This window comes from Phyllobates terribilis, unplaced genomic scaffold, assembly GCF_046119375.1.
Source record: "Phyllobates terribilis strain yellow unplaced genomic scaffold, ASM4611937v1 Scaffold_6__1_contigs__length_29720123, whole genome shotgun sequence".
NCBI lineage: Eukaryota > Metazoa > Chordata > Amphibia > Anura > Dendrobatidae > Phyllobates > Phyllobates terribilis.
In genome coordinates, this window is record NW_027362766.1 from 11622144 (window position 1) to 11730526 (window position 108383).

The 108383-nt window shown below is 46.3% G+C and overlaps 1 protein-coding gene across 5 annotated transcripts; it reads right to left on the minus strand.

Annotated features, from left to right (window-relative positions):
• Positions 1-18835: 18835 nt before the first annotated feature.
• On the minus strand, positions 18836-104576 carry LOC141152742 (mothers against decapentaplegic homolog 4-like). 5 transcript variants are annotated; one of them, XM_073637368.1, is made up of 12 exons: positions 104355-104576; positions 92230-92478; positions 83622-83796; positions 83523-83543; positions 82248-82469; positions 21208-21363; positions 20988-21092; positions 20819-20872; positions 20560-20746; positions 20312-20480; positions 19991-20129; positions 18836-19712 (listed from the first exon to the last, which is right to left on the minus strand). In XM_073637368.1, exons 2-12 carry the CDS (start codon positions 92464-92466, stop codon positions 19501-19503), a joined length of 1677 nt encoding a protein of 558 aa, XP_073493469.1. In that variant the 5' UTR covers positions 92467-92478; positions 104355-104576; the 3' UTR covers positions 18836-19500. The 5 variants fall into 5 exon arrangements, with proteins under 5 accessions (XP_073493469.1, XP_073493468.1, XP_073493471.1 ...); XM_073637367.1 differs by lacking the exon at positions 104355-104576 and adding an exon at positions 103049-103708; XM_073637370.1 differs by lacking the exon at positions 104355-104576 and adding an exon at positions 103049-103706 and having other exon boundaries at positions 20560-20743.
• Between the last annotated feature and the right edge of the window lie 3807 nt (positions 104577-108383).

The window sequence follows — 108383 nt, forward strand, 5'->3', positions numbered from 1 at the left end:
CCGCGATCACATGAAGAAGAAGAGACGTGTGAGGATTATATAGAGCCACGATCACATGGAGAAGAGACGTGTGAGGATTATATAGAGCCGCGATCACATGAAGAAGAAGAGACGTGTGAGGATTATATAGAGCCGCGATCACATGAATCAGACACGTGTGAGGGTTATATAGAGCCACGATCACATGGAGAAGAAGAGATGTGTGAGGATTATATAGAGCCACGATCACATGAAGAAAAAGAGACGTGTGAGGATTATATAGAGCCAAGATCACATGAAGAAGAGACGTGTGAGGATTATATAGATCCACGATCACATGAAGAAGAGACGTGTGAGGATTATATAGATCCACGATCACATGGAGAAGAGACGTGTGAGGATTATATAGAGCCACGATCACATGAAGAAGAAGAGACGTGTGAAGATTATATAGAGCCACGATCACATGGAGAAGAGACGTGTGAGGATTATATAGAACCACGATCACATGGAGAAGAGACGTGTGAGGATTATATAGAGCCACGATCACATGAAGAAGAAGAGACGTGTGAAGATTATATAGAGCCACGATCACATGAAGAAGAGACGTGTGAGGATTATATAGAGCCACGATCACATGAAGAAGAAGAGACGTGTGAGGATTATATAGATCCACGATCACATGAAGAAGAGACGTGTGAGGATTATATAGAGCCACGATCACATGAAGAAGAGACGTGTGAGGATTATATAGAGCCACGATCACATGAAGAAGAAGAGACGTGTGAAGATTATATAGAGCCACGATCACATGAAGAAGAGACGTGTGAGGATTATATAGAGCCACGATCACATGGAGAAGAGACGTGTGAGGATTATATAGAGCCACAATCACATGAAGAAGAAGAGACGTGTGAGGATTATATAGAGCCGCGATCACATGGAGAAGAAGAGACGTGTGAGGATTATATAGAGCCACGATCACATGAAGAAGAAGAGACGTGTGAGGATTATATAGATCCACGATCACATGAAGAAGAGACGTGTGAGGATTATATAGAGCCGCGATCACATGGAGAAGAGACGTGTGAGGATTATATAGATCCACGATCACATGGAGAAGAGACGTGTGAGGATTATATAGAGCCACGATCACATGAAGAAGAAGAGACGTGTGAAGATTATATAGAGCCACGATCACATGGAGAAGAGACGTGTGAGGATTATATAGAGCCACGATCACATGAAGAAGAAGAGACGTGTGAGGATTATATAGATCCACGATCACATGAAGAAGAGACGTGTGAGGATTATATAGAGCCACGATCACATGAAGAAGAAGAGACGTGTGAAGATTATATAGAGCCGCGATCACATGGAGAAGAGACGTGTGAGGATTATATAGAGCCACGATCACATGAAGAAGAAGAGACGTGTGAGGATTATATAGATCCACGATCACATGAAGAAGAGACGTGTGAGGATTATATAGAGCCACGATCACATGAAGAAGAGACGTGTGAGGATTATATAGATCCACGATCACATGGAGAAGAGACGTGTGAGGATTATATAGAGCCACGATCACATGAAGAAGAAGAGACGTGTGAAGATTATATAGAGCCACGATCACATGAAGAAGAAGAGATGTGTGAGGATTATATAGAGCCGCGATCACATGGAGAAGAGACGTGTGAGGATTATATAGATCCACGATCACATGGAGAAGAGACGTGTGAGGATTATATAGAGCCACGATCACATGAAGAAGAAGAGACGTGTGAGGATTATATAGAGCCACGATCACATGAAGAAGAAGAGATGTGTGAGGATTATATAGAGCCACGATCACATGAAGAAGAAGAGACGTGTGAGGATTATATAGAGCCACGATCACATGAAGAAGAAGAGACGTGAGAGGATTATATAGAGCCGCGATCACATGAAGAAGAAGAGACGTGTGAGGATTATATAGAGCCACGATCACATGAAGAAGAAGAGACGTGTGAGGATTATATAGAGCCACGATCACATGGAGAAGACACGTGTGAGGATTATATAGAGCCACGATCACATGAAGAAGAAGAGACGTGTGAGGATTATATATAGCCGCGATCACATGAAGAAGAGACGTGTGAGGATTATATAGAGCCGCGATCACATGGAGAAGAAGAGACGTGTGAGGATTATATAGAGCCGCGATCACATGGAGAAGAAGAGACGTGTGAGGATTATATAGAGCCGCGATCACATGGAGAAGAAGAGACGTGTGAGGATTATATAGAGCCGCGATCACATGAAGAAGAAGAGACGTGTGAGGATTATATACAGCCGCGATCACATGGAGAAGAAGAGACGTGTGAGGATTATATAGAGCCGCGATCACATGAAGAAGAGACGTGTGAGGATTATATGGAGCCGCGATCACATGAAGAAGAGACGTGTGAGGATTATATAGAGCCACGATCACATGAAGAAGAAGAGACGTGTGAGGATTATATAGAGCCGCGATCACATGAAGAAGAGACGTGTGAGGATTATATAGAGCCGCGATCACATGAAGAAGACGTGTGAGGATTATATAGAGCCGCGATCACATGAAGAAGAGACGTGTGAGGATTATATAGAGCCACGATCACATGAAGAAGAGACGTGTGAGGATTATATAGAGCCACGATCACATGAAGAAGAGACGTGTGAGGATTATATAGAGCCGCGATCACATGAAGAAGAGACGTGTGAGGATTATATAGAGCCACGATCACATGAAGAAGAGACGTGTGAGGATTATATAGAGCCACGATCACATGAAGAAGAGACGTGTGAGGATTATATAGAGCCACGATCACATGGAGAAGAGACGTGTGAGGATTATATAGAGCCACGATCACATGAAGAAGAGACGTGTGAGGATTATATAGAGCCACGATCACATGAAGAAGAAGAGACGTGTGAGGATTATATAGAGCCGCGATCACATGAAGAAGAAGAGACGTGTGAGGATTATATAGAGCCACGATCACATGGAGAAGAGACGTGTGAGGATTATATAGAGCCACGATCACATGAAGAAGAGAGGTGTGAGGATTATATAGAGCCACGATCACATGGAGAAGAGACGTGTGAGGATTATATAGAGCCACGATCACATGAAGAAGAGACGTGTGAGGATTATATAGAGCCACGATCACATGAAGAAGAAGAGACGTGTGAGGATTATATAGAGCCACGATCACATGAAGAAGAAGAGACGTGTGAGGATTATATAGAGCCGCGATCACATGAATCAGAGACGTGTGAGGATTATATAGATCCACGATCACATGGAGAAGAGACGTGTGAGGATTATATAGAGCCACGATCACATGAAGAAGAGACGTGTGAGGATTATATAGAGCCGCGATCACATGAATCAGAGACGTGTGAGGATTATATAGATCCACGATCACATGGAGAAGAGACGTGTGAGGATTATATAGATCCACGATCACATGGAGAAGAGACGTGTGAGGATTATATAGAGCCACGATCACATGAAGAAGAAGAGACGTGTGAGGATTATATAGAGCCACGATCACATGAAGAAGAGATGTGTGAGGATTATATAGAGCCACGATCACATGGAGAAGAAGAGACGTGTGAGGATTATATAGAGCCACGATCACATGAAGAAGAAGAGACGTGTGAGGATTATATAGAGCCGCGATCACATGAAGAGACGTGTGAGGATTATATAGAGCCACGATCACATGAAGAAGAGACGTGTGAGGATTATATAGATCCACGATCACATGAAGAAGAGACGTGTGAGGATTATATAGATCCACGATCACATGAAGAAGAGACGTGTGAGGATTATATAGAGCCACGATCACATGAAGAAGAGACGTGTGAGGATTATATAGAGCCACGATCACATGAAGAAGAGACGTGTGAGGATTATATAGATCCACGATCACATGAAGAAGAGACGTGTGAGGATTATATAGAGCCACGATCACATGAAGAAGAGACGTGTGAGGATTATATAGAGCCACGATCACATGAAGAAGAGACGTGTGAGGATTATATAGATCCACGATCACATGGAGAAGAGACGTGTGAGGATTATATAGAGCCACGATCACATGAAGAAGAAGAGATGTGTGAGCTTTATATAGAGCCACGATCACATGAAGAAGAAGAGACGTGTGAGGATTATATAGAGCCACGATCACATGAAGAAGAGACGTGTGAGGATTATATAGAGCCACGATCACATGAAGAAGAGACGTGTGAGGATTATATAGAGCCACGATCACATGAAGAAGAGACGTGTGAGGATTATATAGATCCACGATCACATGGAGAAGAGACGTGTGAGGATTATATAGAGCCACGATCACATGAAGAAGAAGAGACGTGTGAGGATTATATAGAGCCACGATCACATGAAGAAGAGATGTGTGAGGATTATATAGAGCCGCGATCACATGGAGAAGAGACGTGTGAGGATTATATAGAGCCACGATCACATGGAGAAGAGACGTGTGAGGATTATATAGAGCCACGATCACATGAAGAAGAGACGTGTGAGGATTATATAGATCCACGATCACATGGAGAAGAGACGTGTGAGGATTATATAGAGCCACGATCACATGAAGAAGAAGAGACGTGTGAGGATTATATAGAGCCACGATCACATGAAGAAGAGATGTGTGAGGATTATATAGAGCCGCGATCACATGGAGAAGAGACGTGTGAGGATTATATAGAGCCACGATCACATGAAGAAGAAGAGACGTGTGAGGATTATATAGAGCCACGACCACATGAAGAAGAAGAGACGTGTGAGGATTATATAGAGCCACGATCACATGAAGAAGAAGAGATGTGTGAGGATTATATAGAGCCGCGATCACATGGAGAAGAGACGTGTGAGGATTATATAGATCCACGATCACATGGAGAAGAGACGTGTGAGGATTATATAGAGCCACGATCACATGAAGAAGAAGAGACGTGTGAGGATTATATAGAGCCGCGATCACATGAAGAAGAGACGTGTGAGGATTATATAGAGCCGCGATCACATGAAGAAGAAGAGACGTGTGAGGATTATATAGAGCCACGATCACATGAAGAAGAAGAGACGTGTGAGGATTATATAGAGCCGCGATCACATGAAGAAGAAGAGACGTGTGAGGATTATATAGAGCCGCGATCACATGAAGAAGAGACGTGTGAGGATTATATACAGCCACGATCACATGAAGAAGAAGAGACGTGTGAGGATTATATAGAGCCGCGATCACATGAAGAAGAGACGTGTGAGGATTATATAGAGCCGCGATCACATGAATCAGAGACGTGTGAGGGTTATATAGAGCCACGATCACATGAAGAAGAAGAGACGTGTGAGGATTATATAGAGCCACGATCACATGAAGAAGAAGAGATGTGTGAGGATTATATAGAGCCGCGATCACATGGAGAAGAGACGTGTGAGGATTATATAGAGCCACGATCACATGAAGAAGAAGAGACGTGTGAGGATTATATAGAGCCACGACCACATGAAGAAGAAGAGACGTGCGAGGATTATATAGAGCCGCGATCACATGAAGAAGAAGAGACGTGTGAGGATTATATAGAGCCACGATCACATGAAGAAGAGACGTGTGAGGATTATATACAGCCACGATCACATGAAGAAGAAGAGACGTGTGAGGATTATATAGAGCCGCGATCACATGAAGAAGAGACGTGTGAGGATTATATAGAGCCGCGATCACATGAATCAGAGACGTGTGAGGGTTATATAGAGCCACGATCACATGGAGAAGAAGAGACGTGTGAGGATTATATAGAGCCACGATCACATGGAGAAGAAGAGACGTGTGAGGATTATATAGAGCCACGATCACATGAAGAAGAAGAGACGTGTGAGGATTATATAGAGCCACGATCACATGAAGAAGAGACGTGTGAGGATTATATAGATCCACGATCACATGAAGAAGAGACGTGTGAGGATTATATAGAGCCACGATCACATGAAGAAGAGACGTGTGAGGATTATATAGATCCACGATCACATGGAGAAGAGACGTGTGAGGATTATATAGAGCCACGATCACATGAAGAAGAAGAGATGTGTGAGGATTATATAGAGCCGCGATCACATGGAGAAGAGACGTGTGAGGATTATATAGAGCCACGATCACATGAAGAAGAGACGTGTGAGGATTATATAGAGCCACGATCACATGAAGAAGAGACGTGTGAGGATTATATAGAGCCACGATCACATGGAGAAGAGACGTGTGAGGATTATATAGAGCCACGATCACATGAAGAAGAGACGTGTGAGGATTATATAGAGCCGCGATCACATGAAGAAGAAGAGACGTGTGAGGATTATATAGAGCCGCGACCACATGAAGAAGAGGAGACGTGTGAGGATTATATAGAGCCACGATCACATGAAGAAGAAGAGACGTGTGAGGATTATATAGAGCCGCGATCACATGAAGAAGAAGAGACGTGTGAGGATTATATAGAGCCACGATCACATGGAGAAGAGACGTGTGAGGATTATATAGAGCCACGATCACATGAAGAAGAGAGGTGTGAGGATTATATAGAGCCACGATCACATGGAGAAGAGACGTGTGAGGATTATATAGAGCCACGATCACATGAAGAAGAGACGTGTGAGGATTATATAGAGCCACGATCACATGAAGAAGAAGAGACGTGTGAGGATTATATAGAGCCGCGATCACATGAAGAAGAAGAGACGTGTGAGGATTATATAGAGCCACGATCACATGGAGAAGAGACGTGTGAGGATTATATAGAGCCACGATCACATGAAGAAGAGAGGTGTGAGGATTATATAGAGCCACGATCACATGGAGAAGAGACGTGTGAGGATTATATAGAGCCACGATCACATGAAGAAGAGACGTGTGAGGATTATATAGAGCCACGATCACATGAAGAAGAAGAGACGTGTGAGGATTATATAGAGCCACGATCACATGAAGAAGAAGAGACGTGTGAGGATTATATAGAGCCGCGATCACATGAATCAGAGACGTGTGAGGATTATATAGATCCACAATCACATGGAGAAGAGACGTGTGAGGATTATATAGAGCCACGATCACATGAAGAAGAGACGTGTGAGGATTATATAGAGCCACGATCACATGAAGAAGAGACGTGTGAGGATTATATAGAGCCGCGATCACATGAATCAGAGACGTGTGAGGATTATATAGATCCACGATCACATGGAGAAGAGACGTGTGAGGATTATATAGATCCACGATCACATGGAGAAGAGACGTGTGAGGATTATATAGAGCCACAATCACATGAAGAAGAAGAGACGTGTGAGGATTATATAGAGCCGCGATCACATGAAAAAGAGACGTGTGAGGATTATATAGAGCCACGATCACATGAAGAAGAGACGTGTGAGGATTATATAGAGCCGCGATCACATGAAGAAGAAGAGACGTGTGAGGATTATATAGAGCCACGATCACATGGAGAAGAAGAGACGTGTGAGGATTATATAGAGCCGCGATCACATGAATCAGACACGTGTGAGGGTTATATAGAGCCACGATCACATGGAGAAGAAGAGATGTGTGAGGATTATATAGAGCCACGATCACATGAAGAAAAAGAGACGTGTGAGGATTATATAGAGCCAAGATCACATGAAGAAGAGACGTGTGAGGATTATATAGATCCACGATCACATGAAGAAGAGACGTGTGAGGATTATATAGATCCACGATCACATGGAGAAGAGACGTGTGAGGATTATATAGAGCCACGATCACATGAAGAAGAAGAGACGTGTGAAGATTATATAGAGCCACGATCACATGGAGAAGAGACGTGTGAGGATTATATAGAACCACGATCACATGGAGAAGAGACGTGTGAGGATTATATAGAGCCACGATCACATGAAGAAGAAGAGACGTGTGAAGATTATATAGAGCCACGATCACATGAAGAAGAGACGTGTGAGGATTATATAGAGCCACGATCACATGAAGAAGAAGAGACGTGTGAGGATTATATAGATCCACGATCACATGAAGAAGAGACGTGTGAGGATTATATAGAGCCACGATCACATGAAGAAGAGACGTGTGAGGATTATATAGATCCACGATCACATGGAGAAGAGACGTGTGAGGATTATATAGAGCCACGATCACATGAAGAAGAAGAGACGTGTGAAGATTATATAGAGCCACGATCACATGAAGAAGAAGAGACGTGTGAGGATTATATAGAGCCACGATCACATGGAGAAGAGACGTGTGAGGATTATATAGAGCCACAATCACATGAAGAAGAAGAGACGTGTGAGGATTATATAGAGCCGCGATCACATGGAGAAGAAGAGACGTGTGAGGATTATATAGAGCCACGATCACATGAAGAAGAAGAGACGTGTGAGGATTATATAGATCCACGATCACATGAAGAAGAGACGTGTGAGGATTATATAGAGCCACGATCACATGAAGAAGAGACGTGTGAGGATTATATAGATCCACGATCACATGGAGAAGAGACGTGTGAGGATTATATAGAGCCACGATCACATGAAGAAGAAGAGACGTGTGAAGATTATATAGAGCCACGATCACATGAAGAAGAAGAGATGTGTGAGGATTATATAGAGCCGCGATCACATGGAGAAGAGACGTGTGAGGATTATATAGATCCACGATCACATGGAGAAGAGACGTGTGAGGATTATATAGAGCCACGATCACATGAAGAAGAAGAGACGTGTGAGGATTATATAGAGCCACGATCACATGAAGAAGAAGAGATGTGTGAGGATTATATAGAGCCACGATCACATGAAGAAGAAGAGACGTGTGAGGATTATATAGAGCCACGATCACATGAAGAAGAAGAGACGTGAGAGGATTATATAGAGCCGCGATCACATGAAGAAGAAGAGACGTGTGAGGATTATATAGAGCCACGATCACATGAAGAAGAAGAGACGTGTGAGGATTATATAGAGCCACGATCACATGGAGAAGACACGTGTGAGGATTATATAGAGCCACGATCACATGAAGAAGAAGAGACGTGTGAGGATTATATATAGCCGCGATCACATGAAGAAGAGACGTGTGAGGATTATATAGAGCCGCGATCACATGGAGAAGAAGAGACGTGTGAGGATTATATAGAGCCGCGATCACATGGAGAAGAAGAGACGTGTGAGGATTATATAGAGCCGCGATCACATGGAGAAGAAGAGACGTGTGAGGATTATATAGAGCCGCGATCACATGAAGAAGAAGAGACGTGTGAGGATTATATAGAGCCGCGATCACATGGAGAAGAAGAGACGTGTGAGGATTATATAGAGCCGCGATCACATGAAGAAGAGACGTGTGAGGATTATATGGAGCCGCGATCACATGAAGAAGAGACGTGTGAGGATTATATAGAGCCACGATCACATGAAGAAGAAGAGACGTGTGAGGATTATATAGAGCCGCGATCACATGAAGAAGAGACGTGTGAGGATTATATAGAGCCGCGATCACATGAAGAAGACGTGTGAGGATTATATAGAGCCGCGATCACATGAAGAAGAGACGTGTGAGGATTATATAGAGCCACGATCACATGAAGAAGAGACGTGTGAGGATTATATAGAGCCACGATCACATGAAGAAGAGACGTGTGAGGATTATATAGAGCCGCGATCACATGAAGAAGAGACGTGTGAGGATTATATAGAGCCACGATCACATGAAGAAGAGACGTGTGAGGATTATATAGAGCCACGATCACATGAAGAAGAGACGTGTGAGGATTATATAGAGCCACGATCACATGGAGAAGAGACGTGTGAGGATTATATAGAGCCACGATCACATGAAGAAGAGACGTGTGAGGATTATATAGAGCCACGATCACATGAAGAAGAAGAGACGTGTGAGGATTATATAGAGCCGCGATCACATGAAGAAGAAGAGACGTGTGAGGATTATATAGAGCCACGATCACATGGAGAAGAGACGTGTGAGGATTATATAGAGCCACGATCACATGAAGAAGAGAGGTGTGAGGATTATATAGAGCCACGATCACATGGAGAAGAGACGTGTGAGGATTATATAGAGCCACGATCACATGAAGAAGAGACGTGTGAGGATTATATAGAGCCACGATCACATGAAGAAGAAGAGACGTGTGAGGATTATATAGAGCCACGATCACATGAAGAAGAAGAGACGTGTGAGGATTATATAGAGCCGCGATCACATGAATCAGAGACGTGTGAGGATTATATAGATCCACGATCACATGGAGAAGAGACGTGTGAGGATTATATAGAGCCACGATCACATGAAGAAGAGACGTGTGAGGATTATATAGAGCCACGATCACATGAAGAAGAGACGTGTGAGGATTATATAGAGCCGCGATCACATGAATCAGAGACGTGTGAGGATTATATAGATCCACGATCACATGGAGAAGAGACGTGTGAGGATTATATAGAGCCACGATCACATGAAGAAGAAGAGACGTGTGAGGATTATATAGAGCCACGATCACATGAAGAAGAGATGTGTGAGGATTATATAGAGCCACGATCACATGGAGAAGAAGAGACGTGTGAGGATTATATAGAGCCACGATCACATGAAGAAGAAGAGACGTGTGAGGATTATATAGAGCCGCGATCACATGAAGAGACGTGTGAGGATTATATAGAGCCACGATCACATGAAGAAGAGACGTGTGAGGATTATATAGATCCACGATCACATGAAGAAGAGACGTGTGAGGATTATATAGATCCACGATCACATGAAGAAGAGACGTGTGAGGATTATATAGAGCCACGATCACATGAAGAAGAGACGTGTGAGGATTATATAGAGCCACGATCACATGAAGAAGAGACGTGTGAGGATTATATAGATCCACGATCACATGAAGAAGAGACGTGTGAGGATTATATAGAGCCACGATCACATGAAGAAGAGACGTGTGAGGATTATATAGAGCCACGATCACATGAAGAAGAGACGTGTGAGGATTATATAGATCCACGATCACATGGAGAAGAGACGTGTGAGGATTATATAGAGCCACGATCACATGAAGAAGAAGAGATGTGTGAGCTTTATATAGAGCCACGATCACATGAAGAAGAGACGTGTGAGGATTATATAGATCCACGATCACATGGAGAAGAGACGTGTGAGGATTATATAGAGCCACGATCACATGAAGAAGAAGAGACGTGTGAGGATTATATAGAGCCACGATCACATGAAGAAGAGATGTGTGAGGATTATATAGAGCCGCGATCACATGGAGAAGAGACGTGTGAGGATTATATAGAGCCACGACCACATGAAGAAGAAGAGACGTGTGAGGATTATATAGAGCCACGATCACATGAAGAAGAGACGTGTGAGGATTATATAGATCCACGATCACATGGAGAAGAGACGTGTGAGGATTATATAGAGCCACGATCACATGAAGAAGAAGAGACGTGTGAGGATTATATAGAGCCACGATCACATGAAGAAGAGATGTGTGAGGATTATATAGAGCCGCGATCACATGGAGAAGAGACGTGTGAGGATTATATAGAGCCACGATCACATGAAGAAGAAGAGACGTGTGAGGATTATATAGAGCCACGACCACATGAAGAAGAAGAGACGTGTGAGGATTATATAGAGCCACGATCACATGAAGAAGAAGAGATGTGTGAGGATTATATAGAGCCGCGATCACATGGAGAAGAGACGTGTGAGGATTATATAGATCCACGATCACATGGAGAAGAGACGTGTGAGGATTATATAGAGCCACGATCACATGAAGAAGAAGAGACGTGTGAGGATTATATAGAGCCGCGATCACATGAAGAAGAGACGTGTGAGGATTATATAGAGCCGCGATCACATGAAGAAGAAGAGACGTGTGAGGATTATATAGAGCCACGATCACATGAAGAAGAAGAGACGTGTGAGGATTATATAGAGCCGCGATCACATGAAGAAGAAGAGACGTGTGAGGATTATATAGAGCCGCGATCACATGAAGAAGAGACGTGTGAGGATTATATACAGCCACGATCACATGAAGAAGAAGAGACGTGTGAGGATTATATAGAGCCGCGATCACATGAAGAAGAGACGTGTGAGGATTATATAGAGCCGCGATCACATGAATCAGAGACGTGTGAGGGTTATATAGAGCCACGATCACATGAAGAAGAAGAGACGTGTGAGGATTATATAGAGCCACGATCACATGAAGAAGAAGAGATGTGTGAGGATTATATAGAGCCGCGATCACATGGAGAAGAGACGTGTGAGGATTATATAGAGCCACGATCACATGAAGAAGAAGAGACGTGTGAGGATTATATAGAGCCACGACCACATGAAGAAGAAGAGACGTGCGAGGATTATATAGAGCCGCGATCACATGAAGAAGAAGAGACGTGTGAGGATTATATAGAGCCACGATCACATGAAGAAGAGACGTGTGAGGATTATATACAGCCACGATCACATGAAGAAGAAGAGACGTGTGAGGATTATATAGAGCCGCGATCACATGAAGAAGAGACGTGTGAGGATTATATAGAGCCGCGATCACATGAATCAGAGACGTGTGAGGGTTATATAGAGCCACGATCACATGGAGAAGAAGAGACGTGTGAGGATTATATAGAGCCACGATCACATGAAGAAGAAGAGACGTGTGAGGATTATATAGAGCCACGATCACATGGAGAAGAAGAGACGTGTGAGGATTATATAGAGCCACGATCACATGAAGAAGAAGAGACGTGTGAGGATTATATAGAGCCACGATCACATGAAGAAGAGACGTGTGAGGATTATATAGATCCACGATCACATGAAGAAGAGACGTGTGAGGATTATATAGAGCCACGATCACATGAAGAAGAGACGTGTGAGGATTATATAGATCCACGATCACATGGAGAAGAGACGTGTGAGGATTATATAGAGCCACGATCACATGAAGAAGAAGAGATGTGTGAGGATTATATAGAGCCGCGATCACATGGAGAAGAGACGTGTGAGGATTATATAGAGCCACGATCACATGAAGAAGAAGAGACGTGTGAGGATTATATAGAGCCACGACCACATGAAGAAGAAGAGACGTGTGAGGATTATATAGAGCCACGATCACATGAAGAAGAAGAGATGTGTGAGGATTATATAGAGCCGCGATCACATGGAGAAGAGACGTGTGAGGATTATATAGAGCCACGATCACATGAAGAAGAGACGTGTGAGGATTATATAGAGCCACGATCACATGAAGAAGAAGAGACGTGTGAGGATTATATAGAGCCGCGATCACATGAAGAAGAGACGTGTGAGGATTATATAGAGCCACGATCACATGAAGAAGAAGAGACGTGTGAGGATTATATAGAGCCGCGATCACATGAAGAAGAGACGTGTGAGGATTATATAGAGCCGCGATCACATGAAGAAGAAGAGACGTGTGAGGATTATATAGAGCCACGATCACATGAAGAAGAAGAGACGTGTGAGGATTATATAGAGCCGCGATCACATGAAGAAGAAGAGACGTGTGAGGATTATATAGAGCCGCGATCACATGAAGAAGAGACGTGTGAGGATTATATAGAGCCGCGATCACATGAAGAAGAGACGTGTGAGGATTATATAGAGCCGCGATCACATGAAGAAGAAGAGACGTGTGAGGATTATATAGAGCCACGATCACATGAAGAAGAAGAGACGTGTGAGGATTATATAGAGCCGCGATCACATGAAGAAGAGACGTGTGAGGATTATATAGAGCCGCGATCACATGAAGAAGAGACGTATGAGGATTATATAGAGCCACGATCACACGAAGAAGAAGAGACGTGTGAGGATTATATAGAGCCACGATCACATGAAGAAGAGACGTGTGAGGATTATATAGAGCCACGATCACATGAAGAAGAAGAGACGTGTGAGGATTATATAGAGCCACGATCACATGAAGAAGAGACGTGAGAGGATTATATAGAGCCGCGATCACATGAAGAAGAAGAGACGTGTGAGGATTATATAGAGCCGCGATCACATGAAGAAGAGACGTGTGAGGATTATATAGAGCCGCGATCACATGAAGAAGAAGAGACGTGTGAGGATTATATAGAGCCGCGATCACATGAAGAAGAGACGTGTGAGGATTATATAGAGCCGCGATCACATGAAGAAGAGACGTGAGAGGATTATATAGAGCCGCGATCACATGAAGAAGAGACGTGTGAGGATTATATAGAGCCGCGATCACATGGAGAAGAGACGTGTGAGGATTATATAGAGCCGCGATCACATGAAGAAGAGACGTGTGAGGATTATATAGAGCCACGATCACATGAAGAAGAAGAGACGTGTGAGGATTATATAGAGCCGCGATCACATGAAGAAGAGACGTGAGAGGATTATATAGAGCCGCGATCACATGAAGAGACGTGTGAGGATTATATAGAGCCGCGATCACATGAAGAAGAGACGTGTGAGGATTATATAGAGCCACGATCACATGAAGAAGAGACGTGTGAGGATTATATAGAGCCGCGATCACATGGAGAAGAGACGTGAGAGGATTATATAGAGCCGCGATCACATGGAGAAGAGACGTGAGAGGATTATATAGAGCCGCGATCACATGAAGAAGAGACGTGTGAGGATTATATAGAGCCGCGATCACATGAAGAAGAAGAGACGTGTGAGGATTATATAGAGCCACGATCACATGGAGAAGAAGAGACGTGTGAGGATTATATAGAGCCGCGATCACATGAAGAAGAGACGTGTGAGGATTATATAGAGCCACGATCACATGGAGAAGAAGAGACGTGTGAGGATTATATAGGGCCACGATCACATGAAGAAGAAGAGACGTGTGAGGATTATATAGAGCCGCGATCACATGAAGAAGAGATGTGTGAGGATTATATAGAGCCACGATCACATGAAGAAGAAGACGTGTGAGGATTATATAGAGCCGCGATCACATGAAGAAGAAGACGTGTGAGGATTATATAGAGCCGCGATCACATGAAGAAGAGACGTGTGAGGATTATATAGAGCCACGATCACATGGAGAAGAGACGTGTGAGGATTATATAGAGCCACGACCACATGAAGAAGAGACGTGTGAGGATTATATAGAGCCGCGATCACATGAAGAAGAAGAGACGTGTGAGGATTATATAGAGCCACGATCACATGAAGAAGAGACGTGTGAGGATTATATAGAGCCGCGATCACATGAATCAGAGACGTGTGAGGGTTATATAGAGCCACGATCACATGAAGAAGAAGAGACGTGTGAGGATTATATAGAGCCACGATCACATGAAGAAGAGACGTGTGAGGATTATATAGAGCCGCGATCACATGAATCAGAGACGTGTGAGGGTTATATAGAGCCGCGATCACATGAAGAAGAAGAGACGTGTGAGGATTATATAGAGCCGCGATCACATGAAGAAGAGATGTGTGAGGATTATATAGAGCCACGATCACATGAAGAAGAAGAGACGTGTGAGGATTATATAGATCCACGATCACATGAAGAAGAGACGTGTGAGGATTATATAGATCCACGATCACATGGAGAAGAGACGTGTGAGGATTATATAGAGCCACGATCACATGAAGAAGAAGAGACGTGTGAGGATTATATAGAGCCACGATCACATGAAGAAGAAGAGACGTGTGAGGATTATATAGAGCCGCGATCACATGGAGAAGAGACGTGTGAGGATTATATAGAGCCAAGATCACATGAAGAAGAAGAGACGTGTGAGGATTATATAGAGCCACGATCACATGAAGAAGAAGAGACGTGTGAGGATTATATAGAGCCACGATCACAAGAAGAAGAAGAGATGTGTGAGGATTATATAGAGCCACGATCACATGGAGAAGAGACGTGTGAGGATTATATAGAGCCACGATCACATGAAGAAGAAGAGACGTGTGAGGATTATATAGAGCCACGATCACATGAAGAAGAAGAGACGTGTGAGGATTATATAGAGCCACGATCACAAGAAGAAGAAGAGATGTGTGAGGATTATATAGAGCCACGATCACATGGAGAAGAGACGTGTGAGGATTATATAGAGCCACGATCACATGGAGAAGAGACGTGTGAGGATTATATAGAGCCACGATCACATGAAGAAGAAGAGACGTGTGAGGATTATATAGAGCCGCGATCACATGAAGAAGAGACGTGTGAGGATTATATAGAGCCACGATCACATGAAGAAGAAGAGACGTGTGAGGATTATATAGAGCCACGATCACATGAAGAAGAGACGTGTGAGGATTATATAGAGCCACAATCACATGGAGAAGAGACGTGTGAGGATTATATAGAGCCACAATCACATGGAGAAGAGACGTGTGAGGATTATATAGAGCCACGATCACATGAAGAAGAAGAGACGTGTGAGGATTATATAGAGCCACGATCACATGGAGAAGAGACGTGTGAGGATTATATAGAGCCACGATCACATGAAGAAGAGACGTGTGAGGATTATATAGAGCCGCGATCACATGAAGAAGAGACGTGTGAGGATTATATAGAGCCACGATCACATGAAGAAGAGACGTGTGAGGATTATATAGAGCCACGATCACATGAAGAAGAGACGTGTGAGGATTATATAGATCCACGATCACATGGAGAAGAGACGTGTGAGGATTATATAGGGCCGCGATCACATGAAGAAGAAGAGACGTGTGAGGATTATATAGAGCCGCGATCACATGAAGAAGAGACGTGTGAGGATTATATAGAGCCGAGATCACATGAAGAAGAGACGTGTGAGGATTATATAGAGCCCCGATCACATGAAGAAGAAGAGACGTGTGAGGATTATATAGAGCCATGATCACATGAAGAAGAGACGTGTGAGGATTATATAGAGCCGCGATCACATGAAGAAGAAGAGACGTGTGAGGATTATATAGAGCCGCGATCACATGAAGAAGAGACGTGTGAGGATTATATAGAGCCGAGATCACATGAAGAAGAGACGTGTGAGGATTATATAGAGCCCCGATCACATGAAGAAGAAGAGACGTGTGAGGATTATATAGAGCCATGATCACATGAAGAAGAGACGTGTGAGGATTATATAGAGCCGCGATCACATGAAGAAGAAGAGACGTGTGAGGATTATATAGAGCCACGATCACATGAAGAAGAAGAGACGTGTGAGGATTATATAGAGCCACGATCACATGAAGAAGAGACGTGTGAGGATTATATAGAGCCGCGATCACATGAAGAAGAAGAGACGTGTGAGAATTATATAGAGCCGCGATCACATGAAGAAGAAGAGACGTGTGAGGATTATATAGAGCCCCGATCACATGAAGAAGAGACGTGTGAGGATTATATAGAGCCACAATCACATGGAGAAGAGACGTGTGAGGATTATATAGAGCCACGATCACATGAAGAAGAGACGTGTGAGGATTATATAGAGCCCCGATCACATGAAGAAGAGACGTGTGAGGATTATATAGAGCCACAATCACATGGAGAAGAGACGTGTGAGGATTATATAGAGCCACGATCACATGAAGAAGAGACGTGTGAGGATTATATAGAGCCCCGATCACATGAAGAAGAGACGTGTGAGGATTATATAGAGCCACAATCACATGGAGAAGAGACGTGTGAGGATTATATAGAGCCGCGATCACATGAAGAAGAGACGTGTGAGGATTATATAGAGCCGCGATCACATGAAGAAGAGACGTGTGAGGATTATATAGAGCCACAATCACATGGAGAAGAGACGTGTGAGGATTATATAGAGCCACAATCACATGGAGAAGAGACGTGTGAGGATTATATAGAGCCGCGATCACATGAAGAAGAGACGTGTGAGGATTATATAGAGCCACGATCACATGGAGAAGAGACGTGTGAGGATTATATAGAGCCACGATCACATGAAGAAGAGACGTGTGAGGATTATATAGAGCCCCGATCGCATGAAGAAGAGACGTGTGAGGATTATATAGAGCCCCGATCACATGAAGAAGAGACGTGTGAGGATTATATAGAGCCACGATCACATGGAGAAGAGACGTGTGAGGATTATATAGAGCCACGATCACATGAAGAAGAGACGTGTGAGGATTATATAGAGCCACGATCACATGAAGAAGAGACGTGTGAGGATTATATAGAGCCGCGATCACATGAAGAAGAGACGTGTGAGGATTATATAGAGCCACGATCACATGAAGAAGAGACGTGTGAGGATTATATAGAGTCACGATCACATGAAGAAGAAGAGATGTGTGAGGATTATATAGAGCCGCGATCACATGAAGAAGAAGAGACGTGTGAGGATTATATAGAGCCACGATCACATGAAGAAGAGACGTGTGAGGATTATATAGAGCCACGATCACATGAAGAAGAGACGTGTGAGGATTATATAGAGTCACGATCACATGAAGAAGAAGAGACGTGTGAGGATTATATAGAGCCACGATCACATGAAGAAGAAGAGACGTGTTAGGATTATATAGAGCCACGATCACATGAAGAAGAGACGTGTGAGGATTATATAGAGCCGCGATCACATGAAGAAGAGACGTGTGAGGATTATATAGAGCCGCGATCACATGCAGGATGAGGATTATTGGAGCTGCTATCATGTCGTGGCAGGCTGATTCATACATGTTCACATCTGTTCATACAGGACATAGGACTTCTAAGCAATAGTACATAAATATTTTATTTAAAATAAGTCAGTTTGAATGTGGAAATCCTATCAAAAAGCCGGCTACTCCCCTCCATGTGCCCTAGTTTTACAGTTTGTTGTATTTTTGGCTTTGCACATATTACGATCCAGTCCATACTCGGCCCTTGTAAAAGCAACTTAATAGAAATCATGATTGTCCCTTGGAGGTCAGGATCCTGCAGGTGAGGTAGCCACAGAACTATTCCAATAACGGTATAAAAAAAACCTCACAACTACTATATATATATATTTTTTTTTACAATTTGGAGACGATCTAAAGCTTCTCATGGTTCCCACCAGGCTCATGTTTTTCCAGGCAGGGAGTGGTTCCTTCATCATGTGCGATTAAGAGAGTTAAAAGAAAGACTTATCGCAAAACTTTTTCATTGTCCGCTCCCCAAGGCAAATCTCATGTTAGATTCTTTAAACAATTTGTTGAGCAAGACAAACCCAGGGCGAGATTAAGCCCAAGATGGTCACTCCTCAAAGCCGCTGTCTGCCAGTAAAGTTCATCTTTCAATCAAAGATGAGTAAAACAGTAGAAGACCTCTGGCTCGTCCTCGGTCACCACCTTGCGGGTTTCCTTTGGTATTAAGAAGCCACTTGCACCATCCACATCTCTTCTCAGTACCCTTCGATGGTTAATTGACCGTATTAGGATCCGCCATTGGTAATGTATGAAGAACTTCATCTAGGAGTTGAAGTGATCGGTGTAGGTGAACTTCTATCCAGCATGGCGTCTGTTTGATGCTCTGACGGGGGTAGTCAGGACCCCAGCCTTTAACAAAGCTGAGGCGGAGGATACAGAGTCGACGGAGATCATCAACACCAATACCGGCAGCTGCTGATAAACCTGTGCGGGGAACACACAAAAAAAATCGTGACATATTAAGTATATTCAGAGTTGCCACATGAGCGTTCATCCTGACCATACACAACACAGGAATGGAGGACTTCTGATAATTCACTTAAATGGGATTTTCAGAGATCGGAAGGGTCAGAGGATCCATCTCTCGGCACACCCAACGGAAGTGGTCGTAGCTTGTAAGCAAGGAAATTGCTTTATCTGCATATTTATCGAACTTTTAAGCTGTAGCTCATCACCTTTTAGTAAGAGCTGCTCATACTTACTGACGGCTGGTGCGATGCCCCCCACAGATCCCGGGCCTGGGATTGATCCAGAGACCGCCGCTGCCTGGGCTGCTGCCGCTGCCTGCGCCGTGGCGGCCTGTTGCTGCATTTGCCGATGACACTGTCGCAGATCAAACACCTAAGAACAGGAGTATGAGGACATTTCTGATCGATGGATCACGTTCAAAGTCTCCCGTGGCAGGTAGCCGATTCCTGAAACCCTCAACAATCAGGAGATCAGGGGTCCTAAATGGAGCGGAAGTGCTCCATCCTTGCTGCTCGGCAGGCACAATACAAGTTCCGATAAGTAAAGTAAATTACCTTAATATATGCTCCAGGGTAAATCTTGTGCACGGCGTCCCCGGGTGCTCTGCCCGCCTCTCTGTCCAGGTAGTAGCTCTGCACGAAAACGGCGTGATCACTGAGGCACCTCATCCAGACGTCGCCCTCTCCACGACACTCCAACTGGACACCTTTACCAATGTGCAACCTGAGAAACAAGACGACAAATGTCTACTCATCCCGGTAGGACAATCACATCAGCCGCGCGCCTGTAACTTCGGCCTCACCTCGCCCGTTCACTCATATCTGTACGATGCACGTTGGACAGCTGCCCGAGGCAGAACCTGTCCCCTCCTGATGGGTCTACATATCCATCCACAGTCACCACGGGACAGTTCGAGGGCACCTTGAAGATCTCTCCCACCTGAATGTCCATTTCGAAATATGCAACTGAGCACCAGAACTCTGGTCCTGCTAGAAACAAGACTAATTAGCAAACTCAAAGATTGGGGGTTACGGTGGAAAGAAACTGACAGAAGGACATACCTGGGTGATTGGATACTGGGTGTGAATATTGAGGGGAGCTCTGATGAAGGGGCCCTGCAGAGAGTGAAACACAAGAGACGGTGAGTCAACCGCAGAGCTACCGCGAAGCCAGAAGAATGTCTGACCGGGTCATTCTAGCCGGGCCGGCCAGGTGCCTCCACAGACGTACAGTAATGGTTTGGGTGGTGTAGCGGTGGCTGTTGGCTTCCCCTCCCATTAGGCTGGGACACAGGATTGGGAGAGTAGGATGCCGTGCTGTTTCCAGTCCAAGTAGCTGCAGAAAAGCAAAAGAGTAGAGAATGGAGGGTGAAGCTCAGACGAGCGGTTCTCAAAATGTAGTCTTACTTTATCGCATATGTGAAAAGGACGGCGCCACGTGCCATACTCACTGTGATAGGGCTGCTTGGGGGGTGACTGGTAGCCATTACTCTGCGAGTTATGGTTAGGCGTAGAAGGGGGAGAAGTGGAAATCATCTGCTGAGGAGGGACGATGGGTAAAATGCCGTCACTATGTGCCAAGGAAGAAAGGGCGCAACCAGGGGGCACTGCATCAAAACGGGAAAATAAACATCGAGATGCAGGATGGCAACCAAACGCTTATAAACCGGACATACAAACCGGACACATAAACCGGACCCACAAACCGGACCCACAAACCGGACCCACAAACCGGACCCACAAACAGGACCCACAAACAGGACCCACAAACAGGACCCACAAACAGGACCCACAAACAGGACCCACAAACAGGACCCACAAACAGGACCCACAAACAGGACCCACAAACCGGACCCACAAACCGGACCCACAAACCGGACCCACAAACCGGACCCACAAACAGGACCCACAAACAGGACCTACAAACAGGACCTACAAACAGGACCTACAAACAGGACCTACAAACAGGACCTACAAACAGGACCTACAAACAGGACATATAAACCGGACACACAAACAGGACACACAAACAGGACATACAAACAGGACATACAAACAGGACATACAAACCGGACACATAAACAGGACATACAAACAGGACATACAAACAGGACACATAAACCGGACATACAAACAGGACATACAAACCGGACATATAAACAGGACTATGCACACAGTAGTAGCACCGCTCTTTATCCTGGTGATCTGGGTGTAGTACTGATCTCTATACTGACCTCTCACCAGTGATGTATATACAGTGATATCACCGCTCTATGTCCTGGTGATCTGGGTGTAGTACTGATCTCTATACTGACCTCTCACCAGTGATGTATATACAGTGATATCACCGCTCTATGTCCTGGTGATCTGGGTGTAGTACTGATCTCTATACTGACCTCTCACCAGTGATGTATATACAGTGATATCACCGCTCTTTATCCTGGTGATCTGGGTGTAGTACTGATCTCTATACTGACCTCTCACCAGTGATGTATATACAGTGATATCACCGCTCTATGTCCTGGTGATCTGCGTGTAGTACTGATCACTATACTGACGTCTCACCAGTGATGTATATACAGTGATATCACCGCTCTATATCCTGGTGATCTGGGTGTAGTACTGATCTCTATACTGACCTCTCACCAGTGATGTATATACAGTGATATCACCGCTCTATGTCCTGGTGATCTGGGTGTAGTACTGATCACTATACTGACCTCTCACCAGTGATGTATATACAGTGATATCATCGCTCTATGTCCTGGTGATCTGGGTGTAGTACTGATCTCTATACTGACCTCTCACCAGTGATGTATATACAGTGATATCACCGCTCTTTATCCTGGTGATCTGGGTGTAGTACTGATCTCTATACTGACCTCTCACCAGTGATGTATATACAGTGATATCACCGCTCTATGTCCTGGTGATCTGCGTGTAGTACTGATCACTATACTGACGTCTCACCAGTGATGTATATACAGTGATATCACCGCTCTATGTCCTGGTGATCTGGGTGTAGTACTGATCACTATACTGACCTCTCACCAGTGATGTATATACAGTGATATCACCGCTCTATGTCATGGTGATCTGCGTGTAGTACTGATCACTATACTGACGTCTCACCAGTGATGTATATACAGTGATATCACCGCTCTATATCCTGGTGATCTGGGTGTAGTACTGATCTCTATACTGACGTCTCACCAGTGATGTATATACAGTGATATCATCGCTCTATATCCTGGTGATCTGGGTGTAGTACTGATCTCTATACTGACCTCTCACCAGTGATGTATAAACAGTGATATCACCGCTCTATATCCTGGTGATCTGGGTGTAGTACTGATCTCTATACTGATCTCTCACCAGTGATGTATATACAGTGATATCACCGCTCTATGACCTGGTGATCTGGGTGTAGTACTGATCACTATACTGACGTCTCACCAGTGATGTATATACAGTGATATCACCGCTCTATATCCTGGTGATCTGGGTGTAGTACTGATCACTATACTGACCTCTCACCAGTGATGTATATACAGTGATATCACCGCTCTATATCCTGGTGATCTGGGTGTAGTACTGATCACTATACTGACCTCTCACCAGTGATGTATATACAGTGATATCACTGCTCTATATCCTGGTGATCTGGGTGTAGTACTGATCTCTATACTGACCTCTCTCCAGTGATGTATATACAGTGATATCACCGCTCTATATCCTGGTGATCAGGGTGTAGTACTGATCACTATACTGACCTCTCACCAGTGATGTATATACAGTGATATCACCGCTCTCTATCCTGGTGATCTGGGTGTAGTACTGATCACTATACTGACCTCTCACCAGTGATGTATATACAGTGATATCACCGCTCTATATCCTGGTGATCTGGGTGTAGTACTGATCACTATACTGACCTCTCACCAGTGATGTATATACAGTGATATCACCGCTCTATATCCTGGTGATCTGGGTGTAGTACTGATCACTATACTGACCTCTCACAAGTGATGTATATACAGTGATATCACCGCTCTATGTCCTGGTGATCTGGGTGTAGTACTGATCACTATACTGACCTCTCCCCAGTGATGTATATACAGTGATATCACCGCTCTATATCCTGGTGATCTGGGTGTAGTACTGATCTCTATACTGACCTCTCACCAGTGATGTATATACAGTGATATCACCGCTCTATATCCTGGTGATCTGGGTGTAGTACTGATCTCTATACTGACCTCTCACCAGTGATGTATATACAGTGATATCACCGCTCTATATCCTGGTGATCTGGGTGTAGTACTGATCTCTATACTGACCTCTCACCAGTGATGTATATACAGTGATATCACCGCTCTATGTCCTGGTGATCTGGGTGTAGTACTGATCACAATACTGACCTCTCACCAGTGATGTATATACAGTGATATCACCGCTCTATATCCTGGTGATCTGGGTGTAGTACTGATCACTATACTGACCTCTCACCAGTGATGTATATACAGTGATATCACCGCTCTATATCCTAGTGATCTGGGTGTAGTACTGATCTCTATACTTACCTCTCACCAGTGATGTATATACAGTGATATCACCGCTCTATGTCCTGGTGATCTGGGTGTAGTACTGATCACTATACTGACCTCCCACCAGTGATGTATATACAGTGATATCACCGCTCTATATCCTGGTGATCTGGGTGTAGTACTGATCTCTATACTGACCTCTCACCAGTGATGTATATACAGTGATATCACCGCTCTATATCCTGGTGATCTGGGTGTAGTACTGATCACTATACTGACCTCTCACCAGTGATGTATATACAGTGATATCACTGCTCTATATCCTGGTGATCTGGGTGTAGTACTGATCTCTATACTGACCTCTCTCCAGTGATGTATATACAGTGATATCACCGCTCTCTATCCTGGTGATCTGGGTGTAGTACTGAGCTCTATACTGACCTCTCACCAGTGATGTATATATAGTGATATCACCGCTCTATATCCTGGTGATCTGGGTGTAGTACTGATCTCTATACTGACCTCTCACCAGTGATGTATATACAGTGATATCACCGCTCTATATCCTGGTGATCTGGGTGTAGTACTGATCTCTATACTGACCTCTCACCAGTGATGTATATACAGTGATATCACCGCTCTATATCCTGGTGATCTGGGTGTAGTACTGATCACTATACTGACCTCTCCCTAGTGATGTATATACAGTGATATCACCGCTCTATATCCTGGTGATCTGGGTGTAGTACTGATCTCTATACTGACCTCTCACCAGAGATGTATATACAGTGATATCACCGCTCTATGTCCTGGTGATCTGGGTGTAGTACTGATCACTATACTGACCTCTCACCAGTGATGTATATACAGTGATATCACTGCTCTATATCCTGGTGATCCGGGTATAGTACTGATCACTATACTGACCTCTCCCTAGTGATGTATATACAGTGATATCACCGCTCTATATCCTGGTGATCTGGGTGTAGTACTGATCACTATACTGACCTCTCCCCAGTGATGTATATACAGTGATATCACCGCTCTATATCCTGGTGATCTGGGTGTAGTACTGATCACTATACTGACCTCTCACCAGTGATGTATATACAGTGATATCACCGCTCTATATCCTGGTGATCTGGGTGTAGTACTGATCTCTATACTGACCTCTCACCAGAGATGTATATACAGTGATATCACCGCTCTATATCCTGGTGATCTGGGTGTAGTACTGATCTCTATACTGACCTCTCACCAGTGATGTATATACAGTGATATCACCGCTCTATATCCTGGTGATCTGGGTGTAGTACTGATCTCTATACTGACCTCTCACCAGTGATGTATATACAGTGATATCACCGCTCTATGTCCTGGTGATCTGGGTGTAGTACTGATCACTATACTGACCTCTCACCAGTGATGTATATACAGTGATATCACCGCTCTATGTCATGGTGATCTGCGTGTAGTACTGATCACTATACTGACGTCTCACCAGTGATGTATATACAGTGATATCACCGCTCTATATCCTGGTGATCTGGGTGTAGTACTGATCTCTATACTGACGTCTCACCAGTGATGTATATACAGTGATATCATCGCTCTATATCCTGGTGATCTGGGTGTAGTACTGATCTTTATACTGACCTCTCACCAGTGATGTATATACAGTGATATCACCGCTCTATGTCCTGGTGATCTGGGTGTAGTACTGATCTCTATACTGACCTCTCACCAGTGATGTATATACAGTGATATCACCGCTCTATGACCTGGTGATCTGGGTGTAGTACTGATCACTATACTGACGTCTCACCAGTGATGTATATACAGTGATATCACCGCTCTATATCCTGGTGATCTGGGTGTAGTACTGATCACTATACTGACCTCTCACCAGTGATGTATATACAGTGATATCACCGCTCTATATCCTGGTGATCTGGGTGTAGTACTGATCACTATACTGACCTCTCACCAGTGATGTATATACAGTGATATCACTGCTCTATATCCTGGTGATCTGGGTGTAGTACTGATCTCTATACTGACCTCTCTCCAGTGATGTATATACAGTGATATCACCGCTCTATATCCTGGTGATCAGGGTGTAGTACTGATCACTATACTGACCTCTCACCAGTGATGTATATACAGTGATATCACCGCTCTCTATCCTGGTGATCTGGGTGTAGTACTGATCACTATACTGACCTCTCACCAGTGATGTATATACAGTGATATCACCGCTCTATATCCTGGTGATCTGGGTGTAGTACTGATCACTATACTGACCTCTCACCAGTGATGTATATACAGTGATATCACCGCTCTATATCCTGGTGATCTGGGTGTAGTACTGATCACTATACTGACCTCTCACAAGTGATGTATATACAGTGATATCACCGCTCTATGTCCTGGTGATCTGGGTGTAGTACTGATCACTATACTGACCTCTCCCCAGTGATGTATATACAGTGATATCACCGCTCTATATCCTGGTGATCTGGGTGTAGTACTGATCTCTATACTGACCTCTCACCAGTGATGTATATACAGTGATATCACCGCTCTATGTCCTGGTGATCTGGGTGTAGTACTGATCACAATACTGACCTCTCACCAGTGATGTATATACAGTGATATCACCGCTCTATATCCTGGTGATCTGGGTGTAGTACTGATCACTATACTGACCTCTCACCAGTGATGTATATACAGTGATATCACCGCTCTATATCCTAGTGATCTGGGTGTAGTACTGATCACTATACTGACCTCTCACCAGTGATGTATATACAGTGATATCACCGCTCTATGTCCTGGTGATCTGGGTGTAGTACTGATCACTATACTGACCTCTCACCAGTGATGTATATACAGTGATATCACCGCTCTATGTCCTGGTGATCTGGGTGTAGTACTGATCACTATACTGACCTCTCACCAGTGATGTATATACAGTGATATCACAGCTCTATATCCTGGTGATCTGGGTGTAGTACTGATCACTATACTGACCTCTTCCCAGTGATGTATATACAGTGATATCACAGCTCTATATCCTGGTGATCTGGGTGTAGTACTGATCTCTATACTGACCTCTCACCAGTGATGTATATACAGTGATATCACCGCTCTATATCCTGGTGATCTGGGTGTAGTACTGATCACTATACTGACCTCTCACCAGTGATGTATATACAGTGATATCACCGCTCTATATCCTGGTGATGTGGGTGTAGTACTGATCTCTCTACTGACCTCTCACCAGTGATGTATATACAGTGATATCACCGCTCTATATCCTGGTGATCTGGGTGTAGTACTGATCTCTATACTGACCTCTCCCCAGTGATGTATATACAGTGATATCACCGCTCTATATCCTGGTGATCTGGGTGTAGTACTGATCACTATACTGACCTCTCACCAGTGATGTATATACAGTGATATCACCGCTCTATATCCTGGTGATCTGGGTGTAGTACTGATCACTATACTGACCTCTCACCAGTGATGTATATACAGTGTTATCACTGCTCTATATCCTGGTGATCTGGGTGTAGTACTGATCTCTATACTGACCTCTCACCAGTGATGTATATACAGTGATATCACCGCTCTATGTCCTGGTGATCTGGGTGTAGTACTGATCTCTATCCTGACCTCTCCCCAGTGATGTATATACAGTGATATCACCGCTCTATGTCCTGGTGATCTGGGTGTAGTACTGATCTCTATACTGACCTCTCACCAGTGATGTATATACAGTGATATCACCGCTCTATGTCCTGGTGATCTGGGTGTAGTACTGATCACTATACTGACCTCTCACCAGTGATGTATATACAGTGATATCACTGCTCTATATCCTGGTGATCCGGGTATAGTACTGATCACTATACTGACCTCTCCCCAGTGATGTATATACAGTGATATCACCGCTCTATATCCTGGTGATCTGGGTGTAGTACTGATCACTATACTGACCTCTCCCCAGTGATGTATATACAGTGATATCACCGCTCTATATCCTGGTGATCTGGGTGTAGTACTGATCACTATACTGACCTCTCACCAGTGATGTATATACAGTGATATCACCGCTCTATATCCTGGTGATCTGGGTGTAGTACTGATCTCTATACTGACCTCTCACCAGAGATGTATATACAGTGATATCACCGCTCTATGTCCTGGTGATCTGGGTGTAGTACTGATCACTATACTGACCTCTCACCAGTGATGTATATACAGTGATATCACCGCTCTATGTCCTGGTGATCTGGGTGTAGTACTGATCACTATACTGACCTCTCACCAGTGATGTATATACAGTGATATCACCGCTCTATGTCCTGGTGATCTGGGTGTAGTACTGATCACTATACTGACCTCTCACCAGTGATGTATATACAGTGATATCACAGCTCTATATCCTGGTGATCTGGGTGTAGTACTGATCACTATACTGACCTCTCTCCAGTGATGTATATATAGTGATATCACCGCTCTATATCCTGGTGATCTGGGTGTAGTACTGATCACTATACTGACCTCTTCCCAGTGATGTATATACAGTGATATCACAGCTCTATATCCTGGTGATCTGGGTGTAGTACTGATCTCTATACTGACCTCTCACCAGTGATGTATATACAGTGATATCACCGCTCTATATCCTGGTGATCTGGGTGTAGTACTGATCACTATACTGACCTCTCACCAGTGATGTATATACAGTGATATCACCGCTCTATATCCTGGTGATGTGGGTGTAGTACTGATCTCTCTACTGACCTCTCACCAGTGATGTATATACAGTGATATCACCGCTCTATATCCTGGTGATCTGGGTGTAGTACTGATCTCTATACTGACCTCTCCCCAGTGATGTATATACAGTGATATCACCGCTCTATATCCTGGTGATCTGGGTGTAGTACTGATCACTATACTGACCTCTCACCAGTGATGTATATACAGTGATATCACCGCTCTATATCCTGGTGATCTGGGTGTAGTACTGATCACTATACTGACCTCTCACCAGTGATGTATATACAGTGTTATCACTGCTCTATGTCCTGGTGATCTGGGTGTAGTACTGATCTCTATCCTGACCTCTCCCCAGTGATGTATATACAGTGATATCACCGCTCTATATCCTGGTGATCTGGGTGTAGTACTGATCTCTATCCTGACCTCTCCCCAGTGATGTATATACAGTGATATCACCGCTCTATATCCTGGTGATCTGGGTGTAGTACTGATCTCTATACTGACCTCTCCCCAGTGATGTATATACAGTGATATCACCGCTCTATATCCTGGTGATCTGGGTGTAGTACTGATCTCTATACTGACCTCTCACCAGTGATGTATATACAGTGATATCACCGCTCTATGTCCTGGTGATCTGGGTGTAGTACTGATCACTATACTGACCTCTCACCAGTGATGTATATACAGTGATATCACCGCTCTATATCCTGGTGATCTGGGTGTAGTACTGATCTTTATACTGACCTCTCACCAGTGATGTATATACAGTGATATCACCGCTCTATGTCCTGGTGATCTGGGTGTAGTACTGATCTCTATACTGACCTCTCACCAGTGATGTATATACAGTGATATCACCGCTCTATATCCTGGTGATCGCGGTGTAGTACTGATCACTATACTGACCTCTCCCCAGTGATGTATATACAGTGATATCACCGCTCTATATCCTGGTGATCTGGATGTAGTACTGATCACTATACTGACCTCTCACCAGTGATGTATATACAGTGATATCACCGCTCTATATCCTGGTGATCTGGGTGTAGTACTGATCTCTATACTGACCTCTCACCAGTGATGTATATACAGTGATATCACCGCTCTATATCCTGGTGATCTGGGTGTAGTACTGATCTCTATACTGACCTCTCACCAGTGATGTATATACAGTGATATCACCGCTCTATATCCTGGTGATCTGGGTGTAGCACTGATCACTATACTGACCTCTCACCAGTGATGTATATACAGTGATATCACCGCTCTATGTCCTGGTGATCTGGGTGTAGTACTGATCTCTATACTGACCTCTCACCAGTGATGTATATACAGTGATATCACCGCTCTCTGTCCTGGAGATCGGGGTGTAGTACTGATCACTATACTGACCTCTCACCAGTGATGTATATACACTGATATCACCGCTCTATGTCCTGGTGATCTGGGTGTAGTACTGATCACTATACTGACCTCTCCCCAGTGATGTATATACAGTGATATCACCGCTCTATATCCTGGTGATCTGGGTGTAGTACTGTTCTCTATACTGACCTCTCACCAGTGATGTATATACAGTGATATCACCGCTCTATATCCTGGTGATCTGGATGTAGTACTGGTCTCTATACTGACCTCTCACCAGTGATGTATATACAGTGATATCATCGCTCTATGTCCTGGTGATCTGGGTGTAGTACTGATCAATCTACTGACCTCTCCCCAGTGATGTATATACAGTGAAATCACCGCTCTATGTCCTGGTGATCTGGGTGTAGTACTGATCTCTATACTGACCTCTCCCCAGTGATGTATATATAGTGGTATCACCCCTCTATATCCTGGTGATCTGGGTGTAGTACTGATCACTATACTGACCTCTCACCAGTGATGTATATACAGTGATATCACCGCTCTATGTCCTGGTGATCTGGGTGTAGTACTGATCACTATACTGACCTCTCCCCAGTGATGTATATATAGTGATATCACCCCTCTATATCCTGGTGATCTGGGTGTAGTACTGATCACTATACTGACCTCTCACCAGTGATGTATATACAGTGATATCACCGCTCTCTGTCCTGGAGATCGGGGTGTAGTACTGATCACTATACTGACCTCTCACCAGTGATGTATATACAGTGATATCACCGCTCTATGTCCTGGTGATCGGGGTGTAGTACTGATCACTATACTGACCTCTCACCAGTGATGTATATACAGTGATATCACCGCTCTATATCCTGGTGATCGGGGTGTAGTACTGATCACTATACTGACCTCTCACCAGTGATGTATATACAGTGATCTCACCGCTCTATGTCCTGGTGATCTGGGTGTAGTACTGATCTCTATACTGACCTCTCACCAGTGATGTATATACAGTGATATCACTGCTCTATGTCCTGGTGATCGGGGTGTAGTACTGATCACTATACTGACCTCTCACCAGTGATGTATATACAGTGATATCACTGCTCTATATCCTGGTGATCTGGGTGTAGCACTGATCATTATACTGACCTCTCACCAGTGATGTATATACAGTGATATCACCGCTCTATATCCTGGTGATCTGGGTGTAGTACTGATCTCTATACTGACCTCTCACCAGTGATGTATATATAGTGATATCACCGCTCTATATTCTGGTGATCTGGGTGTAGTACTGATCTCTATACTGACCTCTCACCAGTGATGTACAGTACAGACCAAAAGTTTGGACACACCTTCTCATTTAAAGATTTTTCTGTATTTTCATGACTATGATAATTGTACATTCACACTGAAGGCATCAAAACTATGAATTAACACATGTGGAATTATATACTTAACAAAAAAGTGTGAAACAACTGAAAATATGTCTTATATTCTAGGGTCTTCACAGTAGCCACCTTTTGCTTTGATGACTGCTTTGCACACTCTTGGCATTCTCTTGATGAGCTTAAAGAGGTAGTCACCGGAAATGGTTTTCACTTCACAGGTGTGCCCTGTCAGGTTTAATAAGTGGGATTTCTTGCCTTATAAATGGGGTTGGGACCATCAGTTGTGTTGTGCAGAAGTCAGGTGGATACACAGCTGATAGTCCTCCTGAATAGACTGTTAGAATTTGTATTATGACAAGAAAAAAGCAGCTAAGTAAAGAAAAACGAGTGGCCATCATTACTTTAAGAAATGAAGGTCAGTCAGTCCGAAAAATTGGGAAAACTTTGAAAGTGTCCCCAAGTGCAATTGCAAAAACAATCAAGCGCTACAAAGAAACTGGCTCACATGAGGACCGCCCCAGGAAAGGAAGACCAAGAGTCACCTCTGCTTCTGAGGATAAGTTTATCCGAGTCACCAGCCTCAGAAATCGCAGGTTAACAGCAGCTAAGATTAGAGACCAGGTCAATGCCACACAGAGTTCTAGCAGCAGACACATCTCTTCAACAATTGTTAAGAGGAGACTTTGTGCAGCAGGCCTTCATGGTAAAATAGCTGCTAGGAAACCACTGCTAAGGACAGGCAACAAGCAGAAGAGACTTGTTTGGGCTAAAGAACACAAGGAATGGACATTAGACCAGTGGAAATCTGTGCTTTGGTCTGATGAGTCCAAATTTGAGATCTTTGGTTTCAACCACCGTGTCTTTGTGCGACGCAGAAAAGGTGAACGAATGGACTCTACATGCCTGGTTCCCACCGTGAAGCATGGAGGAGGAGGTGTGATGGTGTGGGGGGGCTTTGCTGGTGACACTGTTGGGGATTTATTCAAAATTGAAGGCATACTGAACCAGCATGGCTACCACAGCATCTTGCAGCGGCATGCTATTCCATCCGGTTGGCGTTTAGTTGGACCATCATTTATTTTTCAACAGGACAATGACCTCAAGCACACCTCCAGGCTGTGTAAGGGCTATTTGACCAAGAGGGAGAGTGATGGGGTGCTACGCCAGATGACCTGGCCTCCACAGTTACCAGACCTGAACCCAATCGAGATGGTTTGGGGTGAGCTGGACCGCAGAGTGAAGGCAAAAGGACCAACAAGTGCTAAGCATCTCTGGGAACTCCTTCAAGATTGTTGGAAGACCATTTCTGGTGACTACCTCTTGAAGCTCATCAAGAGAATGCCAAGAGTGTGCAAAGCAGTCATCAAAGCAAAAGGTGGCTACTTTGAAGAACCTAGAATATAAGACATATTTTCAGTTGTTTCACACTTTTTTGTTAAGTATATAATTCCACATGTGGTAATTCATAGTTTTGATGCCTTTAGTGTGAATGTACAATTTTCAAAGTCATGAAAATACAGAAAAATCTTTAAATGACAAGGTGTGTCCAAACTTTTGGTCTGTACTGTATATACAGTGATATCACCGCTCTATGTCCTGGTGATCTGGGTGTAGTACTGATCACTATACTGACCTCTCACCAGTGATGTATATACAGTGATATCACCGCTCTATATCCTGGTGATCTGGGTGTAGTACTGATCTCTATACTGACCTCTCACCAGTGATGTATATACAGTGATATCACCGCTCTATGTCCTGGTGATCTGGGTGTAGTACTGATCACTATACTGACCTCTCTCCAGTGATGTATATACAGTGATATCACCGCTCTATATCCTGGTGATCTGGGTGTAGTACTGATCTCTATACTGACCTCTCACCAGTGATGTATATACAGTGATATCACCGCTCTATGTCCTGGTGATCTGGGTGTAGTACTGATCACTATACTGACCTCTCACCAGTGATGTATATACAGTGATATCACCGCTCTATATCCTGGTGATCTGGGTGTAGTACTGATCACTATACTGACCTCTCACCAGTGATGTATATACACTGATATCACCGCTCTATAACCCGGTGATCGGGGTGTAGTACTGATCACTATACTGACCTCTCACCAGTGATGTATATACAGGGATATCACCGCTCTATGTTCTGGTGATCTGGGTGTAGTACTGATCTCTATACTGACCTCTCACCAGTGATGTATATACAGTGATATCACCGCTCTATATCCCAGTGATCGGGGTGTAGTACTGATCACTATACTGACCTCTCCCCAGTGATGTATATATAGTGACATCACCCCTCTATATCCTGGTGATCTGGGTGTAGTACTGATCACTATACTGACCTCTCCCCAGTGATGTATATACAGTGATATCACCGCTCTATGTCCTGGTGATCAGGGTGTAGTACTGATCTCTATACTGACCTCTCCCCAGTGATGTATAAACAGTGATATCACCGCTCTATATCCTGGTGATCTGGGTGTAGTACTGATCACTATACTGACCTCTCACCAGTGATGTATATACAGTGATATCACCGCTCTATGTCCTGGTGATCTGGGTGTAGTACTGATCTCTATACTGACCTCTCACCAGTGATGTATATACAGTAATATCACCGCTCTATGTCCTGGTGATCTGGGTGTAGTACTGATCTCTATACTGACCTCTCACCAGTGATGTATATATAGTGATATCACCGATCTATGTCCTGGTGATCTGGGTGTAGTAATGATCTCTATACTGACCTCTCACCAGTGATGTATATACAGTGATATCACAGCTCTATATCCTGGTGATCTGGATGTAGTACTGATCACTATACTGACCTCTCACCAGTGATGTATATACAGTGATATCACCGCTCTATGTCCTGGTGATCTGGGTGTAGTACTGATCACTATACTGACCTCTCACCAGTGATGTATATACAGTGATATCACCGCTCTATGTCCTGGTGATCTGGGTGTAGTACTGATCTCTATACTGACCTCTCACCAGTGATGTATATACAGTGATATCACCGCTCTATATCCTGGTGATCTGGGTGTAGTACTGATCACTATACTGACCTCTCACCAGTGATGTATATACAGCGATATCACCGCTCTATATCCTGGTGATCTGGGTGTAGTACTGATCACTATACTGACCTCTCACCAGTGATGTATATACAGTGATATCACCGCTCTATGTCCTGGTGATCTGGGTGTAGTACTGATCACTATACTGACCTCTCCCCAGTGATGTATATACAGTGATATCACCGCTCTATGTCCTGGTGATCTGGGTGTAGTACTGATCTCTATACTGACCTCTCACCAGTGATGTATATACAGCGATATCACCGCTCTATATCCTGGTGATCTGGGTGTAGTACTGATCACTATACTGACCTCTCACCAGTGATGTATATACAGCGATATCACCGCTCTATATCCTGGTGATCTGGGTGTAGTACTGATCACTATACTAACCTCTCACCAGTGATGTATATACAGTGATATCACCGCTCTATATCCTGGTGATCTGGATGTAGTACTGATCTCTATACTGACCTCTCACCAGTGATGTATATACAGTGATATCACCGCTCTATCTCCTGGTGATCTGGGTGTAGTACTGATCACTATACTGACCTCTCCCCAGAGATGTATATACAGTGATATCACCGCTCTATATCCTGGTGATCTGGGTGTAGTACTGATCACTATACTGACCTCTCCCCAGTGATGTATATACAGTGATATCACCGCTCTATATCCTGGTGATCTGGGTGTAGTACTGATCTCTATACTGACCTCTCACCAGAGATGTATATACAGTGATATCACCGCTCTATGTCCTGGTGATCTGGGTGTAGTACTGATCTCTATACTGACCTCTCACCAGTGATGTATATACAGTGATATCACCGCTCTATGTCCTGGTGATCTGGGTGTAGTACTGATCTCTATACTGACCTCTCACCAGTGATGTATATACAGTGATATCACCGCTCTATATCCCAGTGATCGGGGTGTAGTACTGATCACTATACTGACCTCTCCCCAGTGATGTATATATAGTGACATCACCCCTCTATATCCTGGTGATCTGGGTGTAGTACTGATCACTATACTGACCTCTCCCCAGTGATGTATATACAGTGATATCACCCCTCTATATCCTGGTGATCTGGGTGTAGTACTGATCACTATACTGACCTCTCCCCAGTGATGTATATACAGTGATATCACCGCTCTATGTCCTGGTGATCAGGGTGTAGTACTGATCTCTATACTGACCTCTCCCCAGTGATGTATAAACAGTGATATCACCGCTCTATATCCTGGTGATCTGGGTGTAGTACTGATCACTATACTGACCTCTCACCAGTGATGTATATACAGTGATATCACCGCTCTATGTCCTGGTGATCTGGGTGTAGTACTGATCTCTATACTGACCTCTCACCAGTGATGTATATACAGTGATATCACCGCTCTATGTCCTGGTGATCTGGGTGTAGTACTGATCTCTATACTGACCTCTCACCAGTGATGTATATATAGTGATATCACCGATCTATGTCCTGGTGATCTGGGTGTAGTAATGATCTCTATACTGACCTCTCACCAGTGATGTATATACAGTGATATCACAGCTCTATATCCTGGTGATCTGGATGTAGTACTGATCACTATACTGACCTCTCACCAGTGATGTATATACAGTGATATCACCGCTCTATGTCCTGGTGATCTGGGTGTAGTACTGATCACTATACTGACCTCTCACCAGTGATGTATATACAGTGATATCACCGCTCTATGTCCTGGTGATCTGGGTGTAGTACTGATCTCTATACTGACCTCTCACCAGTGATGTATATACAGCGATATCACCGCTCTATATCCTGGTGATCTGGGTGTAGTACTGATCACTATACTGACCTCTCACCAGTGATGTATATACAGCGATATCACCGCTCTATATCCTGGTGATCTGGGTGTAGTACTGATCACTATACTGACCTCTCACCAGTGATGTATATACAGTGATATCACCGCTCTATGTCCTGGTGATCTGGGTGTAGTACTGATCTCTATACTGACCTCTCACCAGTGATGTATATACAGCGATATCACCGCTCTATATCCTGGTGATCTGGGTGTAGTACTGATCACTATACTGACCTCTCACCAGTGATGTATATACAGCGATATCACCGCTCTATATCCTGGTGATCTGGGTGTAGTACTGATCACTATACTAACCTCTCACCAGTGATGTATATACAGTGATATCACCGCTCTATATCCTGGTGATCTGGATGTAGTACTGATCTCTATACTGACCTCTCACCAGTGATGTATATACAGTGATATCACCGCTCTATATCCTGGTGATCTGGGTGTAGTACTGATCACTATACTGACCTCTCCCCAGAGATGTATATACAGTGATATCACCGCTCTATATCCTGGTGATCTGGGTGTAGTACTGATCACTATACTGACCTCTCCCCAGTGATGTATATACAGTGATATCACCGCTCTATATCCTGGTGATCTGGGTGTAGTACTGATCTCTATACTGACCTCTCACCAGAGATGTATATACAGTGATATCACCGCTCTATGTCCTGGTGATCTGGGTGTAGTACTGATCACTATACTGACCTCTCACCAGTGATGTATATACAGTGATATCACTGCTCTATATCCTGGTGATCCGGGTATAGTACTGATCACTATACTGACCTCTCCCTAGTGATGTATATACAGTGATATCACCGCTCTATATCCTGGTGATCTGGGTGTAGTACTGATCACTATACTGACCTCTCCCCAGTGATGTATATACAGTGATATCACCGCTCTATATCCTGGTGATCTGGGTGTAGTACTGATCACTATACTGACCTCTCACCAGTGATGTATATACAGTGATATCACCGCTCTATATCCTGGTGATCTGGGTGTAGTACTGATCTCTATACTGACCTCTCACCAGAGATGTATATACAGTGATATCACCGCTCTATGTCCTGGTGATCTGGGTGTAGTACTGATCACTATACTGACCTCTCACCAGTGATGTATATACAGTGATATCACCGCTCTATGTCCTGGTGATCTGGGTGTAGTACTGATCACTATACTGACCTCTCACCAGTGATGTATATACAGTGATATCACCGCTCTATGTCCTGGTGATCTGGGTGTAGTACTGATCTCTATACTGAACTCTCACCAGAGATGTATATACAGTGATATCACCGCTCTATGTCCTGGTGATCTGGGTGTAGTACTGATCTCTATACTGACCTCTCCCCAGTGATGTATATACAGTGATATTACCGCTCTATATCCTGGTGATCTGGGTGTAGTACTGATCTCTATACTGACCTCTCACCAGTGATGTATATACAGTGATATCACCGCTCTATATCCTGGTGATCTGGGTGTAGTACTGATCTCTATACTGACCTCTCACCAGTGATGTATATATAGTGATATCACCGCTCTATATCCTGGTGATCTGGGTGTAGTACTGATCTCTATACTGACCTCTCACCAGTGATGTATATACAGTGATATCACCGCTCTATATCCTGGTGATCTGGGTGTAGTACTGATCACTATACTGACCTCTCCCCAGAGATGTATATACAGTGATATCACCGCTCTATATCCTGGTGATCTGGGTGTAGTACTGATCACTATACTGACCTCTCCCCAGTGATGTATATACAGTGATATCACCGCTCTATATCCTGGTGATCTGGGTGTAGTACTGATCTCTATACTGACCTCTCACCAGAGATGTATATACAGTGATATCACCGCTCTATGTCCTGGTGATCTGGGTGTAGTACTGATCACTATACTGACCTCTCACCAGTGATGTATATACAGTGATATCACTGCTCTATATCCTGGTGATCCGGGTATAGTACTGATCACTATACTGACCTCTCCCCAGTGATGTATATACAGTGATATCACCGCTCTATATCCTGGTGATCTGGGTGTAGTACTGATCACTATACTGACCTCTCCCCAGTGATGTATATACAGTGATATTACCGGTCTATATCCTGGTGATCTGGGTGTAGTACTGATCACTATACTGACCTCTCACCAGTGATGTATATACAGTGATATCACCGCTCTATATCCTGGTGATCTGGGTGTAGTACTGATCTCTATACTGACCTCTCACCAGAGATGTATATACAGTGATATCACCGCTCTATGTCCTGGTGATCTGGGTGTAGTACTGATCACTATACGGACCTCTCACCAGTGATGTATATACAGTGATATCACCGCTCTATGTCCTGGTGATCTGGGTGTAGTACTGATCACTATACTGACCTCTCACCAGTGATGTATATACAGTGATATCACCGCTCTATGTCCTGGTGATCTGGGTGTAGTACTGATCACTATACTGACCTCTCACCAGTGATGTATATACAGTGATATCACAGCTCTATATCCTGGTGATCTGGGTGTAGTACTGATCACTATACTGACCTCTTCCCAGTGATGTATATACAGTGATATCACAGCTCTATATCCTGGTGATCTGGGTGTAGTACTGATCTCTATACTGACCTCTCACCAGTGATGTATATACAGTGATATCACCGCTCTATATCCTGGTGATCTGGGTGTAGTACTGATCACTATACTGACCTCTCACCAGTGATGTATATACAGTGATATCACCGCTCTATATCCTGGTGATGTGGGTGTAGTACTGATCTCTCTACTGACCTCTCACCAGTGATGTATATACAGTGATATCACCGCTCTATATCCTGGTGATCTGGGTGTAGTACTGATCTCTATACTGACCTCTCCCCAGTGATGTATATACAGTGATATCACCGCTCTATATCCTGGTGATCTGGGTGTAGTACTGATCACTATACTGACCTCTCACCAGTGATGTATATACAGTGATATCACCGCTCTATATCCTGGTGATCTGGGTGTAGTACTGATCACTATACTGACCTCTCACCAGTGATGTATATACAGTGTTATCACTGCTCTATGTCCTGGTGATCTGGGTGTAGTACTGATCTCTATCCTGACCTCTCCCCAGTGATGTATATACAGTGATATCACCGCTCTATGTCCTGGTGATCTGGGTGTAGTACTGATCACTATACTGACCTCTCACCAGTGATGTATATACAGTGATATCACCGCTCTATATCCTGGTGATCTGGGTGTAGTACTGATCTCTATACTGACCTCTCACCAGTGATGTATATACAGTGATATCACCGCTCTATGTCCTGGTGATCTGGGTGTAGTACTGATCTCTATACTGACCTCTCACCAGTGATGTATATACAGTGATATCACCGCTCTATATCCTGGTGATCTGGGTGTAGTACTGATCTCTATACTGACCTCTCACCAGTGATGTATATACAGTGATATCACCGCTCTATGTCCTGGTGATCTGGGTGTAGTACTGATCACTATACTGACCTCTCACCAGTGATGTATATACAGTGATATCACCGCTCTATATCCTGGTGATCGGGGTGTAGTACTGATCACTATACTGACCTCTCACCAGTGATGTATATACAGTGATATCACCGCTCTATATCCTGGTGATCGCGGTGTAGTACTGATCACTATACTGACCTCTCCCCAGTGATGTATATACAGTGATATCACCGCTCTATATCCTGGTGATCTGGATGTAGTACTGATCACTATACTGACCTCTCACCAGTGATGTATATACAGTGATATCACCGCTCTATATCCTGGTGATCTGGGTGTAGTACTGATCTCTATACTGACCTCTCACCAGTGATGTATATACAGTGATATCACCGCTCTATATCCTGGTGATCTGGGTGTAGTACTGATCTCTATACTGACCTCTCACCAGTGATGTATATACAGTGATATCACCGCTCTATATCCTGGTGATCTGGGTGTAGTACTGATCTCTATACTGACCTCTCACCAGTGATGTATATACAGTGATATCACCGCTCTATATCCTGGTGATCTGGGTGTAGCACTGATCACTATACTGACCTCTCACCAGTGATGTATATACAGTGATATCACCGCTCTCTGTCCTGGAGATCGGGGTGTAGTACTGATCACTATACTGACCTCTCACCAGTGATGTATATACAGTGATATCACCGCTCTATGTCCTGGTGATCTGGGTGTAGTACTGATCACTATACTGACCTCTCCCCAGTGATGTATATACAGTGATATCACCGCTCTATATCCTGGTGATCTGGGTGTAGTACTGATCTCTATACTGACCTCTCACCAGTGATGTATATACAGTGATATCACCGCTCTATATCCTGGTGATCTGGATGTAGTACTGGTCTCTATACTGACCTCTCACCAGTGATGTATATACAGTGATATCACCGCTCTATGTCCTGGTGATCTGGGTGTAGTACTGATCAATCTACTGACCTCTCCCCAGTGATGTATATACAGTGAAATCACCGCTCTATGTCCTGGTGACCTGGGTGTAGTACTGATCTCTATACTGACCTCTCCCCAGTGATGTATATATAGTGGTATCACCCCTCTATATCCTGGTGATCTGGGTGTAGTACTGATCACTATACTGACCTCTCACCAGTGATGTATATACAGTGATATCACCGCTCTATGTCCTGGTGATCTGGGTGTAGTACTGATCACTATACTGACCTCTCCCCAGTGATGTATATATAGTGATATCACCCCTCTATATCCTGGTGATCTGGGTGTAGTACTGATCACTATACTGACCTCTCACCAGTGATGTATATACAGTGATATCACCGCTCTCTGTCCTGGAGATCGGGGTGTAGTACTGATCACTATACTGACCTCTCACCAGTGATGTATATACAGTGATATCACCGCTCTATGTCCTGGTGATCGGGGTGTAGTACTGATCACTATACTGACCTCTCACCAGTGATGTATATACAGTGATATCACCGCTCTATATCCTGGTGATCGGGGTGTAGTACTGATCACTATACTGACCTCTCACCAGTGATGTATATACAGTGATCTCACCGCTCTATGTCCTGGTGATCTGGGTGTAGTACTGATCTCTATACTGACCTCTCACCAGTGATGTATATACAGTGATATCACTGCTCTATGTCCTGGTGATCGGGGTGTAGTACTGATCACTATACTGACCTCTCACCAGTGATGTATATACAGTGATATCACTGCTCTATATCCTGGTGATCTGGGTGTAGCACTGATCATTATACTGACCTCTCACCAGTGATGTATATACAGTGATATCACCGCTCTATATCCTGGTGATCTGGGTGTAGTACTGATCTCTATACTGACCTCTCACCAGTGATGTATATATAGTGATATCACCGCTCTATATTCTGGTGATCTGGGTGTAGTACTGATCTCTATACTGACCTCTCACCAGTGATGTACAGTACAGACCAAAAGTTTGGACACACCTTCTCATTTAAAGATTTTTCTGTATTTTCATGACTATGATAATTGTACATTCACACTGAAGGCATCAAAACTATGAATTAACACATGTGGAATTATATACTTAACAAAAAAGTGTGAAACAACTGAAAATATGTCTTATATTCTAGGGTCTTCACAGTAGCCACCTTTTGCTTTGATGACTGCTTTGCACACTCTTGGCATTCTCTTGATGAGCTTAAAGAGGTAGTCACCGGAAATGGTTTTCACTTCACAGGTGTGCCCTGTCAGGTTTAATAAGTGGGATTTCTTGCCTTATAAATGGGGTTGGGACCATCAGTTGTGTTGTGCAGAAGTCTGGTGGATACACAGCTGATAGTCCTACTGAATAGACTGTTAGAATTTGTATTATGACAAGAAAAAAGCAGCTAAGTAAAGAAAAACGAGTGGCCATCATTACTTTAAGAAATGAAGGTCAGTCAGTCCGAAAAATTGGGAAAACTTTGAAAGTGTCCCCAAGTGCAATTGCAAAAACAATCAAGCGCTACAAAGAAACTGGCTCACATGAGGACCGCCCCAGGAAAGGAAGACCAAGAGTCACCTCTGCTTCTGAGGATAAGTTTATCCGAGTCACCAGCCTCAGAAATCGCAGGTTAACAGCAGCTAAGATTAGAGACCAGGTCAATGCCACACAGAGTTCTAGCAGCAGACACATCTCTTCAACAATTGTTAAGAGGAGACTTTGTGCAGCAGGCCTTCATGGTAAAATAGCTGCTAGGAAACCACTGCTAAGGACAGGCAACAAGCAGAAGAGACTTGTTTGGGCTAAAGAACACAAGGAATGGACATTAGACCAGTGGAAATCTGTGCTTTGGTCTGATGAGTCCAAATTTGAGATCTTTGGTTTCAACTACCGTGTCTTTGTGCGACGCAGAAAAGGTGAACGAATGGACTCTACATGCCTGGTTCCCACCGTGAAGCATGGAGGAGGAGGTGTGATGGTGTGGGGGGGCTTTGCTGGTGACACTGTTGGGGATTTATTCAAAATTGAAGGCATACTGAACCAGCATGGCTACCACAGCATCTTGCAGCGGCATGCTATTCCATCCGGTTGGCGTTTAGTTGGACCATCATTTATTTTTCAACAGGACAATGACCTCAAACACAGCTCCAGGCAGTGTAAGGGCTATTTGACCAAGAGGGAGAGTGATGGGGTGCTACGCCAGATGACCTGGCCTCCACAGTTACCAGACCTGAACCCAATCGAGATGGTTTGGGGTGAGCTGGACCGCAGAGTGAAGGCAAAAGGACCAACAAGTGCTAAGCATCTCTGGGAACTCCTTCAAGATTGTTGGAAGACCATTTCCGGTGACTACCTCTTGAAGCTCATCAAGAGAATGCCAAGAGTGTGCAAAGCAGTCATCAAAGCAAAAGGTGGCTACTTTGAAGAACCTAGAATATAAGACATATTTTCAGTTGTTTCACACTTTTTTGTTAAGTATATAATTCCACATGTGGTAATTCATAGTTTTGATGCCTTCAGTGTGAATGTACAATTTTCAAAGTCATGAAAATACAGAAAAATCTTTAAATGACAAGGTGTGTCCAAACTTTTGGTCTGTACTGTATATACAGTGATATCACCGCTCTATGTCCTGGTGATCTGGGTGTAGTACTGATCACTATACTGACCTCTCACCAGTGATGTATATACAGTGATATCACCGCTCTATGTCCTGGTGATCTGGGTGTAGTACTGATCACTATACTGACCTCTCACCAGTGATGTATATACAGTGATATCACCGCTCTATGTCCTGGTGATCAGGGTGTAGTACTGATCTCTATACTGACCTCTCACCAGTGATGTATATACAGTGATATCACCGCTCTATATCCTGGTGATCTGGGTGCAGTACTGATCACTATACTGACCTCTCACCAGTGATGTATATACAGTGATATCATCGCTCTATGTCCCGGTGATCTGGGTGTAGTACTGATCACTATACTGACCTCTCACCAGTGATGTATATACAGTGATATCATCGCTCTATATCCCGGTGATCTGGGTGTAGTACTGATCAGTATACTGACCTCTCATCAGTGATGTATATACAGTGATATCACCGCTCTATATCCCAGTGATCGGGGTGTAGTACTGATCACTATACTGACCTCTCTCCAGTGATGTATATACAGTGATATCACCGCTCTATATCCTGGTGATCTGGGTGTAGTACTGATCACTATACTGACCTCTCACCAGTGATGTATAAACAGTGATATCACCGCTCTATATCCTGGTGATCTGGGTGTAGTACTGATCACTATACTGACCTCTCACCAGTGATGTATATACAATGATATCACCGCTCTATGTCCTGGTGATCTGGGTGTAGTACTGATCTCTATACTGACCTCTCACCAGTGATGTATATACAGTGATATCACCGCTCTATGTCCTGGTGATCTGGGTGTAGTACTGATCTCTATACTGACCTCTCACCAGTGATGTATATATAGTGATATCACCGATCTATGTCCTGGTGATCTGGGTGTAGTAATGATCTCTATACTGACCTCTCACCAGTGATGTATATACAGTGATATCACAGCTCTATATCCTGGTGATCTGGATGTAGTACTGATCACTATACTGACCTCTCACCAGTGATGTATATACAGTGATATCACCGCTCTATGTCCTGGTGATCTGGGTGTAGTACTGATCACTATACTGACCTCTCACCAGTGATGTATATACAGTGATATCACCGCTCTATGTCCTGGTGATCTGGGTGTAGTACTGATCTCTATACTGACCTCTCACCAGTGATGTATATACAGTGATATCACCGCTCTATATCCTGGTGATCTGGGTGTAGTACTGATCACTATACTGACCTCTCCCCAGTGATGTATATACAGTGATATCACCGCTCTATATCCTGGTGATCTGGGTGTAGTACTGATCACTATACTGACCTCTCACCAGTGATGTATATACAGTGATATCACCGCTCTATATCCTGGTGATCTGGGTGTAGTACTGATCTCTATAGTGACCTCTCACCAGAGATGTATATACAGTGATATCACCGCTCTATGTCCTGGTGATCTGGGTGTAGTACTGATCACTATACTGACCTCTCACCAGTGATGTATATACAGTGATATCACCGCTCTATGTCCTGGTGATCTGGGTGTAGTACTGATCACTATACTGACCTCTCACCAGTGATGTATATACAGTGATATCACCGCTCTATGTCCTGGTGATCTGGGTGTAGTACTGATCTCTATACTGACCTCTCACCAGAGATGTATATACAGTGATATCACCGCTCTATGTCCTGGTGATCTGGGTGTAGTACTGATCGCTATACTGACCTTTCACCAGTGATGAATATACAGTGATATCACCGCTCTATATCCCTGTGATCTGGGTGTAGTACTGATCTCTATACTGACCTCTCACCAGAGATGTATATACAGTGATATCACCGCTCTATGTCCTGGTGATCTGGGTGTAGTACTGATCTCTATACTGACCTCTCCCCAGTGATGTATATACAGTGATATCACCGCTCTATATCCTGGTGATCTGGGTGTAGTACTGATCTCTATACTGACCTCTCTCCAGTGATGTATATACAGTGATATCACCGCTCTCTATCCTGGTGATCTGGGTGTAGTACTGAGCTCTATACTGACCTCTCACCAGTGATGTATATATAGTGATATCACCGCTCTATATCCTGGTGATCTGGGTGTAGTACTGATCTCTATACTGACCTCTCACCAGTGATGTATATACAGTGATATCACCGCTCTATATCCTGGTGATCTGGGTGTAGTACTGATCACTATACTGACCTCTCCCCAGAGATGTATATACAGTGATATCACCGCTCTATATCCTGGTGATCTGGGTGTAGTACTGATCACTATACTGACCTCTCCCCAGTGATGTATATACAGTGATATCACCGCTCTATATCCTGGTGATCTGGGTGTAGTACTGATCTCTATACTGACCTCTCACCAGAGATGTATATACAGTGATATCACCGCTCTATGTCCTGGTGATCTGGGTGTAGTACTGATCACTATACTGACCTCTCACCAGTGATGTATATACAGTGATATCACTGCTCTATATCCTGGTGATCCGGGTATAGTACTGATCACTATACTGACCTCTCCCCAGTGATGTATATACAGTGATATCACCGCTCTATATCCTGGTGATCTGGGTGTAGTACTGATCACTATACTGACCTCTCCCCAGTGATGTATATACAGTGATATCACCGCTCTATATCCTGGTGATCTGGGTGTAGTACTGATCACTATACTGACCTCTCACCAGTGATGTATATACAGTGATATCATCGCTCTATATCCTGGTGATCTGGGTGTAGTACTGATCTCTATACTGACCTCTCACCAGAGATGTATATACAGTGATATCACCGCTCTATGTCCTGGTGATCTGGGTGTAGTACTGATCACTATACTGACCTCTCACCAGTGATGTATATACAGTGATATCACCGCTCTATGTCCTGGTGATCTGGGTGTAGTACTGATCACTATACTGACCTCTCACCAGTGATGTATATACAGTGATATCACCGCTCTATGTCCTGGTGATCTGGGTGTAGTACTGATCACTATACTGACCTCTCACCAGTGATGTATATACAGTGATATCACCGCTCTATGTCACGGTGATCAGGGTGTAGTACTGATCACTATACTGACCTCTTCCCAGTGATGTATATACAGTGATATCACCGCTCTATATCCTTGTGATCTGGGTGTAGTACTGATCTCTATACTGACCTCTCACCAGAGATGTATATACAGTGATATCACCGCTCTATATCCTGGTGATCTGGGTGTAGTACTGATCTCTATACTGACCTCTCACCAGTGATGTATATACAGTGATATCACCGCTCTATGTCCTGGTGATCTGGGTGTAGTACTGATCTCTATACTGACCTCTCCCCAGTGATGTATATACAGTGATATCACCGCTCTATATCCTGGTGATCTGGGTGTAGTACTGATCTCTATACTGACCTCTCCCCAGTGATGTATATACAGTGATATCACCGCTCTATATCCTGGTGATCTGGGTGTAGTACTGATCATTATACTGACCTCTCACCAGTGATGTATATACAGTGATATCACCACTCTATGTCCTGGTGATCTGGGTGTAGTACTGATCACTATACTGACCTCTCACCAGTGATGTATATACAGTGATATCACAGCTCTATATCCTGGTGATCTGGGTGTAGTACTGATCACTATACTGACCTCTTCCCAGTGATGTATATACAGTGATATCACCGCTCTATATCCTGGTGATCTGGGTGTAGTACTGATCTCTATACTGACCTCTCACCAGTGATGTATATACAGTGATATCACCGCTCTATATCCTGGTGATCTGGGTGTAGTACTGATCACTATACTGACCTCTCACCAGTGATGTATATACAGTGATATCACCGCTCTATATCCTGGTGATGTGGGTGTAGTACTGATCTCTATACTGACCTCTCCCCAGTGATGTATATACAGTGATATCACCGCTCTATATCCTGGTGATCTGGGTGTAGTACTGATCACTATACTGACCTCTCACCAGTGATGTATATACAGTGATATCACTGCTCTATATCCTGGTGATCTGGGTGTAGTACTGATCTCTATACTGACCTCTCCCCAGTGATGTATATACAGTGATATCACCGCTCTATATCCTGGTGATCTGGGTGTAGTACTGATCACTATACTGACCTCTCACCAGTGATGTATATACAGTGATATCACCGCTCTATATCCTGGTGATCTGGGTGTAGTACTGATCACTATACTGACCTCTCACCAGTGATGTATATACAGTGTTATCACTGCTCTATGTCCTGGTGATCTGGGTGTAGTACTGATCTCTATCCTGACCTCTCCCCAGTGATGTATACACAGTGATATCACCGCTCTATGTCCTGGTGATCTGGGTGTAGTACTGATCACTATACTGACCTCTCACCAGTGATGTATATACAGTGATATCACCGCTCTATATCCTGGTGATCTGGGTGTAGTACTGATCTCTATACTGACCTCTCACCAGTGATGTATATACAGTGATATCACCGCTCTATGTCCTGGTGATCTGGGTGTAGTACTGATCTCTATACTGACCTCTCACCAGTGATGTATATACAGTGATATCACCGCTCTATATCCTGGTGATCTGGGTGTAGTACTGATCTCTATACTGACCTCTCACCAGTGATGTATATACAGTGATATCACCGCTCTATGTCCTGGTGATCTGGGTGTAGTACTGATCACTATACTGACCTCTCACCAGTGATGTATATACAGTGATATCACCGCTCTATATCCTGGTGATCGGGGTGTAGTACTGATCACTATACTGACCTCTCACCAGTGATGTATATACAGTGATATCACCGCTCTATATCCTGGTGATCGCGGTGTAGTACTGATCACTATACTGACCTCTCCCCAGTGATGTATATACAGTGATATCACCGCTCTATATCCTGGTGATCTGGATGTAGTACTGATCACTATACTGACCTCTCACCAGTGATGTATATACAGTGATATCACCGCTCTATATCCTGGTGATCTGGGTGTAGTACTGATCTCTATACTGACCTCTCACCAGTGATGTATATACAGTGATATCACCGCTCTATATCCTGGTGATCTGGGTGTAGTACTGATCTCTATACTGACCTCTCACCAGTGATGTATATACAGTGATATCACCGCTCTATATCCTGGTGATCTGGGTGTAGCACTGATCACTATACTGACCTCTCACCAGTGATGTATATACAGTGATATCACCGCTCTATGTCCTGGTGATCTGGGTGTAGTACTGATCTCTATACTGACCTCTCACCAGTGATGTATATACAGTGATATCACCGCTCTCTGTCCTGGAGATCGGGGTGTAGTACTGATCACTATACTGACCTCTCACCAGTGATGTATATACAGTGATATCACCGCTCTATGTCCTGGTGATCTGGGTGTAGTACTGATCACTATACTGACCTCTCCCCAGTGATGTATATACAGTGATATCACCGCTCTATATCCTGGTGATCTGGGTGTAGTACTGATCTCTATACTGACCTCTCACCAGTGATGTATATACAGTGATATCACCGCTATATATCCTGGTGATCTGGATGTAGTACTGGTCTCTATACTGACCTCTCACCAGTGATGTATATACAGTGATATCACCGCTCTATGTCCTGGTGATCTGGGTGTAGTACTGATCAATCTACTGACCTCTCCCCAGTGATGTATATACAGTGAAATCACCGCTCTATGTCCTGGTGATCTGGGTGTAGTACTGATCTCTATACTGACCTCTCCCCAGTGATGTATATATAGTGGTATCACCCCTCTATATCCTGGTGATCTGGGTGTAGTACTGATCACTATACTGACCTCTCACCAGTGATGTATATACAGTGATATCACCGCTCTATGTCCTGGTGATCTGGGTGTAGTACTGATCACTATACTGACCTCTCCCCAGTGATGTATATATAGTGATATCACCCCTCTATATCCTGGTGATCTGGGTGTAGTACTGATCACTATACTGACCTCTCACCAGTGATGTATATACAGTGATATCACCGCTCTATATCCTGGTGATCTGGGTGTAGTACTGATCACTATACTGACCTCTCACCAGTGATGTATATACAGTGTTATCACTGCTCTATGTCCTGGTGATCTGGGTGTAGTACTGATCTCTATCCTGACCTCTCCCCAGTGATGTATACACAGTGATATCACCGCTCTATGTCCTGGTGATCTGGGTGTAGTACTGATCACTATACTGACCTCTCACCATTGATGTATATACAGTGATATCACCGCTCTATATCCTGGTGATCTGGGTGTAGTACTGATCTCTATACTGACCTCTCACCAGTGATGTATATACAGTGATATCACCGCTCTATATCCTGGTGATCTGGGTGTAGTACTGATCACTATACTGACCTCTCACCAGTGATGTATATACAGTGATATCACCGCTCTATATCCTGGTGATCTGGGTGTAGTACTGATCACTATACTGACCTCTCCCCAGTGATGTATATACAGTGATATCACCGCTCTATATCCTGGTGATCTGGATGTAGTACTGATCTCTATACTGACCTCTCACCAGTGATGTATATACAGTGATATCACCGCTCTATATCCTGGTGATCTGGGTGTAGTACTGATCACTATACTGACCTCTCCCCAGTGATGTATATACAGTGATATCACCGCTCTATATCCTGGTGATCTGGGTGTAGTACTGATCACTATACTGACCTCTCCCCAGTGATGTATATACAGTGATATCACCGCTCTATGTCCTGGTGATCTGGGTGTAGTACTGATCTCTATACTGACCTCTTACCAGTGATGTATATACAGTGATATCACCGCTCTATATCCTGGTGATCTGGATGTAGTACTGATCTCTATACTGACCTCTCACCAGTGATGTATATACAGTGATATCACCGCTCTATATCCTGGTGATCTGGATGTAGTACTGGTCTCTATACTGACCTCTCACCAGTGATGTATATACAGTGATATCACCGCTCTATGTCCTGGTGATCTGGGTGTAGTACTGATCAATCTACTGACCTCTCCCCAGTGATGTATATACAGTGAAATCACCGCTCAATGTCCTGGTGATCTGGGTGTAGTACTGATCTCTATACTGACCTCTCCCCAGTGATGTATATATAGTGGTATCACCCCTCTATATCCTGGTGATCTGGGTGTAGTACTGATCACTATACTGACCTCTCACCAGTGATGTATATACAGTGATATCACCGCTCTATGTCCTGGTGATCTGGGTGTAGTACTGATCACTATACTGACCTCTCCCCAGTGATGTATATATAGTGATATCACCCCTCTATATCCTGGTGATCTGGGTGTAGTACTGATCACTATACTGACCTCTCACCAGTGATGTATATACAGTGATATCACCGCTCTATATCCTGGTGATCTGGGTGTAGTACTGATCACTATACTGACCTCTCACCAGTGATGTATATACAGTGTTATCACTGCTCTATGTCCTGGTGATCTGGGTGTAGTACTGATCTCTATCCTGACCTCTCCCCAGTGATGTATACACAGTGATATCACCGCTCTATGTCCTGGTGATCTGGGTGTAGTACTGATCACTATACTGACCTCTCACCAGTGATGTATATACAGTGATATCACCGCTCTATGTCCTGGTGATCTGGGTGTAGTACTGATCTCTATACTGACCTCTCACCAGAGATGTATATACAGTGATATCACCGCTCTATATCCTGGTGATCTGGGTGTAGTACTGATCTCTATACTGACCTCTCACCAGTGATGTATATACAGTGATATCACCGCTCTATGTCCTGGTGATCTGGGTGTAGTACTGATCTCTATACTGACCTCTCACCAGTGATGTATATACAGTGATATCACCGCTCTATATCCTGGTGATCTGGGTGTAGTACTGATCTCTATACTGACCTCTCACCAGTGATGTATATACAGTGATATCACCGCTCTATGTCCTGGTGATCTGGGTGTAGTACTGATCTCTATACTGACCTCTCACCAGTGATGTATATACAGTGATATCACCGCTCTATGTCCTGGTGATCTGGGTGTAGTACTGACCTCTCACCAGTGATGTATATACAGTGTTATCACTGCTCTATGTCCTGGTGATCTGGGTGTAGTACTGATCTCTATCCTGACCTCTCCCCAGTGATGTATACACAGTGATATCACCGCTCTATGTCCTGGTGATCTGGGTGTAGTACTGATCACTATACTGACCTCTCACCAGTGATGTATATACAGTGATATCACCGCTCTATGTCCTGGTGATCTGGGTGTAGTACTGATCTCTATACTGACCTCTCACCAGAGATGTATATACAGTGATATCACCGCTCTATATCCTGGTGATCTGGGTGTAGTACTGATCTCTATACTGACCTCTCACCAGTGATGTATATACAGTGATATCACCGCTCTATGTCCTGGTGATCTGGGTGTAGTACTGATCTCTATACTGACCTCTCACCAGTGATGTATATACAGTGATATCACCGCTCTATATCCTGGTGATCTGGGTGTAGTACTGATCTCTATACTGACCTCTCACCAGAGATGTATATACAGTGATATCACCGCTCTATATCCTGGTGATCTGGGTGTAGTACTGATCTCTATACTGACCTCTCACCAGTGATGTATATACAGTGATATCACCGCTCTATGTCCTGGTGATCTGGGTGTAGTACTGATCTCTATACTGACCTCTCACCAGTGATGTATATACAGTGATATCACCGCTCTATGTCCTGGTGATCTGGGTGTAGTACTGATCACTATACTGACCTCTCACCAGTGATGTATATACAGTGATATCACCGCTCTATATCCTGGTGATCTGGGTGTAGTACTGATCACTATACTGACCTCTCACCAGTGATGTATATACAGTGTTATCACTGCTCTATGTCCTGGTGATCTGGGTGTAGTACTGATCTCTATCCTGACCTCTCCCCAGTGATGTATACACAGTGATATCACCGCTCTATGTCCTGGTGATCTGGGTGTAGTACTGATCACTATACTGACCTCTCACCAGTGATGTATATACAGTGATATCACCGCTCTATATCCTGGTGATCTGGGTGTAGTACTGATCTCTATACTGACCTCTCACCAGTGATGTATATACAGTGATATCACCGCTCTATGTCCTGGTGATCTGGGTGTAGTACTGATCTCTATACTGACCTCTCACCAGTGATGTATATACAGTGATATCACCGCTCTATATCCTGGTGATCTGGGTGTAGTACTGATCTCTATACTGACCTCTCACCAGTGATGTATATACAGTGATATCACCGCTCTATGTCCTGGTGATCTGGGTGTAGTACTGATCACTATACTGACCTCTCACCAGTGATGTATATACAGTGATATCACCGCTCTATATCCTGGTGATCGGGGTGTAGTACTGATCACTATACTGACCTCTCACCAGTGATGTATATACAGTGATATCACCGCTCTATATCCTGGTGATCGCGGTGTAGTACTGATCACTATACTGACCTCTCCCCAGTGATGTATATACAGTGATATCACCGCTCTATATCCTGGTGATCTGGATGTAGTACTGATCACTATACTGACCTCTCACCAGTGATGTATATACAGTGATATCACCGCTCTATATCCTGGTGATCTGGGTGTAGTACTGATCTCTATACTGACCTCTCACCAGTGATGTATATACAGTGATATCACCGCTCTATATCCTGGTGATCTGGGTGTAGTACTGATCTCTATACTGACCTCTCACCAGTGATGTATATACAGTGATATCACCGCTCTATATCCTGGTGATCTGGGTGTAGCACTGATCACTATACTGACCTCTCACCAGTGATGTATATACAGTGATATCACCGCTCTATGTCCTGGTGATCTGGGTGTAGTACTGATCTCTATACTGACCTCTCACCAGTGATGTATATACAGTGATATCACCGCTCTCTGTCCTGGAGATCGGGGTGTAGTACTGATCACTATACTGACCTCTCACCAGTGATGTATATACAGTGATATCACCGCTCTATGTCCTGGTGATCTGGGTGTAGTACTGATCACTATACTGACCTCTCCCCAGTGATGTATATACAGTGATATCACCGCTCTATATCCTGGTGATCTGGGTGTAGTACTGATCTCTATACTGACCTCTCACCAGTGATGTATATACAGTGATATCACCGCTATATATCCTGGTGATCTGGATGTAGTACTGGTCTCTATACTGACCTCTCACCAGTGATGTATATACAGTGATATCACCGCTCTATGTCCTGGTGATCTGGGTGTAGTACTGATCAATCTACTGACCTCTCCCCAGTGATGTATATACAGTGAAATCACCGCTCTATGTCCTGGTGATCTGGGTGTAGTACTGATCTCTATACTGACCTCTCCCCAGTGATGTATATATAGTGGTATCACCCCTCTATATCCTGGTGATCTGGGTGTAGTACTGATCACTATACTGACCTCTCACCAGTGATGTATATACAGTGATATCACCGCTCTATGTCCTGGTGATCTGGGTGTAGTACTGATCACTATACTGACCTCTCCCCAGTGATGTATATATAGTGATATCACCCCTCTATATCCTGGTGATCTGGGTGTAGTACTGATCACTATACTGACCTCTCACCAGTGATGTATATACAGTGATATCACCGCTCTATATCCTGGTGATCTGGGTGTAGTACTGATCACTATACTGACCTCTCACCAGTGATGTATATACAGTGTTATCACTGCTCTATGTCCTGGTGATCTGGGTGTAGTACTGATCTCTATCCTGACCTCTCCCCAGTGATGTATACACAGTGATATCACCGCTCTATGTCCTGGTGATCTGGGTGTAGTACTGATCACTATACTGACCTCTCACCATTGATGTATATACAGTGATATCACCGCTCTATATCCTGGTGATCTGGGTGTAGTACTGATCTCTATACTGACCTCTCACCAGTGATGTATATACAGTGATATCACCGCTCTATATCCTGGTGATCTGGGTGTAGTACTGATCACTATACTGACCTCTCCCCAGTGATGTATATACAGTGATATCACCGCTCTATATCCTGGTGATCTGGGTGTAGTACTGATCACTATACTGACCTCTCCCCAGTGATGTATATACAGTGATATCACCGCTCTATATCCTGGTGATCTGGATGTAGTACTGATCTCTATACTGACCTCTCACCAGTGATGTATATACAGTGATATCACCGCTCTATATCCTGGTGATCTGGGTGTAGTACTGATCACTATACTGACCTCTCCCCAGTGATGTATATACAGTGATATCACCGCTCTATATCCTGGTGATCTGGGTGTAGTACTGATCACTATACTGACCTCTCCCCAGTGATGTATATACAGTGATATCACCGCTCTATGTCCTGGTGATCTGGGTGTAGTACTGATCTCTATACTGACCTCTTACCAGTGATGTATATACAGTGATATCACCGCTCTATATCCTGGTGATCTGGATGTAGTACTGATCTCTATACTGACCTCTTACCAGTGATGTATATACAGTGATATCACCGCTCTATATCCTGGTGATCTGGATGTAGTACTGGTCTCTATACTGACCTCTCACCAGTGATGTATATACAGTGATATCACCGCTCTATGTCCTGGTGATCTGGGTGTAGTACTGATCAATCTACTGACCTCTCCCCAGTGATGTATATACAGTGAAATCACCGCTCAATGTCCTGGTGATCTGGGTGTAGTACTGATCTCTATACTGACCTCTCCCCAGTGATGTATATATAGTGGTATCACCCCTCTATATCCTGGTGATCTGGGTGTAGTACTGATCACTATACTGACCTCTCACCAGTGATGTATATACAGTGATATCACCGCTCTATGTCCTGGTGATCTGGGTGTAGTACTGATCACTATACTGACCTCTCCCCAGTGATGTATATATAGTGATATCACCCCTCTATATCCTGGTGATCTGGGTGTAGTACTGATCACTATACTGACCTCTCACCAGTGATGTATATACAGTGATATCACCGCTCTATATCCTGGTGATCTGGGTGTAGTACTGATCACTATACTGACCTCTCACCAGTGATGTATATACAGTGTTATCACTGCTCTATGTCCTGGTGATCTGGGTGTAGTACTGATCTCTATCCTGACCTCTCCCCAGTGATGTATACACAGTGATATCACCGCTCTATGTCCTGGTGATCTGGGTGTAGTACTGATCACTATACTGACCTCTCACCAGTGATGTATATACAGTGATATCACCGCTCTATGTCCTGGTGATCTGGGTGTAGTACTGATCTCTATACTGACCTCTCACCAGAGATGTATATACAGTGATATCACCGCTCTATATCCTGGTGATCTGGGTGTAGTACTGATCTCTATACTGACCTCTCACCAGTGATGTATATACAGTGATATCACCGCTCTATGTCCTGGTGATCTGGGTGTAGTACTGATCTCTATACTGACCTCTCACCAGTGATGTATATACAGTGATATCACCGCTCTATATCCTGGTGATCTGGGTGTAGTACTGATCTCTATACTGACCTCTCACCAGTGATGTATATACAGTGATATCACCGCTCTATGTCCTGGTGATCTGGGTGTAGTACTGATCTCTATACTGACCTCTCACCAGTGATGTATATACAGTGATATCACCGCTCTATGTCCTGGTGATCTGGGTGTAGTACTGACCTCTCACCAGTGATGTATATACAGTGTTATCACTGCTCTATGTCCTGGTGATCTGGGTGTAGTACTGATCTCTATCCTGACCTCTCCCCAGTGATGTATACACAGTGATATCACCGCTCTATGTCCTGGTGATCTGGGTGTAGTACTGATCACTATACTGACCTCTCACCAGTGATGTATATACAGTGATATCACCGCTCTATGTCCTGGTGATCTGGGTGTAGTACTGATCTCTATACTGACCTCTCACCAGAGATGTATATACAGTGATATCACCGCTCTATATCCTGGTGATCTGGGTGTAGTACTGATCTCTATACTGACCTCTCACCAGTGATGTATATACAGTGATATCACCGCTCTATGTCCTGGTGATCTGGGTGTAGTACTGATCTCTATACTGACCTCTCACCAGTGATGTATATACAGTGATATCACCGCTCTATATCCTGGTGATCTGGGTGTAGTACTGATCTCTATACTGACCTCTCACCAGAGATGTATATACAGTGATATCACCGCTCTATATCCTGGTGATCTGGGTGTAGTACTGATCTCTATACTGACCTCTCACCAGTGATGTATATACAGTGATATCACCGCTCTATGTCCTGGTGATCTGGGTGTAGTACTGATCTCTATACTGACCTCTCACCAGTGATGTATATACAGTGATATCACCGCTCTATGTCCTGGTGATCTGGGTGTAGTACTGATCTCTATACTGACCTCTCACCAGTGATGTATATACAGTGATATCACCGCTCTATATCCTGGTGATCTGGGTGTAGTACTGATCTCTATACTGACCTCTCACCAGTGATATATATACAGTGATATCACCGCTCTATATCCTGGTGATCTGGGTGTAGTACTGATCTCTATACTGACCTCTCACCAGTGATGTATATACAGTGATATCACCGCTCTATGTCCTGGTGATCTGGGTGTAGTACTGATCACTATACTGACCTCTCACCAGTGATGTATATACAGTGATATCACCGCTCTATATCCTGGTGATCGGGGTGTAGTACTGATCACTATACTGACCTCTCACCAGTGATGTATATACAGTGATATCACCGCTCTATATCCTGGTGATCGCGGTGTAGTACTGATCACTATACTGACCTCTCCCCAGTGATGTATATACAGTGATATCACCGCTCTATATCCTGGTGATCTGGATGTAGTACTGATCACTATACTGACCTCTCACCAGTGATGTATATACAGTGATATCACCGCTCTATATCCTGGTGATCTGGGTGTAGTACTGATCTCTATACTGACCTCTCACCAGTGATGTATATACATTGATATCACCGCTCTATATCCTGGTGATCTGGGTGTAGTACTGATCTCTATACTGACCTCTCACCAGTGATGTATATACAGTGATATCACCGCTCTATGTCCTGGTGATCTGGGTGTAGTACTGATCACTATACTGACCTCTCACCAGTGATGTATATATAGCGATATCACCGCTCTATGTCCTGGTGATCTGGGTGTAGTACTGATCACTATACTGACCTCTCACCAGTGATGTATATACAGTGATATCACCGCTCTATATCCTGGTGATCTGGGTGTAGTACTGATCACTATACTGACCTCTCCCCAGTGATGTATATACAGTGATATCACCGCTCTATATCCTGGTGATCTGGGTGTAGTACTGATCACTATACTGACCTCTCCCCAGTGATGTATATACAGTGATATCACCGCTCTATATCCTGGTGATCTGGGTGTAGTACTGATCACTATACTGACCTCTCCCCAGTGATGTATATACAGTGATATCACCGCTCTATGTCCTGGTGATCTGGGTGTAGTACTGATCACTATACTGACCTCTCCCCAGTGATGTATATACAGTGATATCACCGCTCTATATCCTGGTGATCTGGGTGTAGTACTGATCTCTATACTGACCTCTCACCAGTGATGTATATACAGTGATATCACCGCTCTATATCCTGGTGATCTGGGTGTAGTACTGATCTCTATACTGACCTCTCACCAGTGATGTATATACAGTGATATCACCGCTCTATGTCCTGGTGATCTGGGTGTAGTACTGATCACTATACTGACCTCTCACCAGTGATGTATATACAGTGATATCACCGCTCTATATCCTGGTGATCTGGGTGTAGTACTGATCTCTATACTGACCTCTCACCAGTGATGTATATACAGTGATATCACCGCTCTATATCCTGGTGATCTGGGTGTAGTACTGATCACTATACTGACCTCTCACCAGTGATGTATATACAGTGATATCACCGCTCTATATCCTGGTGATGTGGGTGTAGTACTGATCTCTATACTGACCTCTCCCCAGTGATGTATATACAGTGATATCACCGCTCTATATCCTGGTGATCTGGGTGTAGTACTGATCACTATACTGACCTCTCACCAGTGATGTATATACAGTGATATCACTGCTCTATATCCTGGTGATCTGGGTGTAGTACTGATCTCTATACTGACCTCTCCCCAGTGATGTATATACAGTGATATCACCGCTCTATATCCTGGTGATCTGGGTGTAGTACTGATCACTATACTGACCTCTCACCAGTGATGTATATACAGTGATATCACCGCTCTATATCCTGGTGATCTGGGTGTAGTACTGATCACTATATTGACCTCTCACCAGTGATGTATATACAGTGTTATCACTGCTCTATGTCCTGGTGATCTGGGTGTAGTACTGATCTCTATCCTGACCTCTCCCCAGTGATGTATACACAGTGATATCACCGCTCTATGTCCTGGTGATCTGGGTGTAGTACTGATCACTATACTGACCTCTCACCAGTGATGTATATACAGTGATATCACCGCTCTATATCCTGGTGATCTGGGTGTAGTACTGATCTCTATACTGACCTCTCACCAGTGATGTATATACAGTGATATCACCGCTCTATGTCCTGGTGATCTGGGTGTAGTACTGATCTCTATACTGACCTCTCACCAGTGATGTATATACAGTGATATCACCGCTCTATATCCTGGTGATCTGGGTGTAGTACTGATCTCTATACTGACCTCTCACCAGTGATGTATATACAGTGATATCACCGCTCTATGTCCTGGTGATCTGGGTGTAGTACTGATCACTATACTGACCTCTCACCAGTGATGTATATACAGTGATATCACCGCTCTATATCCTGGTGATCGGGGTGTAGTACTGATCACTATACTGACCTCTCACCAGTGATGTATATACAGTGATATCACCGCTCTATATCCTGGTGATCGCGGTGTAGTACTGATCACTATACTGACCTCTCCCCAGTGATGTATATACAGTGATATCACCGCTCTATATCCTGGTGATCTGGATGTAGTACTGATCACTATACTGACCTCTCACCAGTGATGTATATACAGTGATATCACCGCTCTATATCCTGGTGATCTGGGTGTAGTACTGATCTCTATACTGACCTCTCACCAGTGATGTATATACAGTGATATCACCGCTCTATATCCTGGTGATCTGGGTGTAGTACTGATCTCTATACTGACCTCTCACCAGTGATGTATATACAGTGATATCACCGCTCTATATCCTGGTGATCTGGGTGTAGCACTGATCACTATACTGACCTCTCACCAGTGATGTATATACAGTGATATCACCGCTCTATGTCCTGGTGATCTGGGTGTAGTACTGATCAATCTACTGACCTCTCCCCAGTGATGTATATACAGTGAAATCACCGCTCTATGTCCTGGTGATCTGGGTGTAGTACTGATCTCTATACTGACCTCTCCCCAGTGATGTATATATAGTGGTATCACCCCTCTATATCCTGGTGATCTGGGTGTAGTACTGATCACTATACTGACCTCTCCCCAGTGATGTATATACAGTGATATCACCCCTCTATATCCTGGTGATCTGGGTGTAGTACTGATCACTATACTGACCTCTCACCAGTGATGTATATACAGTGATATCACCGCTCTATATCCTGGTGATCTGGGTGTAGTACTGATCACTATACTGACCTCTCACCAGTGATGTATATACAGTGTTATCACTGCTCTATGTCCTGGTGATCTGGGTGTAGTACTGATCTCTATCCTGACCTCTCCCCAGTGATGTATACACAGTGATATCACCGCTCTATGTCCTGGTGATCTGGGTGTAGTACTGATCACTATACTGACCTCTCACCATTGATGTATATACAGTGATATCACCGCTCTATATCCTGGTGATCTGGGTGTAGTACTGATCTCTATACTGACCTCTCACCAGTGATGTATATACAGTGATATCACCGCTCTATGTCCTGGTGATCTGGGTGTAGTACTGATCTCTATACTGACCTCTCACCAGTGATGTATATACAGTGATATCACCGCTCTATATCCTGGTGATCTGGGTGTAGTACTGATCTCTATACTGACCTCTCACCAGTGATGTATATACAGTGATATCACCGCTCTATGTCCTGGTGATCTGGGTGTAGTACTGATCACTATACTGACCTCTCACCAGTGATGTATATACAGTGATATCACCGCTCTATATCCTGGTGATCGGGGTGTAGTACTGATCACTATACTGACCTCTCACCAGTGATGTATATACAGTGATATCACCGCTCTATATCCTGGTGATCTGGATGTAGTACTGATCACTATACTGACCTCTCACCAGTGATGTATATACAGTGATATCACCGCTCTATATCCTGGTGATCTGGGTGTAGTACTGATCTCTATACTGACCTCTCACCAGTGATGTATATACAGTGATATCACCGCTCTATATCCTGGTGATCTGGGTGTAGTACTGATCTCTATACTGACCTCTCACCAGTGATGTATATACAGTGATATCACCGCTCTATGTCCTGGTGATCTGGGTGTAGTACTGATCTCTATACTGACCTCTCACCAGTGATGTATATACAGTGATATCACCGCTCTATATCCTGGTGATCTGGGTGTAGTACTGATCACTATACTGACCTCTCCCCAGTGATGTATATACAGTGATATCACCGCTCTATATCCTGGTGATCTGGGTGTAGTACTGATCACTATACTGACCTCTCCCCAGTGATGTATATACAGTGATATCACCGCTCTATATCCTGGTGATCTGGGTGTAGTACTGATCACTATACTGACCTCTCCCCAGTGATGTATATACAGTGATATCACCGCTCTATATCCTGGTGATCTGGGTGTAGTACTGATCACTATACTGACCTCTCCCCAGTGATGTATATACAGTGATATCACCGCTCTATATCCTGGTGATCTGGATGTAGTACTGATCTCTATACTGACCTCTCACCAGTGATGTATATACAGTGATATCACCGCTCTATATCCTGGTGATCTGGGTGTAGTACTGATCACTATACTGACCTCTCCCCAGTGATGTATATACAGTGATATCACCGCTCTATATCCTGGTGATCTGGGTGTAGTACTGATCACTATACTGACCTCTCCCCAGTGATGTATATACAGTGATATCACCGCTCTATGTCCTGGTGATCTGGGTGTAGTACTGATCTCTATACTGACCTCTTACCAGTGATGTATATACAGTGATATCACCGCTCTATATCCTGGTGATCTGGATGTAGTACTGATCTCTATACTGACCTCTCACCAGTGATGTATATACAGTGATATCACCGCTCTATATCCTGGTGATCTGGATGTAGTACTGGTCTCTATACTGACCTCTCACCAGTGATGTATATACAGTGATATCACCGCTCTATGTCCTGGTGATCTGGGTGTAGTACTGATCAATCTACTGACCTCTCCCCAGTGATGTATATACAGTGAAATCACCGCTCTATGTCCTGGTGATCTGGGTGTAGTACTGATCTCTATACTGACCTCTCCCCAGTGATGTATATATAGTGGTATCACCCCTCTATATCCTGGTGATCTGGGTGTAGTACTGATCACTATACTGACCTCTCACCAGTGATGTATATACAGTGATATCACCGCTCTATGTCCTGGTGATCTGGGTGTAGTACTGATCACTATACTGACCTCTCCCCAGTGATGTATATATAGTGATATCACCCCTCTATATCCTGGTGATCTGGGTGTAGTACTGATCACTATACTGACCTCTCACCAGTGATGTATATACAGTGATATCACCGCTCTATATCCTGGTGATCTGGGTGTAGTACTGATCACTATACTGACCTCTCACCAGTGATGTATATACAGTGATATCACCGCTCTATGTCCTGGTGATCTGGGTGTAGTACTGATCTCTATCCTGACCTCTCCCCAGTGATGTATACACAGTGATATCACCGCTCTATGTCCTGGTGATCTGGGTGTAGTACTGGTCACTATACTGACCTCTCACCAGTGATGTATATACAGTGATATCACCGCTCTATGTCCTGGTGATCTGGGTGTAGTACTGATCTCTATACTGACCTCTCACCAGAGATGTATATACAGTGATATCACCGCTCTATATCCTGGTGATCTGGGTGTAGTACTGATCTCTATACTGACCTCTCACCAGTGATGTATACAGAGTGATATCACCGCTCTATGTCCTGGTGATCTGGGTGTAGTACTGATCTCTATACTGACCTCTCACCAGTGATGTATATACAGTGATATCACCGCTCTATATCCTGGTGATCTGGGTGTAGTACTGATCTCTATACTGACCTCTCACCAGTGATGTATATACAGTGATATCACCGCTCTATGTCCTGGTGATCTGGGTGTAGTACTGATCTCTATACTGACCTCTCACCAGTGATGTATATACAGTGATATCACCGCTCTATGTCCTGGTGATCTGGGTGTAGTACTGACCTCTCACCAGTGATGTATATACAGTGTTATCACTGCTCTATGTCCTGGTGATCTGGGTGTAGTACTGATCTCTATCCTGACCTCTCCCCAGTGATGTATACACAGTGATATCACCGCTCTATGTCCTGGTGATCTGGGTGTAGTACTGATCACTATACTGACCTCTCACCAGTGATGTATATACAGTGATATCACCGCTCTATGTCCTGGTGATCTGGGTGTAGTACTGATCTCTATACTGACCTCTCACCAGAGATGTATATACAGTGATATCACCGCTCTATATCCTGGTGATCTGGGTGTAGTACTGATCTCTATACTGACCTCTCACCAGTGATGTATATACAGTGATATCACCGCTCTATGTCCTGGTGATCTGGGTGTAGTACTGATCTCTATACTGACCTCTCACCAGTGATGTATATACAGTGATATCACCGCTCTATATCCTGGTGATCTGGGTGTAGTACTGATCTCTATACTGACCTCTCACCAGAGATGTATATACAGTGATATCACCGCTCTATATCCTGGTGATCTGGGTGTAGTACTGATCTCTATACTGACCTCTCACCAGTGATGTATATACAGTGATATCACCGCTCTATGTCCTGGTGATCTGGGTGTAGTACTGATCTCTATACTGACCTCTCACCAGTGATATATATACAGTGATATCACCGCTCTATATCCTGGTGATCTGGGTGTAGTACTGATCTCTATACTGACCTCTCACCAGTGATGTATATACAGTGATATCACCGCTCTATGTCCTGGTGATCTGGGTGTAGTACTGATCACTATACTGACCTCTCACCAGTGATGTATATACAGTGATATCACCGCTCTATATCCTGGTGATCTGGATGTAGTACTGATCACTATACTGACCTCTCACCAGTGATATATATACAGTGATATCACCGCTCTATATCCTGGTGATCTGGGTGTAGTACTGATCTCTATACTGACCTCTCACCAGTGATGTATATACAGTGATATCACCGCTCTATGTCCTGGTGATCGCGGTGTAGTACTGATCACTATACTGACCTCTCCCCAGTGATGTATATACAGTGATATCACCGCTCTATATCCTGGTGATCTGGATGTAGTACTGATCACTATACTGACCTCTCACCAGTGATGTATATACATTGATATCACCGCTCTATATCCTGGTGATCTGGGTGTAGTACTGATCTCTATACTGACCTCTCACCAGTGATGTATATATAGCGATATCACCGCTCTATGTCCTGGTGATCTGGGTGTAGTACTGATCACTATACTGACCTCTCACCAGTGATGTATATACAGTGATATCACCGCTCTATATCCTGGTGATCTGGGTGTAGTACTGATCACTATACTGACCTCTCCCCAGTGATGTATATACAGTGATATCACCGCTCTATATCCTGGTGATCTGGGTGTAGTACTGATCACTATACTGACCTCTCCCCAGTGATGTATATACAGTGATATCACCGCTCTATATCCTGGTGATCTGGGTGTAGTACTGATCACTATACTGACCTCTCCCCAGTGATGTATATACAGTGATATCACAGCTCTATGTCCTGGTGATCTGGGTGTAGTACTGATCACTATACTGACCTCTCCCCAGTGATGTATATACAGTGATATCACCGCTCTATATCCTGGTGATCTGGGTGTAGTACTGATCTCTATACTGACCTCTCACCAGTGATGTATATACAGTGATATCACCGCTCTATATCCTGGTGATCTGGGTGTAGTACTGATCTCTATACTGACCTCTCACCAGTGATGTATATACAGTGATATCACCGCTCTATGTCCTGGTGATCTGGGTGTAGTACTGATCACTATACTGACCTCTCACCAGTGATGTATATACAGTGATATCACCGCTCTATGTCCTGGTGATCTGGGTGTAGTACTGATCAATCTACTGACCTCTCCCCAGTGATGTATATACAGTGAAATCACCGCTCTATGTCCTGGTGATCTGGGTGTAGTACTGATCTCTATACTGACCTCTCCCCAGTGATGTATATATAGTGGTATCACCCCTCTATATCCTGGTGATCTGGGTGTAGTACTGATCACTATACTGACCTCTCACCAGTGATGTATATACAGTGATATCACCGCTCTATGTCCTGGTGATCTGGGTGTAGTACTGATCACTATACTGACCTCTCCCCAGTGATGTATATATAGTGATATCACCCCTCTATATCCTGGTGATCTGGGTGTAGTACTGATCACTATACTGACCTCTCACCAGTGATGTATATACAGTGATATCACCGCTCTATATCCTGGTGATCTGGGTGTAGTACTGATCACTATACTGACCTCTCACCAGTGATGTATATACAGTGATATCACCGCTCTATGTCCTGGTGATCTGGGTGTAGTACTGATCTCTATCCTGACCTCTCCCCAGTGATGTATACACAGTGATATCACCGCTCTATGTCCTGGTGATCTGGGTGTAGTACTGATCACTATACTGACCTCTCACCAGTGATGTATATACAGTGATATCACCGCTCTATGTCCTGGTGATCTGGGTGTAGTACTGATCTCTATACTGACCTCTCACCAGAGATGTATATACAGTGATATCACCGCTCTATATCCTGGTGATCTGGGTGTAGTACTGATCTCTATACTGACCTCTCACCAGTGATGTATACAGAGTGATATCACCGCTCTATGTCCTGGTGATCTGGGTGTAGTACTGATCTCTATACTGACCTCTCACCAGTGATGTATATACAGTGATATCACCGCTCTATATCCTGGTGATCTGGGTGTAGTACTGATCTCTATACTGACCTCTCACCAGTGATGTATATACAGTGATATCACCGCTCTATGTCCTGGTGATCTGGGTGTAGTACTGATCTCTATACTGACCTCTCACCAGTGATGTATATACAGTGATATCACCGCTCTATGTCCTGGTGATCTGGGTGTAGTACTGACCTCTCACCAGTGATGTATATACAGTGTTATCACTGCTCTATGTCCTGGTGATCTGGGTGTAGTACTGATCTCTATCCTGACCTCTCCCCAGTGATGTATACACAGTGATATCACCGCTCTATGTCCTGGTGATCTGGGTGTAGTACTGATCACTATACTGACCTCTCACCAGTGATGTATATACAGTGATATCACCGCTCTATGTCCTGGTGATCTGGGTGTAGTACTGATCTCTATACTGACCTCTCACCAGAGATGTATATACAGTGATATCACCGCTCTATATCCTGGTGATCTGGGTGTAGTACTGATCTCTATACTGACCTCTCACCAGTGATGTATATACAGTGATATCACCGCTCTATGTCCTGGTGATCTGGGTGTAGTACTGATCTCTATACTGACCTCTCACCAGTGATGTATATACAGTGATATCACCGCTCTATATCCTGGTGATCTGGGTGTAGTACTGATCTCTATACTGACCTCTCACCAGAGATGTATATACAGTGATATCACCGCTCTATATCCTGGTGATCTGGGTGTAGTACTGATCTCTATACTGACCTCTCACCAGTGATGTATATACAGTGATATCACCGCTCTATGTCCTGGTGATCTGGGTGTAGTACTGATCTCTATACTGACCTCTCACCAGTGATATATATACAGTGATATCACCGCTCTATATCCTGGTGATCTGGGTGTAGTACTGATCTCTATACTGACCTCTCACCAGTGATGTATATACAGTGATATCACCGCTCTATGTCCTGGTGATCTGGGTGTAGTACTGATCACTATACTGACCTCTCACCAGTGATGTATATACAGTGATATCACCGCTCTATATCCTGGTGATCTGGATGTAGTACTGATCACTATACTGACCTCTCACCAGTGATATATATACAGTGATATCACCGCTCTATATCCTGGTGATCTGGGTGTAGTACTGATCTCTATACTGACCTCTCACCAGTGATGTATATACAGTGATATCACCGCTCTATGTCCTGGTGATCGCGGTGTAGTACTGATCACTATACTGACCTCTCCCCAGTGATGTATATACAGTGATATCACCGCTCTATATCCTGGTGATCTGGATGTAGTACTGATCACTATACTGACCTCTCACCAGTGATGTATATACATTGATATCACCGCTCTATATCCTGGTGATCTGGGTGTAGTACTGATCTCTATACTGACCTCTCACCAGTGATGTATATATAGCGATATCACCGCTCTATGTCCTGGTGATCTGGGTGTAGTACTGATCACTATACTGACCTCTCACCAGTGATGTATATACAGTGATATCACCGCTCTATATCCTGGTGATCTGGGTGTAGTACTGATCACTATACTGACCTCTCCCCAGTGATGTATATACAGTGATATCACCGCTCTATATCCTGGTGATCTGGGTGTAGTACTGATCACTATACTGACCTCTCCCCAGTGATGTATATACAGTGATATCACCGCTCTATATCCTGGTGATCTGGGTGTAGTACTGATCACTATACTGACCTCTCCCCAGTGATGTATATACAGTGATATCACAGCTCTATGTCCTGGTGATCTGGGTGTAGTACTGATCACTATACTGACCTCTCCCCAGTGATGTATATACAGTGATATCACCGCTCTATATCCTGGTGATCTGGGTGTAGTACTGATCTCTATACTGACCTCTCACCAGTGATGTATATACAGTGATATCACCGCTCTATATCCTGGTGATCTGGGTGTAGTACTGATCTCTATACTGACCTCTCACCAGTGATGTATATACAGTGATATCACCGCTCTATGTCCTGGTGATCTGGGTGTAGTACTGATCACTATACTGACCTCTCACCAGTGATGTATATACAGTGATATCACCGCTGTATATCCTGGTGATCTAGGTGTAGTACTGATCACTATACTGACCTCTCACCAGTGATGTATATACAGTGATATCACCGCTCTATGTCCTGGTGATCTGGGTGTAGTACTGATCACTATACTGACCTCTCACCAGTGATGTATATACAGTGATATCACCGCTCTATGTCCTGGTGATCTGGGTGTAGTACTGATCTCTATACTGACCTCTCACCAGTGATGTATATACAGTGATATCACCTCTCTATGTCCTGGTGATCTGGGTGTAGTACTGATCACTATACTGACCTCTCACCAGTGATGTATATACAGTGATATCACCGCTCTATGTCCTGGTGATCTGGGTGTAGTACTGATCTCTATACTGACCTCTCACCAGTGATGTATATACAGTGATATCACTGCTCTATATCCTGGTGATCTGGGTGTAGTACTGATCTCTATACTGACCTCTCACCAGTGATGTACATACAGTGATATCACCGCTCTATGTCCTGGTGATCTGGGTGTAGTACTGATCTCTATACTGACCTCTCACCAGTGATGTATATACAGTGATATCACTGCCCTATATCCTGGTGATCTGGGTGTAGTACTGATCTCTATACTGACCTCTCACCAGTGATGTATATACAGTGATATCACCGCTCTATATCCTGGTGATCTGGGTGTAGTACTGATCTCTATACTGACCTCTCACCAGTGATGTATATACAGTGATATCACCGCTCTATATCCTGGTGATCTGGGTGTAGTACTGATCACTATACTGACCTCTCACCAGTGATGTATATACAGTGATATCACCGCTCTATATCCTGGTGATCTGGGTGTAGTACTGATCACTATACTGACCTCTCTCCAGTGATGTATATACAGTGATATCACTGCTCTATATCCTGGTGATCTGGGTGTAGTACTGATCTCTATACTGACCTCTCACCAGTGATGTATATACAGTGATATCACCGCTCTATATCCTGGTGATCTGGGTGTAGTACTGATCTCTATACTGACCTCTCCCCAGTGATGTATATACAGTGATATCACCGCTCTATATCCTGGTGATCTGGGTGTAGTACTGATCACTATACTGACCTCTCACCAGTGATGTATATACAGTGATATCACCGCTCTATGTCCTGGTGATCTGGGTGTAGTACTGATCTCTATACTGACCTCTCACCAGTGATGTATATACAGTGATATCACCGCTCTATATCCTGATGATCGGGGTGTAGTACTGATCTCTATACTGACCTCTCACCAGAGATGTATATACAGTGATATCACCGCTCTATGTCCTGGTGATCTGGGTGTAGTACTGATCACTATACTGACCTCTCACCAGTGATGTATATACAGTGATATCACCGCTCTATGTCCTGGTGATATGGGTGTAGTACTGATCTCTATACTGAACTCTCCCCAGTGATGTATATACAGTGATATCACCGCTCTATATCCTGGTGATCTGGGTGTAGTACTGATCTCTATACTGACCTCTCTCCAGTGATGTATATACAGTGATATCACCGCTCTCTATCCTGGTGATCTGGGTGTAGTACTGAGCTCTATACTGACCTCTCACCAGTGATGTATATATAGTGATATCACCGCTCTATATCCTGGTGATCTGGGTGTAGTACTGATCTCTATACTGACCTCTCACCAGTGATGTATATACAGTGATATCACCGCTCTATATCCTGGTGATCTGGGTGTAGTACTGATCACTATACTGACCTCTCCCCAGAGATGTATATACAGTGATATCACCGCTCTATATCCTGGTGATCTGGGTGTAGTACTGATCACTATACTGACCTCTCCCCAGTGATGTATATACAGTGATATCACCGCTCTATATCCTGGTGATCTGGGTGTAGTACTGATCTCTATACTGACCTCTCACCAGAGATGTATATACAGTGATATCACCGCTCTATGTCCTGGTGATCTGGGTGTAGTACTGATCACTATACTGACCTCTCACCAGTGATGTATATACAGTGATATCACCGCTCTATATCCTGGTGATCCGGGTATAGTACTGATCACTATACTGACCTCTCCCCAGTGATGTATATACAGTGATATCACCGCTCTATATCCTGGTGATCTGGGTGTAGTACTGATCACTATACTGACCTCTCACCAGTGATGTATATACAGTGATATCACCGCTCTATATCCTGGTGATCTGGGTGTAGTACTGATCTCTATACTGACCTCTCACCAGAGATGTATATACAGTGATATCACCGCTCTATGTCCTGGTGATCTGGGTGTAGTACTGATCACTATACTGACCTCTCACCAGTGATGTATATACAGTGATATCACCGCTCTATGTCCTGGTGATCTGGGTGTAGTACTGATCACTATACTGACCTCTCACCAGTGATGTATATACAGTGATATCACCGCTCTATGTCCTGGTGATCTGGGTGTAGTACTGATCACTATACTGACCTCTCACCAGTGATGTATATACAGTGATATCACCGCTCTATGTCACGGTGATCAGGGTGTAGTACTGATCACTATACTGACCTCTTCCCAGTGATGTATATACAGTGATATCACCGCTCTATATCCTTGTGATCTGGGTGTAGTACTGATCTCTATACTGACCTCTCCCCAGTGATGTATATACAGTGATATCACCGCTCTATATCCTGGTGATCTGGGTGTAGTACTGATCTCTATACTGTCCTCTCCCCAGTGATGTATATACAGTGATATCACCGCTCTATATCCTGGTGATCTGGGTGTAGTACTGATCATTATACTGACCTCTCACCAGTGATGTATATACAGTGATATCACCACTCTATGTCCTGGTGATCTGGGTGTAGTACTGATCACTATACTGACCTCTCACCAGTGATGTATATACAGTGATATCACAGCTCTATATCCTGGTGATCTGGGTGTAGTACTGATCACTATACTGACCTCTTCCCAGTGATGTATATACAGTGATATCACCGCTCTATATCCTGGTGATCTGGGTGTAGTACTGATCTCTATACTGACCTCTCACCAGTGATGTATATACAGTGATATCACCGCTCTATATCCTGGTGATCTGGGTGTAGTACTGATCACTATACTGACCTCTCACCAGTGATGTATATACAGTGATATCACCGCTCTATATCCTGGTGATGTGGGTGTAGTACTGATCTCTCTACTGACCTCTCACCAGTGATGTATATACAGTGATATCACCGCTCTATATCCTGGTGATCTGGGTGTAGTACTGATCTCTATACTGACCTCTCCCCAGTGATGTATATACAGTGATATCACCGCTCTATATCCTGGTGATCTGGGTGTAGTACTGATCACTATACTGACCTCTCACCAGTGATGTATATACAGTGATATCACCGCTCTATATCCTGGTGATCTGGGTGTAGTACTGATCTCTATACTGACCTCTCCCCAGTGATGTATATACAGTGATATCACCGCTCTATATCCTGGTGATCTGGGTGTAGTACTGATCACTATACTGACCTCTCACCAGTGATGTATATACAGTGATATCACTGCTCTATATCCTGGTGATCTGGGTGTAGTACTGATCTCTATACTGACCTCTCCCCAGTGATGTATATACAGTGATATCACCGCTCTATATCCTGGTGATCTGGGTGTAGTACTGATCACTATACTGACCTCTCACCAGTGATGTATATACAGTGATATCACCGCTCTATATCCTGGTGATCTGGGTGTAGTACTGATCACTATACTGACCTCTCACCAGTGATGTATATACAGTGTTATCACTGCTCTATGTCCTGGTGATCTGGGTGTAGTACTGATCTCTATCCTGACCTCTCCCCAGTGATGTATACACAGTGATATCACCGCTCTATGTCCTGGTGATCTGGGTGTAGTACTGATCACTATACTGACCTCTCACCAGTGATGTATATACAGTGATATCACCGCTCTATATCCTGGTGATCTGGGTGTAGTACTGATCTCTATACTGACCTCTCACCAGTGATGTATATACAGTGATATCACCGCTCTATGTCCTGGTGATCTGGGTGTAGTACTGATCTCTATACTGACCTCTCACCAGTGATGTATATACAGTGATATCACCGCTCTATATCCTGGTGATCTGGGTGTAGTACTGATCTCTATACTGACCTCTCACCAGTGATGTATATACAGTGATATCACCGCTCTATGTCCTGGTGATCTGGGTGTAGTACTGATCACTATACTGACCTCTCACCAGTGATGTATATACAGTGATATCACCGCTCTATATCCTGGTGATCGGGGTGTAGTACTGATCACTATACTGACCTCTCACCAGTGATGTATATACAGTGATATCACCGCTCTATATCCTGGTGATCGCGGTGTAGTACTGATCACTATACTGACCTCTCCCCAGTGATGTATATACAGTGATATCACCGCTCTATATCCTGGTGATCTGGATGTAGTACTGATCACTATACTGACCTCTCACCAGTGATGTATATACAGTGATATCACCGCTCTATATCCTGGTGATCTGGGTGTAGTACTGATCTCTATACTGACCTCTCACCAGTGATGTATATACAGTGATATCACCGCTCTATATCCTGGTGATCTGGGTGTAGTACTGATCTCTATACTGACCTCTCACCAGTGATGTATATACAGTGATATCACCGCTCTATGTCCTGGTGATCTGGGTGTAGTACTGATCAATCTACTGACCTCTCCCCAGTGATGTATATACAGTGAAATCACCGCTCTATGTCCTGGTGATCTGGGTGTAGTACTGATCTCTATACTGACCTCTCCCCAGTGATGTATATATAGTGGTATCACCCCTCTATATCCTGGTGATCTGGGTGTAGTACTGATCACTATACTGACCTCTCACCAGTGATGTATATACAGTGATATCACCGCTCTATGTCCTGGTGATCTGGGTGTAGTACTGATCACTATACTGACCTCTCCCCAGTGATGTATATATAGTGATATCACCCCTCTATATCCTGGTGATCTGGGTGTAGTACTGATCACTATACTGACCTCTCACCAGTGATGTATATACAGTGATATCACCGCTCTATATCCTGGTGATCTGGGTGTAGTACTGATCACTATACTGACCTCTCACCAGTGATGTATATACAGTGTTATCACTGCTCTATGTCCTGGTGATCTGGGTGTAGTACTGATCTCTATCCTGACCTCTCCCCAGTGATGTATACACAGTGATATCACCGCTCTATGTCCTGGTGATCTGGGTGTAGTACTGATCACTATACTGACCTCTCACCAGTGATGTATATACAGTGATATCACCGCTCTATATCCTGGTGATCTGGGTGTAGTACTGATCTCTATACTGACCTCTCACCAGTGATGTATATACAGTGATCTCACCGCTCTATGTCCTGGTGATCTGGGTGTAGTACTGATCTCTATACTGACCTCTCACCAGTGATGTATATACAGTGATATCACCGCTCTATATCCTGGTGATCTGGGTGTAGTACTGATCTCTATACTGACCTCTCACCAGTGATGTATATACAGTGATATCACCGCTCTATGTCCTGGTGATCTGGGTGTAGTACTGATCACTATACTGACCTCTCACCAGTGATGTATATATAGCGATATCACCGCTCTATGTCCTGGTGATCTGGGTGTAGTACTGATCACTATACTGACCTCTCACCAGTGATGTATATACAGTGATATCACCGCTCTATATCCTGGTGATCTGGGTGTAGTACTGATCACTATACTGACCTCTCCCCAGTGATGTATATACAGTGATATCACCGCTCTATATCCTGGTGATCTGGGTGTAGTACTGATCACTATACTGACCTCTCACCAGTGATGTATATACAGTGATATCACCGCTCTATATCCTGGTGATCTGGGTGTAGTACTGATCTCTATACTGACCTCTCACCAGTGATGTATATACAGTGATATCACCGCTCTATGTCCTGGTGATCTGGGTGTAGTACTGATCACTATACTGACCTCTCACCAGTGATGTATATACAGTGATATCACCGCTCTATATCCTGGTGATCGGGGTGTAGTACTGATCACTATACTGACCTCTCACCAGTGATGTATATACAGTGATATCACCGCTCTATATCCTGGTGATCGCGGTGTAGTACTGATCACTATACTGACCTCTCCCCAGTGATGTATATACAGTGATATCATCGCTCTATATCCTGGTGATCTGGGTGTAGTACTGATCACTATACTGACCTCTCCCCAGTGATGTATATACAGTGATATCACCGCTCTATATCCTGGTGATCTGGATTTAGTACTGATCACTATACTGACCTCTCACCAGTGATGTATATACAGTGATATCACCGCTCTATATCCTGGTGATCTGGGTGTAGTACTGATCTCTATACTGACCTCTCACCAGTGATGTATATACATTGATATCACCGCTCTATATCCTGGTGATCTGGGTGTAGTACTGATCTCTATACTGACCTCTCACCAGTGATGTATATACAGTGATATCACCGCTCTATGTCCTGGTGATCTGGGTGTAGTACTGATCACTATACTGACCTCTCACCAGTGATGTATATATAGCGATATCACCGCTCTATGTCCTGGTGATCTGGGTGTAGTACTGATCACTATACTGACCTCTCACCAGTGATGTATATACAGTGATATCACCGCTCTATATCCTGGTGATCTGGGTGTAGTACTGATCACTATACTGACCTCTCCCCAGTGATGTATATACAGTGATATCACCGCTCTATATCCTGGTGATCTGGGTGTAGTACTGATCACTATACTGACCTCTCCCCAGTGATGTATATACAGTGATATCACCGCTCTATGTCCTGGTGATCTGGGTGTAGTACTGATCACTATACTGACCTCTCACCAGTGATGTATATATAGCGATATCACCGCTCTATGTCCTGGTGATCTGGGTGTAGTACTGATCACTATACTGACCTCTCACCAGTGATGTATATACAGTGATATCACCGCTCTATATCCTGGTGATCTGGGTGTAGTACTGATCACTATACTGACCTCTCCCCAGTGATGTATATACAGTGATATCACCGCTCTATATCCTGGTGATCTGGGTGTAGTACTGATCACTATACTGACCTCTCACCAGTGATGTATATACAGTGATATCACCGCTCTATATCCTGGTGATCTGGGTGTAGTACTGATCACTATACTGACCTCTCCCCAGTGATGTATATACAGTGATATCACGCTCTATATCCTGGTGATCTGGGTGTAGTACTGATCACTATACTGACCTCTCCCCAGTGATGTATATACAGTGATATCACCGCTCTATATCCTGGTGATCTGGATGTAGTACTGATCTCTATACTGACCTCTCACCAGTGATGTATATACAGTGATATCACCGCTCTATATCCTGGTGATCTGGGTGTAGTACTGATCACTATACTGACCTCTCCCCAGTGATGTATATACAGTGATATCACCGCTCTATATCCTGGTGATCTGGGTGTAGTACTGATCACTATACTGACCTCTCCCCAGTGATGTATATACAGTGATATCACCGCTCTATGTCCTGGTGATCTGGGTGTAGTACTGATCTCTATACTGACCTCTTACCAGTGATGTATATACAGTGATATCACCGCTCTATATCCTGGTGATCTGGATGTAGTACTGATCTCTATACTGACCTCTCACCAGTGATGTTATATACAGTGATATCACCGCTCTATATCCTGGTGATCTGGATGTAGTACTGGTCTCTATACTGACCTCTCACCAGTGATGTATATACAGTGATATCACCGCTCTATGTCCTGGTGATCTGGGTGTAGTACTGATCAATCTACTGACCTCTCCCCAGTGATGTATATACAGTGAAATCACCGCTCTATGTCCTGGTGATCTGGGTGTAGTACTGATCTCTATACTGACCTCTCCCCAGTGATGTATATATAGTGGTATCACCCCTCTATATCCTGGTGATCTGGGTGTAGTACTGATCACTATACTGACCTCTCACCAGTGATGTATATACAGTGATATCACCGCTCTATGTCCTGGTGATCTGGGTGTAGTACTGATCACTATACTGACCTCTCCCCAGTGATGTATATATAGTGATATCACCCCTCTATATCCTGGTGATCTGGGTGTAGTACTGATCACTATACTGACCTCTCACCAGTGATGTATATACAGTGATATCACCGCTCTATATCCTGGTGATCTGGGTGTAGTACTGATCACTATACTGACCTCTCACCAGTGATGTATATACAGTGTTATCACTGCTCTATGTCCTGGTGATCTGGGTGTAGTACTGATCTCTATCCTGACCTCTCCCCAGTGATGTATACACAGTGATATCACCGCTCTATGTCCTGGTGATCTGGGTGTAGTACTGATCACTATACTGACCTCTCACCAGTGATGTATATACAGTGATATCACCGCTCTATGTCCTGGTGATCTGGGTGTAGTACTGATCTCTATACTGACCTCTCACCAGAGATGTATATACAGTGATATCACCGCTCTATATCCTGGTGATCTGGGTGTAGTACTGATCTCTATACTGACCTCTCACCAGTGATGTATATACAGTGATATCACCGCTCTATGTCCTGGTGATCTGGGTGTAGTACTGATCTCTATACTGACCTCTCACCAGTGATGTATATACAGTGATATCACCGCTCTATATCCTGGTGATCTGGGTGTAGTACTGATCTCTATACTGACCTCTCACCAGTGATGTATATACAGTGATATCACCGCTCTATGTCCTGGTGATCTGGGTGTAGTACTGATCTCTATACTGACCTCTCACCAGTGATGTATATACAGTGATATCACCGCTCTATGTCCTGGTGATCTGGGTGTAGTACTGACCTCTCACCAGTGATGTATATACAGTGTTATCACTGCTCTATGTCCTGGTGATCTGGGTGTAGTACTGATCTCTATCCTGACCTCTCCCCAGTGATGTATACACAGTGATATCACCGCTCTATGTCCTGGTGATCTGGGTGTAGTACTGATCACTATACCTGACCTCTCACCAGTGATGTATATACAGTGATATCACCGCTCTATGTCCTGGTGATCTGGGTGTAGTACTGATCTCTATACTGACCTCTCACCAGAGATGTATATACAGTGATATCACCGCTCTATATCCTGGTGATCTGGGTGTAGTACTGATCTCTATACTGACTTCTCACCAGTGATGTATATACAGTGATATCACCGCTCTATGTCCTGGTGATCTGGGTGTAGTACTGATCTCTATACTGACCTCTCACCAGTGATGTATATACAGTGATATCACCGCTCTATATCCTGGTGATCTGGGTGTAGTACTGATCTCTATACTGACCTCTCACCAGAGATGTATATACAGTGATATCACCGCTCTATATCCTGGTGATCTGGGTGTAGTACTGATCTCTATACTGACCTCTCACCAGTGATGTATATACAGTGATATCACCGCTCTATGTCCTGGTGATCTGGGTGTAGTACTGATCTCTATACTGACCTCTCACCAGTGATGTATATACAGTGATATCACCGCTCTATATCCTGGTGATCTGGGTGTAGTACTGATCTCTATACTGACCTCTCACCAGTGATGTATATACAGTGATATCACCGCTCTATGTCCTGGTGATCTGGGTGTAGTACTGATCACTATACTGACCTCTCACCAGTGATGTATATACAGTGATATCACCGCTCTATATCCTGGTGATCTGGGTGTAGTACTGATCACTATACTGACCTCTCACCAGTGATGTATATACAGTGATATCACCGCTCTATATCCTGGTGATCGCGGTGTAGTACTGATCACTATACTGACCTCTCCCCAGTGATGTATATACAGTGATATCATCGCTCTATATCCTGGTGATCTGGGTGTAGTACTGATCACTATACTGACCTCTCCCCAGTGATGTATATACAGTGATATCACCGCTCTATATCCTGGTGATCTGGATGTAGTACTGATCACTATACTGACCTCTCACCAGTGATGTATATACAGTGATATCACCGCTCTATATCCTGGTGATCTGGGTGTAGTACTGATCTCTATACTGACCTCTCACCAGTGATGTATATACATTGATATCACCGCTCTATATCCTGGTGATCTGGGTGTAGTACTGATCTCTATACTGACCTCTCACCAGTGATGTATATACAGTGATATCACCGCTCTATGTCCTGGTGATCTGGGTGTAGTACTGATCACTATACTGACCTCTCACCAGTGATGTATATATAGGATATCACCGCTCTATGTCCTGGTGATCTGGGTGTAGTACTGATCACTATACTGACCTCTCACCAGTGATGTATATACAGTGATATCACCGCTCTATATCCTGGTGATCTGGGTGTAGTACTGATCACTATACTGACCTCTCCCCAGTGATGTATATACAGTGATATCACCGCTCTATATCCTGGTGATCTGGGTGTAGTACTGATCACTATACTGACCTCTCCCCAGTGATGTATATACAGTGATATCACCGCTCTATATCCTGGTGATCTGGGTGTAGTACTGATCACTATACTGACCTCTCCCCAGTGATGTATATATAGTGATATCACCGCTCTATGTCCTGGTGATCTGGGTGTAGTACTGATCACTATACTGACCTCTCCCCAGTGATGTATATACAGTGATATCACCGCTCTATATCCTGGTGATCTGGGTGTAGTACTGATCTCTATACTGACCTCTCACCAGTGATGTATATACAGTGATATCACCGCTCTATATCCTGGTGATCTGGGTGTAGTACTGATCTCTATACTGACCTCTCACCAGTGATGTATATACAGTGATATCACCGCTCTATGTCCTGGTGATCTGGGTGTAGTACTGATCACTATACTGACCTCTCACCAGTGATGTATATACAGTGATATCACCGCTGTATATCCTGGTGATCTAGGTGTAGTACTGATCACTATACTGACCTCTCACCAGTGATGTGTATACAGTGATATCACCGCTCTATGTCCTGGTGATCTGGGTGTAGTACTGATCACTATACTGACCTCTCACCAGTGATGTATATACAGTGATATCACTGCTCTATGTCCTGGTGATCTGGGTGTAGTACTGATCTCTATACTGACCTCTCACCAGTGATGTATATACAGTGATATCACTGCTCTATATCCTGGTGATCTGGGTGTAGTACTGATCTCTATACTGACCTCTCACCAGTGATGTACATACAGTGATATCACCGCTCTATGTCCTGGTGATCTGGGTGTAGTACTGATCTCTATACTGACCTCTCACCAGTGATGTATATACAGTGATATCACTGCCCTATATCCTGGTGATCTGGGTGTAGTACTGATCAATATACTGACCTCTCACCAGTGATGTATATACAGTGATATCACCGCTCTATGTCCTGGTGATCTGGGTGTAGTACTGATCACTATACTGACCTCTCACCAGTGATGTATATACAGTGATATCACCGCTCTATATCCTGGTGATCTGGGTGTAGTACTGATCTCTATACTGACCTCTCACCAGTGATGTATATACAGTGATATCACCGCTCTATATCCTGGTGATCTGGGTGTAGTACTGATCTCTATACTGACCTCTCACCAGTGATGTATATACAGTGATATCACCGCTCTATATCCTGGTGATCTGGGTGTAGTACTGATCTCTATACTGACCTCTCACCAGTGATGTATATACAGTGATATCACCGCTCTATATCCTGGTGATCTGGGTGTAGTACTGATCTCTATACTGACCTCTCACCAGTGATGTATATACAGTGATATCACCGCTCTATATCCTGGTGATCTGGGTGTAGTACTGATCACTATACTGACCTCTCACCAGTGATGTATATACAGTGATATCACCGCTCTATATCCTGGTGATCTGGGTGTAGTACTGATCACTATACTGACCTCTCTCCAGTGATGTATATACAGTGATATCACTGCTCTATATCCTGGTGATCTGGGTGTAGTACTGATCTCTATACTGACCTCTCACCAGTGATGTATATACAGTGATATCACCGCTCTATATCCTGGTGATCTGGGTGTAGTACTGATCTCTATACTGACCTCTCCCCAGTGATGTATATACAGTGATATCACCGCTCTATATCCTGGTGATCTGGGTGTAGTACTGATCACTATACTGACCTCTCACCAGTGATGTATATACAGTGATATCACCGCTCTATATCCTGATGATCTGGGTGTAGTACTGATCACTATACTGACCTCTCACCAGTGATGTATATACAGTGATATCACCGCTCTATATCCTGGTGATCTGGGTGTAGTACTGATCACTATACTGACCTCTCACCAGTGATGTATATACAGTGATATCACCGCTCTATGTCCTGGTGATCTGGGTGTAGTACTGATCACTATACTGACCTCTCACCAGTGATGTATATACAGTGATATCACCGCTCTATGTCCTGGTGATCTGGGTGTAGTACTGATCTCTATACTGACCTCTCACCAGTGATGTATATACAGTGATATCACCACTCTATATCCTGGTGATCTGGGTGTAGTACTGATCTCTATACTGACCTCTCACCAGTGATGTATATACAGTGATATCACCGCTCTATGTCCTGGTGATCTGGGTGTAGTACTGATCTCTATACTGACCTCTCACCAGTGATGTATATACAGTGATATCACCGCTCTATGTCCTGGTGATCTGGGTGTAGTACTGATCTCTATACTGACCTCTCACCAGTGATGTATATACAGTGATATCACCGCTCTATATCCTGATGATCTGGGTGTAGTACTGATCACTATACTGACCTCTCACCAGTGATGTATATACAGTGATATCACCGCTCTATATCCTGGTGATCTGGGTGTAGTACTGATCACTATACTGACCTCTCACCAGTGATGTATATACAGTGATATCACCGCTCTATATCCTGGTGATCTGGGTGTAGTACTGATCACTATACTGACCTCTCACCAGTGATATATATACAGTGATATCACCGCTCTATATCCTGGTGATCTGGGTGTAGTACTGATCACTATACTGACCTCTCACCAGTGATGTATATACAGTGATATCACCGCTCTATATCCTGGTGATCTGGGTGTAGTACTGATCACTATACTGACCTCTCACCAGTGATGTATATACAGTGATATCACCGCTCTATGTCCTGGTGATCTGGGTGTAGTACTGATCACTATACTGACCTCTCACCAGTGATGTATATACAGTGATATCACCACTCTGTGTCCTGGTGATCTGGGTGTAGTACTGATCACTATACTGACCTCTCACAAGTGATGTATATACAGTGATATCACCGCTCTATGTCCTGGTGATCTGGGTGTAGTACTGATCACTATACTGACCTCTCACCAGTGATGTATATACAGTGATATCACCGCTCTATATCCTGGTGATCTGAGTGTAGTACTGATCTCTATACTGACCTCTCCCCAGTGATGTATATACAGTGATATCACCGCTCTATATCCTGGTGATCTGGGTGTAGTACTGATCACTATATCACTATAGTTTAGGTTCACACGCTGACACTTACCGGAGGGTGATATGGGTATATTCGTGTACATGCCACCAGTAGTTTGAGGGCTTTTGGGCAATGTCAGAGGGGGAAGCGTTGGTCGGTACGTGTCAGGGGGCATCTGCGGTAGGGCAGCATGGTTCATGGACGGCTGGAGCTCTTGCAGCGTTGAGTGACATGATGGAATATCCATCTCACAGTCATTAGAGAATTCCTCCTTCACCGTCCGACAAGGCGTGCCTTATACAGAAAGAAAAGGTAATGTACAGATATAAAATGAGGAAACAGTCAGCGGGGAGGCGAGAGCACAGGGAAGAGGAAACAGTCAGCGGGGAGGCGAGAGCACAGGGAAGAGGAAACAGTCAGCGGGGAGGCGAGAGCACAGGGAAGAGGAAACAGTCAGCGGGGAGGCGAGAGCACAGGGAAGAGGAAACAGTCAGCGGGGAGGCGAGAGCACAGGGAAGAGGAAACAGTCAGCGGGGAGGCGAGAGCACGGGGAAGAGGAAACAGTCAGCGGGGAGGCGAGAGCACGGGGAAGAGGAAACAGTCAGCGGGGAGGCGAGAGCACGGGGAAGAGGAAACAGTCAGCGGGGAGGCGAGAGCACGGGGAAGAGGAAACAGTCAGCGGGGAGGCGAGAGCACGGGGAAGAGGAAACAGTCAGCGGGGAGGCGAGAGCACAGGGAAGAGGAAACAGTCAGCGGGGAGGCGAGAGCACAGGGAAGAGGAAACAGTCAGCGGGGAGGCGAGAGCACGGGGAAGAGGAAACAGTCAGCGGGGAGGCGAGAGCACAGGGAAGAGGAAACAGTCAGCGGGGAGGCGAGAGCACAGGGAAGAGGAAACAGTCAGCGGGGAGGCGAGAGCACAGGGAAGAGGAAACAGTCAGCGGGGAGGCGAGAGCACAGGGAAGAGGAAACAGTCAGCGGGGAGGCGAGAGCACGGGGAAGAGGAAACAGTCAGCGGGGAGGCGAGAGCATGAGGAAACAGTCAGCGGGGAGGCGAGAGCACGGGGAAGAGGAAACAGTCAGCGGGGAGGCGAGAGCACGGGGAAGAGGAAACAGTCAGCAGGGAGGCGAGAGCACGGGGAAGAGGAAACAGTCAGCGGGGAGGCGAGAGCACGGGAAAGAGGAAACAGTCAGCGGGGAGGCGAGAGCACGGGGAAGAGGAAACAGTCAGCGGGGAGGCGAGAGCACGGGGAAGAGGAAACAGTCAGCGGGGAGGCGAGAGCACGGGGAAGAGGAAACAGCGGGGAGGCGAGAGCACAGGGAAGAGGAAACCGCAAACATGGAACCCACCGGTGCTCTGGATACTCAGCCCTGCAACACAAGAACAGCGCACTGTCAGTATGACACAACACAAGAGCCTCATCAGCGCCACATCATGGCCACACTCACCGATGCCCGGGGACACCACCCGCTCATAGTGGTACGGGTTCACACACACGCTGTCATACTTCAGGTCAAACGCATATTGGCAGAACTTTACGTGCTTCAGCTCGTTCTTGTGCAAGTCAGGCCAGCGCCACAGCCGAGCATAGATCACGTGCGGGAATCCTTTCCTGCCCGCCACCTATAGGAGAGAGGAGGAACAACAGATAACCAGGAGCGCCATGACCAGGGATAGGCGGCGTACTCAGTGATGTCACCGCTGATCTCTGGTGATGGATAGGCGGCATTCTCAGTGATGTCACCGCTGATCTCTAGTGATGGATAGGCGGCATTCTCAGTGATGTCACCGCTGATCTCTAGTGATGGATAGGCGGCATTCTCAGTGATGTCACCGCTGATCTCTAGTGATGGATAGGCGGCATTCTCAGTGATGTCACCGCTGATCTCTGGTGATGGATAGGAGGCATTCTCAGTGATGTCACCGCTGATCTCTGGTGATGTATAGGCGGCATTCTCAGTGATGTCACCGCTGATCTCTGGTGATGTATAGGCGGCATTCTCAGTGATGTCACCGCTGATCTCTAGTGATGGATAGGAGGCATTCTCAGTGATGTCACCGCTGATCTCTAGTGATGGATAGGAGGCATTCTCAGTGATGTCACCGCTGATCTCTAGTGATGGATAGGAGGCATTCTCAGTGATGTCACCGCTGATCTCTGGTGATGGATAGGAGGCATTCTCAGTGATGTCACCGCTGATCTCTAGTGATGGATAGGCGGCATTCTCAGTGATGTCACCGCTGATCTCTAGTGATGGATAGGAGGCATTCTCAGTGATGTCACCGCTGATCTCTAGTGATGGATAGGAGGCATTCTCAGTGATGTCACCGCTGATCTCTGGTGATGGATAGGAGGCATTCTCAGTGATGTCACCGCTGATCTCTAGTGATGGATAGGCGGCATTCTCAGTGATGTCACCGCTGATCTCTGGTGATGGATAGGCGGCATTCTCAGTGATGTCACCGCTGATCTCTAGTGATGGATAGGCGGCATTCTCAGTGATGTCACCGCTGATCTCTAGTGATGGATAGGAGGCATTCTCAGTGATGTCACCGCTGATCTCTAGTGATGGATAGGAGGCATTCTCAGTGATGTCACCGCTGATCTCTGGTGATGGATAGGAGGCATTCTCAGTGATGTCACCGCTGATCTCTGGTGATGGATAGGAGGCATTCTCAGTGATGTCACCGCTGATCTCTAGTGATGGATAGGAGGCATTCTCAGTGATGTCACCGCTGATCTCTAGTGATGGATAGGAGGCATTCTCAGTGATGTCACCGCTGATCTCTAGTGATGGATAGGAGGCATTCTCAGTGATGTCACCTCTGATCTCTAGTGATGGATAGGCGGCATTCTCAGTGTTGTCACCGCTGATCTCTAGTGATCGATAGGCGGCATTCTCAGTGATGTCACCGCTGATCTCTGGTGATGGATAGGCGGCATTCTCAGTGATGTCACCTCTGATCTCTAGTGATGGATAGGAGGCATTCTCAGTGATGTCACCGCTGATCTCTAGTGATGGATAGGCGGCATTCTCAGTGATGTCACCGCTGATCTCTAGTGATGGATAGGAGGCATTCTCAGTGATGTCACCGCTGATCTCTAGTGATGGATAGGAGGCATTCTCAGTGATGTCACCGCTGATCTCTAGTGATGGATAGGAGGCATTCTCAGTGATGTCACCTCTGATCTCTGGTGATGGATAGGAGGCATTCTCAGTGATGTCACCGCTGATCTCTAGTGATGGATAGGAGGCATTCTCAGTGATGTCACCGCTGATCTCTGGTGATGGATAGGCGGCATTCTCAGTGATGTCACCGCTGATCTCTAGTGATGGATAGGAGGCATTCTCAGTGATGTCACCGCTGATCTCTAGTGATGGATAGGAGGCATTCTCAGTGATGTCACCGCTGATCTCTAGTGATGGATAGGAGGCATTCTCAGTGATGTCACCGCTGATCTCTGGTGATGGATAGGAGGCATTCTCAGTGATGTCACCGCTGATCTCTAGTGATGGATAGGAGGCATTCTCAGTGATGTCACCGCTGATCTCTAGTGATGGATAGGAGGCATTCTCAGTGATGTCACCGCTGATCTCTAGTGATGGATAGGAGGCATTCTCAGTGATGTCACCTCTGATCTCTAGTGATGGATAGGAGGCATTCTCAGTGATGTCACCGCTGATCTCTAGTGATGGATAGGAGGCATTCTCAGTGATGTCACCGCTGATCTCTAGTGATGGATAGGAGGCATTCTCAGTGATGTCACCGCTGATCTCTGGTGATGGATAGGAGGCATTCTCAGTGATGTCACCTCTGATCTCTGGTGATGGATAGGAGGCATTCTCAGTGATGTCACCTCTGATCTCTGGTGATGGATAGGAGGCATTCTCAGTGATGTCACCTCTGATCTCTGGTGATGGATAGGAGGCATTCTCAGTGATGTCACCGCTGATCTCTAGTGATGGATAGGAGGCATTCTCAGTGATGTCACCGCTGATCTCTAGTGATGGATAGGAGGCATTCTCAGTGATGTCACCGCTGATCTCTAGTGATGGATAGGCGGCATTCTCAGTGATGTCACCGCTGATCTCTGGTGATGGATAGGAGGCATTCTCAGTGATGTCACCGCTGATCTCTGGTGATGGATAGGCGGCATTCTCAGTGATGTCACCGCTGATCTCTGGTGATGGATAGGAGGCATTCTCAGTGATGTCACCGCTGATCTCTGGTGATGGATAGGCGGCATTCTCAGTGATGTCACCGCTGATCTCTGGTGATGGATAGGAGGCATTCTCAGTGATGTCACCGCTGATCTCTGGTGATGGATAGGCGGCATTCTCAGTGATGTCACCGCTGATCTCTGGTGATGGATAGGAGGCATTCTCAGTGATGTCACCGCTGATCTCTGGTGATGGATAGGCGGCATTCTCAGTGATGTCACCGCTGATCTCTGGTGATGGATAGGAGGCATTCTCAGTGATGTCACCGCTGATCTCTGGTGATGGATAGGAGGCATTCTCAGTGATGTCACCGCTGATCTCTGGTGATGGATAGGAGGCATTCTCAGTGATGTCACCGCTGATCTCTAGTGATGGATAGGTGGCATTCTCAGTGATGTCACCTCTGATCTCTGGTGATGGATAGGCGGCATTCTCAGTGATGTCACCGCTGATCTCTGGTGATGGATAGGAGGCATTCTCAGTGATGTCACCGCTGATCTCTAGTGTTCGATAGGCGGCATTCTCAGTGATGTCACCGCTGATCTCTAGTGACGGATAGGAGGCATTCTCAGTGATGTCACCTCTGATCTCTAGTGACGGATAGGAGGCATTCTCAGTGATGTCACCTCTGATCTCTAGTGATGGATAGGAGGCATTCTCAGTGATGTCACCGCTGATCTCTGGTGATGGATAGGCGGCATTCTCAGTGATGTCACCTCTGATCTCTAGTGATGGATAGGAGGCATTCTCAGTGATGTCACCGCTGATCTCTGGTGATGGATAGGCGGCATTCTCAGTGATGTCACCGCTGATCTCTGGTGATGGATAGGAGGCATTCTCAGTGATGTCTCCTCTGATCTCTAGTGATGGATACGCGGCATTCTCAGTGATGTCACCGCTGATCCCTAGTGATGGATAGGCGGCATTCTCAGTGATGTCACCGCTGATCTCTAGTGATGGATAGGCGGCATTCTCAGTGATGTCACCGCTGATCTCTGGTGATGGATAGGAGGCATTCTCAGTGATGTCACCGCTGATCTCTGGTGATGGATAGGCGGCATTCTCAGTGATGTCACCGCTGATCTCTGGTGATGGATAGGCGGCATTCTCAGTGATGTCACCGCTGATCTCTAGTGATGGATAGGAGGCATTCTCAGTGATGTCACCGCTGATCTCTAGTGATGGATAGGCGGCATTCTCAGTGATGTCACCGCTGATCTCTGGTGATGGATAGGAGGCATTCTCAGTGACGTCACCTCTGATCTCTAGTGATGGATAGGAGGCATTCTCAGTGATGTCACCGCTGATCTCTGGTGATGGATAGGCGGCATTCTCAGTGATGTCACCGCTGATCTCTAGTGATGGATAGGAGGCATTCTCAGTGATGTCACCGCTGATCTCTAGTGATGGATAGGAGGCATTCTCAGTGATGTCTTCGCTGATCTCTAGTGATGGATAGGAGGCATTCTCAGTGATGTCTTCGCTGATCTCTAGTGATGGATAGGAGGCATTCTCAGTGATGTCTTCGCTGATCTCTAGTGATGGATAGGCGGCATTCTCAGTGATGTCACCCCTGATCTCTGGTGATGGATAGGAGGCATTCTCAGTGATGTCACCCCTGATCTCTGGTGATGGATAGGAGGCATTCTCAGTGATGTCTTCGCTGATCTCTAGTGATGGATAGGAGGCATTCTCAGTGATGTCTTCGCTGATCTCTGGTGATGGATAGGCGGCATTCTCAGTGATGTCACCGCTGATCTCTGGTGATGGATAGGAGGCATTCTCAGTGATGTCACCTCTGATCTCTAGTGATGGATAGGAGGCATTCTCAGTGATGTCACTGCTGATCTCTAGTGATGGATAGGCGGCATTCTCAGTGATGTCTTCGCTGATCTCTGGTGATGGATAGGAGGCATTCTCAGTGATGTCACCCCTGATCTCTGGTGATGGATAGGAGGCATTCTCAGTGATGTCACCCCTGATCTCTGGTGATGGATAGGAGGCATTCTCAGTGATGTCTTCGCTGATCTCTAGTGATGGATAGGAGGCATTCTCAGTGATGTCACTGCTGATCTCTGGTGATGGATAGGAGGCATTCTCAGTGATGTCACCTCTGATCTCTAGTGATGGATAGGAGACATTCTCAGTGATGTCACCGCTGATCTCTGGTGATGGATAGGAGGCATTCTCAGTGATGTCTTCGCTGATCTCTAGTGATGGATAGGCGGCATTCTCAGTGATGTCACCGCTGATCTCTGGTGATGGATAGGAGGCATTCTCAGTGATGTCACCTCTGATCTCTGGTGATGGATAGGCGGCATTCTCAGTGATGTCACCTCTGATCTCTGGTGATGGATAGGCGGCATTCTCAGTGATGTCACCGCTGATCTCTGGTGATGGATAGGAGGCATTCTCAGTGATGTCACCGCTGATCTCTGGTGATGGATAGGCGGCATTCTCAGTGATGTCACCGCTGATCTCTGGTGATGGATAGGAGGCATTCTCAGTGATGTCACCGCTGATCTCTGGTGATGGATAGGCGGCATTCTCAGTGATGTCACCGCTGATCTCTGGTGATGGATAGGAGGCATTCTCAGTGATGTCACCGCTGATCTCTGGTGATGGATAGGCGGCATTCTCAGTGATGTCACCGCTGATCTCTGGTGATGGATAGGAGGCATTCTCAGTGATGTCACCACTGATCTCTGGTGATGGATAGGCGGCATTCTCAGTGATGTCACCGCTGATCTCTGGTGATGGATAGGAGGCATTCTCAGTGATGTCACCGCTGATCTCTGGTGATGGATAGGCGGCATTCTCAGTGATGTCACCGCTGATCTCTGGTGATGGATAGGCGGCATTCTCAGTGATGTCACCGCTGATCTCTGGTGATGGATAGGAGGCATTCTCAGTGATGTCACCGCTGATCTCTAGTGATGGATAGGCGGCATTCTCAGTGATGTCACCTCTGATCTCTAGTGATGGATAGGCGGCATTCTCAGTGATGTCACCTCTGATCTCTAGTGATGGATAGGAGGCATTCTCAGTGATGTCACCGCTGATCTCTAGTGATGGATAGGAGGCATTCTCAGTGATGTCACCGCTGATCTCTAGTGATGGATAGGAGGCATTCTCAGTGATGTCACCGCTGATCTCTAGTGATGGATAGGAGGCATTCTCAGTGATGTCACCGCTGATCTCTAGTGATGGATAGGAGGCATTCTCAGTGATGTCACCGCTGATCTCTGGTGATGGATAGGAGGCATTCTCAGTGATGTCACCGCTGATCTCTGGTGATGGATAGGCGGCATTCTCAGTGATGTCACCGCTGATCGCAAATGACAAAGGGTTAGAATCCATTGAATATAACACTGTGAATAGTGACAATCACCACCATAGAGGACACAGCATCCCAGTCCAGGAATGCGGGAATACCAATGGCTGCTCTTCACAGAACTGTTTATATGAGACATGAGGGCTCAGCTCCATCCCCCTCCTCCAACACTCTGCTCCCTGGAGGACTCAGTGCAGACAAAACATCCCCCTCCTCCATCCTGCCAGACAGTGACTCATCACTACAGCAAGGGGGAGAGGCTGCAAAACCAGGAGCAGGACGAAAGAGCGAGCACAAAAAATACTAGGCGAGCAAAAGAGAGCAAGGAAGCGCAAAAAAAAGCGAGCAAAAGAGAGTAAGGAAGCGCAAAAGAACGAGAGCAAAAGAGAGCAAGGAAGCGCAAAAAAAAGAGCAAAAGAGAGTAAGGAAGCGCAAAAGAAAGCAAGCAGAAGAGAGCAAGGAAGCGCAAAAGAGAGCAAGGAAGCGCAAAAAAAAGAGCAAAAGAGAGTAAGGAAGCGCAAAAAAAAGCGAGCAGAAGAGAGCAAGGAAGCACAAAAGAACGAGAGCAAAAGAGAGCAAGGAAGCGCAAAAGAAAGCGAGCAAAAGAGAGCAAGGAAGCGCAAAAGAAAGCGAGCAAAAGAGAGCAAGGAAGCGCAAAAAAAAGAGCAAAAGAGAGTAAGGAAGCGCAAAAAAAAGAGCAAAAGAGAGTAAGGAAGCGCAAAAAAAAGCGAGCAGAAGAGAGCAAGGAAGCACAAAAGAACGAGAGCAAAAGAGAGCAAGGAAGCGCAAAAGAAAGCGAGCAAAAGAGAGTAAGGAAGCGCAAAAGAAAGCGAGCAAAAGAGAGCAAGGAAGCGCAAAAGAAAGCGAGCAAAAGAGAGCAAGGAAGCGCAAAAGAAAGCGAGCAAAAGAGAGCAAGGAAGCGCAAAAGAAAGCGAGCAAAAGAGAGTAAGGAAGCGCAAAACAACGAGAGCAAAAGAGAGTAAGGAAGCGCAAAACAACGAGAGCAAAAGAGAGTAAGGAAGCGCAAAACAACGAGAGCAAAAGAGAGTAAGGAAGCGCAAAACAACGAGAGCAAAAGAGAGTAAGGAAGCGCAAAACAACGAGAGCAAAAGAGAGCAAGGAAGCGCAAAAGAACGAGAGCAAAAGAGAGTAAGGAAGCGCAAAAGAAAGCGAGCAAAAGAGAGTAAGGAAGCGCAAAAGAGAGTAAGGAAGCGCAAAAGAACGAGAGCAAAAGAGAGCAAGGAAGCGCAAAAGAAAGCGAGCAAAAGAGAGTAAGGAAGCGCAAAAGAACGAGAGCAAAAGAGAGCAAGGAAGCGCAAAAGAAAGCGAGCAAAAGAGTGTAAGAAAGCGCAAAAGAAAGCGAGCAAAAGAGTGTAAGGAAGCGCAAAACAACGAGAGCAAAAGAGTAAGGAAGCGCAAAACAACGAGAGCAAAAGAGAGTAAGGAAGCGCAAAAGAACGAAAGCAAAAGAGAGTAAGGAAGCGCAAAAGAACGAGAGCAAAAGAGAGCAAGGAAGCGCAAAAGAAAGCGAGCAAAAGAGTGTAAGAAAGCGCAAAAGAAAGCGAGCAAAAGAGAGCAAGGAAGCGCAAAAGAAAGCGAGCAAAAGAGAGCAAGGAAGCGCAAAAGAACGAGAGCAAAAGAAAGCAAAGAAACCCAAAACAACGAGAGCAAAAGAAAGCAAGGAAGCGCAAAACAACGAGAGCAAAAGAAAGCAAGGAAGCGCAAAACAACGAGAGCAAAAGAGTGTAAGGAAGCGCAAAACAACGAGAGCAAAAGAGTGTAAGGAAGCGCAAAACAACGAGAGCAAAAGAGTGTAAGGAAGCGCAAAACAACGAGAGCAAAAGAAAGCAAGGAAGAGCAAAACAAAGAGAGCAAAAGAGAGTAAGGAAGCGCAAAACAACGAGAGCAAAAGAGAGTAAGGAAGCGCAAAACAACGAGAGCAAAAGAGAGTAAGGAAGCGCAAAAGAACGAGAGCAAAAGAGAGTAAGGAAGCGCAAAAGAACGAGAGCAAAAGAGAGTAAGGAAGCGCAAAAGAACGAGAGCAAAAGAGAGTAAGGAAGCGCAAAACAACGAGAGCAAAAGAAAGCAAGGAAGCGCAAAAGAACGAGAGCAAAAGAGAGCAAGGAAGCGCAAAAGAACGAGAGCAAAAGAGAGCAAGGAAGCGCAAAAGAACGAGAGCAAAAGAGAGCAAGGAAGCGCAAAAGAACGAGAGCAAAAGAGTAAGGAAGAGTAAAAGAAAGTAGAATGCGCAAAAGAAAGCAAGGAAGTGCTAACTAGAGATCTAAAGTTAGTAAAAGAGATAGAAATAAAAGAAAAAGCAAGAATAAAAAGTGAGGCAGAAGCTAAAAGCGAGAGAGTTGTAAGGAGACCTTCAGAGACTGCTCCTGACCGCAGGATAGAGATCAGTAGACAGCACAGAGAAGAGACTCTGCATCCACATCCAGAAGGACAGGTTCAGATCACCCCCACCCAGTGCCCCCCACCCAGCGCCCCCGGTACCTGCAGCCTCCCATCCAGGGTTCGCTGGATGGTCACGCACTTGCTGGGGTGCACCCCGTTGGTAGTAATGGCAGTGATGAGGGAGTCCAGCTCATCTTTCTTCTCCTTGAGCTTCTTGACCAGACTCTCGATGGCGCGCTTGGCGAAGCCCTCGTTATCCCCTCCCTGCCGGTGGCACATTAGACTGTGTACGATGCTGAGGCAGGCATCGTTGCTATTCGGGGGGGTGAGTGACATGGCGGGAATCGCCTGCAAGAGATGGACGGAGGGTGGGTGAGGATGATTGCAGAGCCGCCGCCACCGCTGAGCAGCAGACACAGAGAAATGCTCGCACCGCCTGACTGTACAGTGAGTCACCAGCAGAGCAGGGAGAGACCACTGCAACCTGTAGCAGAGCATGCTGAGCGCTGTAGTCCTACAGGTTACACGCTAATCGAAGCACTCCTGCCTAGAGTAAACAAGGCTCCCCCGTGCACAGCCTTCCCTCCCCCTCATTTATTATTTTTAATACAAGTTCTCCAGCCGAGGAGGTGGGGGTCCCAGGAATACGAGGACCAGACGAGACAGGCACAGGGATACCACCCCTCCCCCACCTTCTAGAGGTGGCACATTTTAAAAGGTACTGTCACTTTAAGAATTTGCAACAAGAATAAGCTTTGAGTAGCGGTGCCCATCCCGAGCAACACTACAACTCCCAGCACGCCTAGGCACATCCACATACTGTAAGGCCACGGCCCCACTTTCAGTATTCTGTCAATTTTTGACAGAATACTGATAGTGGGGCCCCGGCCTACATCGGGGGGCTCACCCTTTTGAAGAGTTCTTCCCCACATAGCCCATCACAACACCTGGTGGAGGTAGGGGACAGTCCCACTTCCAGATCCATACCCAATAACGCCATTCCTGGGGTCTTACATGGGGCTGCTGGCGCCAGCACACTTCTGTGTTACCGGGTGTTAACAGCCCCCAGATGACTGGAATCTTCCCTGGAGGGACATTTAACCCTTCAGTGACAGGAGGGGAGGTGTCTGGGTAGTGACTGCACTCTCATCCTTACATTTTGGAAACTTCAAACTAGAGGACTCCAGACTAAAGAGTGCCCCCCCCCCACCCCACTCCACCCGATTGGTCACATAAGCCCCGCCCCTCACTTTCAGCCATTCAGGTAGCGGGAAGAAGGGTCACATGATACACTCCATATCCGAGTGCTTCCGGTCCAGAGAGTCCTGCTGCAGTAGGTCATGATCTTTATGTCAATCACTTCCCTAATTCTGGCTCATATGGGGTCTAATCAGTTAAAGGGGCCCAGCCGTGGGGTCAGGCAAATAGATGGGTCCCAAATATATACGGGGTCGTGCCTGTAGAGGGAGCGCAGATGTGGGCTTGGGTGGGCTCAGAGAACACAGACATGGGATCGGGTGGGTAAGAGAGGACAGACGTAGGCTTGGGTGAGTTCAGAGAACAAAGACATGGGATTGGGTGGGTAAGAGAGGACAGACGTGGGCTTGGGTGAGTTCAGAGAACACAGACGTGGGCTTGGGTGAGTTCAGAGAACACAGACGTGGGATCGGGTGGGTAAGAGAGGACAGACGTGGGATCGGGTGGGTAAGAGGGGACAGACGTGGGATCGGGTGGGTAAGAGAGGACAGACGTGGGATCGGGTGGGTAAGAGAGGACAGACGTGGGATCGGGTGGGTAAGAGAGGACAGACGTGGGCTTGGGTGGGATCAGAGAACACAGACATGGGATCGGGTAGGTAAGAGAGGACAGACGTAGGCTTGGGTGAGTTCAGAGAACACAGACATGGGATCGGGTGGGTAAGAGAGGACAAACGTAGGCTTGGGTGGGCTCAGAGAACACAGACATGGGATTGGGTGGGTAAGAGAGGACAGACGTGGGCTTGGGTGAGTTCACAGAACACAGACATGGGATTGGGTGGGTAAGAGGACAGACGTTGGATTGGGTGGGTAAGAGAGGACAGACGTTGGATTGGGTGGGTAAGAGAGGACAGACGTTGGATTGGGTGGGTAAGAGAGGACAGACGTGGGCTTGGGTGAGTTCAGAGAACACAGACATGGGATCGGGTGGGTAACAGAGGACAGACGTATGCTTGGGTGAGTTCACAGAACACAGACATGGGATTGGGTGGGTAAGAGGACAGACGTTGGATTGGGTGGGTAAGAGGACAGACGTGGGCTTGGGTGAGTTCAGAGAACACAGACATGGGATCGGGTGGGTAAGAGAGGACAGACGTAGGCTTGGGTGAGTTCAGAGAACACAGACATGGGATCGGGTGGGTAAGAGAGGACAGACGTATGCTTGGGTGAGTTCAGAGAACACAGACATGGGATCGGGTGGGTAAGAGGACAGACGTATGCTTGGGTGAGTTCAGAGAACACAGACATGGGATTGGGTGGGTAAGAGAGGACAGACGTATGCTTGGGTGAGTTCAGAGAACACAGACATGGGATTGGGTGGGTAAGAGAGGACAGACGTATGCTTGGGTGAGTTCAGAGAACACAGACATGGGATCGGGTGGGTAAGAGAGGACAGACGTAGGCTTGGGTGAGTTCAGAGAACACAGACATGGGATCGGGTGGGTAAGAGAGGACAGACGTAGGCTTGGGTGGGCTCAGAGAACACAGACATGGGATCGGGTGGGTAAGAGAGGACAGACGTAGGCTTAGGTGAGTTCAGAGAACACAGACATGGGATTGGGTGGGTAAGAGAGGACAGACGTAGGCTTAGGTGAGTTCAGAGAACACAGACATGGGATCGGGTGGGTAAGAGAGGACAGACGTAGGCTTAGGTGAGTTCAGAGAACACAGACATGGGATCGGGTGGGTAAGAGAGGACAGACGTGGGCTTGGGTGAGTTCAGAGAACACAGACATGGGACTGGGTGGGTAAGAGAGGACAGACGTGGGCTTGGGTGGGCTCAGAGAATACAGACATGGGATCGGGTGGATAAGTGGGTAAGAGGACAGACGTGGGCTTGGGTGGGCTCAGAGAACACAGACATGGGATCGGGTGGTTAAGTGGGTAAGAGAGGACAGACGTGGGCTTGGGTGAGTTCAGAGAACACAGACATGGGATCGGGTGGGTAAGTGGGTAAGAGAGGACAGACGTAGGCTTGGGTGAGTTCAGAGAACACAGACATGGGATCGGGTGGGTAAGTGGGTAAGAGGACAGACGTGGGCTTGGGTGGGCTCAGAGAACACAGACATGGGATCGGGTGGGTAAGAGAGGACAGACGTGGGCTTGGGTGAGTTCAGAGAACACAGACATGAGATCGGGTGGGTAAGAGAGGACAGACGTGGGCTTGGGTGGGCTCAGAGAACACAGACATGGGATTGGGTGGGTAAGAGAGGACAGACGTGGGATAGGGTGGGTAAGAGAGGACAGACGTGGGCTTGGGTGGGCTCAGAGAACACAGACGTGGGATAGGGTGGGTAAGAGAGGACAGACGTGGGATCGGGTGGGTAAGAGGACAGACGTGGGATCGGGTGGGTAAGAGAGGACAGACGTGGGATCGGGTGGGTAAGAGAGGACAGACGTGGGCTTGGGTGGGATCAGAGAACACAGACATGGGATCGGGTAGGTAAGAGAGGACAGACGTAGGCTTGGGTGAGTTCAGAGAACACAGACATGGGATCGGGTGGGTAAGAGAGGACAAACGTAGGCTTGGGTGGGCTCAGAGAACACAGACATGGGATTGGGTGGGTAAGAGAGGACAGACGTGGGCTTGGGTGAGTTCACAGAACACAGACATGGGATTGGGTGGGTAAGAGGACAGACGTTGGATTGGGTGGGTAAGAGAGGACAGACGTGGGCTTGGGTGAGTTCAGAGAACACAGACATGGGATCGGGTGGGTAAGAGAGGACAGACGTATGCTTGGGTGAGTTCACAGAACACAGACATGGGATTGGGTGGGTAAGAGGACAGACGTTGGATTGGGTGGGTAAGAGAGGACAGACGTGGGCTTGGGTGAGTTCAGAGAACACAGACATGGGATCGGGTGGGTAAGAGAGGACAGACGTAGGCTTGGGTGAGTTCAGAGAACACAGACATGGGATCGGGTGGGTAAGAGAGGACAGACGTATGCTTGGGTGAGTTCAGAGAACACAGACATGGGATCGGGTGGGTAAGAGGACAGACGTATGCTTGGGTGAGTTCAGAGAACACAGACATGGGATTGGGTGGGTAAGAGAGGACAGACGTATGCTTGGGTGAGTTCAGAGAACACAGACATGGGATTGGGTGGGTAAGAGAGGACAGACGTATGCTTGGGTGAGTTCAGAGAACACAGACATGGGATCGGGTGAGTAAGAGAGGACAGACGTAGGCTTGGGTGAGTTCAGAGAACACAGACATGGGATCGGGTGGGTAAGAGAGGACAGACGTAGGCTTGGGTGGGCTCAGAGAACACAGACATGGGATCGGGTGGGTAAGAGAGGACAGACGTAGGCTTAGGTGAGTTCAGAGAACACAGACATGGGATTGGGTGGGTAAGAGAGGACAGACGTGGGCTTGGGTGAGTTCAGAGAACACAGACATGGGATTGGGTGGGTAAGAGAGGACAGACGTATGCTTGGGTGAGTTCAGAGAACACAGACATGGGATTGGGTGGGTAAGAGAGGACAGACGTATGCTTGGGTGAGTTCAGAGAACATAGACATGGGATCGGGTGGGTAAGAGAGGACAGACGTAGGCTTGGGTGAGTTCAGAGAACACAGACATGGGATCGGGTGGGTAAGAGAGGACAGACGTAGGCTTGGGTGGGCTCAGAGAACACAGACATGGGATCGGGTGGGTAAGAGAGGACAGACGTAGGCTTAGGTGAGTTCAGAGAACACAGACATGGGATCGGGTGGGTAAGAGAGGACAGACGTGGGCTTGGGTGAGTTCAGAGAACACAGACATGGGACTGGGTGGGTAAGAGAGGACAGACGTGGGCTTGGGTGGGCTCAGAGAACACAGACATGGGATCGGGTGGGTAAGAGAGGACAGACGTATGCTTGGGTGAGTTCAGAGAACACAGACATGGGATTGGGTGGGTAAGAGAGGACAGACGTATGCTTGGGTGAGTTCAGAGAACACAGACATGGGATTGGGTGGGTAAGAGAGGACAGACGTATGCTTGGGTGAGTTCAGAGAACAAAGACATGGGATGGGGTGGGTAAGAGAGGACAGACGTATGCTTTGGTGAGTTCAGAGAACAAAGACATGGGATCGGGTGGGTAAGAGAGGACAGACGTAGGCTTGGGTGAGTTTAGAGAACACAGACATGGGACTGGGTGGGTAAGAGAGGACAGACGTGGGCTTGGGTGAGTACAGAGAACACAGACATGGGATCGGGTGGGTAAGTGGGTAAGAGAGGACAGACGTGGGCTTGGGTGAGTACAGAGAACACAGACATGGGATCGGGTGGGTAAGTGGGTAAGAGAGGACAGACGTGGGCTTGGGTGAGTACAGAGAACACAGACATGGGATCGGGTGGGTAAGAGAGGACAGACGTGGGCTTGGGTGGGCTCAGAGAACAGACATGGGATCGGGTGGGTAAGTGGGTAAGAGAGGACAGACGTGGGCTTGGGTGAGTTCAGAGAACACAGACATGGGATCGGGTGGGTAAGAGAGGATAGACGTAGGCTTGGGTGAGTTCAGAGAACACAGACATGAGATCGGGTGGGTAAGAGAGGACAGACGTAGGCTTGGGTGAGTTCAGAGAACACAGACATGAGATCGGGTGGGTAAGAGAGGACAGACGTAGGCTTGGGTGAGTTCAGAGAACACAGACATGGGATTGGGTGGGTAAGAGAGGACAGACGTAGGCTTGGGTGAGTTCAGAGAACACAGACATGGGATCGGATGGGTAAGAGAGGACAGACGTAGGCTTGGGTGAGTTCAGAGAACACAGACATGGGATCGGGTGGGTAAGTGAGGACAGACGTGGGCTTGGGTGAGTACAGAGAACACAGACATGGGATTGGGTGGGTAAGAGAGGACAGACGTAGGCTTGGGTGGGCTCACAGAACACAGACATGGGATCGAGTGGGTAAGAGAGGACAGACGTAGGCTTGGGTGAGTTCAGAGAACACAGACATGGGATCGGGTGGGTAAGTGGGTAAGAGAGGACAGACGTGGGCTTGGGTGAGTACAGAGAACACAGACATGGGATCGGGTGGGTAAGAGAGGACAAACGTGGGCTTGGGTGGGTTCAGAGAACACAGACATGGGATCGGGTGGGTAAGTGGGTAAGAGAGGACAGACGTGGGCTTGGGTGAGTTCAGAGAACACAGACATGGGATCGGGTGGGTAAGAGAGGATAGACGTAGGCTTGGGTGAGTTCAGAGAACACAGACATGAGATCGGGTGGGTAAGAGAGGACAGACGTAGGCTTGGGTGAGTTCAGAGAACACAGACATGAGATCGGGTGGGTAAGAGAGGACAGACGTAGGCTTGGGTGAGTTCAGAGAACACAGACATGGGATTGGGTGGGTAAGAGAGGACAGACGTAGGCTTGGGTGAGTTCAGAGAACACAGACATGGGATCGGGTGGGTAAGAGAGGACAGACGTAGGCTTGGGTGAGTTCAGAGAACACAGACATGGGATCGGGTGGGTAAGTGAGGACAGACGTGGGCTTGGGTGAGTTCACAGAACACAGACATGGGATTGGGTGGGTAAGAGGACAGACGTTGGATTGGGTGGGTAAGAGGACAGACGTGGGCTTGGGTGAGTTCAGAGAACACAGACATGGGATCGGGTGGGTAAGAGAGGACAGACGTATGCTTGGGTGAGTTCACAGAACACAGACATGGGATTGGGTGGGTAAGAGGACAGACGTTGGATTGGGTGGGTAAGAGAGGACAGACGTGGGCTTGGGTGAGTTCAGAGAACACAGACATGGGATCGGGTGGGTAAGAGAGGACAGACGTAGGCTTGGGTAAGTTCAGAGAACACAGACATGGGATCGGGTGGGTAAGAGAGGACAGACGTATGCTTGGGTGAGTTCAGAGAACACAGACATGGGATCGGGTGGGTAAGAGGACAGACGTATGCTTGGGTGAGTTCAGAGAACACAGACATGGGATTGGGTGGGTAAGAGAGGACAGACGTATGCTTGGGTGAGTTCAGAGAACACAGACATGGGATTGGGTGGGTAAGAGAGGACAGACGTATGCTTGGGTGAGTTCAGAGAACACAGACATGGGATCGGGTGGGTAAGAGAGGACAGACGTATGCTTGGGTGAGTTCAGAGAACACAGACATGGGATCGGGTGGGTAAGAGAGGACAGACGTAGGCTTGGGTGAGTTCAGAGAACACAGACATGGGATCGGGTGGGTAAGAGAGGACAGACGTAGGCTTGGGTGGGCTCAGAGAACACAGACATGGGATCGGGTGGGTAAGAGAGGACAGACGTAGGCTTAGGTGAGTTCAGAGAACACAGACATGGGATTGGGTGGGTAAGAGAGGACAGACGTGGGCTTGGGTGAGTTCAGAGAACACAGACATGGGATTGGGTGGGTAAGAGAGGACAGACGTGGGCTTGGGTGAGTTCAGAGAACACAGACATGGGATCGGGTGGGTAAGAGAGGACAGACGTATGCTTGGGTGAGTTCAGAGAACACAGACATGGGATTGGGTGGGTAAGAGAGGACAGACGTATGCTTGGGTGAGTTCAGAGAACACAGACATGGGATCGGGTGGGTAAGAGAGGACAGACGTAGGCTTGGGTGGGCTCAGAGAACACAGACATGGGATCGGGTGGGTAAGAGAGGACAGACGTAGGCTTAGGTGAGTTCAGAGAACACAGACATGGGATTGGGTGGGTAAGAGAGGACAGACGTGGGCTTGGGTGAGTTCAGAGAACACAGACATGGGATCGGGTGGGTAAGAGAGGACAGACGTGGGCTTGGGTGAGTTCAGAGAACACAGACATGGGATCAGGTGGGTAAGAGAGGACAGACGTATGCTTGGGTGAGTTCAGAGAACACAGACATGGGATCGGGTGGGTAAGAGAGGACAGATGTAGGCTTGGGTGAGTTCAGAGAACACAGACATGGGATTGGGTGGGTAAGGGAGGACAGACGTATGCTTGGGTGAGTTCAGAGAACACAGACATGGGATTGGGTGGGTAAGAGAGGACAGAAGTTGGATTGGGTGAGTAAGAGAGGACAGACGTGGGCTTGGGTGAGTTCAGAGAACACAGACATGGGATCGGGTGGGTAAGAGAGGACAGACGTATGCTTGAGTGAGTTCAGAGAACACAGACATGGGATTGGGTGGGTAAGAGGACAGACGTATGCTTGGGTGAGTTCACAGAACACAGACATGGGATCGGGTGGGTAAGAGAGGACAGACGTATGCTTGGGTGAGTTCAGAGAACACAGACATGGGATCGGGTGGCTAAGAGAGGACAGACGTATGCTTGGGTGAGTTCAGAGAACACAGACATGGGATTGGGTGGGTAAGAGAGGACAGACGTGGGCTTGGGTGAGTTCAGAGAACACAGACATGGGATCGGGTGGGTAAGAGAGGACAGACGTATGCTTGGGTGAGTTCAGAGAACACAGACATGGGATTGGGTGGGTAAGAGAGGACAGACGTATGCTTGGGTGAGTTCAGAGAACACAGACATGGGATTGGGTGGGTAAGAGAGGACAGACGTAGGCTTGGGTGAGTTCAGAGAACACAGACATGGGACTGGGTGGGTAAGAGAGGACAGACGTGGGCTTGGGTGGGCTCAGAGAATACAGACATGGGATCGGGTGGGTAAGTGGGTAAGAGGACAGACGTGGGCTTGGGTGGGCTCAGAGAACACAGACATGGGATCGGGTGGTTAAGTGGGTAAGAGAGGACAGACGTGGGCTTGGGTGAGTTCAGAGAACACAGACATGGGATCGGGTGGGTAAGAGAGGACAGACGTGGGCTTGGGTGAGTTTAGAGAACACAGACATGGGATCGGGTGGGTAAGTGAGGACAGACGTGGGCTTGGGTGAGTTCAGAGAACACAGACATGGGATCGGGTGGGTAAGTGGGTAAGAGAGGACAGACGTAGGCTTGGGTGAGTTCAGAGAACACAGACATGGGATCGGGTGGGTAAGTGGGTAAGAGGACAGACGTGGGCTTGGGTGGGCTCAGAGAACACAGACATGGGATCGGGCGGGTAAGAGAGGACAGACATGGGCTTGGGTGAGTTCAGAGAACACAGACATGAGATCGGGTGGGTAAGAGAGGACAGACGTGGGCTTGGGTGGGCTCAGAGAACACAGACATGGCCTCGGGTGAGTTGTGGGGCGCATAAACGTGTGGTGTGGTGGGGCATACACGTGAGCTTGGGTGTTATTCAGAAGTGGGCTTGAATGGGGCGAGAGGGCACAGACGTGGGTCAGGACTGTAGAAAGTGAGCAGATGTGGAGTCGGAACTGTAGATGGCGTAGAGGGAGCACAGACATGGAGAAGGGACTGTAGATGGGGCAAAGATGTGGGGTCTGGTGAGTTTGAGGGGCTGAGGGGGGTACAGATATGGACTCTGGTGAGCTGGTGAGTGTTCAGATGTGGGCTTGGGTGAGTCAAGGGGGCACTGAAATGGGTCAGGACTAGTGTTGAGCGAGTATGTTCTGTTAACCCTTTCGCCGAGTATGCTCGGGCCGAGCTCCGAGTATTTACAGCTGCTCGGTGATATGGTTGAATCGCTCACGTGTGCATGATTTGCAACTGTTTGACAGTTTTATTACATGTGAGGAATGTCTATTTCGTACACATTCCTCACATGTAATAAAGCTGTCAAACAGTCACAAATCGTGCACACGGGAGCGATTCAATCATATCACCGAGCGGCTGTAAATACTCGGAGCTCGCCCGAGCATACTCGGACAGAACATACTCGCTCAACACTAGTCAGTACTCAAGAAAGTGTACAGGCATGTAGACGGGGCGGAGACAAGGAGCTGGTGATTTTGGGGTGCACAGATGTAGGTTGAGGGGGCACAAACGTGGGACCGGGAATGTACACGGGTACAGACGTAGGGTCAGGTATGTAGAGGGGTCACAGATGTGGGTTCAAAATGGTGGCAGGGACACAGACATGGGATCTGGACAAGAGAGGAAGCAGATTTGGGCTCGAGTGAGTTGAGGTGCACAGACGTGGGGTCAGGATGATAAGGGGCACAGATGTGGGATCGAGTGAGTTGGAGCACACACACGTGGCGTCGGGACCGTAGACGGGAGCACACACACGTGGCGTCGGGACCGTAGACGGGAGCACACACACGTGGCGTCGGGACCGTAGACGGGAGCACACACACGTGGCGTCGGGACCGTAGACGGGAGCACACACACGTGGCGTCGGGACCGTAGACGGGAGCACACACACGTGGCGTCGGGACCGTAGACGGGAGCACACACACGTGGCGTCGGGACCGTAGACGGGAGCACACACACGTGGCGTCGGGACCGTAGACGGGAGCGCACACACACGTGATGTCGGGAATGTAGACGGGAGCACACACGTGATGTCGGGAATGTAGACGGGAGCACACACGTGATGTCGGGAATGTAGACGGGAGCACACACGTGATGTCGGGAATGTAGACGGGGCACAAAAGTGGGGTCAGGAGTGTAGAGGATGCACAAAAGTGGGGTTGGCACTGTAGATGGAGCACACGTGTGGGCTCGGGACTGCAGGAAGGCATAGACAGTAGACGCGGGGGGGGGGTTGTGCCAGTAAACGGGGCAAAGACGTGGGGTCGCGACTATAGACGGGGCAGAGACAAAGTCTGGTGGCAGGGAGGCACTGGTGTATCTCACACACACACCTTGTACTTGCGTCTGGCAGGGATTCAGCTGGTGATGTTGGGGTTCCGGGTCATCGTCCACTACTAATGTCACCTGCAATCAGTGCTGAAGTCCTCTGTGCTTGACTACACTCACTGAGGAGTACTGCTGCTCTCTAACGCCCCGTGAGTCTGACTCTTCTTCCTCAGATCTGTGACCGTCTACAGCAGTAACAAGTGCTATATCCTACACTCTGCAGCTGCCCCCTTAGTTCCTTGCTTTCTGCCCCCCCCCAAGCAGCTCCTCCTCGCTTTCTGCCCCTCTGTACCCCGCAGCTGCTCGCTTTCTGCCCCTCTGTACCCCGCAGCTCCTCCTCGCTTTCTGCCCCTCTGCCCCCCGCAGCTCCTCACTTACTGCCCTTCTGCCCCTCGCAGCTCCTCACCGCTTTCTGCCCCTCGCAGCTCCTCACTTACTGCCCCCCGCAGCTCCTCCTCGCTTTCTGCCCTTCTGCCCCTCTGTCCCCTGCAGCTCCTCACTTACTGCCCCCCGCAGCTCCTCCTCGCTTTCTGCCCTTCTGCCCCTCTGTCCCCTGCAGCTCCTCACTTTCTGCCCCCCGCAGCTCCTCCTCGCTTTCTGCCCCTCTGCCCCCCGCAGCTCCTCCTCGCTTTCTGCCCCTCTGCCCCCGCAGCTCCTCACTTTCTGCCCCCCACAGCTCCTCCTCGCTTTCTGCCCCTCTGCCCCCCGCAGCTCCTCACTTACTGCCCCCCGCAGCTCCTCCTCGCTTTCTGCCCCTCTGCCCCCCGCAGCTCCTCCTCGCTTTCTGCCCCTCTGCCCCCCGCAGCTCCTCCTCGCTTTCTGCCCCTCTGCCCCCCGCAGCTCCTCACTTACTGCCCCCCGCAGCTCCTCCTCGCTTTCTGCCCCTCTGCCCCTCGCAGCTCCTCACTTACTGCCCCCCGCAGCTCCTCCTCGCTTTCTGCCCCTCGCAGCTCCTCACTTATTGCCCACCGCAGCTCCTCCTCGCTTTCTGCCCCTCTGCCCCCCGCAGCTCCTCCTCGCTTTCTGCCCCTCTGCCCCCCGCAGCTCCTCCTCGCTTTCTGCCCCTTGCAGCTCCTCGCTTTCTGCCCCTCGCAGCTCCTCCTCGCTTTCTGCCCCTCGCAGCTCCTCCTCGCTTTCTGCCCCTCGCAGCTCCTCACTTACTGCCCCTCTGCCCCCCGCAGCTCCTCACTTACTGCCCACCGCAGCTCCTCCTCGCTTTCTGCCCCTCTGCCCCCCGCAGCTCCTCACTTACTGCCCCCCGCAGCTCCTCCTCGCTTTCTGCCCCTCTGCCCCCCGCAGCTCCTCACTTACTGCCCCCCGCAGCTCCTCAGGTTCTGGCCATTGCTACTTCTCTCTTCAGAACTTGTTTTCGCTCCGTGATAACAATAGGTGAAGCCGGTGATGACGTCAGGAGCTTCCCTGGCGGCAGCCACCAATCAGAGCGCGTGTTCTAGGACGACCCCCTGTGTCTCCGTCCAATGGTAGCGCTCGTCTGTGGCGGGCGCTGTCTGCTGAAGCCGCGGCACTTGTTTACTTTTCTCCTCTTTCCTGTGGGCGGAGCAGGCCCGTGTTGTGTCTGTAGCAGCAGCTCGCGGGGCATGCCGGGAGCTGTAGTTTTCTCCTGGCCACGTGGTGACTGATAGAGGAGCCTGTTGCGGATTCCGCAGGCGGATGGTGGTGGTGGAGTCTGCAGTACAGCCTCGTCCACACACACCGGTATCACAGGAGAAGGCGGGGGCTGTGGAGCACGGGGCAGCAGCTCTGGCAGGAGTAGGCGCTGGCTGCAGCTTTCTATACTCTTCACCCATGTGACAGAGGGGGTTGTCACAGGCCAGTGCCGCCCCCTAGGGGCAGATATGCTCAAAGGCAACTCTAGCATTAGGATGGACTGAGGGATGGAGGCACAGGAGAGGCTTTTTGGCCTCCTGACTGGGTGAGGGGCACAGATGTTCTATGAGACTGGACACCCCCGCTGTTCCCCATCTCATGTATGGAGGCGTACGGGGGTTATGTCCAACTGAACTGCTCCCCATCCCTGATCGCACCCTATCCCCCAGCAGCCCCTCACATGTGGCCACCTGTCCCCCACTAGGACTCACCCCACCTACATCGCTCCCGGACTGCCTCCTACCCCTGTCACCTCTCGCCCACTACTCACCCCCACAATGTTCCCGCTTCTTCTCACCCTCATGCCCATCCTTCTCCACTTCCTACTACCCCCACTCATCACTCCTCCCAGTAATGAAATGCTCATCTCTCCCTCCATCCTACCTACTCACCTCACCCTCTCCTCTGAACTGTTCCTCCACTTTCAACCCTCCATCTCCAAACAAACACGCCCGCCACGCTAGCTCTCCTGCCAGCACCTTCTCACCCTCTCCCTGCTCCTCCTAATTGCGGGTGACATCTCCCCTAATCCTGGCCCACTCCAGCACCCCCCCACTCCCACAACATATAACCAACCCCCGTAACCTCAACAACCTCAGACCCATCCCTCCCGCCCCTGCTTCCCCAGTCTCCCTTCCGGGCGCCCTCTGGAACGCCCGCTCGGTCTGCAATAAACTTCCATACATCCACGACCTCTTCATCTCCAAAAAAAACTCTCCTTCCTCGGCCTCACGGAAACCTGGCTCACCCCCTCTGACACAACCTCCCCGGCCGCCCTCTCCTACGGTGGACTTACATTTTCCCACCCCCCCCTTCCCGCCCCAACAACACCCGCGGTGGAGGAGTCTGCCTACTCCTGGCCAACACATGCTCCTTCATCCCGATTATGCCTACCCCCTCCCCTCCTTCGAGGCACATTCTGTGCACATCTTCTCCCCTTGCAACCTCCAACTGGCGGTTATCTACCGTACCCCAGTATCCCCCTCCTCTTTCTTTGACCACTTCACAACCTGGCTCCTCCACCTCCTCTCCTCTGACATCCCCACCATCATCATGGGTGACTTCAATATCCCCGTTGACACCCCCTGCACCGCCGCCTCTGGGCTCCTATCCCTAACCTCCTCCCTCGGTCTCTCCCAATGGACCTCATCCACCACACACACCGACGGTCACACACTGGACCTTGTCTTCACCCGCCTCTGTTCCCTCGCCGACCTCGAAAACTCACCTCTCCCCCTATCTGACCACAACCTACTGACCTTCTCCCCCCCCCCTCTGATCACCCCTCCCCACACACTCGCCCACCCCCGTAGAAACCTCAAACTCATCGACTTCCACTCACTCTCCGAGTCCCTCCTCCCTCTCTCCGGCCTAGCTTCTTCTCAGGACGCCGACGCCACCCTCTACACAGCCCTCGACCAAGCTGCCCCACTCTCACATGTCACAACCTGTGCACACAGACAACCCTGGCTAACGCCCCTCACGAAAAAACTTCGGCAGACGTCTAGAGTGGCTGAGCGGAAATGGAAGAAATCCCACTCCGCTGAACACCTCACCCTGTTCAAACAGTCCCTCACCGCCTTCAAGACTGCTCTCACGAATGCAAAACAAGACTTCTCTTCCCTAATAACCGCCCTATTCCGCAACCTCAAGCAACTTTTCAGTACCTTCAACTCTCTATTCTGTCCCCCTGCGCCCCCCCCCCCGCCTCATCTCAGCCGACGATTTCGCCACCTTCTTCAAGGACAAGATTGACAAAGTCAGACAAAGCTTCGATCTACAAGCCGCCCAACCCCCCTCACCCAAATGTAGTTTCTCCCCCATGACAGACCTCCTCTCCTCTCTGCTAGCTCACTCACACCTCACCACCTGTGCCCTCGACCCCCTCCCACCTCATCCCTAACCTCACCACTGTCCTCATCCCCCCCTAACCCATCTTTTCAACCTATCACTTAAATCCGGCACTTTCCCATCATCCTTCAAGCATGCCACAATCACACCCATCCTCAAAAAACCCTACCTTGACCCTGCAATAGTCTCCAACTACTGCCCGATAGCTCTCCTCCCTTTTGCCTCAAAATTACTTGAACAGCACGTTCATGCAGAGCTGTCCTCCCACCACTCCTCCTCCTCCCTCTTAGACCGCCTTCAATCCGGTTTCCGACCCCACCACTCCACCGAAACAGCCCTAACTAAAGTCACCAACGACCTACTGACCGCCAAGAGCAAGCGACACTACTCAGTCCTCCTTCTCGACCACCCCCTCCTGCTCCACATCCTAGAATCCCTTGGCATCACTGACCTAGCCCTCTCATGGATCTCCTCCTACCTAATGGACTGGACTTTCAGCGTCACCCACTCCCACACCTCATCCTCGCCCCACCCCCTTTCTGTTGGAGTTCCCCAAGGCTCAGTCCTGGGACCACTACTCTTCTCCGCATACACCATCGGCCTGGGGAAACTCATCGAATCCCACGGCCTCCAATAACCACTTCTACGCTGACGACACCCAGCTCTACCTGTCTGGCCCCGACATTTCCGCCCTACTATCCAAAATTCCCCAATATCCATCTGCCATCTCATCCTTCTCCACCCGATTCCTCAAACTCAACATGGACAAGACCGAGAAAATACTCCCCCCCCCCCCAACCGCTCTCCCCAGCTTCACAACTTATCCATCACAAACAACTGCACCCTCTCACCAGTCACCCACGCAAAGTGCCTCGGGGTAATCCTCGACTCCTCCCTCTCCTTCAAGCCCCACATCGAAGCCCTCGCCACCACCTGCCGACTCCAACTGAGGAACATTGCCCGAATCCGCTCGTTCCTTGACCAGGACTCTGCAAAACCGCTTATCCACGCCCTCATCATCTCCTGTCTCGACTACTGCAACCCCTGCTCACTGGCCTCCTCGTTTCCTCCCTCGCACCTCTCCGCACCATCCTCAATTCCGCTGCCCAACTCATCCACCTATCTCCCCATTTCACCCCCACCTCCCCCCTCTGCCAAGCCCTTCACTGGCTCCCCATTGCCCTGAGATCACGGTTCAAAACCCTAACATACAAGGCCATACATAACCTGTCCCCTCCCTACATCTCCGACCTGGTTTCCAGATATGTCCCCCCGTGCGATCTTCGCTCCTTTTAAGAACTTCTCTTCTCCCCTCTCATTTCCTCCTCCCACAACCGCCTACAAGACTTCTCTCGTGCATCCGCCATACTCTGGAACACTCTCCCCCATCACATCCGACACTCCCCTACCCTGGGAACCTTCAAGAAAAACCTAAAGACCCACCTCTTCCTTCAGGCCTACAGCCCACACTGAGACCCATCCGCTACACCATCTCACCCTCTCCTCTTCCTCCCGTCTCCCCACCCACCCCCTATAGACTGTGAGCCCTCGTGGACAGGACCCCCCCCCGCCCTACTGTACCAGTGCGCCTCGTCTCGATGT

Coding starts and splice junctions, on each gene's coding strand:
- LOC141152742 (XM_073637368.1), bottom strand. CDS start 92,466: ATGTCACTCACCCCCCCGAATAGCAACGATGCCTGCCTCAGCATCGTA. Junction 20,747..20,818: donor CCCAGTATCCAATCACCCAG/GTATGTCCTTCT, acceptor TCTTGTTTCTAG/CAGGACCAGAGTTCTGGTGC. Junction 20,130..20,311: donor ACCCTGGAGCATATATTAAG/GTAATTTACTTT, acceptor TCCTGTTCTTAG/GTGTTTGATCTGCGACAGTG.